Consider the following 144,179-nt stretch of genomic DNA (forward strand, 5'->3'; position numbering starts at 1 on the left):
ACTTAGGAATAAATGTAACAAAGGAAGTATAGGACTTCTATACTGAAACAATAAAACACTGTTCAAAGAAATTTAAAAAGATTTTTTTTTAAAAAATGAAGAGATGTTTCATGTTCATAGATCAAAAGGCTTTATATTATGAAGATGGCGATATTCCACAAATTGATCTAAAGATTTAATGTGATTCCTATCAAAATCCCAGCTGCCCCCACCTCTTTTTTTGCAGAAACTGACAAGCTGATCCTAAAATTATATGTAAATGTAAGAAACCCAGTATAGCCAAATAATCTTGGAAAATAAAGTTTGAGGACCCACACTTAATGATTTCAAAATTTACTACAAAACTATGGTATCAACATAATAACACACTGTGTTACTGGCATAAAGAAAGACATACGAATCAATGGAATAGAATTTAAGTCTTGAAATAAATCCTTAAATTATGATAAATTGTTTTTGAAAAAGGTGCCAAGACAATAAAATGGGAGAAAGAACAGTCTTTTTAACAAGAGGTGCTGGGACAACTGGGTATCTAGAGGCAAAAAAATAAAGTTAGACCCCTACCTCACACCATATACTAAAATTCCCTCAGAACGGATCAAAGACCTAAATGTAAGAGCTAAACTATAAAACATTTAGAGTAAAAACAGGAGCAAATATTTGTGGGCTTTGATTAGGCAATAATTTCTTAGATATACCACCAAAAGCATAAGTGACAAAAGAAAAAATAAGTTGGACTTTATCAAAACCAAAAACTCATGAACTGCAAATATTATTATCAAAACTCTGGAAGGAAAATCTGAAGAATAAGAGAAGAATTTTCAAATCACATATATGATAAGGGACTGGTAATTAGAATATAAAAAAGAGCTCTTACAACTTGATAGTGAAAAGGAAAATAATCCAATTTATAAATGGATGAAAGCATCTGAATAGACATTTCTTCCAAGAAGACATACAAATGGCCAATAAGCACTGAGAAGATGCTTAACATCGTTACTCATCATAGAAATGCAAATTAAAACCACAATGAAATGTCACTTCACACCCTCTAGGATGGCTGTAATATAAAGACAGGCAATAGTGAGCGCTGCCAAGGGTGTGGAGAAATTGGACCTTTCATTCATTACTAGTGAGGATGTACAATGGTGCAGCTGCTCTGGAAAACAGTTTGGCCAATCCTCAAAATGTTACACATAGAATTACCATATGATCCAGCAATTCCACTCCTAGATATATACACAAGTTAGATGAAAACATATGTCCATCCAAAAATTTGTACACAAACATTCACAGCAGGATCATTAATAACAGTCAAAAAGTAGAAACAATCTAAATGTCCACCAACTGATGAACAGATGAATAGTATATGGCACAGCCACAAAAGAATATTATTTGGCACTAAAAAAGAATGAAGTATTAGTACCTGCTCCAACATGGGTGAACCCTGAAAACATTATGCTGAGTGAAAGAAGCCAGTTACAAAGGATCACATGTTGCATAATTCCATTTATATGAAATGCCCAGAATCTGCAAATCTATAGATTTAGAAAGTAGATCAGTGGTTGCCTAGGACTAGAGGGTGAGGTGCTACTGGGGAGTGACTACTATGGGCATGCTAAGTGGGCACAGGGTTTCTTTCAGTAGAGATGAAAAATGTTTTAAATTGATGTTGTGGTGATGGATGCACAACTCCATGACTATACTAAAAACCACTGAACCCTATACTTTAAACAGGTGAACTGTATGGTGTGTGAATTATATCTCAATAAATCTCTAAAAAAAAGAAAAAAGTAGTCAACAAAAAAAGTATGTCGAATACAGTTATTGGGGTGAGTAATAATGGAAACCCAATCAGGCTAAGACATAAAGGATCAGGAGTTCAGTGACTGATGCCCAGGGCAGAGCAGAGAGTAAGGTCAAAGACTTGAGGCTGGGAAAACATGTAAAATAGAAGGGAATAAAGAACGATGGTGTGGTGGAAGCAGACAGCAGGAAAGAGAGGCACAGGGGTGGTTAGACGGGCGGGCTGGGCCAGATGCGGCAGGCTCTTGGGGTCTGCGTTACTGACTCTAGATGTTTCCCATATAGGAATGGGAAGGCATTGAAGGGTTTAAACCCGGCGAATGCAATGATTGCATGTGAATTTTTAAAAGTGCTCTGGCTGCAAGAAATTGATTTGAGATATGTGAGCAGATATAGGAAAATCAGATAGGGAGCCAACGCAAAAGGCAGGAAGAGAGACGGCATCTAAGAAACCCAAATCGAAGTCGCTGAGGGGCAAGTGGAAGGTGAGGACGTGGAGAGAGTGAGATATTCTATCAAGTCTACTGTAAAGGCAGGAGAGAGACGGAACTGTAGCTGGAAGTGGATTTGAGATGGAAGAAACTTAAAAGATAGACCTGTGTAAAAGGGAATTAGAAGACTCCAGAAGAGAGAGAGGGACAAGATTAGTATTCAGAACAGAGGAGAGAATTCACTCCATTGGGTCCTTGTGAAGGTGGAAGGTCATGAAATACAGAACACCCTCAGGGGACATGCCCTAACATAGTGGAGGGAGGGAGGGATGGTTACAGGTGAAGGCGGGATTGGAGATTTGGAGGCAGAACTTCCTCACCCTCCTGCCTCCGATTCTACATAGCAACCCATGAGCCAAGGAGGAGTATGCTTTACTAATGTGATGCCAGAGGACAGTGACTAATGAAGAAGCCAGGGGAGCACTCTTAGGGGTGACATACACATTAGCAGGACAGCCTGAAATACACTTGACCATGCATCTTACATTATACTTCTTTCTTATATAATCTTCAAAATAGGAAGGGTAGAGAGATTAATAAAGAGGGAATTGGGACCCTATATAGGAGAAAAGATAGAGAGAACCCAGTTATTTCCAAAGTTCAAGCGTTTAGGCCCTATGTGTAGAATTACTTAAAGATACACTTAAAGAATCATTCTTGATACTAGAAATGATGTAGATTGGGATAGGTAAAATGAAATTGGAAATGATCTAATGTCATATATATTTTTTAAAGTAAAAGGGGAATTCAAGAAAATATAGTTGAATCAAACTATGATCTCTGCAATGTTTGTTAGTTTGTGATCATTAAAAATCACCAAGTGTTCATCAGGAACAATTTGTGCTAAAATATTTTTTTTTTTGGAGATAGTGCCTGTTTCTTGATTTCTAGGTACATGACTGGGAAATTAAATAAATACTGTTTACAAAAATAATAAAGTTTCAGAGGATATTGATCATAGGGCTGCTGTGTGGAGAACTATACTTCAAAGGAACACTGGCATATAGAGAATGGTCACCAGGAGGTCCCAGATGAAAACCAAAAGGAATCACTAGAGAGGCTTTGGGCAAGGCAGCAAAGGGGTCCTCAAGTGTCTGAAGGCCTGGCATGTCATCTTCTACAGTGATCCAGAAAGCAGAGCTAGAAGCATGGGTAGAAAGTTCCAGGGAAGTAGATGGTTGCCTCTAGATAAAGAATACCTAACACCTGGAGATGTCCAAAAAAGGAGGACACAAAATATTGAGCTCCCCAGTCCTAGAGGATTCTAGAAGGGCTTCTAGAATTTGTTGGGGCTTTTGCTACAGCAGGGTGGGGGTGTGGACTACGTAGCACTAGGGTCTGTTTCATGAAAATAAATGTAGAGGAAATGTGACATGAGTGATAATTCTTCAGCACACTCACACTAGAGGTATAAACACTGATGCTTCTGTCCAAAGCTGTACAGTGAGGCAGTGGTGGAGCTGGGGCTGGACCCAACTCTCCTCCCCCTCAAGACCTGACCATTTCTGTTGCTTTTCCTGTAGTGAGTGATCACCTTTTCTCTCTGGAACTTCAATTAAGAATTCTAAATCCCTCAGTCATGACCTTCAGGCCACACACTTCCATGAACGTCCACTGGTCTAGTCTGCAGTTGGCTTGAAGCTCAGGGTCCCTGAGCAGCAGAGCCTTGGTTCACATAGACAAGGGCTCTGTAATCTCTGGGGAGGCTGCTCCCAGGGAGCCTGTGAGCAGTTTCTGGAGGAGGAGAATCGTGCTCCTAGGAGAAATACTGCCAAAGCCACCATGTCTTACCTGAGTGGTGGGGCCTGCTCTCGTCCTCACCTCACTGGTACATGGCCAGGCTCATCCACTGAGAAATAAGCACCATCATTACAACCAGTTCTTCAAGTCTGTTTGCTTACTACAGAGTAGGGCAAATGCCACCTTCCTCCCTCAGAAGATTTCCGTCCCATCTCATCACCCTGTTCCAGCTAATTCCACTCTAAGCAGGATGTGTCAGCTCCCTGTCACAGCATATCTTCTGCTACTGAATAGCCAGGCAGTGAGAGGTATAGCTGAGGTCGACCAGCTGACTGGTCAGGAGGCACTAGAACTCAATGGGAGTAAGTTTAATGTACAGTCAGCTCAGCAGGCTGTTCTTCAGTTCCCTCTTGGATTTATGACTCCCACATAATCCTCTGCTTTATTAAGCTATTGGAAAAAAATAAAATCTGTCTGCCAAGATCCTAAAGCAGCCTGGCAGCCAGCAATATATAAAGGCAGTAATTGGAGGCAGGGGGGCCAGTGGCTTGGCTGGCCTTTGACGGACTGTTCAATACTCTCAGGGAGAAAAATGCCCCTGGAATCAAGTCAGGAGGCGGCCTGAGACTGCCCTGTCTCTGGGAGGGGGAGGTACCTCACCTCCATTTCTGTCAGGTAGAGTCCTTTTCCATCCTTGGAGAGGTTACGGAAAGCCTCTAGGGTAAGGAAGAAATGGTTTTGGCTGACGTGGGGGTGATCAGGGCAGGTGAGGGGTGAAGGGCCTGGGCCCGTGAGAGAATAAAGGCAAGTGTGGTGATTCTGCCAAGAGCAGTCCACCCTCTCCATGGTGTCTGCTGGCCCTGTCACCCTTCCCTGTCTCCAGCCACGTTCTGCATCACAGGCAGCTCAGGGCCCCCCTCCACAAGATGGCTCCCCATGACTCCTCTGCCCCACACACCTCTCCTTCCAGTTCCCTCGCTCTCAGCCAGGGGTATGTAGGTTATCCATGGGCACAACGTGGGGACCTCCCTTGTCCAGCTGAGAACTCTCCAGGGGCAAGGTTTGTGCCTCAGGCTCCCCTTTGACTCCCCCCAGGGCTCTATCCTCTCAGTCTTGACAAACTGGCCAACTCAGAGCTGCAGGGTAGGCAGAAGTGCCTCCTGGCAGGGATGGCACCAGGATTCTGAGGTGGGGTCCGGCCCCTACTCCACCTCACCACAACAGCTCCATTTTGAGCTGCTTTATGGCCTGTGGTTTCATGTAAGATTTCACTTAAAACAAAGGGTTATGCTGCTAAAACGTGTCAAAACCTCTGGCCCACACAGTTGGATTTCTGAAGCCTGGGAAAAGACCTCCCGGCCCCATCTATTCACTTGTGAGTGAGATTCCTTCAGCAGACATCAAAATCCTTCATTGTGTGACTAAAGAGTAGGTTTCAATTATAACACAACCTGGAGAGGAGACGGAGTGATTTACGCAACCTTGCTCCTGAGAGCGGAGCTGGACGGGGTGGTGAGGACTTGGAGACCACGGGGCACGTGCTGGGGAGCAAAGGGTACAGAGGGAGGCTGGGGACACGGCTGGCCCACAGCACCATTTACGGCCTCCATTGGCTCTGTCCTCTTGGAGCAAGGGCCCCTCATGCGGGACCCCAACCCACCCTACTACCGAGGCCCTGCCCAGGCCTGGGGTAGGAGTATATTCCTGGTCCTGTCATGTGTTCTTTGGTCACTGCCAAGGTCTCGGGATGTCCCCAGTGACACTTACTTGCCATGGCTTCAAGCCGCATCAGGAAGCAGAGCAGGCTGGGGAAGCTGACCCTGCCGGCGCTGTCACTGTAGCGGAGGGTCACCAGGTCCAGCAGCTCACGGCTGACGCTGATGCCTGTGAGGAAGTCTGGGGCCACAGGGCGAGCTCGTGAGAGGGGAGGCAGGCCTGGGCTGGTCCTCTGCCCCGCTGGGCCTGAGAAACTACCACCAGCTCCCACTCAGCCTGGCTTGGTGGCCGGTCCACCTCCCATCAGTGTCGCTCTGATGCTCTCATCTTCTTTTTCTGATTGGCTGTCCGGCCCCAGCACACAGTTCTGGAGTTCGGCCACAGACCAACTCAAGACACTCAGACCAGATGCTAGCTATTCATCTGGGGACACATCAGCCTTCATATTCATTGGGTAATTCCCACGTAATACGGGAGCTGCCAGGACACCTGGGGTTTGCTTCCAGCCCTGCCTCTGTCAGGCCTCTGTCTGCTGGTGACCTTGTAAAACAGCCCTCTTCCCCCACCTGGTGACTGTGTGTGGGTCTCCTGTATGGATGCTGCTTGTGTGGGTAGGTGTGGTCCCTGGAAGAGGGAGATTTAGTCTTAACTCAGGAAAAGGGAAAAGGCTGGACCTCAGAGGGGAGTCCAGACCTCAGAAGGTGGCTTCAGGTGGGCAGGAGATAGGCTCCTTGCCCTCTTTGGCCTTGTTTTTTTGCACATCTAGTTATAAGCTCCAGGGAGAACCAACCACACAGGGGCCAAGTGCAGACTGGCCAGCAGCTGGGCCTGCAAGCTCTGGTGAGCAAGGGAAACTTGCAAGGCAAACCACCCATCAAGGGGAGAACCTGGGCCTGTGGGCCCCCTGTGGCCAGAGACATGTTTGGTTTCTCCAGCAGCGTCAACAGACTGTGAATCTCAAGGCCTTCAGGTAGGACCAGCACACTCCAGCTCCCACATTCCCAAATCCTCTATTTGCCAATGATTTGCCCTTTTAGGTTACCTGCCTGGCCCCTAAAGGCTTTTGAGTTGAATTCAAATTATTCTCTATTTTTCTCCCTCTCATTATTCTGAAGTCATTAGTGAGGTCTTCTTTAAAGATTTTAAATTCAACTGGCTCTTTGGTGGTTCTCAAAGTGTGGTCCCCAGACCAGAGGCATGAGCATCACCTGGGAGTTTGTTAGAAATGCAGACTCTTGAGCCCTACCTAGACTTCCTGAATCAGAACGTGAGGGTGACGATCAGCAATCTGTGTTTTAAACAAGCCCTGCAGGGGGTTCTGATGTGACCACCAAAGCTCCAGGCTTAGAGAATTAAGGGGTGGATCTCTGCTAAAGGGGGGGCAAACCTCTGATATTTCCACCCCTCTCCAGGCCAGGAGCTGTGGGAGAGAGGATTGTGACTTTTCTTCCAGTGTTAACCTGGGGGAACACACTTTTACACTACATTAAGGAAGGCGGCCATTTCCTTACATAACCTTTTTGTGATCCATTTTCCCCTTCGGTACAGTGGAGATAATGATTCCTGCCCTTCCCAGGTCGCAGGGTAGTTGAGACGACATGAATGGAAGTTCTTGGTGAACTATGAAGCACTTACGCACCCTAAGGTGCTATTATCATTATCCGAGGACTGAAAGCTTTTGCCTCCTTGCAGCAGACAGATGCCATTTGATTTAATTTAGCCCCAAACCCTCTGAGAAGAGAGATCATCAGCCTGCCCGTGGATACTTAACCCTGATGGCCAGATACTGAGACAGAAGCGTCTCTGAGGCGAGCTTGGTTCCTGATAGGGTGATCAATTATGCGGGTCTATTTCTCACAATTGGAGCCATGCTCGCCAGCTGGGAAAACTGACCAGCATGTGAGAACTCAGGTGGCGGGTGCTGATGTCTGAGTCGGGAGACCTGGAGGCCCACCAAGGTCAGTGTAAGCCAGGGGCGGACATGGGAGCTGCGGCTGTCCTTTCTCCTGACTGCCCAGCGTTTCTGCACACTAGGGGTGTGGGCAGTACACACACAGCCCACAGCCCCCAATCATCATAGCTCAGAGAGCCCACAGCTTTACCTGTATTCTCTATGGCCTTCCACAAGTCAGAGCTCAGGAGAACCCCAGAGCTGTTCTGGATGCTCTGGAAAACATGCTGATATGGGGAGAGAAGCAAGAAGCCCGTGTGAGGACTCGGAGGTTGTCCTGGACAGAAATTCCTGGAAATCCCTTTTCCATCCCTGGAGCCTACTTCACTCAAACTTAGTGGAGGCAGCTCAGAGCTAGGCATGGCGGCGCAGCTGAGGACTTGGGAAGGCAGGAATGGCTGCCCCCGATAAAGCCAACCGTCGCAGCCACCAGCCATGAGCCGTGCATTTTCAGCCCCCGACCTGCTCTCCTTTCCTCGTCCCACCCCCTAAACTGGGCCCCCAACAGATGCACAGGGCAGCTTGCTGCTTTCCAGGAAGTGTAGAGCCCTAAAGTGTCGGCATACGGTGGTGGGTAAGAGCGCAGACTGCACAGCCAGACTGCTGGAGCTTAGATCCTGGCTCAGAGGTTTCTCAGCTGTAAGCTTGGGTAAGTTACTTCACCTTTCTTGGCCTTGGTTTTCTCATCTGTAGCACAGGGCTAATTATAGTACTATCTCATAGGTTTGCTGCAAGGAGTAAATGAGCAAATACTTATAAAGTGCTTAGGAGAGTGCCTTGCATGTTAGTGAGTGCTATATAGAAAACACTGAAAGTGGGTTAGAACTGTGTTCTGGATCCAAGCGCAGGTGCAGAGGTAGCAAATGTCACATCTCCTGTGCTTTGCAGGCGAGGAGACTGCTGCTCAGGCAGGCAAACAGCTCGCCTCTGATTACGTGTGCCTGTGCCACGGGACTGGACTCGGGACTCCTAACTCTGGTCTCTGCACTGCTGCCCCATAGAAGGAACAGCCCACCCCATAGGAGCAACAGCCCACACAAGCAGGTGTGCGACTAAGGACAACTGTGGGAGACAATTACTTTGAAACAGCAGCTCGAGAACTTTTTCTTGGCCTCATTTGGCTTTTGGTGAATATGAAGACAGACCAAGAGTGTTCTCAAATAGGTATTCTCAGTAATTTATGAGCTGTCATTGTTCAGCATTTTTGAACCCCTGCTGTGTTTTAGGCACTAAGGAAAGCACTGGAGAAAGATGAACACGAGGGAGCCCCTGCCCTGGAGAACCCCACAACCTAATGGGGGTGCCCTGTGAGAAACCAAATGATGCCCAGGTCAGGGATTAGGTGATACATCCTGGTACAGCCATACAGGAGCACTTTATTTACCAACAATGTTGTAGAAATATTTAGTGACATTTGCTATATTGGTGTTTTTTATTATTCAAAAGCAGATTATACTTTTATTTAGTGTGTGTATGTGTACACATTGTAGGAAAAAATTCTGAAGAATATTCTCTAGGTGTTAATAGTTTCTTTTTGGTTGGCAGGATCATGTTGCCTTTTTTCAGTTTATTTTTGCCCATCTGTATCTTCTATTTTTCTACTATGAACAGGTATTGCTTTCATAATAAGGAAAGGTTATTTATAGGTACAAAATAAGACAACGCAGCACAGCTTGCCCTGACACATGTGGGTTCGAGTGTTGGGAGCCAGAGGGGGACACTAATTGGGTCATGGGGTGAGTGAGGCCCCCAGGGAAGGTATATTTGAAGCTGGGCTCTCAGGGTGGATGGGCCCTGGCCAGGCTCGGAGTGTGGGAGGGCAAAGGAGGCCAGAGGGGCAGGGCCTGGCATTTATAGTGAGGAGCCTTGTAGCTGGGGTCCGAAGGAGAGAGTGGACGAGTAAAAAGTGCTTTTCCTGAACCCAGTAGCAGGGACGCTATTCAGAGGGTCTGTGTGCGGCTCTGACAGTGTAGGCTTTGCCTTGAGAACAATGGGGAGGCCACAGACCCCATCTGTGTTTTCAATGCTCTGGCAGGTGGATTGGCAGAGAAAGAGATGGGCTAGCAGGCTGGGGAACATTGCAATGGATCAGGACAGCAGCGAGGGGGAAATGCTGGTGGGCAGCTCTAAATCCACTCTGACCCCTTTCTCCTCCCTGCCCAAAGCATTCTTTATCCTGCCTTGATTGGGCACTGCCAGCGTCGCATGCACGTCTTCCCAAACAAGATGTACATGCTGGTTGAGGGCAGGGGTGAGGTTTCCTCTCCTTTCATATCCCTCAACCCTGGCGCAGGGCTGGGCACCCAGCAAATATGGGCTAAACTGGATGGAACGAGAGTGCTAGTCATGGAGGACATGCCCGTACCTGGCAGTGGACGAGGCGCCTCCACAGTCTTGAGAACTCCTCTTCGTCAAGCCGCCCGTCCACTTTCAGCTGAGTGGGGAGTTAAGAGTCAATCAGTCCAGCATGCAGCAAGCAGAGGGGAGCAGCTCCACCTACCAACTAGTAACCCCGTCAGTTCAGCGTCACTTAGACATGACCCCATGCCAACTGGCTCCTGCTGCATCTGAAGGGGACCTGGCTTAGATTTGTTTTACAAAGAAAAATGGGCAATTGGAAGGAAAAGGAAGCCCTGAGATGGGAGGCTAAGATCACCTGCATCTGGGGGAAGAGAGCCCTCAGCAGTTGGAGTGGGTCCCCTGCAGGGGGTGTGGGGAGGACCTGGAGGGGGGCTTGCAGCTCCTGGCATGGCAGCGACGATAGTGCACATGTGAGCCCTCAGTGCACCTGTGTGGACGAATGTTTTCCATGTAGTAAAGCCAGCCTGGGCCACCTCACGTGGCGGGACCAATGATGACTAGTGAAGGGGAAAGAATCGACTTCTGAGAACTGGAAAGGCAGCCGGGGGTGAGCAGGAGCAAGGGTAGGAAAGACCTGCCTGTTTTGCAGGGCTCCAGCCAACATGACCTTCCCCAGGGTTACCTGCCCCTGGCCCTGGGGCTGCCTGGACCATTTGGATCCCCCTGTGGGGGATGGGCAGTGACTCGGAGTCCACTCTAATCCACAGCCGGCAGAGACAGGGCCTGATTTATGATTTCATCAAGAAGCCCTCTTGTTCTACAATGGCCGGCTTCTCATTCCCAATCGAGCGTCATTAACAGTGTGAGAGCTGGGCGATCTGTCTCTCTCTGGAGACAGCACGGCCTGGCGAGGAGCTGCCAGGCAGCCACTACCAGATGTGCACTCCTGGAGAAAGCCCTCCTGCCTGCTGGGGGCAGAGAGCAAGGGGAGAAGCGGTCACTGGAGAGTGGGTTTGAGTCTTGGTCCTGCCCCTGTAGCAATGAAACTGGGGTCACCAGAAGACCTCAACCCAGTCTCCTCATCTGCAGATGCAGCTTAATAGCAATAATGGGGCAATTGCCGTGTAGACCAAGGAGTTTTCTATGTTTTGGTGGTTGTTGTCTTTATTGAATTGAGAGCTTTTTAAGTAAGAAATTTAAATAGTGGAGACTCCTCCAGTGGTAAGGGGAGGGGGAGAAAGGAAACAGTTTCTTTTGGTGCCACATGGAGATGGTGTAGGATGAGGTTAGAACACAGACTTTGGAGACTGAAAACTCCAACTTTGAATCTGGGCACAAGTCCTAACTAGCTGTGTGGTGTGAGTCAATTACCTAACCTCTCTGAGCCCCTGCTTCTTTCATTGTATAATGGGATAATACTTCTTATATCACAGGGGTTGTTGCAAGAATTAAAAGGGAAATATATATATGTATACACATATATGTACAATTCTTGGCATACAGTAGATGCTTAATACCTGATAATTATTGTCATTGTTGCTGTGGTTGTTCTGGAGAGTTTGTGAGTTAGTAGAGAATCTACGCAAACCCAGGCTCCCTGGTGAGCCCTTAGAACCAAGGAGGAAGAGAAAATACTGAGAGTCAGAAAAGGGCCCCTAATGCCTAACATCCTTATTAGACCTCTGGGGCAGTCCACAGAGCAGATGGGCTCTTAGAGAAGGGGGAAGGATGCCTGCAAAGGATACATCCATCAGGGCCACAATGCCGCGGCACTCATCCAAGGAGAACATGTCCCCTGGAGGTCCTGAGGAGGGAGAACAGGAAGGGCTTAAGTGGTGGTGGTGATGGGTGACAGTGGGGATGAGGCTTGGGCCAGCAGACCCTGGGGATGACCATACCTGTCAGGAACTCCTGGTTGAGAAGGCTCTGAAGCTGGGTGGCATCAATGTCCAGCCCCTGATCCAAACAAAGGAGGCATGCAGGAATCATGTCAGTGCCCAGGACCTGAGGGGCACACCTGCCTGACTCTGCAAAAGCACTTGGACTTCTGAGCACTTAGTCCCCACAACACACCCCTCTCGCCTTTGTCAGGAAGACTTACCTGGCCACTCCCGACCACGGCAATAACCCTCTCCTGTGCACATCTGCAGTGCTGGTCACTCCTGACATTTGGCACCTGGTGTGGGCTGCCTTGCATTTCCTTCTCTGTTCATGTTGGACTAAAAGCAGTGTTTGCTTCCTCCCCACTGCAACTGGCACTTGGGAGCCCCTCAGGATAAGTATTGTTGAACAAATCAATGCAGCTCTTTAGGGGTGTTCCACATCTGCTTCCAGAGACTAAGAAACTGTGACTAGTCTGTGTGTGCATGTGCGCATGTACACATGTGTGACAATAGGAGTTAAAAATACCAGAAATCTAGGCTAAGAGAAGCTGTTATAATTGAGCACATTACTTAGCATTAGTCCTCCCAGCCACTGAAGCAAAAAGGGAGACGTCATGGTTTCCCTTGGATTAAAAGCAGGAAGCAATTGAGGTTGAGGGGAGAGAGAAACTTTCTGGCCTGAACCCTCCGCAGTTAGCTGCATTAGATTTTGTATTGGGGGCACTGAACAGCTTGATGGGCAGTGTCTCCTGTGATGATTTTACAGAGAAGCAGAGCTGTTCTGCATGCAAATATTTCTTACATCCAGCCTGGAAAGAGCTGAGGGGAGGATGTGACACCTTGGGAAAGCTGCTACACAGGGAGCTGGTGCTGGAGTGAGCTTTTCCACAAGTGGCTTTGTAGCATGGCATTGGGTCAGGTGGGAGAAGGTGCCTCCTGAGGTTCTTCTGAGAACCAGCACCTCATAAACAAAAGACACACTGCCCCTTCCATCTCCCAGGGTTGGCCTCACCACCCAGAACTGAAAGCAAAAGCAGCCCCCAGCCTGTCCTTATGGGGTCTTCAGCTAGAAGGATGACACCTCAGGATGCCCCCTGAGAAAAACGTCCTGCCAGTATCTGAAATCAGTCCTCAGGTCATCCTTCCAGCTCTCACTGTTTGGTTATGTCAGGTGCCGTGTGCCCAAGGTCAACTGAGTTTCTCTTCAAAAGAATCGTGACACCTCCCTTTGAACAGAAGCTGACATGTTAATGAGGATCTCCAATGTACATAGGATCACCCATGAAATTATAAACAGCTTCACGGCATGGACCATGTCTTCCTTCTTGTCCATATCCCCCACCTAGGACATACCCTGACATGGACCCTGCACTCAGCCACCATCCGAAAGTGCTCGAGGAGATGAGGGCAGGAAAGGGGATGAGGGTTGCCTAAACACATTTCCAAAGAATCACAGGTCTGCCTCCACCACCACGATGCAAGATACCCAAGGGCTGATGCTGTGGTATTCCCAAAGCTTAGCGTGGTGCTTGGGATGTCCTGGGTGCTTGATAAATGTTTGTCAGCTAAATAAATGATAAACGGGTAGATGGACTTGGCCTGTCCCAGAGACAGACCCTAGTTATAGTGCTATCACCACTACTATGGCTAAGGAAGGTAACTAGTGGTAGTGATGGTAGCAAGTCATGGTATCAGTTTAAAGCTAGTTAAATCAATATAAGAGATCAGGTCAGAAGACAAGGTGAGTGTATGGATAAATATTTTGCCTTAAACTTTCTCTGGAAGACACAGCCTCTGAAGGTTGTTCAGAAAGATGATGCCAGGTGGACCTGCTCTGGGGTGCCCAGCAGAGAGGTGACAAGGGTCTAGAATCCAGTTTCTGTTCCACTTCCCAGCATGCACCTTGGTACAATGCTGCACCTGTGTCTTATTGATTCTCATAAAGGCCCCGTATGGGCCACCAGTCACCCTCTGTGAGGAGGCATTTGGCTGTTGTTTGGAAAAGTCCTGATTAGGGAATCTGTACCCTCTTATCATATAACAAATTATATTTTTATTTTAGAGGTGTAGGCGCATGGACCATGTGTGAGAATCTGTCACCTGCTGCTGAAGGAAGCTTGGGCTCAGGCGTCCTAATTAGATTCTGCTAACCACCTCAGGGCAGCTTAACGTAGTGTGGGCATCTGCTCTGGGGGAGTTAATCTGTCTTAATTCAATTCAAGAGAAATGATTGAACCCCTCCTCTGTGCCTAGGACAGTGATCGGTGTTGGGGACAAGAAATGCATATGATGTCATCCCTGTCTTTAGGAGCCCACAGACTGGGGACAATCATGTTGGCCTGCCTTGTCATGCATCAGGTGAAGTGTCTTGTGAATCTGCCCAGATGGTGGGCTAGCACCCTGGGTCAATAATGATTTCATGGAGGTCTATACTCAGCTGCTCTTTGCACGATGTACCCCTCATTCCACACACATTCTTCATTTCTCCTTTTATTTTCTCCTGGGCCCAGGCTACCTCCAGGTTACCACCACCCATTAGCCCTCTGAATGCAGAGGCAGGGCCTGGCATCCTTCCTGTCCTTGGCCTCTGCCTGGCCCAAGCCAGCGCGGTTCTCATGATCATCTGTATCACTTTTTGCTTCCCACACCAACATGATTATTAAGGTAAAAGTCCCATCATGCGGAGCGCTTCACAGCTGTTTTCATCCTGACAAGTCAAGGAGTTCTTTATAACAGTTTATTAAGCCATTAAGAAAATCCTGTGTGCGTGTAGTGCAAATAGAACGCTGTTGGTGCTTTCTGAAGCCACCCGGCTCCCGGGAGAATGATGCCAGGTTAATGGGAAGGTGGCCGAGTAGGAGAAGGAAGGATTTCAAGGGGTACTGCCCATTGCTTGTTTAAGGATTTAAAAGGTGGTGCACCCCATACACACGCCCCATAATTATCCCTCCCCTTTCTAAGCTCTACATTCCATCCAATGTCACCCAGATGGTGGGAGCGGCGGGGGGCACTTCTCTCCAGAGCCTGGCAGTCAGCAGTTCTAGGGATGATCCAGGGAGAGAGGCTGACAAAATGGCCCTTCAAGTTACTTTTCCTCTCTGCATCCTGGGAAGGGCCTGGGAGAGGTGTCCCTCTCTCTGGTCCTTCCATCACCTGTCCTACGTAAGGCCACTCGATGCTAGGTACTTTACCTGCTGAGCATATCTGTAGAAAATGCTTGGCTGGGAGTCATTTTCTGAAAGACTTCCCTAGATCAAAGAGAAAACAGCCCACATTAAACTTCTGGGGAAGGAGGCCACCTGTCTGTACAGCAAAGGCACAACAACCCCTCCCTAGATCTGAGATAAAGGCTTCATCTGACAGCTGGAAAGACCTTTAGGGGAATGAGAAAGCTGAAGTTTGTGAAAGGAAGATGGTTGGCAGCCTGGCCTTGCAGGCCTGGTCTTCTCCCCTCACCCTTTTGAGCCATCATCAGTCCATTACGGTGTCTCTGTTTCCATGGGTCAGTAGTGAGGCGAGGAGGAGACAAAAGCTCTTGGGGATGGGATGTGGTCAATGAAACTCACCAACCAAACTGCACTGCTCACACCTACCTTTGGTATTCTGAGGCTGACACTGCTGCCCAGTTTCCTAGAAAATCAGGGGGACAGAGTGACAAGGGTGACCAGCTCACTATCCAAAGGAGCACACCCAGATGGCATTGGGCATTTATGCCAAGGACCTGCATGAACAGTCCTCAGCACTGCAGGATGTGAAGTGGGCAGCCGTGGCAGTCAGCAGACAGACGAGCACCCTGGCCACATGTCCAGCCTTTTGGGTGGACATGGTCTGGTCTGACCATTTAGTAAATGGTTCCTTTCACAACCAGATACACATGTAATGTGACCACCATTGCCAGGATGGCAGGTAAGCTCTGTCTTACATTCCATCTCCAATTGGTAGCAGGGTAGCTGCCTGGCATGCTGGACTGAGACGACCTCACCCACTCTTGACTGTAAAGGCTGCCATGATTATAGTGATGTCTGTCTCGGGTCCAAGAGGGGATAAGGGACTCAGAGGCAAGTACTTGTTGACCCCAGTCTTGGCCTATTGACTCAGCATCGGAGACCCTCCATGATCGGGCCATATCTTTCAGGCCCATCTTTCACTGTCTCCCTGATGTACCCTCATTCTGGCTACACTCCAAACAATTTGACACACATGCCATATACCACCTTCCTGAGCATATGCCAGTGTCACTCACTCTTCCACAAACCCTGTGTTCTCCCTCTTCCACTCGTGCTTTTTCCTTCCACTTGCATGGCCTTCCCCTGTAAACCATTCAATTAAATTTTCCGTCAAGGACCAGCTCAAGTGCCATTTCCTCCAAGGAGCCTTTCTCAGTCCCCCTTGGCAGAAATGGGTCCCTCCACTCTGTCCTCCCATGCGACTTTGCATTTCCATCTAGCAATGGCCCATCCTGTCTATGGTCTAGGTATCGGTTCATAGACCTTCTCATCCCCCTTCATGGTGGCCTTTTCAAAAGCAGGGCCCATATTGTGTCCCCCACTGACAGAGTACGTGCTGCATCTAATGTGCAGAGCATGATACCTAAGGACACAGTGAATTTTTATAAAATTAAGTGGAATAAAATCCCAGAATAGAATCTCAGAGACTCTGTACCTGTCACTGTCTGGCATTTTCAGGAAGATTCGGAGCAAGAACTCAGCTTTCTCTCCATGTGCTGAGGGGACCACGACATAGGTCCCAGGGCTCAGATGGAGGAACCTTGTGAAGTTGCACTTGGTTTCGTAATCTACACCCTGAGCGGCACTTCTGAATGGGGAAAAAAACGTGGGTGGCAATCTCTCCTGGAACTGCTGGAACTAGAAGAAACAGGATTACTGTAAGAAAGCCCCCTCCAGCACAGGCCTCAGCCACCAGGAGAGACCCACCACCTAGACCCCTCTCGGGTCACCAAAACAACACTCCAGGCCCTGAAAAGAGAGACAAGGCTCACTTGAACTCTCAAAAAGCTGTAGAGATTAGATTGTTATTTTGTCTAGACCCTAGACCCTAGACACTACAATGGATGCAAAGAAATATGACACACAGTTTTATCTCATTAAGTCTAACAGCATCCTGGGTGTCTGGGATTTATCTCTCTGTTTATATCTAAAGAAGACTTCCATGGAAACTAGTGACACTGTTTCACCACCAAATTTCTTTTGGGGCCCCTAAAGCCCCTTCTCTCCCGAACCTTTAGCGAATACCCTGGACTGCTGCGGCACCGCGCAATCGAATCGTTTTCCCTTCCTCTGTGCTCTCCAGCAGAGCCCTGAGATTCCTTCTCCTTGGACAATAATAGGCCCTGATCATTTTCATTTTATTTTAATATTTTCTTAGCAGCACAACAATAAATATAATGCAGTCCCTATTACCAGATGTCACACATATTACATAATAAAAACCCCTTACTAAACAAATTTTCCCCACTACAGTCGAGTGTGTGGATTCCATTTAGAAAGGTTACACAGCATGAAATGATTACTTATGAGCTCTGCCTTGGGCAAAAAAACATGGGAAAGGGAAGAGTTCTTTTTAAGGGGCAGGGACAGGGCAGGGCTCCAAGGTGAGATAGGCGGTAGGCCACTGCCCCAGGTGCACAGCAGGGTGCTCAGTGGAACCCCCAAAGCTATTCTGCTGACATTCATAGCAGCCCCAGTGGGTTCAGGAACTTGACTTGCTTGGCAAAAGCAATGATGGGATCAGTTTTTCTCCAGAGGGTCAGCAATGTCCTGTGGCTCTGGGTACGAGTGTACATGCGTGTGGGCAGAGGTGTGTGAGCAGCGTGCCTCCTACAATCTAGAAGGCAAGAGTCTCCCTGCTTACCCGCTCTCCTGCCCTCCTCCCTTCATCGGACCCTCACAGCCCTGTCCAGGCTCCTGATCCTTCAGAACAGACTTGCTCAGTGGCAGCGAGAAGTGTGAGTGTGGGGGAGTGAGGGAGGTCTTGGTGCAGCACTCGGAGGACATTAATGCAGGGCTAGCCATGCACGGAGGTGACTCCATAGTTCTATGGATAGCGCTGATGCTTTTCCTGCATCAGGGTTTCCAAGCTTCCCTGTTCTCCAGCTCTGGGGATTGGAACACTGTCCTTGCACCTGAGTGCTTCCCTTGAAGCCCTTCCAAACGTTCCACTTTCATGGCTGGGGGGCTGGGGACCTAGCTCTGTGGCTAGGCTGCCACTGTCACAGACAGGCCTCGTTGCTGTCAGCTTTCTGCCTGGACTTCTGAGTATCCCTGGTCTGAGACTCCCTGCCCTGGCCTCTGTGTCTGTTGGGCTCCCCTGGAAGGCCTGAAGGTGCTACAGACACCATCTGTTGGCTGTGGCCACATCCTGCTCCCCTTCTGGCTGTGGTCCCCAGGCAGTTGTGCCTTCCTCTTGGCAGCACTGCCACCACAGAGCTCACATCCATGGGAGGGGTCTGAGTGCCTGCAGGGGTGGGTTTCCCAAGCTCTCTCAGTCCTTCTCCATCCTTCCTCACAGTGTCAAGTCTTCTTTCACTGGACTGTCTGTTTGGGAGGGACAGCAGCTGCTGGTAAGAGGAGCTAGAAGATGTGCCTTGGAGCTGCACTGGAAGAGCACACACCCTGCTTGTGGCAGGTTTGGGGTGACTCATTCAGGAGGCTAAAGACCTCCCCAAAGTACCCCCCAGTGCTGCTCTCACCTTAAATGAAAAGGACCCAGCTGCATCAGCATCAATCTTATCTCTGCAACGGTACTTCCAAAAGTGCGTGGAAAGATTTGTATTTTTCAATTCTACTTTTCCATGAGTTTTTGGAAGTACCTTGTGTATCAGGGGCCATATTCTGGAGGATGGTTTTACAGCTGCAGCCCCTCTCGAGTGTTCAACAAGAAAAAGCTTGAAAGATCCAACCTTTTAGACCAGCCTCTTTTCCTGCTTTGTTGACCTTTTTGGAGGTTCTAAGCTGGTGCCGGGCATAAGACCCAGCAAAGCTGAGTGCGCAGCTGCTGACCCTACGGAGGCTCCGCATGCGGGAAGAGGGCGACACTTTACCAATGGACAGCAGCCAAGGCATGAGAGCCTGGAGGGGCCAACAGAGTCATACCTGGGAGTTGACCTGTGGGAGAAGGAAGAAAAGCAGGTTCAGGAGACTGGCCCAGGGCCCCCCATTCCTTCTTGTGGGTTGTCCTGTTCCCAGCACACGCGGGGTGAGCCTGGATGATTGTTCTTTCCCTGTGTGGGGTTGCTGAAGAAGAAACCTACTCAGTGTAGACAGCAGCAGGAGGAAGGAAATTGAGGAGGAAAGCAGGTGTCTGAGAGAAGCAGGTGTTCCCTGTGTCAGCTCAGCAAGGTGTGGTTACTATTCATGGCAACAATGTTAACACTGGAAGGAAAAGGGAGCTATTTACAGGGCCTGGAGATCAGACAGAACCTGGATCAAGTGTAAAGTCCCCAACATCGGGAGCTCCAATGAGAAGGCAACTCCTTTTATCCCATCAGATCATTGCAAATATGATGGGAATTTGTTCTAGGACCACTGATGCTTACAGAAATGTATGTGTGTGTATGAATGGGGAAATACCCATGTTCCAGTCTTTCCATGTAGCAGAAAAATGCCTGAGGATGCAGTTCCACTTTTAAGCAACTCTACAGTTTGCAGTGAATGCACTTCCATGTAACGTGCTGAATGTTCATATTAATCCTGCAAGCAGACACTAGTCTCCCTCTTAGATGGACGTGGACACTGAGGCTCAGCAGGGTAAGTGGCAAATTTGGCACTGGAGCACGCTTGGCTACACCTTCATCATTAAGCCCTGCCACCACCAGTCACTATCTGCCCCAGTTGGCATGGGTTTTGGTTCTTTTCCACTGTTGATCCTGGGCCCCACCCATGTGGCCACCACTTGATTTCCCCAGGCAGACTTCTCTGGAGGCCAGAGGTGAGCTGGGAGGGAGGTGGAAAGTTCCAGCCTGGGGAGGAGCTTTGGGGGTGAGAATGAAATGGCTTGTCCACCTTGTCTTTTTCCACTGTCCTGCCTCATCATAACCACTGTTGTTTGGTCCTTTGTAGGCAGAGCAGTGCTCCCACAGCAATTGGGGAGTCACAGCCCATGCCAGGGCTGCAGCACTGTACCAGCCGGGTCAGCACTATAGCCATAACACCATCAGAGCCCTGGAGACTTCCAGGAGCCTGGCTGCTACCACGTACATAGCCTGTTTCTCGGCTGAACTGTGAAAGGAGCCCAAGGGTCTTTTGAGTTGTCAAGGTCTGGACCATTCCTTGGTGTTTAACTCGATCAGGATTTTGCAAGATCTGTTGGGATCTCCAAGGAGCCCAAGGAGATCTTGGGTCTGATTACTCCTTTAGCAAAGCAGGAAACTGAGAAATAATGCCTCTCTGGCTGAAAAGTAGAGAAGTGGGCTTGATTGCATTTAAAAAAATTAGTATGATTACAACCTTGCTAGGGTTCCTGAACTATAAAGACTTTGGGCAAATCAATTTCTACAAGGTGGCTGTGTTGCATGGCTATGGGATGCCAGGCTCATAGACTACAATGTGACAGCAGCTCCAGGTGCTGTGCAGTGGGGCAGTCCTGAGACCCTCTCTGGGCTTCTGTCTCACATCAGGAAAAGGAAGAGTTGGCTGAGGTATTTGTAGTAGGCCTGCCTGGTGCTTGACCTGTCCAATCCTGGCAGGGGAGACCAGGCACCTCAATTCCCTCTCAGCCTTTCCCAAATCCTTCCCTCTGGCTCCAGCCTTTTTTTTCTCAGAGGTGAGAGGTGAGGGACTCTGAGGATGAGGATCCCTTTAGAAGACACCCAAATTAGCAGGGAGTCTTGGCTGAAAACAATGGAAACTAACCCAGGCTGGGTAGGCTGAAAGGCATTTTATTGGGAAGATAGCTCACAGAGTCCATGGAGTATCTGGAAAATGCAGCTTGATGGGCAGGAGCCAGACAAGACAGTGACACAGCCAGACACCGCCATAGGAACCTCCCAGCACTGCTACTGCTGGGCTCGAAGATTTGCTGCAAATAATCCTGCAAATAATTCCATCTCTTAGTTACTTCCTCAGGAGTCAAAGCTCCAAGTGACTGAGAGTGTGTGCGTGTGTGTGTGTGTGCATGTGCGCGTGCTGGTGGTGACGGTGCTGCAGAGATGAGAGGAGCCTCTAACAGGACAGACCTGGGTCACAAGTCTACATCTTTTGCATCCAAGGGCTGCGGAGAGGGAATATTTGGCTTCTTCAGCTGCTGCAGTGTGAGCTGGGCCCTGCCTCCCATCACAATTCCCCTGAAGTGGAGAGGGTGTTCCAGTGCTAGCTGGTAATGAAAATGACAAATGTCCACTACAGCATCCTTAGGAGATGCTCTCTGGTAGCCTTGGTGGGTTTGAGGCACCTCAAATGTGTTGTGCTAAACCCAACAATTTCTTTTCCATTGAATTCATGCAGTTGGGAAGTGGAAATATGCTCAGAGAAAGCAGAACCCAAAGGGCTCCCCTGCTTCTAGAGCCAGAAGCTTTGTTTTTCTAGGAGCCATGAAAATCACAGAAAGACACTCTCTCCCTGCTGAGAGCCCTGGACCCGGGGCCACAGTCCTGGGATCAAACACTCCCCCTCACTTCCTAGCTGTACCTTGGGAAGGTCATTCACTCTCTAGCTTTGGCTTTCACATCTATAAAAAGGGGGATCAATTGGGTTTTTGAGACAGTAAAGGTGCACACGCTTGTAACTCTAAACTGCTATAGCATGTGAGGCCTCTTACTAGTATGACCCCAGCCAGTGCACAGGAGTGTTCAGCCATGAGCAGAGTTCCCAGGAGCCTGCCCGTCTATAAATGGGCTAAGACTTGAAGCTGAGAATGAACAGAAACTGAAATCATTCCCAGAGATGTTGTAATCAAAGCTCCAGCCTAGTGCCCACAAAGGTGGCCAGTGTGTTTGACTGAAGGCTTAGTGGACATCTGGTACCCAGTCCCAGCTTTGCCATTAACTCTGACCATGTCACTTCACCTCCCTGAGCCTTAGTTTCTCATCTCCAATATGAGGAGAAAGGATTCCAGCATTTGATGGGTATATGACCTTGCTCATCTGCAGCAGAGAAGCTGTGGGGTGAACTATGTGAGAATCAGCCACTTTCTCTTTGAGATGCATTGAAATGTTTAGGGGAGAAGGAGGGAGTAGAGGTATCAGTTTTTCTTTTGTAAAAGGAAATGGTATTTCAAAAAATTAATTCCCTGATTACCTGCTCATAGCTGTGTTTGATGGCATGGAGGGGGGTTGAGGAGAAGAGGAGGCTTGGCCCTTCAGAGCTGAGAAGCTGGCTGGGAATGCCATGTAGGGAGAAGGGAGCCTTGGTTGAGGGGAAAATCCAGCCCTGAATGAGTAGCCAAGCAGATGCTTCCATGACAAACACCAAGCTATGACTGGACTTTGGCCTGAACATAAGAGAAAAACACATCTCCTGGACTTATACCCAGGGTTGTTGTGTTTTGTTTTTATTTAAACTCCTCTCAAAGTTTAGCCAATGATTCTCAAACTTTAATGTGCATAAGAAGCCTCTGAGGAGCCTGTTAAAATGCAGGCTCAGTCCTTAGAGTTTCTGATTAAGAAGGTCTGGGGTGGGCCCAGGAATCTTCATGGTAACTACAGCTGGTCTTGGACCAAACCGCTTGTTGAGTAGCAAGCGTTAGATTCCACAGCATACCAGGAAATGCTGGCAAGTGACACAGCAGGAGGTGTGTCCTGTTGTAAACACGGACAAGTCTAATCTCTCCAGTCTCAGGTTTTCTTGCAAATTTAGAGTTGGACCAGATAAACACTACAGCCCCTTTGGGCTTGGTCTCCAAGGCAATCACGCAGTCAGATCTTTCAGGCTGGTTGGCTGCTCTCCGTAGCCCAAGGTATGCAAATGTCCCAAAAGAGCAAGCCCTGATGTAGGCTGCCTTACCTTGAACACCTGGAAGTTTAGTGGAAATTTCTCATCTTCTGCCCTCAAACTTTGTGGCATGACGGTGAAGGACACAACGACGTTGTTGCCTTCCATGTGCTCTTGCACAGAGAAGCGGTACTGAGTGTCCCTCCGAGGTCCACCTGCATGAGAAAGAGCTGTTACTGGAGCTCAGCTCCACTCCTGGGACTCCCAGTTGGCCACGTCCAGTTTGGAGAGCCCTGTGGATTGTGCTTTAAACTCTGGATTTGGAGACCTAAGGCCTGGGTCCCAACCCCCAGAGTTACTAATTGTGATGCAAGTTTCTTCATTTTCGAAGCCTTAGTCTCCTCCTCTTAAAAACAAGGAGGGAGAGTATAGTTTCCCACTTGGTGAAAATGTTTTTTAAACTGTAGAGTCAATGGCTGTTTTCAGAATAAGTGAAATTCCAGAGTCTCTAGGTGTGCGTGAGCTTATGCATTGGTGTTAACCATCAGAGCCTTGAAATGGCATCAGTTGCCCAAGCACCAGTGGAGATGGAGGAAAGTAGGCAGACAGATGGCAACTCAGGTTCTCTTCTACCCAAGCTTGTGCAACGAAGCCATAGCAAGAGAGAGAGAATTAATGTGGAAACCATCAGATTCAAATGCATGCATGAATGAAGATAAGTCAAGATAGAGATGAATGAATACACATCAGAAGGTCTGGGTCACAACGGGGGAGCTCTGCAAAGGGATAGGGGAGACACAGGACCACCACAGTCATAGGCTTTCCATGAGGACTGAATATAACAATGCATTAAAACACTCCATCATGGGCTCCCCTCCCACCCTCCCTTCTGAGGCATTACTAAAAATGGCCCCAATGTACAATTTTGGTGTGTTCATTGGCATGCGTTATATCCAGGAGAGAGAACTTTGGCCCTAGAGTCAGACAGGTGCAGCTCAGGAAAGTGAATCAGTAAGTTTGCTGCTTAAGAGTGACTCAGCCTTTCCTGAGTCTGCCCTTGGCCTCCTGGTGACGAGGTTCTCTGAGCAGCAGAGTAAACAGCCTGGAGGCTGACAGGAAGGACACTGGGGGTATGGAGCCCTTCAAACAAACCATTTCTAACAGGCAGGTGCCCAGGAGAGGGAATGCACACATTTGGGTGCAAACACATACACATAACACTCACCCCCCCCCCCACAAATACGTTGTTTACAGCCTCTTTAATCAAGGATGTATAAGCACACTCAGATTTGATTCCACAGGGAGCTGTTTCACTCATCAATGTCACAGACAGGGGCCAGGAGGTACATTGAGGGAATATGACTCTCCCAAGGTCACAATCAGCAAGATTCATCTCAGGGGAGCCCCAATACAGACTCAGACACACCCACGTCTGGGATCTCAGCATGCCGCTGCACACCAACCAGTACAGGGCAGGAGCTCCCCTGTGTCTGGCTGGTGCTTTGTGGGTTCAAGGAGCAGATGGAATTACTAATTCCATGTTTACAGTTGGGGAGGCTGAGGACAGAGAGACTAGCTATATTCCCAGTATCACAAAGCTAGTATGTGGCAAAGACAGTGGTTTCACCTAGGCCCTGACTCTTGTCCCGTGGCCTTTCCACAGCCCTCCACCGTCCCACATATTTACTAAAGAGCAGTGAGCCCGCTCCTCTCCAGGAGGGGTGGAGGTGAGAAGGACTGTGCTAGACCAGAAAGGACCTGCCTGCCCCCCACCAGCAGTCATTTTCCTTGCAGAAGTCATAGCTGTCCCTTTAGGGGACAAATTCCTGTCCTTTCAGCTTCAGGCCAGAGACAGCTGAAGCTAGCACAGGGCTAGGGCTGACAGCTTCGAGAATGAGTATCAATACCATGACTACCTGCAGCGGTTCCTAGGACCACTTGGTTCTTAAACACCATTTGGGACCATCTTTCATGGGGCCTGTTCCCACGATCCAGGGTGATTGGAGTTTGGTTACATATAAACAGGCAGGAGAAGTTCTCTTCGAAGTCTTGACATGACATCCTATAAAAAACAGATACACATCACTAAATGACCAAAGGTCTTGTCCCTGGGGTGGGGGTGCCCTTCACTCCAGTGTGCCTTTTCAGTGTCAACTAAAGTCTCATTGACTCAGCACTGTCCTGCCCAAAGGCTGATTCTGGCTCATTCACTGTCTGTCAAGCACCCTTCTGCTTTTTCAGTCCCTCTCCCTCCGGTGGTGGCAGTCAAGGACACAGCCAAATTCTGGGTTTGCTTGTCACTTGGCAGGAGCTTTACCATTAGCCACCACCTCCTCTACACATCGACCCACTTGTGAACCCTCTCCTGGCCAGCGGGATGTCTACCCATCTCTTCCTGCTACAGGTCATCCTCGGGGCTAGGAAAATCACCTTTCCCGAAGGCTCTTGCCAAACTTGTAGTTGAGGTCTTTATCAGAATGAAATGATTCCACACCTAAAGCCCCACCTCGTCCTGTGATTAAAGTGAAGATACTGGGAGTACATTTCCTTCTGATTTACATTTGTCCCTCTGATTCTTAATTACTTAGACTCAGGCTCCCTTTCATGCATGCTAAATTTCATTTAAATATGTCACTACATAAACCAGACAACTCCTCTGAGAAATGTCCATGTCATCCTCTAAGATGTGAGCCTGTGGCTGATTATGTGTTTTTAAACGTCAAGTCCGCACAACTTCTGGGTGATGAACCCGAAGTCTCACCCAAGTCCAGAGCCAGGACTGGGGATGAGTGCCCTGCTGCTCTAATGGAGGTCACGCCAGGGGACACTGTGCAGCTCCGGGTCCCAACAAGAGGGCACAGAAGACACAGGCCTGACAGCCATGCATCTTAGTTTCCAGGAAATTCTTGATTTCAAACCTTTTGCCATGAAAATGTCCTGGGAAGGCCAGTACTTCGCAGCTGCAATAACTTTCACACAGAGGCAGCACACAATAATTTCCCATCCGAAGTTTTTTTGAGTCTTGGTAGAGAAAATAGGCTCCCTCTAAACAGGTCTCTGCAAGGCTAATTTCCATCATCACAAAAGTTTAGGGGAAAAGATAGGGATTGAGGGGTTGGGCAATAGTTAAAACATCATTTTTGAAGAAGAGTAAATACCAAAACTCGCCGTTGTCTTTGTTCTCATACAGGAGGCTTTTCCACTGGTCACCAGCTTCCTGCCACTCCTGAGACCTGAGCATGGAGACACAGACCACAGGGTGAAATTTCCCAGAACGTTTCATCTCAATCACATGTGGCCCAACAGGGGCCCTCTGCACCGGCCACTATTAGTTCTTGAGGAGCAGGTGATGAGTGTCATTCTACCTAGGGACAGTTTCCAGTCATTCTCCATGTGCTAATAGCTTCCGAACACCTGTCCCCGGCCTGATCTTCCTTCTGAGCTCTAGATGGATCTATGCTATAGTCTGTTCCATATGTCCACGTAGTCCCATAGTGGCCCCCAATCAACCTGTCCCAAACTATGCCCATCCTCTGCCTCTTCCTGTTGCCCAAGTGAGGACATGAGACATTGCTCTCTCTCACAGCCCCCACGTCCAGACGATTGCCGAATATTACTCATTTATTGATTTCATCTCCTAACCCCCTCCTGAAGCTGTCCACTTGTTCCCACTCCAGCCGCTGCTATCCTAGATCAGATACCCTCAGCCCCTCGTGGACTTCCAACTGGTCTCCCTGAACTCAGTCCTGCCCACTCTCCTGTTCGTTCTCCAACCACACTGCTATCAGAATGATCTTGCTAAACATAAACCTGATGATGTCATTTTCCTGGTTAAAACATATCAATGGCTCTCTAACACTCTTGGGGGTGAAGTTTATAGCCCTTAAAGAGGACCTTGGCCTCTATCTACTCCCATAGCTTTACTGGTTTCTGACTTCCCCACCCCACAGCCACCTTTGAATTCTATATTCCAGCAATAACGAATATCTTCATTACCTTAAAATTACCTGCTCCCCCCACCCCCATACATACCTCTTGGCTTTCACCATGACGCTCACTCCCCCTCTCAGTTCCGTAACCTGCTCTCTCTTACCCACCTTTCCTGCTAAAGGGCACCCGCTCTGGGAAGCCTTGCTGGCCCTCTCCTTTGAGTCCCCAGAGTGCCTACACCACTCACACCCTATAGGGCTACTGCTCATTTACAGGTTGCTATTCCTCACTCGACTCCAAGTGCCATGAGACCAGTGAGCCTTGCTCCACACGATGTCATCTCAGGTGTTTAACATGTGCCTTGGTACATAGTCTGCACACAATGATTTTTTGCTTGCTTTTAAAATTAATTAATGCTGTCCACTTCATTGGGGTGATGTGTTCCAGAAGCTAGTCCTAGGGCCTGTGGTGGGGAGGAGACCCTCACAGGCAGAAGGAGCAGCTGCCCCTCCTCAGCCCACTCCTGAAAGTGGAGGCCTTCTTGTAGCAATGGCCCCAGAGGCACAAATGTTTAATGAGATCTTTCTCTTGGAGGGGCTTGCTTCGGGAGCCTGGGTCATTTCTGTGCCTGGACAACAAGGCAGGACCACCACCCAGGCTTCCTGCTGCAGGCTGAGGCAGTCAGTTGTGTTATTGTAAAATGGCAATTTTATAATTAAGCGATAATTACATTTTCTGCAGTGTGTAAGGGAAAATAAATGTAGTGTAAATCAATATGCTATCGATTCATGCAAGTTTGCTTTTAAGTGTGTGCAACTGAAATTTCAATTATGGCTGAGATTAGACCATCCGGCGCTCTCCATCCATCTCCATTCCTAAAAAGCAGGGAAGAAATCGACCACCTGCATGGAGACAATGATAATGCAGTCCCTGTCACTTCCATCCAGCCTACTTTCTGGTGGGAAGTGAGTGACCCCTAGTGCTCAGCCAAGGCGCATGGCCCTACAGAGCACGTGCTGCTGGACCCATCTCCCCAGTACTGCTCTGCACACACCACTCTCCTGTGCAAAAGCCTTCATCCATGCCCAAGCCTGCGAGTGATAAATCCACACTTCTAAGCAGGCACTGGGCTCTCCAGCCCCATCTCCTAACACTGTCTCTCCTATCTTCCTCTGCCTCCGGCCAGCTTGTTGGCCCTGAACAGACTATTACATGTCCCTGGCTCAGCATTGTGGCCTACGCGTCCCCTTCTACCTAGTGGTCTCTTCCAAAGTGAGTCATGCTCCTGCCTCCAAGAGGCCAACTCAAGTTCAACCCCCTCCCCGAAGCTGTCCCTGGCATTCCAGCCCATGGGAAACTTCTCTTCCCTGATCTCTGATGTCCCCTGTTGACTTCACTGACCATCTGATACTTAGCCAGGGGGGCATGGGCAGAGTACCCACTCATGTGAGTTCATTGCCTGTCCCCGCTTCCTGGGGACTCTGATCTTGCCACTTGCCTTCCCTACACTCCCACCTCGACAGCCAACCCTGAATCGGGGTTCTGATAATCACATCACTCTCTGGGCCATAGTTGGCAACTTAGAGTACTGACTGGGAAGGAGAACAGGGAAAGGCCAGAGCTTGCTAGGATTTGCACTGGAAAGGGCAAAGGAGACCCCAGGAGGGGAGGAAGAACAGGAGCAATAGAAAGGGCGAGAGGGGGCAGCAAGTAAAGACGGTGTCCAGGCTGGGTCAGTTCATGGTTCTGCAAGTTCCTCTCCCTCTGTGGGGGGATTTGGCTGCCCTGTCCTCCAGAGGACATCTGAGGCCACAGGTGGATATAGCCTGGCAGTCCATTTGCTGTGTCCTCTCCCTCACTTTCCTACCCTCTGCCCGAGTGTACCCTCATCTGGCGTTTGCTGAGTGCCCATGTGTGCCAGGCATGTGCCGGCTGCTGGGGCTCACAGTCCTGCTGCAGCCTGGCCTGACCATCAGGCAGGGTCTGGGCAGGCCGGGCTGGGCCTGGAATGCTGCTGATGGCATCGCTTCCCAGAACTTGCCGTCTTCACCTTCACTGCTTGCTGGGTCCTGTTCTCCAGTTTGTCTGAACACATTGCATTTCCTCTAAGATCATGGCCCCTGGCCCCAGCCCCACCCCCACCGGCAATGCTACTGTGGCCACCATGCCATGACACTTTTCATGGATCTCCAGACCCTTGGAGGAATGCAATGGGCATCTTCGCTGGCTGCAGAGATGAGCAGGTAACCGGTCGCTGCCCCTCTGTCCTGCCTAGGATCACCATCTCATTCTCAGTCGACAAGGGGGTGGGGGATCAGGGATCAGGGACCCTGGCAGCTGGGACATGCCACTGAGCACACAGTTGGGCCCCCACAGGGACATGCTCAGCAGGGGCATCTGGGACCCACTTAGCTCCAGTCACATCTACTACACTCAGGTGCTACTGCAGGCACTGGATACTCAGTAGAGCAGGACTGAGGATCTGAGTGGACTGAGTAGAAAGATCATCCAGATCTTTGCCTCAGTTTCCCCTACTCCCCCCAAATACGAAGCCTTTCCCATCCTCATGATGTGGCATCAGCAGGATCAGAATCCCATGGGATCCCTTCAAGGGATGAGTTTCCTTCTCTCCATCTCTCTCTCTTGCCAAGTGGGAGCTTGGCTCTTGCCCTGCCTCCCGCCCTCTTCGTTGATTCTAGGTGGAGACTCTAGACACTGGGCCTTGTCATCTGTGTATACCCCACAGTAACCCCTACCACAGTGCACTTAGTATAGAGTGTACACAGTAGGTGTCTAATAGATGCCTGGCAAATGGCATCATGGGAACATGAGGTGGACCAACAGCCACATATAGGTGTGAACTGGACAGGCCTGTGGTGAGATCCACAGCAGGCAAGACAGACTCTGCTTCTGTGGGAAGGTGCACTCTCAACCCTGGGCTCTCCATGTAGGATGTGCGAGGTTTCCAGAAGCCGTACCCGTCCCTCCAGCGCCCTCTCCATTCCGTGTTGCCCCAGGGGTTCCACAGGCGGATCAGTTCTTCCCAGCCCCTTCTGTACTGAATCTGCAAAGAACAGAAAGGGAGACTGTCAGTGCTCTCCAGCAAAAGTCAGCAGAAAGAGGCACTGTGAACACAGCTACGTTTTACCTCCAAGGACTAATTTAACTTCTGACCTCATTTGGCTGCAGCCAGAAACAAATTGAAAAAAAAGAAAAATCAATGTCTCTCTGCCGCCTGTGTGCAGTTGGAATGAGATAGAGGAGAAAACGGGCCCTCATTCTGTGCGGCCCTCGCCAGGGCAGGTGCAACTTTATCATTCCGTACGAGCGCATTCTAGGACTCGGCGAGCTGAGATTTAATAGCAGATTAACAGCAGGGGACGTTGCTTCGGGCTGCAGAGGAGAGATCTTTATGGGACCCAGCCTCCTCCGTACCCATCACAGATGGCACCTCTATCCCACAGACACAGCCTGTGCCCTCCGGCGGCCCTGCGAGCTGTGCTGCAGTCTCCACAGCACTGTTGTGAGCAAGGAGGTAAAGGAGACTGATGTGAGCAAGAGTGGGCCGGCCTGGGAGCTGGAGAGCTGAGGCTAGCCCTCCTCATATCCAAGGCTAGCCCCCCTCACGCTGCATCCCAGTGCTGACCAGGCACTTCTTCCTGAGAGCAGGAAGGAACATTCCTTCCTCCCTTCCTTCCTCCAGGACATTCCTCATCACGCACTTCACATGTGGAGGTGTCTCCTTCACACCATGTAAGCCCGATGGCAGGACTGTGGGACAGTCACAAGGAAACAACAGCAAATCCTTGAGCCTACATTCTCGGCAGCCAGGAGCCCTCGGCCCAGCCAGAGGAATTAATATATGATTGAGTTGTAGCTGCGATATCGATCTGTGCTAATGTCTGAGGAGACAGAGGCTCGTGGGGGCGAGGGAAGGGGGCAAACTCATTCAGTGACTCCAGATCAGAGGAGACAGAAAATTCTGAATAGAAAATCACTGTAGGGAAGAGAAACTGTGGAGGCAGAGCTAGGTGCAGCCAGCATCCCTCGATTCCTTCAACTCTCTGAGGCAGGTATTTATATAATCCCTGTCTTGCAGAGGAGGAAACTGAGCACCAGAGAGGTTAACCAACTTTCTCAAGGCCACAAAGTAAGTGGCAGAGGTGGTATTCCAATTCCATCCACTGTGATGGGGTACGGAGGAGGCTGGGTCCCATAAAGATCTCTCCTCTGCAGCCCGAAGCAATGTCCCCTGCTATTTATCTGCTATTAAATCTCAGCTCGTCCAGTTCTAGAATGTGCTCGTACGGAATGATAAAGTTGCACCTGCCCTGGCGAGGGCTGCACAGAAAGAGGGCCTGTTTTCTCCTCTATCTCATTCCAACTTGGTCTCCAAAGCCCAGGCTCTTAATTTTGCAATTGGGCATGGATAAAGACCCATTCTCAGATGTGGCTGTGACCTTGACCTCCAATGTAACCCTCAGTCACCTGGCCTAGGCCCATATGATCACCAATAGGGCACTGACATGATGGAGCAGCACAGTCACCAAGGCCCAAGCACTTGGCTTGGATAAGGTTCTCTTCCATTGCTTTCCTGGTTTGCCCCTGTCTCTGGCCTGTAGTGGAAGGGGCTCTGACTTTCAACGTCACCACGGGGAGGAGATGGGCACAATCCAAGGTTTCCCACCCTCTCTGCTCACCCCCAGGCACTCCAGACCTTGCACACAGTGTATTATTAACTGCCAGCACCTGATGGAGCCCATGGAGGAAGGACATGAGAAACGGTCGCCTGGTGGCCCAAAGAGCTTAATGAGTCACCCTCAGTGCCTCACAGGTAGTCAGGGACTGGGCTGGGTATGCGGGAGAAAAGCGGCAAGTGATTCAAAGGGGCTAAAAGCAGGGCTAAATGAGGCATGCAGATAAACACTCACCCCCTTGCCCAGGGGATTCACCACAGAGTTAGGTGCATAATAAAAAATGCCAATTTCATTTATCTTCCTGTCTGTGTCCTACCTAGAGGGAGGATGAGCAGATTAAAAAGCACACTGCATTTATGGGTGGGTTTAATCTTAGCACTTGTGGTTCAGAGTTAAAACCTCCTCTCTCTGGAGGAGGAATCTTTAACCAAGTCAAGTTCTTGGGCCTTGTGTGTCTGTCACTCCTTTCTGACACTGTCCTATTAGTGATCACATGGGCCGGGGGCTCAGGGGTCACATTTGAGGCCAAGATCATGACTATATATGAGAATGGACTGGCTCACACACTTCACTCCCCTGGCTGCTGACCATACTCCTGACCCTGGTCAGCTCACTTAGAAAGGGTGCCACTGGGCAAGAGGTGGCCCCGGGTTATCTACCCAGAATAAGGTTTCCTTGAATGTATTCTCTTGAATGCTAGTTCATTCGCCATTAATAGTTACTCCTGGAGAAATGGTTTCATGGCTACGGGTAGATTAAAATCAGGCAGTACCTGTATTGTTAGTACAGGCTTTCTCAGAGCCTTTAAAATGCTAATGTACTCTGTGAATCTCCAAGAAGGAGATATGGTGAGGTGTATTTTCCAAATGTATTTGGAGACCTGTTTCCATAGAGAATCTCACCAAGCTAGCACTCCTTAGAGCACGTTCTGGGACATGTCAGCTGCACGGAATGGACCATACAGGACATGCAGTCTTGATCACCTGTCATCACAGGTGAGGTGTTCTGTGCCGACTGCTCAGCCTATTGGAAAAACAACTCAAAGTGTATGGTGTGGGAAGGAATCATCAGGAGCCTGAGCCGCGGCAGAACCACTCTCCAACCCCCGAGTTCACCTCCGTTTCCCAGGTGTTTAAGTGGCTGCTCTATAACCCAGTGGTCACTGCCATCTCCATGCCCAGCCTCTGCAGGGGCTCATGCTCCATGGTCATCTGGACCTCTGGGTACACAAATCCCTGTGTTCAGAGGAGAAACAAAGGCTGTCTCCATGTATAAAAAGGGTCTTGTCCCCAAATGGCAAGTGTATAGCGTGGGTACCTCGACTCCCTCATGCTGTGGCCAACACAGACATGACTAACTTATCACAGCTCTTTCTCCAAATCTGGAAGCAGCAACAAGTCTTGTCAACACAGTGATCCAGCAGCATTGCCATTTGATCAAGGTTGGCACATGAGATAAAACTTATTTGCTATCCCCAGACTGGTACAGGGGAGCTGGTGCAGGGGAGCTGCAGGGAGTTGCGTGTCCATATAGGGCGAGGCGTGATGATGGTATTGGCTGTCCCCAATGAGAATTCAAGGAAAGGTTTGGGAGGGGGGGCAGAAGAAGGGAGTCTGGAGCTGCTATGACTGGGATCTCTTCTGGCCTGGTTTACGAGGGCAAGCTCTTCTTGCTTGTGGGAAATGTCTTTTGAGCTCCTCACATATGTTTTACGGTGGGACCAGTAATGTCATCTCACAGGCCAAGGACAAATACATCCATTCACGCATGGAAGTGCACCACCCACTGATACAACGGGCATTCATTAGGGTCCTATAGAGAGGCAGCAGGCACCTAACTCAGGGGAAGTGTTTTGTTTCTGATTTACCTTAGAGAGACAGGCAGAAGAGAGGAGACGTTGTTCCCATTTTGTGAACTGGCGCACTCATCAAAACACAGACAATGAAACAACTGGCCTTGGGTCAATGGACAGGAGAGGCAGAGTGACATGGACAGAGGCAGGCCCATATGACAAGCATGCCACAGAGAGAACCTGACTCTGCATTCCTGGTCCATAAATAGAGATAGAGTTTGGAACTCTATCTCATGGGACTTAGAAGACATTATCAGGGCTCAAGAGTTGTGGGCAGTACAGAGATGGGGGCACGTTTGCAGGAAACCATCACAGGCCTGGCAGTGCTGTCACTGCATGGCTGCGTGACAAGCATGGACAGGAACTGAGGAGACATGGTGTCTAGCTGGCCATTTCACAGGGAGCTGCAACCTTGTGAGAGACGTTTCTCCCATCAGGCCTCAGTGACTGCAATTATGAATGGAGGAGGCTGGACGTTAGTAGCATTTTCCAGATATGCACCACATGGTATATACTACAGAACACACTACACAGATTGCACTGCACATGGTAGCTACATACATTTTTGTCTATCCAAAGTCAGTTCTTGAGTCAAAGGGAAAGACTGCCCTTCAAGGCCATCCTCTTACTCTTCTATAGGAATAAAGTTTTATCTGGGTATATGATGTGATGACCCAGCTGGACAGTATGTTTCCCAGCTCCCTTGGGCATCTGTGTGGCCATATGACTAAGTTCAGACTAATGGCGTGTGAGAGGAAATTATGTAGGCTTTCTCTGATTCATGCCTTGTACGTGGGTGTGAGTGTCCCTGGCCTTCTTCTCTTCCCCTTGCTGGGCGAGGTGGGGACTTGGACTCACAGGCAGAAGTCCCATGTTGGGGGTGGCAGAGCCACCTTCCAGCCTGAGATCACCAGCTTGCTTACTGACAGAGAAATGAACTTCACCTTGTTTAAGCCCCTGTGTTTTGGGGTGTCTTTGTCATAGTAATTTAGCTTGTACATAACAAATAAAACCCCTTTCAGGGTGAAACTTCCCCCAGATTGGGTGGTTCATTCTGCCCACTTTGTGGGCTAATCCTGCCATTTAGGCAGACACTGAGACCTGTCTGAGACCAGCTCAAGGCTAACGAGCTCTCTGGTGGGTTCTGGGTGAGGAGAACACTGGACACCAGAGCTTCTGGATGAATGGAAGGAATTGGGGCTATTGCCTGTGGGTGGCACCACAGGGGCGAGGGGCAAGGGTGATCAGTCCTCACGTCAGCTCACCGGGCTTGCTGGAGTTATGTGGTTCTGGCCCTGCTTAGAGGAACGCAAGCACTGGGGAAGAGCCTGTGGGAGCTCTGGTCAAGCCGCTGGCCACCCTCACCTGCTCAGCCCTGGTCACTGTGTAGGCGTGCTGGTTCACCAGCCCGTTCTCCATCACCTCAGCCTCATCTGTCAGCTTCAAAGGAGAAAAGCAGACCAAGTATGAACATCCACACATTCTTCAAAGAGATAGAAAACAGTCCAAACAGCAGCTGAGCCCCCACAGACGCCCTGGAAATGGCACGTGTGTCTGGAGCTCTTATCTAGAGAGGCAGATTTGGGAGGCTGCTGGGTATTGAGACTCCAGGTATTTCGTGCCTCTAAAGACCACTCCCATGACTGAAGGAGCCCCACAGAGCCCTGAGGACCCAGGCTGCTTGCCCTGCCAACCCCTCCTCATCAGTAAGACACAGCACAGAACATGTCTGCTGGGTCATCTGCAGGAGTCAGGAATCTCCGACCCCATGCTGTGGGTAATTGGGGTTTCAAGTGCATCTTAGGTTTTTGGTGGCTTTCAGATTAGAAATGTGTGACTCAAAGCTCACATGTTTAAAGAGTAAAGGAAGTGTCTCCATGGATAGGGAGCCCAATGGCTCAGAACAGACTCAAATAATTTGGAGGTTCATCCAAGCTTTTCAAAAGGTGACATACTGTCCTTGGGGTACTGCCTTTAGAGCCACTGAAAATCAAGGCAAAATACAAAGGAGCTTCCCACAGTCGCAAGCATGGTAGCTGCCTTCTCCAGGGGACGGTAAAGCCCCGGCCACTCTGGACCTGGTCATGAAGCAGCAGCAGCAGGAAAAGGCTTTGGAGTCAGCAGCACTGGCGCCCCCTTCTGGCTGTGTGATGGTGAGCACATTCCTCAGCCTCTCTGAGCCCTTCCCCTTCTCTGAAGTGAATTCTACAATCCCAGTCTTGGAGGGAGGGCTGCTGTGGGATGAAATGGGGTGACCTTGGTAGAGCATGCTATCTGTGCTCCACAACGGCCCCCGCCGTTACCCTCCCTGGCTGAATGGGCTGCTGGCCAAATACTCCCAGACATACTCCCAGACGAGGAAGGGCTCAAGCCAGTGCACGGGACACCCCATCTACTCACTCCCTTTGGGGTGGCGCAGGTCATCAGGGAGCCCACCCTGGCCGCTGTCTTCACTGCCATCACCAGGTTGGAAGGGGAGGTGTGCAGGTTGACACTGGTGACCACCCCTCCCGTGAGGTCCACAAGGGCGTCAGGGAGGTAGCCGTAGTGCAGGTGGGAATAGGACCCACACAGCCTGGGAGGGAGAGAGTCAGAGGAAGCCCTGGGATGCCTCTGGTGAGACACTCCAGGAAGAGAGGTCGCACAAGGCTCCTCTGCATATGCACCAGGCAGGGGACTCCCTGATCCATCCAGAACACAGCCACCCATCTCCCATTCACCTGCGTGGAGATTGCTATGCCACCAGCCCAGGGGCATGAGCTGACCTCCCCACCTTCCTTCCCCTGCCTCCCAGGCCTGGACAGCCTCACGAGTGGCAGTGTCATGTAGAGATTGAGAGTGCAGGAGCCACAGGCCAGGGGTCGAATCCCACCCTCACCACACGCTTAATTGCTTGACCTTGGACAAGTCACTTAACCCCATGGGGCTGTGCACAGCATAGTGCCTGGCACGTGGCAAGTCCTTCATGAACATTGGCTATTATGATGATGAGTGTCTACTGCTTCCCATTCAGTTTAACAACAGTATTAAGTACTGACCGTGTGCAGATTCCATGCCAGGTATGTGCTCACGGATGAGCACGACCCCATTCCTGCCCTCAAAGAGCTAGCAGTCAACAACCCTGGTGCCGGCTGTGGCCACAAGCAGCCTCTGTTCTCACTCTTGCAAACCCTGATGTGAATTCCCATTCCCCAACTACCTACTCACCCCAAACCATTAGGGAAATAAGTTGACTGTACTGAAGCTAACAGGTGAGAACCAGTCTTACATAACACACCCCCAAAGACAACCACTTAACACCTCGTCCCCGTTCTCCAAAGCACCTCTTCTCACCCTCCACCCACCATGGGGTTTCTGCTTCTGGGCCCACATCCCAAGAAATTGCCCATCTTGTCTTCCTCCTGATTCTGCCCCAAACCTTAGTAGTCCCAGTCACGTACTAGGGAGGCAGACAGACCCTGGACTCAGGAGCCAAACTACCCAGGTCCAACTCCTGGCTTCTCTCTCACGAGTACTCAGTCCTCAGGTGAGAGGCTGAGCTTCTCTCGGGCTCCCTTTGCTCGTCTGGGGAATGGGCATGTCACGGCACCCTCCTCAATGGGCTGTTCTGATGGCTTCGCAGTTAATGCATGCACAGCACGTGTCTGGCTCGAGAGGGGCTGGATGTGCCCCTGCTGCTGTCATTATGAGGCACGGCAAGTTGGCACCCCCTCCCCTCCCACCTCCACACCCTTCTGCCCTCCACAACAGCCTCGCCACTGGGACACACTGTCCTTAGATGGGGGCTATAAATAACAACACGTCACATGTCTTTGCCCCCCTGGCATGTCTATTTGCTACGAGAGCATGTGGATCACTGTGGAATGGAGGAAGGGCCTGAGCCCCACCTGGTGTTTTGGGGGAGGCTTCTGGGAGGGGCACACTCTGGGTTGACTTTTATTTAGGTAAGGAGAGTGGCCTGGGTGTTCCAGGGAGGAAGAATCAAATTGGGGAGGCTCCTGGAGCAGGAAGAGCATGGTGCAGCAGGGCCAGCCATGGGGCTGGGGAGGAGGGCAGGGCGAGCCCAGGAGGCCTGTGCTCCAAGGACAGAGGGTGGCTTGATCCATTATCACTGGAGCAGGGGCCAGACGAGGTCAAATTTGGTTTGAGAACTCGAGTTCCTCTCAGTGGGGTGAGCTGGAAAGGTTCCCGTGGAATCTTCACATATAGGCAGGGCAAACCCACAAAGGACATGCAGCTGAAGCCAGGCTGGGCAGGAGACCCCGGGGCTGCCTTCCGGCATGAGAGCTGCCCGGAGGGAGCCCCACTCACTGCCGCCTCTGCCATTCAGGCTTCTCACCAGGGACCTGCGTATCCCTGTCCCCACTGGGCAAGCAGAGACGGAGCCCTTCTCAGGTCGGTGGGCAGCGGGGGAAGCCCCTACCATGGCTTTTTTTCTGGTAATGCAAAATCACATGGGGGTCGGGGGCCTGGGTCCATGCCACTGCTTCCTCTAATGGCGTCTCTGACCTTGGATAAGAGCGTTCCCCTCCCTGTCCTTGGCTTTTCTTCTGTAAACAGCGGGGTCGAATGGTTCAGCTCTAGGGACCCTCCTTTCTCACCCTATTTCCACCTCTGCTATCTTCTCCTCCCAGAGATCACCCAGAATTTCAGTAAATTCACTTTAGAAAATCCCTATCAAGCAGCCACTATAAGCAGGCCATGTCCCAGACACAAACACCACAGATGGCTTAGGAAGGCCTTTTATTAAAGAAAGCTAAGGATGCACAGAACAAAGGGTCAATTCTACAGGAACTGCGCCGGGACAGACTTATCTTGACATGTTTAGAACTGGCTGTACATCTTCTCACCCCATCTCTCCCTCTCCCTGGGCCCGGGTTATGACTGGCACTAGACGCTCATCTCTGGAGTGTTTGCTTAGGTGACTGCAGAGCCTCCCTGTGATCATGAGGATGCCCAGAGGGCTTTGCTGAGGGCACTGGGAGTTCACAGGGATGGGGGCTCTGGAACCCACTCCCTAATGCAGGCCCATTGCAGCAGCCCTTCCTGGTGATGAGCTCAGGGGCCCTCCCTGGCTTCAAGAGGGGCTGTGCCAGAGCCACTCCAGAACAGCAGCCGGGGGCTCTGTCTCCTCACTTCATTGTCTCATAGACACGGTCCCAATGCCTGTGGGTCTTGTCTGAGGTCTGGCACCCACACCCTTCTGCAGTCACCACAGAGACATCTAACATGGCAGGAATGACTCGCCACCACCCACAGCTTCTGGAACCTTCTCTCACTCTCTATCTGTGAAGTCCACAAAGCCTGTCCCAGCAGCAGCTGGGCATTTTGACAAGGAGCTATCTCTCCGCTTCACAAACACGAGCTCACGGATCCTGCTGATGCTTCAGGAACACGGCAACTATTCTTAGCCCCCTTAGCTGACAGGAAATAGAAAGGAAAGGAAAGAGAGAGAGAACTGTTCAGCACAGCTGTCACTATTCCTTGTCACCTGAACCCAGGAATTCTGAGAGAGCCTGTCCTCGTTCTTCTGCTTCAGCCTCATTTGGGGGAAATGTCTATCTGCCCAGCAATGATATGAGAGAGGGAAGAATTCAGTTGTGTAAGTCGGAGCCAGAAAGGATGCTGAAATGCTGCGATTCTGAACTGCAGAGATTCTACAGAGGAGGATGCGCAGCCTTCCAGATTGTGTCCTCGACCTCTTTATTTTATGAGCTCTGGGGAAAAAGATCCCCAAGCATGGTTGTCTATCCCCCCACATCTGACTGGCTGGACCAGTTCCTTTCCAGACTCCCCAGCCACAAGGATAATTGGATGCTGGGAGCCCTTCGTTCGCTCGGCCGATGCCTACAGCCTCACAGGGACAGAGGCCCTCTCCATACGGACACACGGTGGTCCACACTTGTGCTGTGGTCTCCTGTGCACATACTGAGTTCCAGTATCTTTTTCTGTAGGGCCGACAATATCAAGGAAGAGGGAAAGAGCACGTGACGAGGCCGAACTATTGTCACCCAGCCTGGCTCAACCGTGGTATGACCCTGGGCGAGTCATTTCACCTCTCTGAGCCTCAGTTTCCTCATCTTTCAAAGAAGAAGGTAGGCTTCGCTGCTGACAGAGGTCCCTTCCAGCTCTGAGGGGCTACAGTTCTGTCTGATTCACTCCTGCCTTCTATTGCATCCTTCTTTGGACAGGGGAGGAAGCTTTCAAAGAGTTTTAATGTTTGAAACATTTTATCCTCCGCTAGATTTCTTTAGGCAGTGGAATGTGGGTTTCGGGGCCACTTTCCCATTTCGTTTCAATCTGAGTGAATGCTTTAGGTCAGTTGTTAGCAAAATGGGGTCAAAACCATCATTTTATTCTGCAAGTTTTCTAATTCTCCCAGCGAGCTGTCCCACTACCCCCTTTTACATAAGGAAAAAGCGAGGCCCTGAAGTGATGGGGGCTGAATCCACACTGGAAACATAATGGCAGTGTTTCTGTAAGTAGCTTAGAAGTGAATTGACCTCCGCACACACGTGGATTGGTTCAACAACCTTGGCTGTTATCTGGGCTTCATTCTCAAGTGCTAATGAACAGCTCTTCCTGACACTGGAAATGTGCAAAAACTTTAGTTTTTCATTAAGTTGCCTCAAAAAAAAAAAAACAAACAAAGAGGCCTTGAGATGTCTTGCTGGGTAGATGGTGACTTCCAGAAGGACTGGGCCTGGGATGGACTGTGGTATTACCCCCCGTTGGGGCCCAGGACTGGACCCAGCTGTGGCTGCAGTCTTGCTAAATGATGTCTCTCATCAGGTGACTAAGACTTAGCAGATTCAAATTAATTACTTAGCCCTGCCATCTCATCTTCCCCACTTGTGAAATGAGGGGCGGTTAGGATGATCTCTGGAACCTTCTGAGTCTATGGCCCTCCCTGCCACCCCGCTTCTCCTCGGGGTGTGGTCATCTGTGCTTTTATCTGTTAGCAGTGACTCTGGCTCTGAGGTGTCTTCGCTGTGTCTGCCTCATACAGCATCTTCTCTTCTGAGGGAAACTGTCCTTCTCCAGCTCCTGCCCATGGTGTGGCTGCCCCAGACCCGTCTTCATAGCCACTCAACCCTGGTCACGGCTCATTGGACCAAGGGGGACCCGGCCCAATCTTGACCAAGCAGGCATTAACTCTCTGGGACAGGAATCGGATAACAAGCAGAGAACTGGTGCCTACAGCCTCAGGACGCAGAGGAGCAGGCCACGCTGGAAGGAAGGAGAGGTCAGGAGGAGTGGCAGAGGAGAGGCCAGGGCAAGGACAGGCTGCGGGTGGGAGGAAGAGGAGCAGACGCAGAAAAAAGTCCGCAAGGGCAGCGGCAAAACTATCGCCAGAGCGTCTCCAGTCCCTGAGGTTGGGCCTCATTAGAACGTCCGCCCCAGGACTGCTGCGGGCTTTCATCTCCTGTTTGCCTGCGTGCATCTTTCCCTCCCTCCCCATCATATCACTGCAAGGTCCTGCTCTTGTTTCTTTTTTATTTTACTTAATGAACTCTTCCTTCCTTCCTTCCTTCCTTCCTTCCTTCCTTCCTTCCTTCCTTCCTTCCTTCCTTCCTTCCTTCCTTCCCTCCCTCCCTCCCTCCCTCCCTCCCTCCCTCCTTCCTTCCTTCCTTCCTTCTCTCCCCTCCCTTCCGCTTCTCTTCCCACCTTCTTTCTTTCTTTCCTCCCTTTTACCCCTGTTCTCTTTCCCGTCCACCCACAGATAACCATTTCTGGATGTTTGTCGTGCACCTCTTTGACTGCACGTGTTCTTGCACAAGGCGCGCTGCAGCGTACCTCGCTCTCGTGCCCACAAACACCTGTGTGTTACTGCTCAGCACCTGCCTCTGAGGCCCATCCAGGTCGCCATGTGCAGATCGATCTGTGGCTTCTGACTGCTGAGTGGCTCTGCACAGAGAGCACTCACCCCAGTGACAGGCACCCTACGCCACCCCCACAGCACTGTCAGGAACATCCTCAGATGTATCCCATTGGGGACACTCTAGAAGTGTCCTTACTTGGTGTGAGATGTGTGTGTAACTAATCTCAGCATTGTCCAGGCACCCTTCACATTCCATCCAGTGCCGTTTGAAGACTCCTGGCTCCCTGCACCCTGGCAGACACTTGCCATCATCCAGCTTCCTAATTTTGCAGTCTGATGGGGTAGAGGGATGTTTCATTGCTCTTTATAATTGCATTTTTCTGATTATGGAAAGTTTGAACATCTCTTTCTCACTTGTGTGAGAAACAGCATCCTCTTCCACACACACACATGTACACACACACAACAGTATCCTCTTCCACACACACATACACACACACATACACACATACGCACGTGTGCATGTTCTCTTGCACAGTCCACTTGAGCCAGTCTGAGAGTGTCTGTCCCAGTGCCAAGCACAGTGCCTGGCATATGGTTAAATGCCCAACAAACATCTGTTGAATAAAAGTAACCCCAAAAGTCTAAGTAAAACATGTGAATCAGGGCATTTGTAAGTCCTCGAGCTTGTCAACACCAAAAGGTGGCCCCTGAATCGTGGTGTCCTGACTACATGAGAATGAGCGTGTTCTGCCCTGCCCCACATAACTGCCATCTCACAGCATCCACATCCCTACTGCACAGACCTCAGTTTGACCTGTCCTGCCCCAGTGCCTTTGCTTCCCATTGCTGGGGATGCCTCCTCCCCCCTCTCCTTTCCCCCTGCTGAAATTCCACCCATTCTTCAAGCCTCGATCCAATGCCACCTCCTCCATACAGCCTCAGCCTGACTCTCTGTGAGTCAGAAAGTCAGGATTGTTTACTCTCTCCTCAGCCCTCATCACACTGTGACCATATTATTTTCATGTGGACCTTTATACCAGCCTTGCAATAATATCACTGCACATGCACATCTCTGTCCCACCTCTGCCCATCCCTTGCTATGTGCCACAACACTGACCCTTGCACACAGTATTTGTTTACGGAGGATGCCCAGCTAGGTGGCAAAGGTTGTGATGCTCAAGGGGGCATCGCTTGCGTCCAAGACAGCTGCCAAGAGCTGCAAGGCTAGCTGGTGGGGAGCCATACTTACTTGGCGTAGGCTTTCTCCAGAAGGCATGGCCAGAACTCTTGGTTGCCTTTGCGAGGATGCACAAAGAGGAAGTCCTTGCCCACAACAGGAAGGCGGTCATCCACCACCACTTCCACCCACTGGCCACACTGCCAGAACTGGAAGAGAAACAAGCATATGCTTTAATAGAGCTGGAGCAGGAGGGGACTCCTGGACATCGCCCAACCTAAGCCAAAAGATAACCCCAGTTAAAGCATGACCTTCTCAATGCAACCACAAACTCTTTACAGAGCAAAATCCCAGGCCAGGTTACTGGGTAGAAGATGGGCCTGTCATCTCCACTGGCAGGTAGAGAAAATGAGTCACAGACTGAGTTGGTCAAGGAAAATACAGGCAGGAGGAAGGAGACTTGGGTTCTAGTTTGACTTTGCTACTGACTGTGGGCTCACTTTGGCAAGTCCTTTGTGAGCATCAAGAACACAAATGAGACTCTGCAGGTACTTCTTGTGCACAGAATGGCAGTAGGTGGAGCACTGGTGACTCACAAAGGAAGGTGGCAGATGCAGAGCTGTAAGGAGAGGTAAGGAGAGCCTACCAGGAGCTGAAGGCTTGAAGGAGGAGGCAGGACTTAAGCAGGTGGTGAGAAGATGAGGAAGGCATCCCAGATGGTGGGCACAGTGTGGGTAAAGGCCTGGAAGCAGAATGACATGATGGCTTGGGAGGACTGAGCATTCCAGCCTTCCCTCTTGTCAAGCTGGCCCTGCCGATAGAGCAGCAGAAATTAAACTGGCTTGTGCTGCAACTGCAAAGAGTGCAAATGAACCAGATGTTCCTCTCTGAAACAGACTGTTTTAATCTTTAGCATTCAACTCTAAATGGTTCACCTGGGGATGTCGCCAAATGAGGAAAACTCATAACAAAGTTGGCCTTTTGGATTTTCTTTGCTGGCCTCCCCTGTGCTGGAGAAGCAGCAGAGCTTCCAGCATCAGGCCTGAGCCCAGAGGAAGAAAGTCTCTGCCAGGTGGGCTCTGAATCAGGCTGGGTGGTTGTGCTTTCTCATCCACACGGCCTTTTCCACAGCTGGGTGTCCCAGATGTCGGGCTGTTCCATCCAGCTAAGGACGAGCTTTCAGAGCAGAAATGAAGAGTGAGACAGAGATTTCAGCAGAGACAAAACAACAAAGATGTTTTCATAGTCATTAATGAGCTAGTGCACTGCGTCAGGTTCCACACAGCTGTGGACCTACATTCCTATTGCAAAGAGCAGTAAGACGTGTAGGCAGTGAGGGTGAGAGGCAATAGGGATGTTATCAGGAGGAAGATCATAAAACACATCTGAAGCACCACGGGAAAGCTAATCCCATCTCCTAGAAGGGGGGTACTGGAAGGATGATCTGGATTTTGTGCTTACTTGGGTAGCAACGTGTCCAGTCTGTGGAACTGTGCTTGAATTCTGGTTTTGTCTCTTATTACCTGAGCAACAGATGGAGGGCAAGATACATAATTCTGTGACTCAGTTTCCTCATCTGTCAAATGGTGGTAAGACTAAGAACTGCCTCATAGGCTGCAATTGGGATCAGATGAGACTGTAAAAGTGAGATGGTAGGAACTGTTTTTTCATAGCTGTTTTGTTCAGCACCTAGGACAGCACCTGGTGTACAGCAGGCCATCAAGGGTGAGTCCTGGCTTGAATGAGCTCCTCTAGTTAGTTTCCTCTTAGAAGTCACCCTCACCCCTGCCCTCCCACACCAGAAATGCTGACCAAACTTGCTCTCCCTACACAAAGGGAAAATCAGATAAGGCTGCAGTTCCCGGAGAGGCTGCAAATGGCTTGACTGTTGGTCACAATGATGCCACTGACCTGCATTTACTGGTTCATGTCTCTGGGTGAGGAGGGTTGGCATTTGGATAATGTCTGTAACCTTCCAAAACCAAGCTGGTGCCATTTTGCCAACACCCAAGGGTCTGACAGGGAAATTGGAAGGGTTTGGAGCAAAGCATCAGAAGTGCCCAGGCATCGGGTGCCTTCCAGAGACCAGTGCTTGAGCTTCCAGTGACAGGGAGATATCTACAGAGGTGAGCACTGCAGGTGCTTCGGGGGAAATGTGTGACTTTCTTCGCCACCTAGAAGGGCAGAGTATGCCCAGTCTGGGCCTTGGGTTATCCTAACCACCTAGGAAAATCCCACTGACACTGGCAGCTCTGGGGCAAGCCCAGACACAGCTTAATCGTGGGTCATCTAGCTCACTCCTTGGGCAGCCCCTGGACCAGCAGCAGCAGCATCACCTGGATGCCTGTCAGAAGATGTAGTATGCAGATATTTGGACATCAAGAGGTGAGAACAGGATAAAGAAGGAGCCCAGAAATAATGGAGGGAAACTTAGCTGAGCAGAAGGATGCAGGTCTTCAGATTGAAAAGGTTCACTGAATTCCAAGCAAGATTAATTTTTAAAAAGCCCACATCTGGATATATTCTAGAAAAATTTCTGAACTATGAGGAGAGAGAATACCTCTGACAAACTTGCAGTTCAAATGAGCAGGTTGCATACAAAGTCAAAAGAATAGATGAATACTGGATTTATTTCCTACAACACTGGAAGCTACAAGACAATGGGACAATGTTTCCAGGAAAAGAAATGTGATCCAAGAATCCTAAATGTAACCAAAGTATCATTCTAAAGTGACAGCAAATGAAAAATTCTCATGTATTCTGAGGAAATTAGTCAATGAACTACTTCTGTCTAATGAAGTTTAAATTAAAATGAAAATCTTAAGGAGAAATGGGTGGAAGAAACAGTGGTAGGCAATGAGTTTTAAATGTGCTTTTTAGATGAAACATACCTACAATATAGTGAAACCAAAACTGGCAATAAAGGGGTAAACAAAGATATAACAGGAAAATGTAAATAACAGGAAGCTGGAGTGGCGAGGAGGAGCTCAAGGCTAGAAGCATTAAATACAACAAATAGGGATATTATGTAAGTTCGATTCCAACAAGAAGACAGCAAATAATAAACCTTTGGGCACCAAAAAATATGGGCAGGCAAAGTGTAAAGCCAGAACATATGAGTATAGTAAGAACTGTCTCCAAACGATAACTATGGGGAAGAACTTCAATTTGCCTCGTGTAGAATTTGACAAATTGAGCAGACAAAAAATAAATTAAGATGAAAGAAATAATTGCAAATAATACGATCTGCAAATCAGAAAGCTTGATTCAGTGTGTAAAATTCATCACCACTGGGTAATATACATTCTTCTGTGTGCCCATGAACTATTTACAAAACCTGTCATGGGCTTGGCCATAAATAAAACTACCTCAATAATTTCCCCAAATGTAGACATTTTATGAACTATAACCTCTGACCATAATTTAGTATAACTAAAACTCAGCAACACAAAGTTAATCCCTGCAGAATTTAATCACTTGAAAATTAAGTCAACTTTAATGAAACAACCCCTATAGGAAAGAAATAAATCAAAACTAAAAATATATTATCTTAAAATTAAGGGCTGGCTGGTTGGTCAATTGGTTAGAACAAGGTTAAGGGTTTGGGTTCCCATACTGGCCAGCTGCCCCCCCCAAAAAAAAAAAATTAATAAAAGTAAGATAATTTATATCAAAACCTGGAGATACAGATAAAATCTCAGAGGAAAATTTATAGTCTTAAAAGCTTTTATTATTAAAAAAGACTATAAGTATTAAGTGTACACTTTTTTTTTCTGATCACCATCTGTTTATTCAAAACCGGTTATAAACCAGTATATCCAAGGAAAAACTTTGAAAAGTATACAGTTTTGAAAATAAAAAAAGAACAATAAAATCAACCAAGATAAAGTAAAAGGGAATGAATAAAGATAAAATTTAAACCAATTACATGGAAAACACAAACCTCAAAAGAAAAAGAACAGAAAGAATAATGAAAATCAAAAGTTGATTTGTTAAAAAACCAATACAATAGATTGGTTGGTTTAAGAAAAGCTGAAATAAGAAAAAAATAAGTAAAAATATATTACTGGAATTGAGAAAGTAGATTTAGTCACATATTACAAGAGATTAAATGAATTATCAGAGAACCATATGAGCAACTCTATGGCAATACATTTGAAAATACAGAAGAAACAGTTGATTTTTCTTGTAAAAAGTATAAATTTCAGAACTCCATTAGAAATTAGAGACTCAAGCAGAGCAACAGCTATTGAATACATTGAAAGAGTTAAAGAAATCACACTTAAAGGGAGGCAGATCCAGGTAAATTAACTGCTGTCTATTTTACTTTCAAAGAATAGACCATCCATGATCAGCAACCATTATTCAAATTATTTCAAATCAAAGAACGTAAAGCTCGATCAGTTCATTTTTAAAAGTTAGCATAACTCATGATAAAAATAACATAAACTAGAAACCAATTTTACACCTGATATAGGTACAAAAATTCCAATAAAACTTTTAGCAAATTGAATTTGACAGTGTATTAAAAGAGTAGCACATCAGAAGAGCACGTCACTAAAATCAAGAGAAGGCAGACTTTGCTCTTGTCGTTCATGCAGAATCGTGAGGTTCTAACTAATGTGACACGGCAAAAAAGCAAAGTGAGTTCTATAAATTTTAAAAGGAGAGACAAAATTATTTTCATTTTCAGATAATATTATTATGTAACTAAAACAATCCAGATGCGGCTAAAGAAAAAAAAAATGAGAACTCATAAAATAATTTGGTACGGTGGCTAGATACAGTTGAAAATATAAGTAGTAGCTTTCCTCTTTTCTAATAACATCTAGTTAGAAATGGGAGAGAGAAAAAAAACCAAATCCATTCACATTAGCTACAAAGTTGTAAAATATTTGAGAACAAATTTACCAGGAAGGGTACAGCACTAATATGAAAACATAACTATAACATTTTATTGAAGGGCATAAAACTAGTTCTGAATAAATAGAAAGGTAGACCATGTTTCTGGAAAGGAATAATTAAACTCATAAAAATGTAATTTTTCCAAATTAATACATAAATTTAATGCTGCTCCGTTCTGCATCACAGTGACTTTTCTTTTTAATTAGACAAAATGATTTTAAAATTCTCACAGAAGAATAAATGTGCAAGAGTTACCAAGCTATTTTGGAGAAAAGAATCCTGAATAATGAAGAAGTTACCTTGCCCCATGTTGCAGCTTCCTACAAAGCTACTGTGATCACAATAACATGATAAAGCACAGGCACAGACAGAGACACAAAAACTCAGTGACAGGTCCAGGTTCTTCCCCTGATGGTTTCTTCCATTCTCTTCTTAGTTACATGAAAATATTTTAACCTTTATCTTTTCTATGTGTAGTCAGGTCATAAGCTCAAATCCTCTTTTGAAGGGAAGTAAGTTCCTAACGTGAGTGTCAACTTCTGCCTCAGGCTGCCTGGCCACCAGAACATTCTAGACTCTTGCTTCTCTTGTGCTCACAGAGAACCCATCAGATAAGGAACGACGCAGCGAGACACGTACCCGAAAATGGAAAATCCCCGCATACTGGTGTGCAAAGCTTTGGGCTATCAGGATCTTCTGCAGACACGGTGGGTTCTGCGTCAGGGAGCCCAGGGCTGCCAGGAACCAGCAGTCTCCTGTGAGGGGACATAAGCGTCTAGGGGCCAGAGGGACACACCGGGAAGCCCCACCTCATGATTTCACAGGTCTTTGCCCCCAGAGTCCACACACCCTTTGGGGAATGATGCACTTTATTTCCTCTCAGAGGACAATTGGTGAAGGATTCACTGCAGCTAGTTCCCAGCAAGATAGAGGTGGTGCTGAGGGCATGGTGAGGGAGGACAGGGGAGCCCCAGCCAGGCTTTACGGAGATGGGGACCAACTAGCCCCTGATTCTCTTTTTGCCAGCGGTGCCAGAGTTCAAGTGACAGCCAATTTGGTTGCCAGTGTCAGTGGCCATGGTGCTTGGTACAATTGCCAAAACAGATTTGTCTTTTTCTTTGCTAATATTTGCTCAGCTCCTACCCATGTCACAGCCCCTGTGGCATACAGGGGTTCTCTCCTCTTCCCTTTTGTGGGGTGCGTGGCCTCGAGTTCCTCCTCAGATGCCATGTGAGCCTTTGAGTGTGCTCATGCCCTCCCCTGCGTCCCTCTCCTTCACCTTCATCTAGATCAATTCTTCCAATGCCATTTCATGCCAGGCACTGTGCTGGGTGCAGAAGCCACCAAGTCGCCCTCAGAAAGGTTCCTTCTCCAGTTAGGTGAAACCCTAATAAGAGGATTATTGACTGGTGGCCAGGTAGGCTTCTATCACTTGGTCCAAGATGCAGGGATTCCATCAGGTGAGGGGCAAGTACAGGTATGACTTGTAAGCTGACATTTTGAAGGTTTGGAGTCATTCTCAGAAGAGTCACTGTCTTTGCTGCATCTCCCAGTTCCTGTCTACCTTCCCCTCCCCAGCCAGCCAGGTCCACTCTTTCATGCCTACGCTTCTCCCTCAGGGGTTTCTCCCTCTCTTGGCCATAGCTGGGACCACCCAGGGGCCTCCCGTTAGGGCAGACCCTCCTGTTCCCGTCTACAACCTTCAGCTGTCAGCAGCTCATTTTCTCTGTGGCTGTCTGGAGGGGTGGGAGGAAGTCAAACAGCCCTGGATTCTTAACTCTGTCACTTATGATTATGTGACATTCAATAAACTATCTTACTTCTTGGGTCCCCCTCCATTTCCATATATATAAAACGGGGATGTTAGAAGGAGTAAATGAACCAGAGCATGCAAGGTGTCTAGGACAGCCATTGTGGAAACTCAGTGAACATTTCCTTCCCTTTTCCCATCTCCCTTTCCTTCCCCTCTCCCAGCAGCTGTTGCTTCCCCCCCCACTCAGTGCTTAGACTAACCACTGTGTTTGTTTTCTCCCTTCCTAGGATAATTCCTCACCCCGAACAGCCCCGCATACCCATTGCTGAGCAGGTGGGCATCTGGGCATGGGGACGTGGCTGCAGAACCGGACGCAAGAGGTTCATCTACAGCGGTACCCAGGGGACTGGCCTCACCTCCCTCTTCCAACCTCCACTGCTCCCTATCCACAGGCATGGTTTGGGGTCTGCCCTGACCCAGGGCTGGGAGAAAAGGTGTGGAGTTCTTACCTGCTATTCCTTGTTGGATGTCAAACCTGCTTGCACTTTCCAGGATGAAGTGAGGGGGACCCTTTGATAAATCCTTAGGAAAGAGGGAGGAAAGCTATGAGCATCTTTCATTCCTTTATGTCCCAGTGTGGTACCCAAGACATTCACTTTGTCTTTGAAGGGTAGAGGTTAATTCTTAAGTAGGTGCTTAAAATCTGAGTTAGGAAAGTTCCCCTCATTCTTCAGGTTTTATTGCTCTTGGGAAGGCAGGTGTCAAAGGGGTGTATATGTAACCAACAAGACGGGCAATAAATGCATAAGCAAACTGCATGAAGAAATGGCATAAATAAGGGCTCGAGATCCTTATATCAAATAGTCAGCCATCCTGGTCCCAACAAGCCAGTGTTTAATTAAGAGGTATAAACAGACAAAAATGAATAGGGTAAATTTCTTAGAGGAGACTTTCTATAAACATGAAAAAGAACTATAGCTTTCCATGATAAAGCTTTTCTTGTGAAATAGAATTTCTCAGAAATCAGCATAAGCCTTCTGGACTCCAGGTTCAAGTGCAGCCATGTTTCATACAGGATACAGCCTGTGCATGACAAAGATCTTTGCACACTCCCGAGCTAACTCACAGACTGAGTCTGGAAGGCTCCAAGCCCCTTGTCTCAGTGCTGTTACTCAGTGCCCACTGCTTCCCCAAACTCCAACACACAGAGCGCCAGCCAGCCACAGAAAAGGGGGTGCCAGAAGATTCCGCAGTGCTGCAAAATGTCTGCGGAGAATTTCTGGAACTCTCTGCAGACATGAGGATTGTGAGAGCTCCTGAGGAGAATCCCCAGGCACTTGGGGGACACTGGGCAGTGGTCTGACTCCTGCCCAGTGCTAGCCAGCCCTCTAGCTTTGCTTCCCACTAGGAGCCCACAGGATTATCCTCAGCATCTTCTCCGTGTGGCTCTTCCTGGACTTCCGTTGCATAAGTTTGCATAATTTGGTAATTGTTCCTGTATCATTTCTCTCCTCATTGACAAATGAGTCCCCGGAGATCAGCACTGCAAAGTGAAATGGATTCATTTGCTCCACAGCCATTAAGGTAGAGTCATGTGCCTCGCAGGACCTGCCAGCCCTTCAGAAACTGCCAGTTTCCTGGTGGAAATGCAGACTGGGGCAAACCGAGGTGCACCTGTCTGCAAACACAGGGGCCCACTGAGGGCATCATCTCACCTACCTCCTTCCATTGCTTTCTCAACAAACAACAGACCCCATCAGATGTCTGGAGGGGCTTGTGGGCCCAGGTCTTCCTGGGGTAGGGAGGCCCTGGGTGGCACCAAGCCTGACCCTCTGCAGAGCCACGTCAGGGCAGCACTGTGAAGCTCCCGCAGCACAAGAGGGCAGGGGGCAGCCTGAGGGGCTTTGCTGTCTGTGCGGGGCCACAGAGCCAGTTTTAAAACAACTTGGGACATTTTGATATGCTTTCATTGCCCCTCTATTCTATCAGAAAAAGGAATTAAAGGTCTCAAAGGACGCCTGCTGTTGTGAGTGGGGACTCTTAAGACCGCCCCCACTCACAGGAATTCAAGAAGAGGATGGAAGCCATAGCGTTTCCGGACCAGGAACAAAGACAACTTTGCTCAGTTTTCCTGACCCATAGCTGCATCTTTCTTCGCTATTGTCCTGCTGGTTTCCTCCTGTAATCCGCAGAGGAGGAGTGGGTGCACTTGGGGAGTCCATTCAGACAGACACAATATGGAATCCTGCCCCAACATTTCTCCCTGCCTGACCTTGAGACTTTGAGCACTTTCCTTTACATTGCTGAGCCTCAGTTTCCCCATGCATAAAATGGGAACAGTAATACAAAATATAAGGACAGTTGGGAGAATCCAATGATAAAACAATCAAGGCAATGGCTGGCATCTATTGAACCCTTGCTGAGGGCCAGGTGCTCCATTCCTGGATTCTCTCCTGCGGGCTCCCCACAGCCTCGCCAAGCAGGATGAATCCTCTTATTTTACAAATGGGAAAGGATGCAAAATACCTAGTGCAGCATCTGACAGTGTGTGTTCAATAAATATTGATTCCCTTCTGTAATATTTGCAAAATTAAAAAGGCTATATTCATAGATAAACCCATAGCATCAAATGCATTCATTATTAAACAAGATAGAATAAAAACATGAATTAAGCAGTCAACCCATAGGTATTAGAATGGAAAAGACAAAAAGAGTCTCACAAAAATAGGAGGAAGGAAGTGATAAAGAGAACAATTAGTGAATTATAAAATTAACCAGAAGAACATCAAGATTAATAAGATAAATAAATTGTTCTATTTGGGGGAGGTGGTTTATGTAGACCTGATCTTTGGCAAATATGATAGAGAAACCCAAATAAAATTAGAAATAAAAATGGGGCTTTAGAAATATAAAAACGTAATGTAAATTTCTATGCTAATTAAACATACTGATGATCTGATGAAAATTAACATGGCTAAAAAATGACTTAAGTTAGGAAATAAGCTGAAAAGACAAATAACCTTGGGATGGTATTTTAAAGTCATCAAAGAATATCTCCCTAATACCGCTGGTAAAGGCTGGCTACTAGGTATGTGCAATTTTCCTGCTGAGTTCTCTCAGACTTCCAGGGACAGACAATTCCTATGTCATTTACAGTTTAAGTGTTTAAAAAAATCTTGCCACCATTTAAGAAGCCAGCATAGCCTTGATGCCCAGCCTGAGAGAAGACACACACACACACACACACACACACACACACACACACAGAGGCACACACACATACACACCACACTGATTTTGACAAATCTATTATTATCAAGTAGGAGTTGCCGTAGAAATGCAGAATGCCAGATGATTTCATATCAGGACATCCAATAATATGAAATAGCACTTACATGAGCCAAAGGGGAAATAAGTGTATATCCTTTCAATAAATGCTATAAAGGAATTTGATGAACACACATGGATTTTTTTATGACTTTCCAAAATAACAAGTTAAAATTAAAAAACCAAAATTTTAGTTAATTAGGAACAGAAAGATACTTTGATTTTATGAAAGTTAAATGGTGATTATTTCAAGCCTCAAATCAATAGTCAGTATCAAGTTTATGGTGAAACACTGGAGTTGTTTGCATTAAAGGTATGCACAAAACCGGCACCGACATCTACTGTCCTCTAAGCTGTCTGTTTCTCTCCAACCTGGGCTTTAGAGTAGTGATAGACAATCCAAAAAAAGGGAAAGTAAGAAGGAATGGAAGTCGTACCCAGAAGCATTTTAGTCTGCCAGGCTGACTTCCCGAGACAAGGCCCATCAAGGAAATAGGTAAAGATGGCTGAGAAGATGGAGATTCCCTGGCTCTGGGCAGGTCACCTGTTACTAGGTGGGCTGGGCGCATCAGGGCAGGGGGGAAGTCAGTGTGATAAGATCATAGATCAGACTCAGGCTGAACAATCAGCAATGGGCAGGGTCTCCACCCCAGCTATGGCTCAGAATCACCCAGCAGCTTCACAGACGTGGTGACAGCTGTGCCAGCCTTCCACAGCTCTGACTCAGTAGGTCAGTCGGAGGCAGAGTTCGGGACTAATGCAGCCCCCGGGTAGTTCTGAGGCCAGCCGGGGTGAGGGAGCAGGTTCAGAGAAGTCGAGTGGCTTGCTCCAGGTCACGCAGGAAGCGGGCTCTGTATGAAGATCTGCCTCCATGACGCCTTGTTCTTCATGTCTGACCAGCAGTCAGAGCCTTCTCAACTGCAACATTTTCTGCTTCTGTGAGACGGTGTGGGCCTTTGAGGGCTCTGAAACATCCATCCATATAGAGGGAACCTGTGATGGTTAATTTTTTGTGTCAACCTAACTAATAATCACAGGCACCCAGATATCAGGCTAAATGTTATTTCTGAGTGTGTTTGTGAGGGTGTTTCAGGACGAGATCAGCATTTGAACTGGCAGATCACCCTACCCAGTGTGGATAGGCATCGTCCCATCCATCGAGGGCCTGAATAGACAAAAAGATGGAGGAGAAGAGAATTTGCCCCTTCTCTGCCTGTTTACGCTGAGACATCGGTCTTTTCCTGCCCTCACACTGGGAATTGTATAAACCATCAGCTCCCCTGGCTCTCAGGCCGCCAACTTGGACTTAACTACACCGCTGGCTTTCCTGGGTCTCCAGACTGCAGACAGCATATCGTGGGACTTAGGCTCCATAAGTGCACAAAGCAATCCCTCATAATACAGTTGACCCTTGAACAACACAGGAGTTGGGGGCACCAACCCCTGTGCAATCAAACATCCACGTATAGGTTTTGACTCCCCAAAGTGACCAGTTCCATGCTTTATACTTTAGGGGTCACTGATGAGGAGTCGCCAGTCAGCGATCAGACTGAAATTAAAACATACACGTTCTTCTTGTTACATACATGTTTGTTGGGGAAAAGTGAGGCTGAGGGGTGAGGAGGGGTGAGTCTTGGCAGTGTGATCGTGTGAAGGTTTTAGTCCTGGGAATGGGTCCACAGTTGAGCTAATTCTGTTTTGTACTGTTGAGAATATATACAGGAATAAACAAAGTATTTTTCCTATGCTCTTTACTCAGCAACAATCAACCCAGAAGACAGACTTCCGTGACCAAATGTGTGGGGATTTCTCCTCACCAGCAAGCAAGCAATCAATTCTGCAGCGGACCCAGCTGGGTGTCCTCTAACTTAAGTTAGTTCTGACACTATTCACCTGGAGACAGCGTCAGACCCCACAGGGTGAGGGCTCAGTCCCCAAGTCTGCCCCCTTCCACTTGAGATGCCAGTCACCAGTCCAGGCCCCTGGAACTTCTGACCAACCAGCTTTAAATTGGGGTCTCCACAACTCCTTCCTCAGGTTCGATTGATTTGCTGAGTAGCTCACAGAACTGAGGAAACACGTTTATACACTTATTATAAAGGATATTACAAGGGTACAGATGAAGAGATACCCAGGGCAAGGTATGGGGGAAGAGGTATGGACCTTCCATGCCCTCCCTGGGCATGTCACCCTTCAGGAATCTTCATGTGTTCAGCTATCCAGAAGCTTTCCGAACCCAGGCCTCTTGGTTTTTATGGAGGCTTCATTATTACACAGGCCTGATTGATTAAATCACTGGCTATTGGCAATCAACTTAGCCTTAAGCCCCTCTCCCCTCCCCAGAGGTTGGGGTGGGGGTGGGACTGAAAGTTCCAACCTTTTAATGACAAAGTTGGTTTCCCTGGCAAACATTCCCCCATCCAGAAGCTACCAGAGGCTGTGAGACATTAGTCAACTCATTAACATACAAAAAGAAAGCATTTTGGAGATTCTAAGGATTTCAGGAGTTGTATGCCAGGAAAGGAACAGAAACAGGACCAAAATTAAATATACACTGTATTTCAAAATATCAAAATTATATAAAGTAAAAGACATGGTGAAGGCATGTTAGTAGGATTAGAAACAGGGACAGTTACTCTAAATGAATTAACACAGTAGAAAGAAAACCAGAGACAGTATCAGAAGTTTAAAACTCTATTCAAAGCTGTGCCACTTGTTTTTGTCTGGGAACAAATTACAAAATTATTATGACTTTTATCTGTTAATCTGTAAAGTAAAGCGGTTGGACCAGTCAATGGTCCAACAACTCTGATATCCATTCACTCATAAAGATCTGTGGTTTTGAGATTCTGAGCACCAGTGGTGTGGAAAAATCTATCCAACATGTCCTTCTTGGTTTCAGGGTCCAATTTCATGCCCATAGTAAACAGATTGATAAAGTTTACTCTTGACTTTTTTCTGACATTTCATTATGAAAATTGCATTCGTTGATGTAATACTGTTCTTTTGAAAAAGATTTCATAATCACAAATCTCTTAATAAATAGTAAATCACATCTAGTGGAAAGTATTTGAAGGTTTAGAGAACTATTTTGAGATGATTTTTAAAAATCCACTTATAAGTGGACCTGCACAGTTCAAATCTGTGTTGTTCACGGGTCAACTGTAAATCTCATGATAAATATATCAATAGGATACATATTAGGATATATACTTTCTATATATATATATCAATATATTTATTGATAATAACTATACCAATAGGATATATGTATCAATAAGAACATATATTTGTATTAGTCCATTTTTTGTCATTTATAACAGAATACCTAAAACTGGATAATTTATAAAGAAACAAAATTTATTTCTTGCAGTTCTGTAGGTTGGGAAGTCTACAGTCCAGGGAGCACATCTGGTGAGAGTCTTCTTCTGGGTGGGGAACTCTTTACAGGGTCCCATGGTGATCAGGGTATCACATGTCAAGAATGGCAAGAGAGCTTTCGTGTGCTCTCCTTATAAAGCCACAAGTTTATACCTATGGTAACCCATTAAACCATTAACCCATTATTCTATGAATGGATTAATCCATTCATGAGGGCATAGTCCTTACAATCCAATCACCTTGTAAAGGCCCCATCTTTCAAATACCATAATCAAATTTCTCACCCTCTTAACCCCACTACAATGGGGATCAAGTTTCTAACACACAAACTTTCAGGAGACATATTGCATCCATAGCAATATCATTGGTTCTGTTTCTCTAGAGAACCCTGAGTAACACAGAAGCCATCAGCAACAGTCAAACTAAGTAATCTTAGTAACTTAGTTATGGACTATGGAGCTCTTCTTCAGGAAAATTCTGGGATAATCTCTATTACATTAGGTATGTCAGAAGGTCATGTAATGCAAGAGCCCCTGGAATCTTAGAAAATTCCCTCTTTGAAGTGATACCAAACCAGCCATTCTCCCTTAATGGTCTCTGGAGGTGTCTTCCAATGTGACAGCACTGTGCATATGCTTGCATTCTCTTCCAAGGCTGCGCAGCACTTTCTGTGTGCTGCCCTTGGATAAGGGAACACTACGTTTAGCACCTTGGCATTTGGCCTTTTCAGATGGTGGCCAGAGTTCAGGCTGAGACAGGTGGCAGTATCATTCCCTTTTCTGTTTTTGCTAGAGGGCTGTGATTTACTGGCATCAGAGTTCTTTGGCTCAATGGCAATTGGCCGTTGGCCTAGTCACTTTCTGTCACCTTCTGTTACCTATTGCCTTATGGAATGTCTTCACAACCTCACCTACACGCGTATCTCTACTCTGTTATCCTGTTCCTTTCCTGAGGAACACATTTTGGTCCCAGAGTGAATTCTGTCAAGTGAATGAGCTTTTCAGAAACTGCTCTGGCTACTGGAAGATGCAAGTTTCCTGGATAGGTATACTTCAGGTGGGAATCCACAAAGGGGCTATAGGCAGAGCTCCGAGCACCTGTTAGGCAACATGCTTTGGGCACACAGCCCATTCCTCAGTTGAGAAGTGAAATGATTTTGACTATAGGGTAGGTACAAAGATAAAATTTCAATCCCTCAGTCTGACATAAATTGGTGACTGTTGTGAAGATCTACAATCTACAGTTCTGCACTCGCTAATATAGTAGTAGCCACAAGCCATATGCGGATACTTAAATTTAAGTTAACTTAAATTAAGTAAAATCAAAACTTGAATCCCTCAGTTGCACTACTGATGTATCAAGTGTTCAGTAGCCACAGTGACTGGTGGCTCATTGAAGAGTGCTGACCTATTTAATGGGGATAATATCATCCACCTCACAGGACTGTTAGGGTAAGTAAACAAAATATTGCACCTAAAGTGCTTAGCATGATACCCAACACAGGTACACACTTGATAAATGGGACTTATTATTAACCATAAACTAAAAATTCTCCTAAAAAGGAGTCAGTCTAAGTACCAAATTTAGTTCAGGGAAATATCACACAGATATCCCATGGATGAGTGTAGTTCTTAGTGATGTCTCTTCCTGAGGCTGGGGTTGCAGGAAGCATTGAAATGGACGAGGAGTCGGATCTTCTCAGTTTCGTTTACACAGAGCAGTCACAGGCTGTGGCAGAGCCTGATGGTGGGGGTGGGGTCGGAACTTCCTTAAACAAAGAGAGAATGAAGCAGGATGTAAAGGTCTCTACTTCTAACTTTCAGTAGCAAGATGGATGAGATTAATTAATTGTTAGAGGGAGGAAGGACAAGGGGAGGAGGAAGGAAAGGGCAGGTAAAGGGAGGCAGAGGAGGGATGAAAACTCAAGGGAGAATCATGGCCACAATGGTTTACCAGTTGTGTAGGGCATGGAGATTACCCATTGTCTAGAAAAGCCTAGAATGTGGAGATGGCCTAAGGAGCCCTGGTGCCACCTCAGCCATTCTATAGTTGCAGCTTAAGAAGCACCAAACAGACCTCTGGACAGGTGCTGAGCAAGCTGTAGACTAGGAGGCAACCTTCTGAAAGTAGTGATAGGAAGCAGAGTGTGAGAAGAAAGGCATTTTCCATACTCTCTGCCAACATCCCAGTAGCCCCCCAAATGCTTTCTTCTGACCCACATTTCTCCCTGAAAGTGTTTGCTGAAATTGGCTGAAGGCTGAAGCTGAGATGACTGAACCATGAAAGCCCAAGATTCCTAGAGCACAGACCCTGAGGCTGCTCCCCATGACATCCCTCCCAGATTAATCACACTAATACTAGCTAGTGTTTAGTAAGTGCTTACAAAGTGCTAGACACTGTTCTCAGTATTGCACTCATTTGTTCCTGAAAATAATCATATGCAGTACAGTTATCAGTTTTAGTCCCATTCTTTTTCACCTAAAAAATGGAAAGAAGGGCAGAACATAGACAGGGAAATCTACTTTAGAGAGAGATTTTTTTCCTGGTTACCCACGTGAGGTGGGAGATTTTACTGGTGCATAATATATTATTAGTGGCAAGCAGGAGCCTAGAATATTACATAAGCTTCTGATGAGGCCTTACAGGGGGTAGTATACTGTGGTGTTAGGAGTTCTGGTGTTGGAGCCAGACTCTAGGGTTCAAATCCCAGCTACACCCTTGTCTGGCTATATGGCTTTGGGCAGGTCAATCTACTCTGTTTCTGCTTCTCATCTGTGAAATGGGGCTATAACAATAGTTCATCATAGAGTTATTGTGGGGATTAAATAGGTCAAATCACCTAAAGCACCTAAAGCCATGCCTGCCATATGGTCAGCACTATGTGAATGTTAGCCATTACTAGCAGGGTAGGGCAGGCTCACTGTGGCTCCTCTTCCAAGGCTCTGTGCAGTCACAGGTACAGCTGTGGCAGCCAAGGACATCACAGCATTGAAGGGATGAGTTCATTGGCTTTTTCTTCTGCCATCCTACTTGGAAAACAGGTAAACCCAAGGTTTCTCTCTTGCACAAATGAGCTTGAAATCTGCATCAGGCACCTGTAGATAGAGTCATTTATTCATCCATTCACTCATTTATTCACCCATCCAAATCCTACCACTCAAATCAATGTGAGGAGAAATGTAGCAAGTGGATTCAGGAATCTTAGTTTAAATCCTGGATCCTTCCCTCACTAACTGTGTCACTTTGGCCATGTCACATTACTTGTCTGAACCTCAATTTTCCTTCTATAAAATTGGGAAAGAACAAAGAAGACAAAGTAAGAGAAAATACATGGAAAGCTCTGGAAAGTACTGTACAAATGTAAGTGTTGCCAACTGTGGTAAGAGACACAAAGAAATATGGCATTTAAAAAGAAATGCAGGAATAAGAAATGACTTCCTGGTAGGGTTCAAGTAAGTTTTTGCATAGGGAAAGTAATGGGAAAAACATACTTGGCCTCTGGATGTCTCTATTTGGGGTTCCTGGCATCAGACTCTGCATGAGTCTGATCATTTCTGTTTGCCGCAGTTTCTCCTTGCCCAAAAGACATCACCAGTTGAGATGTTACTGGAATCAGATAATAAGAAACTCTCAACCCTTTCTAAATAGAAATGTTACAAATTCTTCAGCACTATAAATATGGTCTCACATTTATTACTCAGCACCTTGTGAGAAAAAAAACCACTTTCTAAAAAAAAGAAAAAACTCAGCTTCTGAAAATAGCAAAGGGGAAAAAATGACCCTTCAAAATTTCTTTAAATAGAATTCTCTGCCTCAGCTTTCCTTAGGAAATAAAAGCCAGAAGAAGAGAGTCATTGTTGGGGATTTATTGCTGATGGGTGGTAAGATGAACTCTAAAAGGCTGAAACACGTCCATATTTCTTACACAGCATTCTAAGCCCCACCTTATCCCCATTAACCCTTCCCTTCCCCAAAGCTACAAATCTGTCCCAATTTAGGGCAAGAGGTTTCACCTCTGGAGATTGTTGTCTTGAGTTCTCCTTCCCATGGGCAGAACTGAATTAGATATCCACACACCAAACAGATACTTTAGGGGATCTCATAGGCTCTTAATAGGCATCACCAGAAAACACCGTTTCTGTATAACCTAACCTGTCTTAATTAAATGTGCTCAGTAGAGCACTTGGCATTTAATTCGTGCTCAATAGCGCTTGCTGCTATTATAATCATTAGCTTACTAGACATTATATTATTTTCTCTACTTCTAGGTTCTGCTGGCACCTTTTGAAACCTTGAACAGGAGGTTTGGGAATCAGGATCTTCAAAGTGGTCCTCATCTGGGTTCCATGTGTCGACAGCAGCTCTGATGAGATTACGAGAATGTTGAGTCTGCTGAGACAATTCCCCTGGCACTTCACGCCCTAACATTGAGACAGTTCTGGAAAAACCAACAGAGCTCACCTTGCTGCAAGGTGGAGTTAGTGGCCCTCTGCTGGGGGTGGTGGTGGCGGGGTGAGTCAGGGTGGCCTGAATAGGGCCTTGTAACATCTCCCTAATTTTACAGCTAATGTCTGAAATTCTTTTATAGGTGATCAAGCCCTTACAAGATTGAGAATATGAGTATTGAAGAGAGAAGCAAGGTGATTATTTAAATTCATCCTGTAGTATAGATGATTGTCTTGATATTTTCCTTTCGAGTACATTCTAACAAGGAAGGAGAAAAGAATATAAAGATGCTGACACTTGAAGAGAATAAAGGGTGACAGACTGACAGATGGGCTGACTTACAAAGGGGGAAGAGACCCTAAAGACCAACTACTACAGTCTTCATATCCATAATTACCCATTTTTCAGATGAGAAAACTGGGGCATTTTAATGTAGCGATGTGCTAAGTGTTAAAACGGGGTTAGGACCTAGGAGTCTGGGGTCTTGGCTCCTGCCACAGGGTCTTCCCATTCCACTGGTGGATACAACACTATAGCAGATGGGCCAGAAGAATTTCATTCTCCTTCCAGTTTGGTTTGGGCCATATCTGCAAATCAGGTCTTCAGCCCACCTTCCTTTCAGTGGGTGGCCGTTCAGAGGGTCCCAGGGCTGGGTATGTTCCTGGTGGGTTCACTCACCTGTGGCCGCTTCCACTCCAGGCCAAAGAGTTTTTTCCCCTGGAGCAGCTTCTGGCCTATGGAAGAAGCCATGGCAGGGAATGTCTCATCCTCAAACAGCTGGCCTCTCCTTAGGCAATGATCCCGCAAGGAGTTAAAGTCCTGATCCTTGAACTTGAGGATGGAGGTCTCCGCTGGAGGCTCCTGGTTATATGCCATGACTCTCCTTAGAAGACTTCTGAGGCCCTTTCCTGCTGGAAAGAAATAGGGTTATTTTTAGGGGTGAGCCATCGAGTCATTTGCATCATCAATTGTGAGCCCAGAAGGGCATTCTGATGTCTCCCCCCTCCTTTATAAATGGGGAGACTGAGACCCAGACCTGCGCTGGCCCGGGTGACACAGCCAGTTGGTGGGTGAGCCTGAGTGAGAATTCAGGTATCCTCATCCCAGTTCAGTTTTGAACCTAGGGTACCAAATAGCTTCTCAGCATGCTCGTTTGTGCATGAGAGGCCATGGGGGTATTTGTACATTTAATGAACATTTATTGAGCAGTGACCCTGGGCCAGGCACTCTTCTGACCACTGGCAGTCCAAAGACAAATATGATATGGTATTCACCCCCTAGGGGTTCATTATCAAGCAGGAAAGATAGATTAGACGTTTCAACCACTAGCTATCATTCAACAAAAACTGTTCAGTTAAAGGTGCATACCAAGTCCTGTGGGTGTAAAGAGGAGGAGCTATGAACTGCCACAGAGTCTGGGGTGACTCCCACAGGTGGTGACCTTTGAGTTGGGCCTTGAAGGAAGAAGAATTTGCCAGATGGAGAACTAGTGGGTAGATTTTTAATGTGTCTGCAGGTGCCCTGAGTAGCAAGTGCATGGAGGCCCAGGAGCTGGATTGAGAAGGCCACAGGATATTGGAGAGAACGGGGAAGGGCTGGAGTTAGGGAGTGTTGGAAGATGGCCAGAAAGGTGGGCTGGAGAGCTGGACTATGAAATATTTTATACCCTGCAAGCACTGCAGGGACATTGAAGAGGTGGGCATGATCTGACCCACATGTAGGATGGTGCTGCTGGGAGTGAGTTGGGGGCCAGCTGGGGTGGATGGGCAGGGATTGGAGGCGGGGAGGAGGCTGGGAGGCTGCTGCATTTGTCCCTGGGGGAAATGGTGGTAGAGCATCAGTAGTGAACATGGCGGAGAGGAGACAGGTGCCAGTGTCATCTTATAGGTGACAAATTGAATGTGGGGGGCGGGAGCAGAAAAGAGAAAAGGCAGTGTGGTGAATGGTCAACTGAGTTTTGAAGTCTGCTTTCTGCTTTCATCACCCACTTACCAGTTCTGCAATACTGAGTAAGTATTCAAGCCTGTGAACCTCTCCCTCCATCAGTGTGATTGATACCAAACACATAGGGTTTGTTGTGGTATTCAATGAGTGTTGACCTAACAAACCGAGCAGAGTGGCTGGCACACAATAGTCATTCGATAAGTATTAGTATCCTAATTTCCCTAAAGAGAAGTCAAGGAAGGCTGGAGTTCCTTGTTCAGGAAGCCATAGGAATATAACTGATGCCATTTACCAAAAATATATCACATCCTCCATCTGTGAGTCTGGTCTAGCCCTGAATTCTGAATCCACAATTGCTAGTTTTGAGACTTGAAACACCTCCTAAGCCCTTAAAGTAGTGCTGTTCCAGGTTCTTTGACCAGGGTCTGTTTAGGTGGCACAAAAGACTCCGAGATCTGCGTGTCCTACCCATTCCCACTTCACAGTAGAAAAAGAATCAGGTGATAAAGAAACAGAGAAGAATACAAATGAATGACTTATAAGGAAAGAATATGAGCTTGCAATCAAGACTTTGAATCCTAGAAAAATGCAAACTTAAGATAACTTAGCAATTTTCTTACCGTTACCTTATAATAGTATGTGGCAAATTACTTTGATAGCACAAATTCATAGGCAGAATATCACCGATGAAGTGTCATTGGGTAAGCATATTTGGAGGGAATTGTACACACAATTATCTTGCAAACAAGATACGAATAATTTACATTTGAACTATTAGATTAGACTACACAAAACTGCCACTTTTGTAGATCAGAAGTGGCTAGAGTCAGTTTCATATGGTTAAACCTAAGGTAGAAAATGGTTAAATACAGACAGTTTCATTTGATTTAACCTAATATTTCTTCAATCTAGTTTTTTGGAAAATAACAGGCCAAAATATTCAATATGCCTCACTACTTACAATAGGGTTAACAGAGAATCCACAACAAATTAAGTAAATAGTGATAAAGCTAAAATAACTACAAGGTATCATTTCCAGAGAAAAATAGTGACAGAAATTAATTGTTAATTCAAAGCAAAGACACCAACACCTGAAAATAAAGAGCTGTGACAATGGGGGGCTACCAACTCTCGGCGTGTGCTTGGGGACAGTGGGAGCAATTTAGCATTGCCAAGCCTCCTACCTCTCAGTAAAATATTGAATTAGAGTGTGTGATAAACTCCAGCGATGAGCTAATTTTAGCATATGAAAACCAAATTGTAGTTACCCTTAATAACACGATTATGGGATTGTTAGTCAGCAGCCTATGTAAAAATGAAAGTCTAAAGAATTTCGCTTCATTTATCCATCAGAATCATACAAAGACCTTACATTTTGGGATCAGTTCTCAGCCCATCAGTTGGGCCCCCACTGCCCACTATTGGGTGGTGGACTGGTCAGATTTTAGGAATTCCCATTCTAAGATTCACTTCCCTTATTTATGAAATGGAGATGATAATAATAGTATGTGCGTCGTGGGGTTGTGAGACACTGATGAAACCATGCTTGCAGAACTCTTAGCACAGTGACTGGTAAATAGAAGATGGTCAATAAATAATGGTTATTAGGACAATGATCATTATCATTTTGAACACAATAGGACTGTGCAGAGGCCTGACACCATGTGAGACAAGGATTTGCTCCTACTCATAAACAAGCTAGGCTCAGAGGGGCCTGAGGGGTGAGCCAAGTAGGCAGTCAGACCTCAGGACAGGGGCTGCTCAGGCCCAGGAGGGAAGGGAAAGGCACAGGCTGGGTGACTGCTGCTGGAGGAGGTGGGCTGCTCTGGGAGGAGAACCTTGAGGAGGAAGAGAAGGCAGGCAGGGGAAGCTTGCTTGGCTTACACACACACACACACACACACACACACACACACACGCACGCACGCACGCACGCACGCACGCACACACACACACACACACACGTGTCACCCCTACCAGGTTTTCCTTCTTCCTCTCCAAATTGCTTGCGGTCCAGGGAACAGGCTGCAGGCACTTTTTTTTGGAAAGGGTCTACAGACCCTGAAAACATTTCACTTTTGTGTGCAGCAGAAAGACCAACAATTTTCCCCCTTGTCATTTTTGAGGGGGCTCTTTGGTTTCATTCCTCTCTACCCTATTTGCCTAACTTTGCAGGATATACAAAGGCAGAAGAAGACTCAGCTTTGTTAATTAAAGGGAAAAAAAGAGAGAGCAGAAAGACCTACCTGATATTCAGGTTAAATAAAGTCTGTCTTGCTGCTGGGGTATTTCTTGGGTGTAGCAAGAAAAATGGCACAGGAGGAGCTAGAAAAATGGCAAAAAGTTTGATATAAAGTTCTTCATGTGAGAACTGTGCAAGGTAAAGAATCAAGCTTCAGAGCTAGGCTGGAAAGGCGGCAGGAGGTGCCGTGGGGGCTACGAAGCCTTGTTTTCTGCTCCCCTCAGAGTCTATGAAACGAGCCTAATTCAGACCTTCCCTGTGTCCTCTGCTGGGCCGGGTGACTGTCTTAGTTGGCTCAGGCTGCCATAAGAAAATGCTGCAGACTGGGGAGCTAAACAACAGGATTTATTTTCTCAAAGTTCTGGAAGCTGGAAGTCTGAGATCAGGGTGCCAGCAGGATTGGGTTCTAGGGAGGGCTCTTCCTGTCTCACATCCTCACATGGCAGGGAGGGAGAGAGGGAGGGAGGTAGAGAGAGAGAGAGAGAGAGAGATCTCCTTCTTCCTCTTCCTCTAATGCCACAGTCCTATCAGATGAGGGCCCCACTCTTCTGACCTCTTTTAACCTTAATTACCTCCTGAAGATCCTATCTCCAGATACAATCACATTGTGTGTGTGGGGGGGTATTAGAGATTTTTATGAATTTGGGGGAACACAATTCAGGCCATAGCAGTGACCCAATAACTCTCCTGGCCCTGTTGTGTATTTCAGGGAGTCTGCAGATCAAAGGGGAATCAAAGCATATCAACGAGGACCTTGGAGAGTAGGTGCAGGATGCCAGCGACGTGAGAAAAAGTGACCCGGCAGCACCTAACAGTGCTGAGTACATAAACATTATTTGAGTTAATGCAAAGATAATGAGGGCTCCTTAATGGCAGAAATGCCTTCGATACCACTAAGACATACTAAAATGTCTTAGCAGTACCTTTGATCTGCCAGAACCTAGTGCCAGGCTTGGCACATAGTAGGTCTACAATAAATTTCTCGTGAGTGTTGGCAGAATGAATATCACATATCAGCTATTTTCAGGAATGTTCTGTGGAGTAGGAACTTCATGAATGCACCACAAATAACAGATTGCAAAGTCAAATTGTTTTTTAAACTATTTCACATTGAATAGTCTCTATGGAGATTCACAAAAGGCTTCAAGAAGTCCTTCAATAATGAAACTTAAGTTTGCTTCTAGTGTCTCTCATATATAACCAGCAAGTCTTTTTACTGAAGAATTCTTATTAACATATCATGGAAAAAACGTACGCAAGTTGAATGACTTCAGAACATTCTGACTCAAGTTTTCTTTCTGTCCCTTATTAGCCATATAATAGTGAGGGAGTTTTCTAGGCTCTCACTACTTCAGTCTCCTATTCTGTCAAATGGGAACAATTATACTTTGTTGAACAACAAATGAGAAAATATGTGGGAAGAGATTTAAACTATAAAGCATTACACAAAGGTACTAATTATCATTTATTTCTCTGACTCTAATCTTGTCCTAATCTTTCTTGCCTTTCTCCCACTCGGAAATGAATAGTTGTGAGAATACACAGGTGGATTATCTAAATTACTTCTGCCTGGACAAAGGACAAGGGCAGTTTTTGTCCTAGTTTCCCCTTTGTCCCCAACCATGTGTTGTTCTTCTACATGAAAATTCACAGGCTGGAGTCAATAATAGTAGGATATTTAGGAAAAACCCAAATATTTGGAATTAAACACACTTCTAAATAATTCCAGTCAAAGATGGTATCATGAGAAAAATAAGAAAACCCAAAATAAGTAGAAGGAAGTAAGTAATAAAGATAAAAGCAGAAGTTAATAAGACAGAAAACAGATAGTAAAGAAAATTAGCAAAGCAAAAATCTAGTCAACCTGATCAAAGAGAAAAGAGAACATAAATCACCAATATCATCATTGATAAAGGGGTTATCACCATACATCCTATAGACATTAAAGAGCTAATAAGAGAATATTATGAACAACCTAATGCCAATGAATCTAAGTTATATGAAATGGATAAATTTCTTGAAAATACAATTTTCCAAAGTTTACACAAGAAAAAACAGAAAATCTGAATAGCCCAATATCTATTAAAGAAATTGAATTTTCTATATCAAAAGCTTTCAACAAAAGAAACCCACAGGCCCAGATGGTTTCACTGGTGAATTCTATTGCACCTTCAAGGACAAAGTAACACTACTCTTACCCAAACTTCTACAGAAAATAGAGGAGAAGAGAAATATTGATAAACTTATTTTATCAGTTCAGCATAACACAAACAACAAAACCTCAGGAAGAAATCTACTCCTTGGAAAAGAAATATTACAGACCAATATCCTTCATTAATAGAGATGGAAATATCCTTAACGAAAATTTAGCAAATCAAATCTGACAATGTAAAGATAAATAAAGATACTACATCATAACCAAGCTGAGTTTGTTACAGGAATATAAGATTGGTTTACATATTAAAAAATCAATCTGCAGTTCACCATAGGAAAAGGCTACAGAGACATGTATTTATGATAAAAATTCTAAGGAAACTAGAAATACGAGGATACTTTTAAAAGTTCACAGAAAAAAAAGGTAATCCAAATCTTTCCATGAACTTTCTGAAGTATCCTTAGAGTAGGTAACATCCTCAAACTGATGAAGACTATCTGTGAAAATCTACAGCTAAATCACACTTGATGGGAGAGTGCATTTTAGAATTAAGGTAAATATGTGCACTGTCACTTCAGCTGACCCTTGAACAACAGGGGTTTGAACTGGGCAGGTTCACTCACACATGATTTTTTTTCAGTAAATACAGGCAGCCATCCATATCTGTGGGTTCCACATCCGTGGATTCAATCAACCATGCATTGAAATATGTAAGACATTGAGCAGGAAAGGTCTAACACCACCAAAGAACACTTATAAAACCTGGAAGAGGTAGTCAACTCCTCAAATGCCCATGCAGCAATGTAAAGACTCAAAAATTGAGAAAGAACTGAGAAATATGACACCACAAAAGGAAATCAACAAAGTACCAGAAATAGACCCAGAAGAACAGTGGATTTATGCAATGTCTGACAGAATTCAGAATAATACTCTTAAAGATGTTCAGGAAGTCACAAGAAAATACAGATAGAAAATTAAGTAGTATTTGGAAAACAATCAAGTGGTAGAACAAGAAAATTGACAAAGAAATAAAATCAATTGAAAAAATTAGAAATTTAAAAAATAAAGAATATGTTATCTGAACTGAAAAACTTGATGAAAAGCTCCAGTGGTAGACATCATAAACAGAGGGAAGATTTAGTGAACTTGAAACCAGAACATGAGAAATTATCCAATCAGAGGAGAAAAAAAGAAAAAAGAAAAATAATTTTAAAAATGAAACAGAATTGCCTTAGAATTATGGGACTCCTTCAAGTGAAATAACCTCTATTTAATTGGTGTAACCAAAGGAGATGAAAAAGGAAGAGACCTAGAGAGCATATTTAAGGAAATAATGTCTGAAAAATTCCCAAGTATGGAGAAAGATCACAGCATCCAGGTACAGGAAGCTCAGAAGTCACCAATTAAATTCAATCCAAAGAGGAACACCCCAAGGCACATCAAAATCAAATTATCAAAAACCAAAAACAGAGAAAGAATACTAGAAGTGGCAAGATAAAAGAAACATATAACATTCAACAGAGCCCCAGTATAAGTCTCAGCAGATTTCTCAGTAGAAGCCTTACAGGCCAGGAGAGAGTGAGATGATATATTCAAAGTGGTGAAGAAAAAATACTGTCAACCAAGAATTCTGTATCCATAAAAACCTAACCTTCAAATATGAAGGAGAAGTAAAGTCTTTCCCAGACAGACAAAAGCTAAGGGAATTAATCAGTATTAGATCTACCTAACAAGAAATGCTAAAGAGAGTTCTTCAAGCTGAATGAAGATGACACTAAAGTGTAACAAGAAAACACCTGAAGGTACAAAACTCACTAGTAAAGTAAGTACACGGATAATTTCAGAATACTCATTGCTGCAAAGGTGGTGAATAAACCACTTGTACCCTTACTATGAAGACTAAAGGACATACCCAACAAGATAATAACAAACTCAACAACTGTATAAGAGAATGCCAATATTAAAAGATATAACTTGAAACAACAAAATGTCAAAAAGTGGGGGGAAAGGACACCAAAGCATAGAGTTGGCTTTTTTATCTTCTTTTTCCTTAGTGATCAAAGTTAAGTTGTTATTAGATTAGTTTGAAATAATCTGTTATAATTGTAACCTGCTTTTTGTAAGTCTCATGGTAACCACAGCACAAAAATCTATAATAGACATGCTAAATATAAATAGTGAGAAATCAAAATACTCTGCTAGAGAAAACCACTTAATAACAAAGAAAAAGAGCAACTGTGGAAAAAAGGATCTACAAATCAACCAGAAAAAAAGTAACAAAATTGTATTAACAAGTCCCTATATATCAGTAATAACTCTAAATGTTAGTGGATTAAATTCCCTAATTAAAAGACACATAGTGGCTGATAGTAGGATAAAACAAGAACCAAAAATATGCTGTCTACAAGAAACTCACTTCACCAATAAGGACACACATTGACTGAAAGTGAGGGGAAGGAAAAAGATATTTCATGCAAATGGAAACCAAAAAAGAGCAAAAGTAGCTATACTTACAGTGGATAAAACAGATTTCAAACCAAGAAAACTAAAAAAAGATAAGAAAGGTCATTATATAATGATAAAGGGATTGATACAACAAGAAGATATAGCAATTCTAAATATATAAACACCCAACACTAGAGAACCCTGATATAAAAAGTAAACACTACTAGACCTAATGGGAGAATTAAACTCCAACACAATAATACTCATGGACTTATTACCCCACTTTCAGCAAAAGACATATCCAGACAAAAAATTAACCAAGAAATTGTCAGAGTTACTCTCCACTCTAGACCAATTAGACCTAACAGACATTTATAGAACATTTCATCCAACAGCTGCAGAATAAACATTTTTCTCAGCAGCACACAGAACATTCTCTAGAACAGACCATATGTTAGGTCTTAACAAACTTAAAAAAAATTGAAATCATACCAACTATCTTGTTTGACTACAATGGAATAAAACTAGAAGTCCAAGACGTTGGAAACTGTACAAAAGCACGTAAATTAAACATCATGCTCCTAAATGATGAATGAGTCAAAGAATAAATTAAAAGGGAAATTTAAAAATTCCTGGGGATAACTGAAAGTGAAAACACAACATACTAGAACCTACGGGACACAGCAAAAGCAGTTATAAAGGGAAAGTATATAGCAATAAATACCTACATCAAAAAAGTAGAAAGGCTTTAAGTAAACAACCTAATGGTATACCCCGAGGAACTAGAAAAACAAGAACAAACCAAACCCAGAATCAGTAGGAGAGAAATAAGAAAGGTCAGAGCAGAAATAAATGAATTAGTGATTTACAAAATAATACAAAAAATCAATGGAACAGAGCTTTTTTAAAAAGATAAAATTGATAAACCTTTAGCTAGACTTATGAAGAAAAATGATGACTCAAATAAATAAAATCAGAAATTAAAAAGGAGGTATTACAATTAATATCACAAAAATACCAAGGATCATAAGAGACAATTATGAACAACTGTATGCTAACAAACCCAGAAGATATAGATTAATTCCTGGACACATACAACTTACCAAGGTTGAATCATGAAGAATTAGAAAAGCTAAACAGGTCAATAACGAGTAATGAGATCGAAGCAGCAATAAACAATCTTCCAACAAAGAAAACCCCAGGACCAGATGGTTTCACTGTCAAATTCCACCAAACATTTAAAGAACTAATACCAATTCTTCTCAAACTCTTCCAAAAAACTGAAGAGGAGGGAATACTTCCAAACTCATTTTACAAAACCAGCTTTACCCTTAAACCAAAACTGGAAAAAGACACAACCAAAACAAAAAACAAAAAACAAAACAAACAAACAAACAAAAAAAAACTACAGACCAATATTTAGACATAGATGTCTAAATCCTCAACAAAATACTAGGCAACAGAATCAAACAAGACATTAAAAGATCATTCACCGTGATCAAGTTGGATTCATCCCAGCAAATCCATAAATGTGATGCATTGCATCAAGAAGATGAAGGAAAAACATCACATGATCATATCAAAAGATGCAGAAAAAGCATTTGATAAAATCCAATATGCCTCATAATAAGAACACTCAACAAATTAGGTATAAAAGGAATATACCACAACACAATAAAAGCCATATATGCCAAACCCACATCTAATAGCATATTGAATGTACAGATATTGAAGGGCTTTCCTCTAAGATCTGGAACAAGACAAGGATGCCCACTTTCCCCACTCTTATTCAACATAGTGCTGGAAGTTCTAGTCAGCACAAAGGGAAGAAAAGCAATAAAGGGCATTCGAATTGAAAAGGAGGAAGTCAAACTATCCCTATTTGCAGATGACATGATCCTATACATAGAAAACCCTAAAGACTCCACCAAAATTACTAGAACTAAGAAATGAATTCAGAAAAAGTGTCAGGATACAAAAACAACACACAAAAATCAATAGCACTCCTATATGTCAATAACAAAATATCTGAAGAAGAAATCAAGAAAGTGATCCCATTCACAATAGCTACCAAAAAAATGAAATACATACGAGTAAATTTAACCAAGGAGATCAAAGACCTCCACAACAAAAATTATAAAACATTGGTGAAAGAAGTTGAAGAAAACACAAATAAATGGAAAGATATCCCTTGTTCATTAGTTGAAAGAACTAATATCATCAAAATGTCCATGTTATCCAAATCGATCTACAGATTCGATGCAATTCTTATGAAAATACTGATGATATTCCTCACCGAAAGGGAAAAAAATCATAAAATTTATATGGAATCACAAAAGATATCCAAAGCAATCTTGGGGGGGAAAAAAGTGGGAGGCATCACACCACCTGACTTCAAAATATACTATGATGCCATAGTAACCGAAACATCATGGCACTGGCATAAAAAAACATTGACCAATGGAACAAAATAGAGAGCCCAGAAATAAACTCCAGCATCACAGCCAACTGATTTTCTACAAAGGTGCCAAAAATATACACTGGGGAAAGGACAGCCTCTTTGATAAATGGTGCTGGGGGAACTGGATATTCACATGCAGAAGATTGAAACGAGACCCTCTCTCTCACCATACACGAAAATCAACTCAAATCGGATCAAAGACATAAATTTAAGACTCCAAACTATGAAGCTACTAGAAGAAAACATAGGGAAATACTACCTGAAGTGGGAGTGAACAGCACTTTTTTGATCAAGACTACAAAGGCACAGATAACTAAAGCAAAAATATACAAATGGGACCACATCAAACTGAAAAGCTTGTGCGCAGCAAAGGATCAATCAACAAAGGGAAGAGAGAAACTGCAGAATGGGAGAAAATGTTTGCAAACTACACATGAGACAAGGGACTAATATCCAGAACATATAAGGAACTCCAACAACTCAACAGCAAAAAAAAACCCAATTAAAAAATGGCCAAAGGATAGGAACAGATATTTCTCAAAAGAGGACAGACAAATGGCCAACAGGCATATGTAAAAATACTCAACATCACTAGTCATCAGAGAAATGCAAATAAATTAAAACCACCAGGAGATATCATCTTACTCCACTTACAATGGCTATTATCAAAAAGACAGAAATAACAAATGCTGATGATGATACGGAGAAAAGGGAACTCTTCTGTATTGTTGGTGAGAATATAGATTGGTACAGCCATTGTGGAAAACAGTATGGAGTTTCCTCAGAGAACTAAAAACTGAACTACCTTATCACCCAGCAATCCCTCCACTGGGTACATACCCAAAGGAAACTAAAACAATGTATCAAAGAGACACCTGCACTCCCATGTTCATTGCAACACTATTTACAATAGCCAAGAGAAGGAATCAACCTAAATGCCCATTAACAGATAAATGGATAAAATATTGTGGTATATATACACAATGGAATACTATTCAGCTATTAAAAAAATGAAATACTGTCAATTGCAGCAACATGGATGGAACTGGGGACCATCACATTAAGGGAAGTAAGCCAGGCACAGAAAGACAAATACTGCATGATCTCACTCATATGTGGAATCACAAAAAAACCCACAAAGTGGTTCTCATAGAAGTAGAGTAGGATAATGGTTACCAGAAGCCAGGAGGAGAGGGGGCACAGAAGGGAGGAGAAGTGGTGGACTAATGGATACACAACTATATTATCTATCCTAAAACAATCCAATGTCCATCAAAAGGTGAATGGATAAACAAATTGTGATGTACCCATATAAATAAAGTATTACTCAGCAATAAAAAGGAATGAATTGTTGATAATGCAACAACATGAAAAAGTCTGAAAAATCATTATGATGAACGAAAGATGCTAGCCAAAATAGAGAACATGTTGTATGATTTCATTTATATAAAATCAAAGAAATGAAAACTAATGTACCATGACAGAAAAAAGTTCAGTGGTTGCTCAGAAATGGGGATGAAGGGAGGAATAATGAATTTTAAAGGGTTATGAGAAAACTTTGGGGGTGGTGGAAATATTTATTATTTTCAGTGTGGTGATGATTTCATATGTGTACAGTAGTCTCCCCTTTTTGCAATTTCATTTTCCACAGTTTTAAATGGAAAATTCCAGAAATAAACAACTCATAAGTTTTCAATTGAACGGCATTCTGAGTAGCATGATGAAATCTTGCAGGCTGCTGCTGTAGACGCTACCTGCCTGTAGTCACTTAGTAGCTGATTATCAGATCAACTGTGGTGGCATTGTGGCGCTTGTGTTCAAGTGACCCTTCTTTTACTTAATTGTTCTATTTTATTGTTAGTTATTGTTGTTAATCTCTTACTGTGCCAAATTTATAAGATAAACTTTATCATAGGTAAAGTTTAGGAAAAACATAGTATATACAGGGTTCGGTGCTACCTGTGGTTTCAGGCACCCGCTGGGGGTCTTGGCACATATTCCCTTGGATAAGGGGGGAATACTGTATACATATGTCAAAACGCATCAAAGTTTGTACCTTAAATACGCACAATTTTTATATGTCAATTACGCCTAAATAATGTTATTTTAAAATTAAATACTGTATATAGCTTATATTCTAATATACAACATATGTTTAATACATGTATAACATTGGTACATCTACTCTCAATGGACATTTAATATTCTTCTCTTTGTTTTAATGAAAAAAATATGCTATAAATGTTCTTGTTTATACCTCCTGATAAACATGTGCAAGAGTCTCTCTAAGAGTGGAATTTCTGGGTTTAGAGTGTGCACATACTCAGCCTCACTAAGTATGCCAAATTATTTTCCAAGGTTGTACCAACTTATAATCTTATAACCAACAATATAACAGAGCTCCCATTGCTATCTATTCTCACTAATTCTTGATATTGGCGGGCTTATTTCTACCTTTCTAGTGGAAGTAAATGGCAATTCCTCGTGTTCTTAATTTGATTCCCTGATTACTGGTGAGATTGAGCGTCTTTCAGTACATTTATTCTCCATTCGTATTCCCTCTCGAGAGAGATGAATACTCATATCTTATGCCCTTTTGTCTATTGGGTTGTCTTTTTCTTATTGATTTGTAGGAATTCTTTACTTACTCTGGACATTTGTCTTTTGTTGGCCATATGTATTTTGAATATCTTCTCCCAGTTTGTGATTTATCTTCTTAATTCTTTTACAGTATCTTTTGCTGAACACAGATATTCTTTTCTTTACACAAATAGAAAAGTATTACAAGTATTTACTTATAACTTTGCCTATAAGTTTAATTTTTATAAATTAAACCAAATGTTAATGCTCTTGGAGATTTAATATAGAAACTGTAAGAGATTCTCTTTTTTTTTAAAAAAAAAAAAAAAGGAAATGTATTTGTAATTAATACAGTCATTCATCCAAAACACTGATTTAAAAAATTTTATAGGTCTATAATATTTTTAAGTCTGATATTCACAGCAAAATTCTGAAATAGATTTGCACAAAAACACTTTGAGTACTTAGGAAATAATGCTTGTATCTCTAGGAGCAAATATGGCCTTTCTAAAGCCAATTACTTAACTTTCCCTCCCGTTTTCTTTCTCTCCCCCCACCACCACCATAGAGTTCCTACTTTGGAGGAAGAGGAGGATTATATATATATAAATATATACACACACACATAACATTTTACATATATATGTAAAACATACCTTGATTTTTAAAAAGAATTTGATAAAACCTCTGCTTATTCCCTACATGTAAGATGGTGAAACCAGACCAGACTAGGTAGGTTGTATGATATAGTATTGTGTAGTATGATAGTACAGTGCAATGTAGCATAGTAGAGTATATCATAGAAAATAGAATTCACAGTTTGACCTAGACTTATAGGTGAATGATTCTAGAATATCATGGAACCCTGCACTGTAATATTCACAGAGCTCTATCCCTCATTCTGTCCTGTTCAACATTTTTATCTTGGTCCTGGAAGAAGATGTTGACATAAAAATGAAGATCTTTTAAACTGTGATTATTTTTAATGGTAAAAATAAAGGAAGAACAATTAAGCAAGCAGATGGCAGAATCAAAACTCTAAATGACCCCAAAACTGAGAAGATGGAATTTAACCAAGGAAACTGCAATCCTATCTTCATACTTAAAAGTTAACTGTGTGAGTAAATAGTGAGCAGGGTCTGCCTTAGCTAAATTTCATTTTGAAAATATCTCGTATGCCTTATTTGAGTCCCTATTTTAAATGAGTTTTGTCAGAATCCAAACAGCTTTGTTAGTAGTAAGGCATTGCTCTAGACAGGATAGCTCCAGTCCTCTGTACTAAGCTGCACTTGACCCTACATGGACATCTTTGTTCAGTTCCAGGGGCCACATTCCAAGAAGCACATTGACACTCTCCATGGGATCCAAAGAAGAGTGTTGGAGCAGCAGAAGGACACCTAGCCAGCAAGGCAGGCACTCTGCTCTCAAGCAGGGTGCTTGGCATGCAGTTATGTCCACCTGGAAGAGGTGGTGACCCTCTCTAATTGACACAAACGTGCCATATGGGCCATCGGCAGGCCAACTAAGTATACGAGGAGCCTGGAAATCACTTCCTGGGAAGAGGAGTTAAAGATCTAGAGATGTTTACTGGGAGAAAGGCAGACTGAGGGGCCTACAGTGACTGCCAGACTCAGAACTTGCAGCCCTGTCCCCAGCCCTGCAGAATAATCCTTGTCTGAGAGAGCAGGGATTTAACTACCTCTGGTCCCACAACCGGGGTACCCACCCCTAGGTCTCCCTCCCTGGATGCTTCTCTGGCTCCCAAGTGTATGCTCCAGATCAGAATATTGGACTCAGCCTTGTCCCTTTAAAAAAAGAGAAAAGAAGAAAAAGAAAAACAAAAGAAAAAAGAGACAGCATGGAATGGTGGATGGTCAGGAACATGTGGAATTGCGTAAAAACTTTGGTTTGAATTCAGTTGTTACTGACTGACTGAATGATCCTGAGCCTCCTTTCCTTACATATAAAATGAGCTGGAGGTGGAGGTAATAAAACGAGCCCCATAGCACTAGATGAGCATTAAATGAGAAGATTCTTGTAAAGGGCTTGGTGTGACACACTGTAAATCTCGTGACCATGACCTGTCAGGAATTCCTCAGCTGTCCTCCCTGGCCTGCTGCCCTGAATCTGAACTGGAGCCCAGTGACTGGGGCCCTGTGCCAGGGGTGGGCACCCCAGGCCCTGGCCTGTCGCCTTCTGGACCCCCAACATCAGGTCTCTCCAGCTTCCCAGAGCTGTGTTCTTCCCATGCGTTGAGACCCTCGCTCCCACATCTGCCTGGTGGACACACTGATGCCCACCTTTCTAGGGCACTAGACCCTGCTGTAGACTGCTCTATCTTTCAGCATCTGCAGCTGGGCCAGTGTCCCACCCTGTCCCAGGCACTTTTTCCTCTCCCTGCCCATCCTGTCCTACCACAGTGGGCAGGTGACCCTGAAGCCAACCACAGGCCTGGTGGGAAAGATTAGAAGGCAAAGGAAGAACACATGATATGTGGGGTCCAGAAGGAGGAACTAGTCCCCAGATTCTTGGGGGGAGAAGGGTGATTTTGATTAGAGAGCTTTGCAATAGAACTGACTGTGATGATAGAAATGTTCTATATCTGTGCTGTCCAGAACAGTAGCCATGCCCACATGTGGCTATTGAGCACTTGAAATATGGTTAGTACAACTAAGGGATGGAATTTTGAATTCTATTTAATTTTAATTAATTTACATTGAAGTGTAAATATCCACATGCAGCCAGTGGTTCCCTTATTGGACAGGTCTGATGAAGAGCTACTGATGACATGAATTAGCAGAGACCAGGAAGGACACGAGCACTCTTCAGTGTAAATAGTCCAGCAGGGGCTGGATGATTGCGAGAGGGTGGTGCAGGAGCGTCCTTGTGTCGGGCAGATCCCTTTCAACTTGGACCTGCTGGGCTCTTTCCACTCAATTGCTTCTCTTCAGCATCGTATTTTTGCAACCAAACTGCTCGGTCACTTTCTTCCAATGACAGTACCAAGGATGGCTGCTCCCCTGTGTTTCACAGTGACAGGCTCTGGGAGGCTTCCCAGGCTCTGCCTGCAGGATGAACTTAGTATATCCCAGCAACAAAGGGTGATTTTGTTTGCATTTTGTTTTTAATTAGCTAACAAACAGGAAGCAGCCTTCAACTGTTCCCTGCCCAGGAGGGATGCACCCAGCCCTCTCCTGGCTGGTGTTTTTCAGAACAATGGAAATAAATCTGATGTAATGTAGCAGAACACGATCAGGGACGGTTTTCCTCTTTACAAATACTCATTTGAAATGGTGCCCAAACCCTGCACGAAGAGTGATCTATTTCCCACAACAGTGTTCCAGCAAAACCCATTACTAATTTCACAACTCAAATTAAAACTAACAGAGCTTGAAGGCTGGGGCTGACATTCTCTCTGCTGACAAGGAACGAGGAAGGGTGGGGGAAGGGCCCGTGCGCTCGTGTGTGTATGTGTTTAATTACACTGTTTAACACATCGAGAATAATTTAGCCACCCGAGTGGAGAAAATAAGGCACTTAACCGCTCTCTAGCGGGGGAAAAAACCTCCAGTGCAAACCACTTTCAGCTATATGCCACCTCAGCACACCTCAGGGCTTTGGGGAGAGACAAAGAGAGGGAGAAGAGAGCAAGGAGGAGGAGGGAAGGGGAGAGACTGAGAGAGGGGAGAAAAGGAAAGGGAGAGAAGCAGGAGAGAGGGGAATACAATTGTGTATATACAAACCTCCCGCAAGTTGGATGACGTGACTATTTCTCAAGGAGGGCTTATATGAAATGCTGTGAGAATGAACATAAATGTCAGACTTCAAAGATGGAGCTTAACCCCCAAATCAGTGCTTTCCCTGGGTCACTCACTCCCCACTTCAGCATCATCACAGCAAGTGTCCAGGCCTTAGTGGCCCGAAAGCCATGGGTAAGTTTTGTGGCCCCCAGAAGGGCAGGTCTCAGAGGAAGACTATGCAGGGTTCATTTTGCAGAAGTGGAAACTGAGGCTCAAGATCAAACAGAAGTTTGGGCAGTGCTTGAAGGAGACTCCTGCCTCATCCCCGGTTTCAAGGCTGGTGCTCTGGCCTGAGAGCAAAGCATGTCGCTGTCCCCGCCAAAGGACATCCTACTTCCTGCTTAACTGGCACCGAGCAGTGGAAGGCACACAGTGTTTCCTTCTCTGAGGCCATCTCTAGCCCACCAAGTCTGAGGAAGAGGCAGAAGTGAAAGAAACCTCTCTCATGGCTCCAGATTTAGAAAGCTCTGAAGCTTCCCAGATCCAGAACAGGTGCCAGAGAAGTAAGAGCTCAGAACGGGACTATCCCTCGCCTGACAGTGACTGGGTTCAGCACTGGGGCTGACTGTCAAGGAGATCAGCAGTTCGGCCTGGGAGAGGCAGAAAGCAGAGCTGCTTTCCACAGTCCCGCAGTCAGGGCAACCCCATCCTCCTCTCTGCCTACTGCCCTCTCCATGTGGACGCAGCCTCTTCCAGGACTTATGGCCTACGGGAGCTCAAAGATCTCAGCAGATGGGCCCTCCCAGGAGACCTGTGTGGTGACGTTTGCCTGGCAGAAAGGAGCTGTGCACCTCCACTAGTGTCTGTGACCCTCAGGCAGGTTGCTACCTCCTCTAGCCTCAGTTTCCCTGTTTGAAACACTGAGAAGGTTGGGCTTACTCTTCTAAGTGCTTTTCCACTGCAATGTTCTGTGTTTCTGGAACTGAGAATACGGGTTTTTATGTACTGTAAATGATATCATTGGGTAGACAAAAAAATGAAACCCACCATATGTTTGAGGGGTCTTTAAAACGTTCATGGAAAAATTTGTATTGTCTTTTAATTCCATTTTTCCATGAACTTTTTGAATCACCCTTGTATTATTCCTTTCAATTAAGTTTAGGATCATTGTGTGCTAAAGCAAAAAATGAAACTTGTTTTTGCATGCAAGGATCTTCCTCCCCACTCCCCAAGGGCCTTTGATATGTGTCATTCAGTTATGAAGGAGGCCTAGAAAGTTCTTGAGTAGACTGTCAATGGTATTCTACAGACAAGGTATGGCATTCTTTCTAGGTTCTACAACTATATGTGTCTCAGAAACACTGTAATAATTGACATGTTCTTCAATTTCTGGTCATGGATTTTTTTTTCCCCCCATTCACAAGGAAGGAATGTACTTCCCACTTAGCTAATTCAAATTTTCTCTGAAGCAAATTAGGGGCCTTAGGAAGGCGGGGCCTGCCATGTACCAGGTTTAAAATACTGGGTCTTAAGAGCTACTGTTTCAGACCAATACTCCTCAGGCAGGTCCCAGGCTCCCTACCTGCTAACTTCCCAAAGGCAAGAACCACCGAGGGCTAGGTTTAGGCACCCCCCGCCCCTTTTGCAAAGGTTCTTTGGAAGTTGAAGCCACATTTAGATAGACCACTTATTAATAAAGGATTTCCCCTTGGCCTCTCTTCTTAGGCTTGCACTTAAGTGAAACAAAGAGAAAAAGAAAATGGATGAGACAGAGACAAAGACAGAGGGACACACAGAGAAAAATTCAGAGTGGCAGAGAGGGGCCTGGAGACAGGAGAGCTGGAGATAGCCCGTCAGTGGAGACGGAGACTGTGAGGACAGCAGGGAGGGACGAGAGGCCTGGCGTGGGGACCGACAACACCCTCCAGTGAAAGGCGTTCTCATGCAATCCCGGCACCTGAAGGTCCTGAAACTGTGTCCACATATCACATGCTTTCTTATCCCTCAGATGTGAATACTTAAGGCACAACTGGAAGGCGGAGATGCAACTTCTGTGACTCCCGGATGGAGCTCGTTAAAGACCCCTCAGAGCACTACCTCTAGTCACACACAGGGGAGAGAGGACTGCAGAGCCAGCATTGGCATCTCTGGCCCTTTATCTCCAGCATCTGACTGTGCCTGGCCATTGTGGGCATCTCAGGCCAGTGGAGGCCACAGAGCCCTGGCCTGGGAGCCTGGTCTGGCTCTGCCGATGGCCCCCCCTCTCCATGGTGTGGGGGAGGCAGGGGTGGGAGAGAGATCCAGTGGCTCCAGCAGCCGAGCACGATGGCTAAGGAAGCCATTCCCTTTTCCATCCAGGAGCTCAGGGGCACAGGATGGAGGTTCCAAGGAAGGCCCAGACCAACTGTCTTGTCCTGAGATTTTCCTTAGAGCAAGTTTCCATCCAAACAGATAGGGTCATGCATCTGAAGTCAGGGACAGGGTGTGGGCCAGTGGGAGGGGAAATGACTTTTGAAAACCAGAGGTTTCTATCTTCAATATGTCAAAAAGCAGCATGAAGGGGAAGAAACTGAGGACATGAGTCTGTGTGTAAATGTGTGTAGGTGAGTGACAGAGCAGAGAAGAGCAGGCTGGGCAGGGTGGAGGGCAGGCCTCTGGGGCTTCCCATGTCCTTCCTTCGGAGGAGAAAGGACGGACAGCAGAGTGAGAGAGGAGCAGATGTGGTCTAAGCCAGCTGCGAGGGGCTGCAGGGGGTGGTACTGGGAAGGGGGCCAATGGGGAGCACAGGCCTGGGAGCCTCCACCTGAGAAGAGCTGATGCCCCCGTCCCCTCCTGCTACCTGGGCTATGGCCAGAACCAGCCCATTCAGAAAGCCACAGCCCTGAATTTCTCCCCCAGGCCATGCCAGCTGGAAATTTCTCAACATCAGTTCCTGAAAGGGAGCTGGAGCTTTCGGAGATGGAGCTGAATGATGTAGTTCAGCTGGTTGGCAGCCACTCAGGATTAGGGATTAGACTGAGGAGAAGACAACATGACCGAGTAACAGAACTGGGCAAATGCTTCTGTGACTTTGGATCCTGTCACCTCTCCCACCTCAGATACCTGAGAACCAACTGGATCCAGAGGGAGTCGTTGGTTGCATCTGCAGGTGGGTGTGTGGTTGGTTCTGGTGGAGACGGCACCCTTCAGTGTCTTTGGTCTGCAGGCGGCAGTGGGGTCCGGTTCCCTTCCCTGTGCTGGGTGGGGGTCCTGGCCAGGCCCCATCCACAGGCATGGGAGGTGTACATGGCAGGGCTGACCCAGCCAGGGATCAGAGAGCAGAGTGCTGCCCAAGGGACCATTTTTTTCCAGAGGAAAAGCAAACAAAGGTCTTGGCCACCTCAGTTTTAAAGGTCCCTTGGTGAATCTATTAATCCCAGAGCCCTGGCTCTCTTCCAGCCCACTGCCTGGGCCACTCCTCGAGATAAGGTACTTCTCTCATCTCACCTACAAGTCCACCAGAGGGGCAGCCATGTGCTAAACCTTTGCTTCATACCCCTCCACCATCTGTTAAAGATTTGGATCTGTTTATTTATTTATTTATTTTGGCAGCTGGCCGGTAAGGGGACCCGAACCTATGACCTTCATGTTATAAAGCTGTGCTCTAACCAACTGGATCTGTTTATTAGCTAAATAAATGGTCTGCAAAGCAATGCAGGAGCTGGATAAGACAACCTTCAGCTATTTTCAACATGAGCATCCCAGATTACAAGAGCATTACAGATTACAAGGTCCCCTTGGGGACCATCTTCTTCAATGATCTTCATTATTAAGATGAGGAGACAAGGCTTGGCTGAGCTTTCCTCGTGGTTTACTGGGAGAGTCAACTTTGCAGGCTGGTGAGCTTTCCACGTACCACACAGCCTCCCATTGTATTGCAGAATCTGTTACTCTAATAGGCTTGTGCAAAGCAAAAAGTAATGCACAGTAGAGAAGAGTACCCTGAGCATTCAGAGATCAAGAGAGAAGAGAGACTAAGCCCAGGGCTGCCGTGGCCCAAAGCGGTGTTTCCAACCAGTGTTCAGTATGGGAAGTGCTGGTGCACTCAGTCGGGCCAGTGTCTTTGTTTTGGCCTTCTCAGAGCTTTTATATGCATATCTGAATCATGACTCTCCAAGGAGGGAAGAGTAGGAAGCAACCAGTGTCCAAATATTTCAACACAGAATTTTTATATCAAGAAGCCCCCAGCAACAGCTCCCAGAATTAGTGTTCTATGGCCCATACCTTAGGAAACACTTGATCAAGAGATAGAGTCCCAGTGGTGGTGGAAAATCAAGATCCTCCTCTTGATTCTTCTCTGGTCTCTTGCACGGCCTTGGGCTTTCTTACTGGCTATGCTCCACCATGTAAAATTTTGAGAGCGTTAGGATGCGCTCAATCTGACTTCTTCCAAACTTTGAATAGAGATGGGATGGACTGTAGGAGAGAAAGAGGTGACTCTCGGGGTTTTCCTGTGGGAGAAAGAGGTGACTCCCAGGGAATGCTAGGGCCTTGTCCAGTGTTCAGCAAATATTAATAATGATAATCTGATCTTCATTGAACATATCTTATGTGTTGTCTCAGGTTCTCTTAGCCTCACCTATCTCTGGGTCTCTTGGTCCCCTTTTCTATCCTAGCTAAGGAAGTGGCTCTTCTGACAGCTTCTGGACTCACATGAGGTACCAAGCTTCAAGGAATAGGATTTGTATTTCCCCATGGCTGCCCAGAGTGTCAGAAGTGTAGGAGAATTAACTCCCACGGGGCAAACTTTGAACAATCAGAGATCAGGCACAGAGGGAGCCAGCATACAAATTTCTTCTCCACCCTCTCTCTGATGGACTATTCCAAGGCATAGTGTTTCTGTAAAACTAACCTGCAGGTGTCCTTCTTTGGCTGAGCAGCAGGCTATGTCTCTCTGTGAAGAGAGGCCAGTTGGGTGATCCATCACCTTGTTTTGTTTCCCATCCTTCTCTGTTAATTTCCCATTTCCCTCACTCTCACAGCCCTGGAAATGCACCTCCCAAGAAGTAAGTGCATCGGCACTCACACTTTGCCTCAGACTTTGTTTTATAGAGTCCACACCATCATCCCCCCAAAAAGCTTAGGTCAAGCTGGGTACAAGGTAGGACAATTCAGGAGGATATGCTGACTGAAGATCCAGTTAATGCCACTTGGGGGTAAGCAAATTTCTGTTCATGACCCAGGACAAACAGGGCAGCCAGTAGTTCATGACCCAACTGCAACCACAGGGGGAAAATATCTGCACTTACTCAAAGCTGGTTAGCTTGGGTTTGAGCTAAACAGCTGGGCCATCTCCCTAAGAACAGCATCACAACTCAAAGATTACGCAGCTTCAGCCACCCCGGAGACACATGTGATGTGGCTGTCAGGGCATAGGAACCATCTGAATCTCTGAAGTGGTAGTGATCGGCCTTTTGTGAAGAACCCAGATTTTTCAACTTCATTCATATAACTATTAAGAAGATCTTTAGAAAACAAATTGCCTGGACCCCATTTCTCCTTTCAGCAAATATTTATTAACACCCACTATGTGTCAGACACTATACATCGGTGAACAAGAAGACCTGGTTCCCTCCATTGGCATATCCTTAAGGTGAAGGTAGCACTCGAGATTGCGAGCGACTTTGAATTAGCAGAAAGCAAAGGTGACTCAGCTATTAAGAGATCCCCTCTGCATGAACCGTGCAAAGTTTACATTCACTTCTCTGAGGAAGTCATCTCATCCTTTGCCCTAGTTTTTCTTAGAGCATATCCTTGGACCACCAGCATCAGCAACATCCGACTGCCAGAGCTAGTGAATAGATACCTCTGGGGGTGGGGACTCAGAATATACATTAATAGGAAGCTGTCCAGGGAAATTCATATGCTCACTTACGTTTGGGGGACTGTCTTGGTCCGAAGCTGTGGGAGATCACCACTCACACCTTACCTGTTTCCTGGACAGTTGCATCTGATGAAGCGTTGTCCACAGTGTTTCCACAGGAAGCCAAGGAGTTGGGACCAGGCAGCTCTGCGGATGGAGAGTGGCTGAGGTGACTGGCAGGAGAGTGCGGTCTCAGGCTGCTGGCAGTGCTGGCTTCTGCGAGCCCTTCCCCTCAGGGTCTTCCTTGTATGGGCAGGCCAGGCATTGCTCCACCTTAGGTAAACAGTGACTCCAGTGGCCCTGGCACCTCACGAGCGAGAGAGAGATAAAGAGAGAGAGAGAGAGAGAGAATGAATACTGGCTTTTAACAGCAAGGTCTTCCAGATCCTCCACCCTGAGCCTACCTACCTGACCCCACCTCCCTTCCTGGGGCCCTGAGCTGCCAGTTTCTTAGCTGCCTTGATTGTGGTTTTCATTGTTTCTGGATATTTCTGTTTCTTCATCTTTATCCTGCTTCAGGGAATTGGTATTTTTACAAAACCCCTCCAGGAGCGCAGATGAAGTGCTGAGAAAAGATGCAGGGAAGCAACCTTCCTTCAGGCCTCCTTCCCACATAGGCATGTGCAGGTGCTGCGTCTTCTGCATCAGAGCGGGCACTCAAGGCAAATCATGTCCCGTGCTCTTTCTACTGCTGACGGCATCTTCTTCCTGCAAACCAGTTGCAGAACACATTAACCCCTGGCACGGTACAGCCTGGGGAAGGTCTCTGCACCACCCCTGCTTAATGAATCAGGGAGAAAGGAATGAGGCATGTAAAGCTCATGCTTCCTGATTCCAGAGCCCTGGTGGGGCGGTGGTGCTACAGGAGACCATAACAACATGGGTAAAGCAGGAACAATGTGAAACCACCAGAAACCAATATGACAGGTCCATCCCCAAACTGTGATGGGTGGAAAAGACAGGATTTGGAACAGGGAAGGAACAATCAGAGCCCCTGTGAAGGGTGGGGACAGCATGAAGTGGGTTTTAACCCCAGTTCTACAATTTTTGGCTGTATGACATGAGTCCCTTACCCTCTGAGTCTTAGCTTACTAATCTTTGAAATGAAGACTATGACGCTTGCCCTGTTGGCCTCATATTTGTCCGATGGGATGTCTGCACCCCAGGGGACACCTGTGAGAACTTTCATTATAAATATCGTAAGCAATGCACACTATTATACAAATGTAATTAATGAATAAATACGCATACCTCTGTGGTGTGTGCTCAGTATGATTTTTAGGCATGCAATCAAAAATGTTTGAAAGCTATAGTTTCAGAAAAAAATGGTGAGAAAATGCTTTAGAAAGCCCTACCTGCATGAGTATATCTTGAGACAGTACCTCAAGAAAAATAACTGAGAGTTTTCTGCTTACTGATGATGGTTTTGTTTTCTCCCATCTCATAAATTTTTCCCCCTAAGAGCAGGAACTGTTGTCCCTAGGGCAGTCTTCAGGAGTGTTGAGTTAAAAAGAGAAATATCTCCCAAAGGAGTGCTCCTGGCGCCAGGAGACAAGCCACTTTGGGGGTAACTGTGCTGTGAGAACGGCTCAAGTGGAGGTCCCCGTCAGGAAGTCCTGTTCACAGATCCAGGGGGCTGCGTTCCTTTTCTGGCTCTTTGGTGTGTTCTCCTTTCCCATTCATAGGTGCTCTTTAGAATTCAACTGTCAGTGATTAATCTTTTACAGAAAATTCCAGCCTGGGGCTATAAACCAGGTAACACCTAATAGTAAATTCTCACTGGGGCTTCTGTGGCATGCCCCTCAAATCCTTCCCACACCTTCCTGGCATTCCCCACTGGGCACTTCACATCTTCTCTAAGATACAGCCCTTCGATCCCCACATGGTGAGATACACCATGCCCCGCCCCCCCACACACACACTGAGGCTCAGTCTCCTTTCTACACATGACAGCTGTGTCACTGAGGTCCACGAGGCCTGCACTGTAGCTACCTATTGATGGATTTTGGACGTGGCCGGCGCCATTGTGCACACCACATAAGCACCAACACAAAATAGCCGCCAGCCTCATCTTCCTCTTCAGCACCAAGCCCCTGCCTGCTTCCCTCTAGGAGAGGCCTCCTGACTTAGAACAGTTTTCTGACTTCCCATTGGCACAGTTCTCCACCCAGTTACATCAACCTGATGGTCCCTCCCCCCATACATTTCACGCCCCAAAGCTAACATAAACCCTCGCAAACCCATTGTTGGGGCTGTCCCCCATTTTCAGGGCAGCCCCGGGCTGTCCTCCACTTTGAGCACAGCCCGGCAGATTTCTTTCTTTAATAAAGCTTGAGAGGTACCCGGCATCTCGGCTCACTTTCTTTCACCTATGTCTACTGAATGCACTGATCTTGCCGTGGCCACCCAAGCCAGGGCTGCCAGGCCTGTTCCTCGAGTGCCCACTGTGAACATAGAAAACATTGTCATCGCCACAGTGCTGCATACCCCACCCTTCCTCTGCTATGTCGTGGCCACCTCTGCCATGTCTGTTCCCTGCACCCACACTGCTGATGTCTCTTGCTCTGTGTCCTACAGAAATGACAGAGAAATAGTTCTTTTTCATACCCTCCTCTGAGCCAGAAGAGAATCAGAAATAGACCAGGCTCAGGATTTCCACCCTGCCCTTGTGAACCTAGGCTGCAGTCCTTCAACCAATCTTGCCCATGGGGAGTCCCACTTCTCTCAGAAAGACTTCTTTCTTGGGAGACTCTTTGCTCATTCATGTAAACACATGCCTGAGTGCCCCAATTTGCCAACCTCTAGCCATGCCCCCAGATATGCAGGTCTTGAGAGACACAACACTTCCTCCCTCCTCCTTCTCATCTTCTTTCCTCCACCTGTCTACTCTGCCTGTCTCCCTCTCTGCCCATTTCATCATGCCTTTATGGACTGTTCCCTATGCCGCATCTGTGCCAGGTACTGTGCTGGGCACAGGACACAGGGCAGTAGACCCGGTGGACACAGCAAGCCTGGTTGCACAGAGCCTATCAAGAGACACATGAATCAAAGAGCTGTAAAACCAGCCAGATAATTTCACTTGTGACCAGTGCCATGAAGGGGTTTTGCAAGTTCTATGAAACCTCAAAACAGGGAAACCTCACCTTGACTGAGCAGTCATGGGAGGCCTTCCTGAGGTGTGAAGGATGAAGGAAGCAGTCAAGACAGGAGGGTGGTGGAGCTGGTCCAGGCAGGGGCAAGAGTGGGGAGAAAGTGTGAATCCATGTGCAGCAAGACGAGCTTTCACAAAGCAAAACCCACACCACCTGCACCCAGATTAAGCAGCAGGGCATCACGGCTACCCTGCAGTCCCTTCGCACCTTTTCCATACTATCCTCCAGGGTACATCAGGGTGAACTGTCCTCAGTCCAGTTAATTTTGATAAGCCTCATCTTCTTTTCCTTCATAAGAAAACAAACCCAGTGTTGATTCGGAAGATTAAATCAAATGACCCTGTAAACCAGGACAAAGGGGATTATTGCGGCAGGGTAAACAGGTGTACTGAGTATCTGCCACGTAGTTAAATGGATCATCTTACAGATTTCATGTATTTTTCACATTCCTCTGTGGGTGGAAATAGCAAAGTCAACAATGTGAGGTGATTTTTGTTAGAGCCAAAAAATATGAAGCAACTGGAGGCTCATGAAGCAACCCAGCGGCTTGGGTTTGCTGGGCTGTGGACTGCACCGCCCAAGTCAGATCCAGGTCCATCCCACCTGTTTCCTTTTGTGCCCAGGGGACAGGTCCCCAACAAAAGCTGGGTTTCTATTCTCAGGCATAGTGGAAAACAGATGAGAGCAGGCAGCACACATGCAGGGAGGGGCGGACCGCAGGGGTGGGGCAAGAGAAACACGGAACCCAGGGCGGTTTGTAAATGACTGATGATCCTGACATAAATTTCTCATGACAGAAATAGGAGAAAAATTGTTTAAAAGTTTTCAAAAACAGCAACCATCACCCTCTACCCAGGGATAAGCACTACTATTTTCTTTTGTCTTTTTTTTCTGACACATCCACACATAACTCAGACATTCCTGTCATCAGAGCCTGCAGCTGCATGCACCAGAGGTTGACCCAGAGCTGACATGACAAATGCACTCACTTGGCACCTTTCTCCTGCCTGTGCAAAGTCTCCCGCAGTATTTCTGGGGAGACCTGGGGGTGACTTCTGTGCATCCACAGAGTGTCCTCTGTCCGCATTGGGCATTATGGTCTCTGGGAACCCTGCACCTTCTCTAAGAAGCTCCACCTTGCCCAGGCTGCTGGCTCGTGACTAACCCTCCAGCCCTAGCTCTTCCACTCCCAAGTTGTGCGTTGGGGCCCTCTTCCCACGCAAATCACCCGTGCAATTGTGTGCCTCTGAAGGAAGGTGCTAAGAGTCTCAAGTCTCTAATCGAAGCTTATTCTCAATCTTTGGGTCACCCTATTTCTCTCTCTGTTTCTCTCTCTCTCTGTCTCACACAACACACACACTTTTCATATTTTTTTCAACAAAATTGAGATTACACTACATACTGTTTTGTATCCTACCTTTTCCACTTAAAATTAGATCATGAATATTTTTCCATATCATTATATCATCTTCAAAATTATTCTTAATGACTGCATAGTATTCCAGTGCTTGAATATAATATTGTTTTTTAATCCTATATTTTTGGACATTTACATTATTTCCAACTTTTGGCCATAACAAATCCTTGTACATGAATCTTTCTAAATGGTTCCAATGAATTTATTATGATAAATTCTTAAAAGTGACATTACAAGGTCAAGAGCTATGAATGCTATAGAGGATTTTGATTCTCATTGCTAAAATATTCTTCCAGAAGACTGTACCAGCATACTGCACCGGCACCGGCAGTGGGTAAGGGACTTTCTCCCATCTTCAGAGGGTTTTTACATTATGAAATGGTGTCACTTCCCTGGGGTGGGAAGATCGGGCCCTGGAGAGTAGAGAAGTGAACTCCAAACCCCTAAGGAAGCCTGTGAGATCTCACGCCATCTAGCCATGTAACCTGCCCCAGCCACTGGAGGACTTGATAATTCCCAGACACATACATTTCAATGTTTCCATGGCTTCAATTATGCTACTCCTTTATCTCAAATTTCTCACCACCTTTCCTCTGCTCAATAAAACCCTAACTCACCTTTCAAGGCCCAGTTCAAATATTACTGCTAGTCTTACTACTTATCAAGAGCAAAATTCAGTAAATATTAGCAGTGGTCACTACCATTATTAGTTCTTAATGGAATAATATGTCTAGGCCCTGGGTAGACATTTTATATGACATACATTATTCAATTTAACCCTCATAACCCTTCAAGAGGGGTGCTATTGTCCTCATTTTACATACAAGGGACTGTGGCTTCAAAAGGTTAAATAACTTGCCCGAAATCACACAGCAAGTAATGGCCAACCGAGATTTGAACCCAGTCCAATCTGACTTCAAAGCCCGGGTTCCTATCTTCTACGGAGCTTTCCATAATCTTACAGCCTCCCTCACCACTCTGCACTGTACAATCTCCCACTCTCCCACTCAAGATATTGTATACTTGATCATTTCTCAACAGATCTAGGAGCCACTTACAGGGCATGGATAATGTGTCTGCCAGATTACCAGCTCCTAGCAGATACATGACCCATAGTAGGTGCTCAATAAATCTGGTTGGAATTTACTGCAGTTGGTAAATCAGGTGGGTTACCTGAGTGTTGAAGAGGTAGACCATTAATTTCTCTTGGGCCGTAATAGTTATTTTACCTAGGCAAATCAACAAGTTAGAGAGAACCCTCAGATTAGAATCTGGAACTGACGTGGACTGCCCAACAGGACACCGCTGGAGGGAGGAGAGATAAGGCACTTGAAAGATGAGCCAGGTGGACCTCATGGCCTCTGGGAAGTATAGATTTTGTCACACTCTTAGACTCAGAGCAATAGGTGACAAATCTAACATCTTTGAGAGAAGCATTATAAAAACACTCAAGTTTTCAAGTCAAACTGTCCTGGCCCTATCACTTACTTATCGTGGAATTTTGGACAAGTCTTTTCACTATATGCCTGTTTCCAAAACACTAAAATGGTGATGATAGTAAAATCTAACCCAACGGGTGTCATGAGAATGAAAAAGCAAAGGTGGGTAATTGTGCAATGCCGAGGCTGGTAGGTAGCAAGTATACAGTGAATGATGACTATAGATGTAGCATCTGGCCAGTGGAAGGTTAGGAGAACCAGTTAGGAGAGAGGCTGGGACTTCTAGGGTGGAAACCAAGGACACTTAAGGAAAGGATGAAGGAGAAAACCTAGGACAGGGAAGTAAGGCCGACACTGACCAAGAGAAAGTCCAGAGAGGGCAAAGGAACTCAGTTTCATTTGTTCCTTAAAGGTTCTGTTTCAAGAACAAGTACGTCTGTGTGCTATAAGTACTGCCTGAAAACACCAAGAGAGACTGGCAAAGTATGCTTGTCCCTGGTGTTGCCACATATTGCTGTGCCCATAAAGACAGAAGCATTTGTCCAAAGAGACATGAGCACTGCTACTGATGTGGAAACCTTGGTGATGGGTGGACTGAAAGGAAGAAAGCCCCTTCCTTCCTTCCATGGAGGCCTCAGTGAGGGGCTCTGGAGGAACACAGTCCTGCCTGCAAGGAAGGAGCAGGAGCCCACGCTGGCAGAGGGGCACGTCTGCATCAGGCAGGTTGGCTGTGGGCTTGTGCCACCAATTCCTGTGTTTCAGCACCTGTCAGGGTGAGCTCCTTCGGTGGACACCCAGATCCATGAAAGCACAGTCCAAGGGTGGGCTCTGTCATTGCAGCCGGAGGACGCATGGACAAGAACCACATCCAGTCCAGGGACTAGAAACCAGAGGTGGTAGGGGCAGGAAGGGCAGGATATGGGATTGTTCTTGCTGAGTCCTTCTTTGATTGCATCTTCAATAAACAAGTTCTCAGACTGGGCGGCAAGAGTCCTAGGTCAGCCAGCACATGTGAGCAGGTTAAGGCACGTTGGTTCTATCAAGCTATCATTCTCTGGCTAAACTCGGGGACCTTGTAAAAAATCCTTCCTTCTTCCTGAAAGGAGATGAATGGGGTGGGGTAGGCACAGATACAGATCACAAGTGTTCAGAGCTGGTGAGAATGGCTTGAGGAAAGAGGAAGGGCATTTGGTACACAGATGAGGAAATGGTTCACTTGCCTAGAAAAGTCAAAGTGACCAATGTCACAGGGGTGAGCAAACTTTGGGGAAGAAGAGGCAAGGTGCCCAGAACAAAGGATTGGTGAGTAGTTTTAGCAGAGACTGGTGACAGTGCCAACCCAAATCTACGGGGACTATGGTGAGACAGCTTTGTTTTTGAGACAGTCACTCGAAAAGAGGCTCTCAGTCCCAATAGGAGAGACCTCCAGGTACCCTCTAACAAAACGATCTTGGAGAGCCATGGTGGGCCAGTGTGGCTTCTTCCTTGGACCCCTGGGCTCCTCTAAGTGTTTCCCAAAGCAAAGAGCATGAAAACTAATTGAAAAGGATGTCTGTGCTCAATTTGGGGGATAGAAAAAAAGGGATGTGCTGATGAGACTGTCTCCATCTATAGCCAGTCTTGGGGGTGACATAAGCCCAACAGAAGAAATGAATCCCCAGAAGACAACCAGGAAGTAGGCTGGGGACCTTAGAGGAGGAAAAAGGGGGATCCCTGGGGCTGAGCCAGCACAAGATCCACAGGGGCTCTTTATGGGGCTGCTAGCTGCCTGCTGACACAGTGTCTATGAAAGATCATCAAAATAATTTTATTAATAGGGATGCTGGCACCATCCCCAAGTAATTAAATGAGGAACTTAGAACTGCTCCATACTACTGCACATGAGGAACACAGAGTGCCCCAGAAAGAAAGATCAGACTTAATCAAGATCAGCTATGCCAGTTAGGATTACAAAAAGCCAAGATGAGTGGTCAAGGAAATATTTGTTCTTCCTTGTTAAGACGATGCTACTGGGGAGGGGTGTACGAGGCTATTGATATCCATTTTTATCCACTTTAGAGCCACACTTACATCTTGAGAGGACAGTCATTAGACAATAGCCCAGGCACGGAGATGAGTGCAGCACGCTCAGGTGCAAACAGTGTGTCTGAACTGAACAATCAAGCTTTATTCATTTCTTGTTCGGCTCATTACGTTAACCTTTTATTATGCAAAACTGTCAAATCAATTGCACAATGCGGAAAAAAAAAAAAATTGAAACAATACACAAGCGATGGTTATCACATCTGCTAAAAGAAAAACAATGAACTAGAAAGAAATTGCTGAAGAGGGTTTCCACGCTCTTCTCAGATCCTCATTGACAAGCTGATCTGGCCATCCAGGAACCTGCAACTGCTCCTGCTCCAGTGTGCTTTAGAAATCATAGTAACAGCCCAGGGCTTCTTGCTGCACAGGAAGCAAAGCTTTAATATTAGTGAACTAGTGCACATGAGAAAGGCCCCTGACAGTGAGCTCTCCACAGCAGCAGTTCTCAAAAAAGTGAATAAGATTCATATGGGAAGTTTGTTAAGCAATGTGGATTCTCAGGCTTCACCCCAGAGATTCCAACTGAGTAAGTTTAGGTTGGGGCCAGGGAGAATCCAGGTTTAACAGGCATCCCAGGGGAGCCTACTTTGAGAATCCCTGGACTCACCCTGGTTGCGGCTATTTCACTGTTTAGAAAAGGTAACTCCCTCATCAGATGCACACATGGGCCTGGGACATTGGAGCTGTCGGAGGATCACCTGTCCCTGACAGGGTCAGGAGATGGGGCACCCTTTGTGAGCACTGGCCAGGGGCCCAAGAAGGGATCTTCAGTGGTGCATCAGGGCCTGTCCCTCAGGGGTCAGAGTATACATGTGGAATAGAGTTTAGGAGCTGATATTAGCCTTCCCTGCCTGCCCATCTCTGTTAGCCAGTGGTTCTCAACCCTGGCTGCGCACTAGCATGACCTGGGAAGATTTTAAAACGCTTATGCCTGGCCCTACCCCAGAGAAGTCAAGGGAGAATCTTGCAGGTGGAGTGAGGGTGCTCCTGACAATGATACATGTTGAAGATCCCCAAGGATTCTAATGTGCGGCAGGAGGGAACAATGGGTATGTTCTCTCTTTTTCCTCCTGGGTCTCCCCTCTCCTGTCCCTCATGGGTAGGGGCACTTCCAGGAGCTCTGTGCTGGAACCACACCCTCTGCCTAAAGTCCCCTGATGCTGCCACCCCATCAAAGCCTGCTCTTTCTCCAAGTGCCACATGTTTCCCCTCCCTTGTCCTCAGATATAACTCTCTTCCCACAGTGCTGTCAGTGCCAGGGGGCGTCCACTGGCTTGCAGTAGTCCTTGAGGGACAACATGCATGACTACATTCCCTCATCCACAGTGTGCACACCACTAATGGTCTAGTGGTCTCAGGTCAAGTTCGCTGAGAAACAAACAGGAGGTTTACTGGGGAGTGCTGGGGAAAGGAGGCGAAAGTGCTGGGTGGAGGGAGGACCAGAAGGAGGCTGTTCCAAAAAAGGCCTCCACTGACCCCTCAGCCAGCTCTAGAGTTGGGCGACCCCTCAGAGTCATCCTGCTTTGAGGCAAGGGGGTAAGCCTTTTATACCCCTCACATGGGCGAGCAACCCGGTGGCTGCCTCTGGGGAGGGGGCTTGACCTTGGATGAGGCAATTCTCCTCTGTGAAGGGAAATCGAGGGCAATGGCTAGAGAAGGACTCAGCGGAGAGCCCTGAGTTGTCAGCACACTCAGTAGGTGGGGACAAGTGCCTCAGTCCTCAGTGGGGACCTTCCTGTCATACCCCATCATCCACTACACCAACCACACCCCGGGCTCCTTACTTTCTGAGACAAGCTTGCCAATATAAATAAATATCTAGTTAGTTACCTGGAGGAAGGAAGGTGACTTTGAGAGGCAACTTGGGCGTGATGCAGAAACTTCTGGATTTGGGTTAGAATCCCAGCTTGGTTCTTTACTGGATTTATTGTCATAGGTAAGTCACCTAAAAAAATCTCTAAGCCTCAGTTGACTGATCTTTGAAGTGGGCTGATGACTTGGTACCATGCAGAGACACTGTGGGTTAAATGCAGGGGTATGGGCAGTGTCCGGGGCATGCAGCGTGTGATTGCAGGCTCCACCCTGAGCCAGGCCTGGCCCACCTGGGCTCTCTGTCCCCATCTGACTCCTCAGGACACTTAGGGCAGGACTGAGCCACTTCTCTCCAATTCGTGTTACGTGTCCTGGTAGCTGAGATGCTGAGGGAATGTTGGTAGTGTCCCTGGTGGGGGTGTGGCCCTATGTATGGTCCTGGACTAGATTCTCAGATTTCCGCTTCTCTCACTGGAGTACCAAAAGGTGTCTTGGCCAATTGTCCCTTAAGTGACAGCCTGGCAGGAAGGCTTGCAATTTGAGGGAAGTGTTGTAATGGCAAACAAGACCTCCTCCCAACTCCCGAGTCAGAGTGGAAGACAGCCACCAGTGGGGCTTCTGCCTCATCAGCGGGGTTGCCCGTCTCCCAAACAATATTCATTAGGAGGTTGATGAACAACCAGCCCTAGCAAAATGCTGAAAGAATATCAAATGCAAAAAAAAAAAAAAAAAAAGTGGAACTCAAAATAATATATTCAGTATGATTTCAACTGTTATACAATGGCTCAGAAAAATTCTGGAAGCGAAAGTGCCAAGATGTCACAAGAATTGCCTCTATACGATAAGACTGTGGCTGACTTTTTTTCACACCTTCTTTACACATTTCAATAGTTTAAATTTTTTCTACGATGAGCAGGGGGTAGGGTAAGCAAAGGCAAAAGAAGGTGGAATGCACCCCCAGCAGGAGGGATGCACACGCGAGACACAACCTGCAGGGAGGATATGAAACTGGGCGTCCGTCTCACTCACCCGCTTCAAACGTTTCTGTGAGGAATGTACCCGAAACAGATGCTTGTGCCAATCACGTTGGAGTTGGCAAGGGGTTCCGAATCCATAGGCTGCACCTTAACCAACTGAGCTAACTGGCCAGGCCACAGGATCATCTTATTACCAAGAACAACATTCTGCACGGGCAGCTCTCCTGGTGAGATAAGAGGGCGACTGTGGCTCAGGCACCAGGGCTGAGGTTGAGGGCTGGGAGGGCTGGCACCAGCGAGGTCTCAGGGCATGGGGCGCTGTAAATAGCACAGAGGGGTACAGAGGCTGTGGTGGAAGAGAAGGGCGATGGACGGGTCCTGGTAAGTCCTGTCTCTCCTCAAAACATCCTCCCCCTCTGCTGGCCCCATGCCCCTTCAGTGCCTGAGAGCCTTGCCTTGGGACCTGTGGGGACATGTGCCATGCCACTGGTTTCAAGTGTCTTTCAAATGTTTATCCCATTATTAAGAGAATTTCTAGGAGAAAGCCAGGCCCATAGGGAATGGACATTAAATGGATACATTTTCATGAAGGGGAAGAGAGATTTTAAACCTGGGAGAGGTTAGACCTGGAAGACAGTCTTAAAATCACTTTGTCCTACCCCTTCACTTTATAAGTGAAGAGTTGAAAACCAGACGGGTTAATAATGAGTCCAGACTTGAACCATCTAAATTCAGACTGAGATTCCGCTACTATAAACGGTTAGAATGTGTCATGGGTTGAATTGTGTTCCCTAACCCCCCACTCCAAAAAAGATATGTTGGAGTCCTAACCCCTAGAATTTCAGAATGTGACCATATTTGTAGAGAGTGTCTTTACAAAGGTGACCAAGCTAAAATGAGGTTATTAGAATAGGCCCTAATCCAACATGATTGGTGTCATGATTGGGGACATCCAGTTAGGACACAGAGACAGGCATGCACACAGGGAGAAGGTCATGGGAAGACTGAAGTTAACGCTGCCATGAGCTTCCCACCAGAAGCTGTGAGAGAGCCCAGAACAGAACCTTCTCCTGTGCCTCCAGAGGGCGAGCAGCCCTGCCAGCACCTGATCTCAGGCTTCCAGACTCCAGAAGTGTGATGCAATAAGTTTCCGTCATTTAAGCCACTGAATTTGTGGCACTCTGCTACAGCAGCCCTGTTTAATTAATACAGGTTTGTCAGAGGAAGGAGTTACAACGTTGGCCCTAGTGGAGAAAGCAAATCTATGAATTCCAATCATCTATTCAACTTCATGATCATTAACAATTGAGACAAGAAAACTCATAGCCAAAGTAGATCATTTGGAGCAAATCTGGAAACTCCGCTGATACCCAAGGATGTGAGAAATTGAGCATCATGGCTTGGTACAACCTGGGCAGAGCAGGTCTCTCAGGAGGCTGTCTTGATTCCACAGGAAGTGGCTGCCTCTGGAACAGGAGAGAAGAACTCAGGGCAGAGTAGCAAAATGAAAACAGGATTGGACTTTTTTTGTTCCTTCTTGAGTTTCAAAGACAGGTGTCATTCAGAGATCCTAATAAGCTCCCAAGTGCCATTAACTAAGGAATCGAGCTGAACTGGCTTGACTCATGGCAGGGTATATTAGCATGAGAGACAGGAGAGGCACTTAAGGAAGGTGGGAGATGGATGGACTACAAGGAATATAGTTCCCTTTCCTTGTTCAATCGGGTTTTTCTTAGGTCCCTTCAGTTCAGCACTTGAGTTCTTTTTATTACTAAGAAGTGAGGTTTGGGGACACCTTGCTGTCAGGGATGCTATCTGGCCAGGATGTTTGCTTTCCTCCTTTCCTTGTTTAGCTTGCACATGTTATCGGTAGCCCACAAAGCAGCAAGAGTCCCTGGATTAGAAATTGCCTTTTTTCCAGATACCTTTGTCTCCAGGAAAGTGGTCTGAAATTCTAATCTGTTGACACATTGCCAAGCATAGTGATTTAGCTGGCAAAATGCCACATCACCACTGCAGGAAAAAATTAGCTCTGGTGATTGAAAAGCAAGTGGAACTTGAGGATGTATCCCCATGAAGAGGCACACACGGGTAAGTCAGTTCAGAGCTCTCAAAGCTCACTTCTGAGCTCAGCTGTAGGGCCCTGGAATGTAAAAAGGGACAAAATAGATTAATCACTTAAAAATATGTTTTTTCTTCTTTTTTAAATCAGTGGAACTGTTTCTTCAAATCTTAATTGGAAGCCCAAATAAATAAAAAATAGTAATTTTTTAAAATGAGTTGCTCTTTGGGCAAATGGCCAAAAAGCAAGTGAAAAGATGTGTAATATCAAAAGTCAAATATGACTTCACACCCACTAAGATGAGTATTACCAAAACAAAAAAACAAAACCAGAAAACAGAAAATAACAGGTATTGTCAAAACTTTGGAGAAATTGATACATCTGTGCACTGCTGGCAGGTATGTAAGATATGCAGCACTGTGAAAAACACTACGCAGTTCCTCAGGAAAATAAAAACAGGAATACCATACAATCTAGCATTTCCTCTTCTGGGTGTATTCCCAAAAGAATTGAAAGCAGGGACTCAAGCAACCCATGTTCACAGCCCCAGTACTCACGATATCCAAAAGATGGAAGCAACATGAGTGTCTATCGATGGATGAATGGATAAACAAAATGTGGTACATATGTGCCATGGAGTATGATTCAGTCTTAAAAAGGAAGGAAATTCTGACACATGCTCCAACATGGAAGAACTTCGAAGACATCATGCTAAATGAAATAAGCAAGTCATAAAAAGACAAATAGTGTATGATTTCACTGTATGAGGTACCTAGAGTAGCCAGTTTTATCTTCCGTATACGAGGTTACTTCAAAAAGTTTGTGGAGGGCCGAGCCCGTGGCGCACTCGGTAGAGTGCTGCGCTGGGAGCGCGGCGACGCTCCCACCGCGGGTTCGGATCCTATATAAGGATGACCAGTGCACTCACTGGCTGAGTGCCGGTCACGATAAAACGACAAAAAAAAAAAAAAAAAAAAAAAAAAGTTTGTGGAAAAATAGAACTAAACTAAATAGAACTAAAGATAATATAAATCTTTCTACAAACTTTTTGAAGTACTCTTGTATGTTACCACCATTAAAAAAAAGAAAAGAGCTGCATTGTTTGAACTTTTAAATCTGTTTTTATGTATTTGGGATTCCAAATAAGATTTTTTTACCCAATTCTCCCCTACCCTAAACACATGTGGCCCCTAAAGCACCTCAGAGGAATCTGAAGGAAATCAGGAGTAGAGCTTAGAAACCCCCTGGACTCCAAGATCCAGAAGTTCATTCAAACTCTGACCTCACAGGGATTCAAGACCCTTGGCAGCAGAGCTTTCCCTGCCCAGGGCATGTTACACTTTGGGATATGTCAACAAAAAACATAACCAGGACCTTCCCTTCTCTACCCTGTCCAATCCCTCTTCCTTCTCCAGTTACTAAACGCAATGTTTTATTTTTCCAAGTTACAAAACAATATAAAAAATTATAAGAAAATTTAACCCCATTCTTAAGAAATCCACCATCTAAAATGAATCCAATGTTTATCACAAGACTCACCTTAGAATGCAAATAGCATTAATCTTCAAAGCAATTACATCCCGATCCTGAGAAACACTTATTTGCTTAGTAGAGGTGTGTTTGTTTTTGAGATTACTCACCATTTAGGCAAATGCTCCCGTCTCAGAGACCGGATTGCTTGCAGCAGGACCTGCCCTTTGATCCTGACCCTTCAGGGACGGGCATAATTTAAAGCTGTGTTTCTTCCTGGTTGTTTCTGAGATAAAACTGGGTATGAACTATGAGACAGAGGGGATTCCTCCCGGTTTCAAATTTTTATGTGACATACTGATAGTTAACTCCGTACTCCACAAATATGTATCATCAATTATGTTTCAATTTTAAAAAGAGAAAAATATGTATGTGAGGATGAAGCTTCTAGAAGGTTTTTTTATCAAGGTCTTTTTTTTTTAAAGAGTCTAAGCTTGATGACTCAAAGACCTGTGATCTATTTGTGTAAACCCTTTTAAGGAAACTATTATATTTTATTTGAAAAAAATTGGTAAGATTTTGCTAGACTGAATTTGGATGAAGCTTGATGAAGATATAATGTTCAGATTTCCCAATGGACAATGCTCCATATCTGAAACTTCTTTTAAAATGTGATTTTTAATCTAGTTGGGTCCTATGGAGAAAAATAGGGAGATAGTAAGATACAACCTTGGTTAACATGCAGATCTATCCCAGGCTGTATGTTCTATTATCTTCTCTTGCATGATGCCAGGGGTTTGGAGGTTGTCCACATGTGTAATCCCTGAAATGGAGAGCCTACCAATGCAAGTGCGAAAAGTTGAAAAATAGAAAACATGAAAGTTCTCTTTGTTTCGAGAACTCTAATTTGAAGGGAGTTTGCATTTCAGGACTGCAGACTCAGCATTATTTGTAAAATTCATCCTGAAATCTGTTTCTCTCTGTTTATCATTGTCTCTCTCCATATGAATATTTAAATGCTGGCTGCATTAGAAAGTGTTTAGGTGAGTTGTGTCAAATGGGAACAGTCAGGAGAAGCTTCCAGGAGGAGGAAAAACATGTAGGCGGTGATTTTAGGAAAAGAGAAACTTGATTCAGTAGGGCAGAAAAGGGGAGAACTTTTAAGGAAAGAGTGAAAGCTCGTGAATGGTGGGTATTTTAAGTTAGTCTGTCTGCATCAAACAGACCCTGAATTAAGCAGGGTCCTAAAGGAAAGGGAATGAAGATCTGTCTAATACCACAAGCATGAATAATTAGCCCTTTTCCATGTTAGCCTGACTATTCAAAATAGAGGAGAAGAATTATTTTACAAAAGAATTCCTTTGTCTTCTTTTATTTGATATTTACAACATTCTGGTGAAGTAGGCAGTATTGTTTTTCTTCATTTTATTTTCTTTTTAAAATTTAAAAATGGAAAGAGTTTTATTGTTTTTCTCCAATTATAAAAGTAAAACATGTACTTTTTGCAGAAAATAGGGAAGGTATAAAGACAGGTTCAAAAATCACCTGTAATTCCACCACCTTCTCAAAATCCAGTTAACATTTTCTACATAGGATTCCAGATTTTTTTAATACTGTAGAACAAAATACAGGGTCACATTGTGCATACCGTCCGTAAACGGTTTTTTCTTTCTTTCTTTTTTTTTTTTTGGAGCTTTTTAAAAAATTTTTTAATTTTTTTTATTTCATTTTATTTTTTTAATTTTATTATGTCGGTATACATTGTGGCTGATTATTGTTGCCCATCACCAAAACCTCCCTCCCTCCTCCCTCCCCCCCTCCCCCCCAACAATGTCCTTTCTGTTTGCTTGTCGTATCAACTTCAAGTAATTGTGGTTGTTATGTAAACGGTTTTTTCTCCTCACATTATATGACGAACATTTTTCCATGTCCGTAAATATAAATGCATAGGATCATTTTAATGGCTCCCTGGTGTTCTATTACATGAATAATATATTTGGCTAATCTATTGATGGTTATTTGGGTTATCTCCAGTTTTCCACTATTTTTAAGAAAACTGTTATGAACATCTCTATGCATAAATATTTGTTGACTTGTCTGATAATTTCCTTAAGATAAATTCATAGTTATGGAATTGCTGGGTCAAATATTACACTGATTTTAAAACTTTTGCCACTTGCCCTTCCGAAAATTTCGATGAATTTGTATTCCCATCAACATTTTTTGAAACTGCCCCTCATCCCAGCCTCTGCCCAAGACCATGAAGAATACTCTCTTTAATCTTTTTGTAAATATGAGGGGCATAAACACTCTTTTAATGTTATTTATGATAATGTTCTTTAATCATAGGCTATATTTAATTTTTATGAAATTAAATCAGATTTTTGCTTCACGTATCAGATATAACACAAGATTAGAAAAATTTTACTCATTTTCTCTGAAAAACTTTAAATGAGAAATGGAAAATTAAAACTTTCATTGACACCACTTCAGTCCCAATGTCTTTCCCCAAAATAATTACCAATATCAACTTAGGACCCTTTAATGACATTCTCCATGTTTTATATTTAAATCTTTCAGCCATCTGTAATTTATTTTATTATTAGTTTTAAGTTAGCAGATTTACACTCTACCTTCCCACACTCTGAGCTGTACAATACATCCCATCCTTCACACATTGCTAGGAAATCCCAGTTTTTATCATATACTAAATTTTTATATTAGCTATGTCTTCTTCTGGACATTAAATTCAACTCCTCTGGATATTAAATTTTGCTCCACTAATCAGGCTTTCATTCATTTATTTACAGTTTATATTGAGTGCTGACTATGTGCCAGACACTGCCCTACTGTGATGACAAAATCAGACATCACTTTCCTCTCATGAAACTCACAATCAAATGTGTATATGGACATTTAAAATATAATTATGCAAACAGTTAAAATAAAAATCATCACTACTAAGAAATAAAAGTAGAGGGCACTATGAGAATTCATTTCTTAGTAACATTAACATGATATTCTAAGTCTTATGCTTTATGATAGCTTATAATTGATATCACATATATTACTATGGTGATATTTTAAATGTTATTTTATATTTTAATACACCAGAGAATAAGTCCTCCCTTATTACGCTTCTTTTTCAGAAATGTTCTGGCTTCTTTCTCATATTCATTTTTTTTCTTTTTTCCTAAACTTCCTGATCTTTATTTTAAAATGAGAAGACTAAATTCCAGGAAGGTTCTGTATCAGCTCAGAGCAGTGCTATGCTGGAATCTGCTTCTACAGCTCCTAAGAGCCAATTACGTGAATCTCTTTCCAAGTCCAAATTTGATGACATCACATAGGTAGCTAAGCTAGAAGTCAGCAATGATGGGAGTATTTAAAACTCCAGAAACTGGCAAACAGTACAGCTTGTTCTAGTCTGCTCCTTAAGGTCTCGGTTGCATTTTTTGTTTCACTGCACGTGTCTTTCACTTCCAGGAGTTCTGTTTTTCAAGATATTAATCTCTTTGCAAATTTCATCCTTCATATCCTGGAATTTTTTTCTCATTTCATTGTGTTGTCTTACAGAGTCCTCTTTTGTCTCATTGAGTTTTCTTAAGATAGTTACTTGGAATTTCTTTTCAGTCATTCAAGAGGTACTGAATTCCTTTGGTGGTGCCTTATTTTCTGATTTTTTCCATATTTCTAGTATTTCTATGTTGATTTTTGGTCATCTGGTGGATCACTTGCATCTTCTATTACTCTGAAGTGGACTTTGAGGAGAAAGACTTCTTCCTCTTTTTCCAGGCTCCTCCAGTGCCTCCCCTTGTATCTGGGAAGTCAAATATGTATTGGGCCACCTGCACAGTGGTCATGGATGTTATTAAGGCAGGGAGCCGTCCTTGCAACAGTATTAGCTGTGGTGTTGGCTATTGTGGATTGCCTCTGCAGAAGCTGTGTGAAGACTCGTGGTGGTGGCACAGCGTGCGGGGTCCTGCCTTCTGCATGGGGAGGGCGGGCCTGGGAGGGGGGCTGGTCTGTTCTCCTGCCTGCCTGGGTGTCTCCCCCACTGGCTGGCGAACAGTACAAACAAGAATTTCCTCCTTCCCTTTCCAGAATGCTGTTTTATCAACACATCACCGGCCCAGGGGCACATATCTACTAAAATGGGTAACTAGGATTTGAGCTCAGGTCTTCTTGCTAAAAATCTGTAAATTATTTAACATCAGCAATCTCCAGAAGTTCTTAATGACTTCTGTCCAAGCCTCTGAAAAATAAGCACATGAAATTCATATTTGTATGTGCATGAAGTCCTGAGACACTGACTCCATGTGCTGTCTATATAAACTGGGTCTTATGATCATGTGATTTTTCTTCTTTAGCCCATTGATGTGATTTATATTAACTGACTTTTGAATCTTGAGCCAATCTAACATACTTGGGATAAATCTCATTTGGTCATGGTATATAATATTTTTGTACATTATTGGATTTGATTTGCTCATATTTTGTTGATAATTTTTGCATTTATGATTGTGACAGGTATTGGTCTATAGTTTTCTTCCTGTGTAATGTCTTTGTCTGGTCTTGGTATTGGGCTAATGCTGGGTATGGAATAAATTAGGAAGGGTGCTCTCTGCTTCTATCTTCTGGGGAAGATTGCAGAGAATTGTTATTATTTCTTCCTTAAAGTTTGGTAAAATTCACCACTGAACCCATCTGGGCCTGGTGCTTTCTGTTTTGGAAGGTTATTAATTGTTGATTTAATTCCTTTAATAGATATAAGCTTACTCAAATTGTGTATTTCTTCTTGTGTGAGTGTTAGCAGATTATGCCTTTCAAGGAAGTGGGCCATTTTTTATAGGTTATCAAATTTGGGGGCATAGAGTTTTTCATAGGGTTATTTGATTGTTTTTCTAATGTCCATGGTTCTGTAGTGGTTTCTTTAATTTCTGATATTAGTAATTGTGTCCTCTTTCTTTTATTCTTAGGTAGCCTGGCAGGAGGTATAATGATCTTATTGACCTTTTCAAACAACCAGGTTTAACTGATCTTCTAAATTGATTTTCTCATTCAATTTTATTGATTTCAACTATAATGTTTATTATTTTTTTCTTCTACTTACTTTGGATTTAATTTGCTCTTCTCTTTCTAATTTCCCAAGGTGGAAGCTTCAATGATTGATTTTAGATCTTTCTAATTTTCTAGTATATGCATTCAATGCTATAAATTTCCCTCTTAAGCACTGCTTGTGCTGCATCTTACAAATTTTGATAAGCTTTCATTTACATTTAGCTAAAACATTTAAAATTTTCTCTTTTTTTTTTTTTTGAGGACTTTTATTTTTTTTTTATTTTTTTTTTTCCTTTTACATCTTTCTTTTTTTTTTTTTAAATTTTATTTTGTCGATATACATTGTAGCTGATTATTGCTCCCCATCACCAAAACCTCCCTCCCTTCTCCCTCCCCCCTCCCCCCCAACAATGTCCTTTCTGTTTGCTTGTTGTATCAACTTCAAATAATTGTGGTTGTTATATCTTCTTCCCCCCCCTCCCCGGTTTGTGTGTGTGTGTGTGAATTTATATATTAATTTTTAGCTCCCTCCAATAAGTGAGAACATGTGGTATTTCTCTTTCTGTGCCTGACTTGTTTCACTTAATATAATTCTCTCAATCTTTGATCTATGTGTTACTTAGTAGTAGATTGTTTAATCTCTAGGTATTTTAGGATTTTCCAGCCACCTTTCTGTTATTAATTTTTCATTTAATTCCATTGTGGTCTGGTCTGAGAACAGATATTGCATGACCTCTATTCTTTTAAATTTGTTAAGGTACATTTTATGACCCCAAATGTGGTCTGTCTTGGTAAACATTCCACACAAGCTTGAGAAGAATGTGCACTCTGCTGTTGTTGGATGGAACAATCTATAGCTGTCCATTATATCCAGTTGACTGATGGTGGTGTTAAGTTCAACTATGTTCATACTGACTTTCTGCCTGCTGTGTCTATCCATTTCTGATAAAGAGGTGTTGAATTCTCCAACTATAATAGTGGATTCATCTATTTCTCCTTGAAGTTCTATCCCTTTTTGCCTCACATATTTTATACTCTGTTGTTAGATGATTATGCATTAAAGATTCTGTCTTCTTGGAGAATTGACCTTGTCATTATGTAATGACATTTTTTAATCCCTGATAAATTTCCTTGCTCTGAAATCTGCTCTGTGTAATATTAACATAGGTTCCCCTGCTTTCTTTTCATTAGAGCTAGCTTTCTACATTAATTTACTTTTAATGTATGTGCATCTTTATATTTAAAGTGAGTTTTTGTAGATAGCATAGAGTTGGGTCTTGATTTTTTTTATCTGCTCTTCAAACTCTGTATTTTAATTGGTAGACTATTTATGTTCAAAGTGATTATTGAATATAATTGGGCTAACGTCTATCATATTTGTTAATATGGTTTTTTTGTTGTTGCCCTTGTCCTTTGTTTTTATTTTTACTTACACTCTTTTTCTGTTTTTTTGTGGTTTTCACTGAGTATTTCATATGATTCCATTTTTTTTTTCTTTCTTAGCATATCAGTTAATACTTCTCTTTTTACTTTTTTTGTGGTTGCCCTAAAGTTTGCAATATACATTTCAACTAACATAAATCCACTTTCAAATAACACTATGCTCTTTTACAGGTAATTTGAGTACCTTATAATAACAAAATACTATTCGTACCTCTCATACCTTGTATCATTGCTGTCATTCATTCTACTTATACTTAAGTGTATACAGATGGTTCCTGACTTATAATGCTTCAATTTAATCGTTTTTTTCACTATATGATGGTGCAAAAGTCATACACACTCAGGAGAAACTGTACTTCTCTTATGATGCTGGGCAGCAGCAGTGAGCTGCAGCTCCCAGTCAGCCACACATTTTCAACTTAATGATGAAATATAATCATGATATTTTCAACTTACAATGAGTTTATCAGGATGTAATCTCATCATAAGTTGAAGAGTATCTGTGTTGTGCGTGTCTGTATTCACTTAACTTGTACATAAGCATATATATATACACACACACACACACACACACACACACACACACACACACACACACTTAGGTAAATACATGGTTGCTATTATTATTTTGAATAAAATGTCATCTGTTAGATCTATTAAAATAAGAAAAAGAAGAGTTTTTATTTTTCCTTCACTTATTCCTTCTCTGATGCTTTTTCTTTCTTCATGTAGATCTGAGTTTCAGATGTTATTTTCCTTCTCTCTTAAGACTTCCTTTAACATTTCTCGTAAGACAGGTCTACTGGCAACAAATTCCCTCAATTTTGTTTGTCTAAGAAAGTCTTTATTTCTCCTTCACTTTTGAAGAATAATTTTGTAGATTATAGAACTACACTCCAATGTCTTCTTGCTTGCATGAATTCTTGGAGAAATCAGATGTAATTCTTTTCTTTGCTTCTCTATAGGTAAAGGATTGGTTCTGTTTGTTTGTCTCATAACTTCTCTCAGGGTTTTTTCTTTATCTTTGATTTTCTGTAGTTTGAAAATGATATGCCTAGTAGTTTTACTGGCATTTATCCTGTTTGATGTTTTCTGAGCTTCAAGAATCTGTGGTCTGCAGTCTGACATTAATTTGGGGGAAATTCTCAGGTATTATTGCCTCACATATTTTTTCTCTTCCTCTCTGTCTTTGTTCTCTTTCTGGAATTCCCCATTTTGTGTTTGTGACACCTTTTGTAGTTGTCCCACAGTGGTTGATTACTCTGTTCTATTTTGTTTGCCTTTTTTTCTCATTTCTTTTCAGTTTTGTAAGTTTCTGTTGAGATATCCTCAAGGTTAGAGATTATTACATCAGCTGTGTCTAGTAAACTAATATACCCATCAAAGTCATTTTCCATTTTTGTTACAGTGTTTTGATTTCTAGCACTTTTTTTTTTTGGTCACTTTTAGAATTTTCATCTCTCTGCTTACATTGCCCATCAGTTCTTGCATGCTTTCTACTTTAGCCATTAGGGCCCTTAATATATTAATCATAGTTGTTTTAAATTCCTGGTCTGATAATTTCAACATTCCTGCCATATCTGGGTCTGGTTCTCATGTTTGCTTTGTGTCTTTAATGTCTTGTAATTTTTTCTTGATGGTGGAACATGACGTATTGGAACTTCTACATATAGGCCTTTAGTGAGGTGGTGGTAAGGTGGGGGCAGGGAAGGAGTGTTCTACAGTCCTATGATTAGGTCTTAGTCTTTTAGTGAGCCTATGCCTTGGACTGTAAACTCCAGAGGTGCTTCTCAGTTTCCCTTCCCTCAGTCTTAAGAGGGACAGAATGGCTAGCAGGGGCTGGAGTTAAGTATTTCTCTCTTCCTGGGTCAGTTAGGATGTAATCAAATCCCAGCATGTTAGGCTTTGGTTAAATAATGTGTGCTGAGGGCAGCCTTGTTATGAAGAATAGAATGCTCTGGTGTATTACAAAATGGTTCCTTTTCCTCGTTCCCTGCCAGAAGCACAAGTTGATTTTCCTCTAATATTCATTGTGAGAACCTTGTAGAGCTCCAGGTATAAAACTCACAGAAGTGTGGGTACCCTCCCTGCCATGACGACTAGGTCCCCCTGGAATTTTTATCTATCATACAGTCCACACCAAGCCTTCGGCAATTCATCAATTACAGTTAAGGATTCTTAACTCACCCACACACACCCCAACCCCCACACCCTCAGGCCATGGTTCCCATGGAGATTTTAGCTCCTGGGTTTCTGCTGCAGTAAGTTATGATTCTCTGTATTCAGTTGTTTGTCTCTCCAGTTTGAGGGGCAGCAGTTTGCCCTGTGACCTCATCTCTCTTCCAGATCTACAAAGAGCTGTTGATTTTTCAGTTTGTTCAGCTTTTTACCTGTTGTTAAGACAGTGTTGACTTACAAGTTTCTTCCATGCCAGCCTGGAAACCAGACTCCTAAGCTGGGTTTTAAAAGGCAATTGAGCAAACATCTTGAAAGTCTTTAAAAATACTCATATGGATTGTCCAATATCTTAACTTGTAGCACTCTATGCTGTGAAAATAATTCAAACAATAATAATAAAAATAATTGTTCACATTGCTCATACTCAACTTTTATATGTATTTATAATGTTTCATTGTGACAAATTAGAAAAAGTAAAAATGTTCAGCCATACAGAATTGCCAGGTAAATTACGATACATGCCTGCCCTCTGCGTAATAACACAGAACCATTCCAATTAATTTTAGTAAGACTGAGGTATGGCAAATGCACATACAGTTTGATAACAAGTATGAAAACAACAACAACAATCTAGGACTTGCAAAACAAAACCTATCATTTTTTCCTTAGGCATCAGCATGGTAGGTTTTTGTCCTCCATTTGCTTTTATATTTTTATTACCTTTTTCTCAAGACAAAAATAATTATTTTGTTTGTTTTCAGCATAGGTAAGAGATATAGGTGCTTGTCAAATGCTTTGAGTTCTAAAAACTGCAAAATTAAAAAAAAAAATCATATAGCTAGTGAATTTGTATACTTACAATTGAAATAAACTCTTCCATAAATGAAACATAATTTTATACAAGAATAAATTTTAATAAACACTCTTAGTATTTAATTTATCTGTGTCCTGTAAATAATGGTACATTTATCCATTGCAATATTATACAGCCATTCACACATACAACATTTAATAACACTAGGAAATGCTCACAATATAATGTGGAGTAAAAGAAAAAAATCAAAATTGTATAGGTGGTATTTTTTTAAATCTATGTGAAAAATACAATCAAAAACACAAATAAAATCAGATTAAGGCATAAATTTAAACTATGCTGTTGAGCTAGGGCTGAGTCTGGAGCTCACAGACCCCTCAAGCCTGTTGTCCAGACGGGGTCACAAACCCTTCACATGCCAGGCTGGGTCACCAGACCCCTCACACGCAGGCCTATGAGCTAGGTAACTGGCAAACAGGTCCTTGGAAGCCGTAGGTGGGAGAGCACGGCTGTGTGCGGCGGACGTCCAGGGCAGATGCCAGCCAAGGTGGTGGCACCACACATGCACACTGATTCCACCCACCCACACACAATTTGCTTACAAAGACTGCACCATACCACCCCCAACCAGACGGGCAGGCAAGGGGGCCTGATTAAATTGTTCTATTTTCCCAACATATGCAAAGAAGGAATATTATAAAGAAATATTTCTAAACATAAACACAGTTCGTCTCTGAATAGTGGTATTATGAGTAACATTTTCTTCTACATACTTTTCTCATTTTCTAAATGGTCCTTCAAGCTTCTACATTACCCTTAAAATTAATGAATGTATTTAAATAATTTTTTCTGCTCTGTAACATAGTATGATAGCTCCTCAAAAAATTAAATATAGAATTACCATATGGTCCTATACCTGAAAGAATTGAAATCAGGGACTTAAACAGGTATCTGCACAACCCATGATTATATTCACAAAACCCAAAGGAAGCAACCCAAGAGCTCACTGATGGACAAATGGATAAACGAAATGTGCTATATTCATACAATGGAATGTTATGAAGCCTTTAAGAAGGAAATTCTGATTCATGCCCCACCGTGAATAAACCTTGAAGACATTGTGCTAAGTCAAATGAACCAGTCAGAAAAAGGCAAATACTGTGTGACTTCATTTATGGGAGATGCTTAGAGTAGTCAAAATTACAGAGACAGAAAGTAGAATGGTGGTTGCCAGAAGCTGGCAGGGAGGGCGGGGTGGGGAGTGAACGAGGAGTTAAGATTTAATGGACGGGCCGAGCCCGTGGCGCACTTGGTAGAGTGCTGCGCTGGGGGCGCGGCAACGCTCCCGCCGCGGGTTCGGATCCTATATAAGAATGACCAGTGCACTCACTGGCTGAGTGCCGGTCACGAATAAATGACAAAAAAAAAAAAAAAAAAAAAAAAGATTTAATGGACGCAGAGTTTCAGTTTCTCCAGATGAAAAGATTTCTGGAGATAAATGGTGGTGACGGTCACACAACAACGTGAATGTCATGTACGTAAGGCTGCCGAACTGCACACTTAACAATGGTTTAAATCATAAATTTTGTGTTATATATATTTTACCACAATTAAAAAAAAAATGTTTTCATCTGTTTTGGATTAAAATCCAGATAAGACTAGAGTCCCAGAAATAAACGTTGGAAGGTGGGGCCGAGTCATGGAGAGCCTTGACGGGGCTGAGCTGTTTGGTGTGAAGATCTGTGGAGAGAGGCATGGACAGGGTTGAGCTGCAAAAGCACCGGTCATGTGCACGATGAGGGGAGCAGGAGTAGCCAGAGAGGGGCAGGGGAAGGAAGCCAGTGCTGCCAAAGCCTCCGTGTCCTGGATGCTCTCCACACGCCCCCATCTTTATGGCTAAGGAGATAGAGACTAAGAGAAGTGACTTGCCCGGTGGCCTAGAGCGAGCAGGTGGCAGAGTCCTGTCTTGAGCTCAGATATGTGTGACCCCACATCCCTGCCCTTTCCTCCATACTCTTCTGCTACCTCCATGTATGATTAATGAAAGACAGGGGAAAGAATGGAAGGAGAGGAGAAGAAGGCAGAGAGAACGGGAAGAAACTAGAAAAAGAGAAGAAAGAAAGAGAGGGTCAGCAGACAGGAAGATGAGATCCAGAGCTGCAAACAAGAGCAAACTTTTAAATAAGGCCCTGTGCCTGCATTGAATTTTGACAATGACGGTTTGTCAGCATGGTAACTGATTCATAATTATTTTATGGGAGTTTAGAAACTCTAGACGTAACTGGTGCAGAGCAGTTGCAGAGCTGTTAATCCTGAATGTTTATTACCCACCATGCAATAAATAGCTTAATAAATCCAAAGAAGTCCAATTTATGGGGATGGTTATGGCATGCTGTTCAAATTCCAAGCAATTACAATAAAACCACATCTATTGAGGGTAAAGCAGATTTGTTTGTTTGTTTTTTTAATTTGATATTGGAGGATGGCTGGAATTTGACATCCTTTTGAATATTTCTTTGTTCCCCGTTTGGGCTGTAAGGGGCTAGGGCAGGCCAGGGGTCAGAGGTTGTCTTAGGCTTCTTGTCTTCCAAGGAGATGGAGTGAGACTGGGACATAGGCTTATCATTTTCCATCATGTTTAGGCATTTAGGTTTCTGATGACAGTGACGTTTCAAGGCTCATCTCGGAACCAGCTGTGGCAGAGTTTGCCATAACCCAGGTTGGGTAGGCACTGGGCATTTTATAGAAGGTAAATGATTTGGGAAGAGCCAGGATTGATGACTTCTCTCCTTATAGCTTTGTTCAAGGTCACAGGCTTTTCTGCTCATTGCCAGGAGCTCAGAGCAGCCACACAGAGGGTTGTAGGTAGAATCAGAAAGAAGGAGATAAACACACACACACACAACGGTATTGTTTACCCCGTGACTCACTCCCTGACACTTTGCCTCCCATTGTCTCCCATTAGGGAGGCAGCTGGTTGAAGATGATGCACAGAGGGATGGAGAGAGAGAGAGAGAGAGCAGAGTGGAAAAGGCCCTGCGTAGAAGAGTCAGCAAACCTGGTCCTGGCCTTAGCTCTTGTCCTTCCTGCGTGGCCTTGGACAATTCACTTTAACTGCTGCACCCCAGTTTCCCTTTCAGTTCTGACATTCTGTGTTTCTGTGATACAATGAAAAAGAACCACAGACAAATTAGAGACAGTGGAAGAGGTGCTCTGCAGAGAGGATCCTTGTCTGAATTAGAGACAAGACTTTACATCATCAAAAGGTAGAAATCTCACTCCACCTTCTCCCAGCTCCAATAGTTATTGAGAACCTACCTATTCCCTGCGAAGCTCAGTATTTGAAACTAGACATGAGTCAGACTCATTCTCCTCCTCCCTAAGAGTTCAAATCTGGTGAAGTAGAGGACACATATTCAAATAATCATAGCACAAGGAGGTCAATGCTAAACTGGCGTTTTGAAGAAAATGTTTTAGGAGTACAGAGAAGGAAAGTCATTTGTTTCAAGTTGAGGAAGGGTATGTTTAGGCCATTTTTCATGGAGAAATTGATATTTAAACTAGGCATTCAAGAATGGATGAAGAGATATTCACTAGTGAGAAAATAGAGGAAGGGCACCCTAGGTAAAGGGAACAGCAAAAGCAAAAAAGAATGCAAGAGCATTTAGTCACCTGCTATATGCCAGGCATGTCTGTGGTCGCTATGGATACAAGACTAAATAACACCCAGTCTGATCTCATGGAGCTGACAGTAAAGCAGGTAGAGACAGGGATTAAAGGGTTAAACATACATGAATAAGGTGGTCTGAGGAAACAGAGATGCCTCTGTGCCTACCGTGGGGGGAGGGTGTGCGTGGAGGGGAAAACTGGAAATGTGCTTGAAAAGATGTAAACCTAAAAGATGTGGAGGGTCTTGAGTACAGTGTAAGAAGTTTGTATTTCATCCTTGAGGTAGTAGGGAGCTAACAGATTTTTTTCTGATGAGAAAACATTACCAGATTTATGTTTTAAAACTGAAAACAAGAACTAAAACCAAGTAAAAAAATACATTAGATGAAAAGAGACTGGGTGCTGAGAAAGTAATTAGAATGTTATTACCACAATCTAAGGAAAAGATGATGCGTATGGATGCAGGGCCCTATCCATGGGAATGAATACAGAAAGATCTGAAAGGCATTTCAGAGGCATGAAGAAGACTAGGTGACACGGGCAGTGAGCAAGAGAGAAGCGAAGAAGATACTGTTTACAGATCGAGTGATTTGGGAAGTATTCATACCATTCTTGAAGAAAAGGAACACAGAAGGAGGAGGGGGTTAAAGGAAAAGCCTGCAGTTGAATCTGTGGTGCCTTTGGGACATCTAGTAAGTTGATAGTTAGAAATGTCAGTTTGGAATTCCTAAGATCAATCTGGGCTGGAGCTAGTGAATGGAGACGCTTCCATCTAGAAGCATTCATCGAAGTCACAGGAATGCATCGGACCAGCTGGAAAAACAATGGGGAAGACAACTAAGCCACAAGAACACGAGTCATACAGAAGGGGATAGGTGAAGAAATGTAGAATGAGCACTCAGGGAAAATGATGTTTTGGAATCAAGGGAAGAAATAAAAAGATTGAGGTGTTAACAAGGGAAATGCTGCCTGAAGGCCTACCCAAACCAGGAAGAACAGAGGGGCCATTTAGTAATTCATCAATAAGAAGCCTGTTGGAGACTTTGGGTTAAGCCATTTTATTGACACAGTAGGAACAGAAGCATTATGTAAAAGGTTACGAAGGACCAAAAGTCCAGAAAGTAGAGAAAGCAAGCACAGAAAACACTCTGAGGGAGTATTCCAGCAAGGAAGGCCTTGGAATGATTGCTTATTACAGTCATGACATTCATCCACTACTTCAATAACTATCTTTTTGACCTTCTAATACATTCCAGGCACTCAGCTAGGGATCATTCTAGAGATGAGTAAGATATAATTTCTGCCCTCAAGCTGCTCATAGTTCTGTAAGCGAGGCAGATGCAAAAACCTTGAGGAAGACAACAGTGGAAGGATATAAAGGAGCAGAAGTGGCTCAGAAGAAGAAAACTTTGCTCTATCTGGTAGAGAAGTCAGAGAAACTTCCTACAGAAGTGTCATAAAGATGGGTTTTGAAAGATTAAAAGGCATTTGCCAGGTGGAAGTAGATGGGACTCATTTCAAAGAGTGCAGGTACTACATGCAATAAAACGTAAGCATAAAAGAGAATGTATTTTGGAAACTACAAGCAATTTGGCATTGCTGGATCAGGAAGTGAATTGGGGAGTGTCAATTGAGGGGGATAAACGGCAGACAGAGATAGAACATGGATGGCTTCAGGTGCTGTGCTTTAGGCTGAGAACTTGGTCTTTGCCTTGTAGGAAGAGAGAAGAGTCATAGACAAGGAAGACTGGGGGTCTTCAAATATGTTTGATTTCAACTTTTATCTTTATCAATGCATATTTCCTGATTGTTTGGTTTATTGCACTGTTCTTTTTCTAGTTTAAGATAAGCACTTGGTTTCTTTATTTTTTATTGTCTTTCTTTAATAATTAAGTACTACTTTTACAGTGTCTTGTATTATTTTTGTATGAAGTGTTACATTTTTCATTGGTGTCTAGGTAGTAAGTAACCTCTTTTTAAATTTCCTCTTTGAAGTCAGTAAATGAAAATTTAAAAATAGAACAAATAAATTTGAAATCTGATTCTTTGAGAAAACCAATTAAACAGATATACTTCTTGCAAGCCTAATTAAGTAAAAACAAAGACAGCATAAAAATAGACAAGGTTAAAAAAGAAAAAGGAGACACGTGCCATAGTTACATGCTTGAACTGTATAGTAGCAAAATTTAAAACCTAGAGGAAATGGTTTTAAATGTAACACAACCTACTAAAATAGATTTAAGAAGAAATGGAAATCTTAACTTGATCAATTGTTAGGGAAGAAATAGACAAGGTGATTAGTGAGCTACCATTGAAAAAATCACCAGGCTTCAAAGCTGAATTTTATAAACCTTAAGAACAGGTAATTTCAATGCTATTTAACTATTCCAGATGACATAAAAAAAAACCCAGAAACCTCCCCTATAACTCTAACAACAAAACCTGAAGATGGAAAACTGTATACCGACATCACCTATCAATGCAGGTGCAAAATTCGAAACAGAATATAGCAAATAGACTCTAGCCATGATCTAAAGAATAATATATTATGACCAAGCAGATTTTATACTAGGGGTGGTTCAATATGACAGAATCCATCAAAACAATCCATTATGTCATTATATTTATATATATCAATTATGTCAACATATAACAGGATATCAATAAATTAAATACAGATGTGTGTGCATGTGTGTATATAAACACACATATAAAATGTATATTTAGTATATATTATATACACATTTCATATATATGTTTTTATAATATATATGGTATTAATATACAAGGGTACTTCAAAAAGTTCATGGAATAATGAAATTAAAAGATAATATGAATCTTTCCACGAACTTTTTGAAGGACCCTTCATGTATGATAATTATCTATATCTCTATATATTAACCTAGGAGACTACAATCTAAGGTTAGGGAGAATTTACTAGTACAAAGCAGACACCCAGACTAAATAAAATAAAACATAGACATATTTGACTATATACAAATTAAAGTAAGCCTTTACATGAAAATACAAGTTTAAATTCATTTTTGCACCAAAAAAGATAGAGATGTCAGTGAAAATGGCATAGTAAAGACCTCCAGAAATTCTCTGCCCCCACAAAGGCAATGAAACAGTAGCAATAATTGTCAGAACCAACTTTTTCAAAAGTCTGGAAATTAACCAAAGCTTGCAGAAATTCAGGACATCTATACAAGAAAAGTGACTGAGTTTTGTTAAGAATAGCAAACATTATGGCGTTTTAACTTGCTCCACTCTCATCTCCCTCTTTCCCAGCTCTGCAGCAGCCACGAAGACCAGCATCCAACACTCACATCAAAATCCAGCAGCCCGGCAGCCAGCAGGGCAACTACTTTGAAAATAACTAAAAATATACAGTAAAAGAAGCAACAAGGGAATTTAAAAGATATATTAGAAAATATCTACTTAACACAAAAGAAAACAGTCATAGAGGAATAGAGTAACAAAGAACACATAAGACATACACAAAACAAACAGCTTAATGGTAGATATAAGTCACACCTCATTAGTAATTACATTAAATGAAATGTATTAAACATTAAATGTAAATTATTAAACTCCAATAAAAAGGCAGAGATTGGCAGAATGAACAACAACAGAAAATAGTCCCATTACATGCTGCCTACAAGAGACACATTTTACATTCAAAGACACAAATAGGTTGAGAGTATAAAGATGGAAAAGATAAACCATGCAAACAGTAAGTAGATGAGAGGAGCGGCTACGCTAGTCTCAGAAAATAGACTTTATGATAAAAATTGTTATTAGAGACAAAGGGCACAAAGAAGATATAACAGGTGTATAAACACATATGTACCTAATGACAGAACTGCCAAATACATGAAGCGAAATACTTGATGAACTGAAGGGAAAAATAGACAATTTAACAATAATATTTGGAATCTTCAGTGCCTCACTTTCAGTAGTGGATAGAACAACTTGACTGAAGACCAGCAAGGAAAGAAAAGACTTGAACAACACTGTTAACCAACCTAACAGACATTTATAGAACATTCCACCCAATAAGAGCAGAAAACATATTCTTCTCAAGTGCACATGGAACATTCTTCAGGATAGATAATATGTAAGACCATAAGACAAGGCTCAGTACTTTCAAAAGGACAGAAATCATACCAAGTATGTTCTCTATCCACAATAAGATAAAATTAAAAATCAACGACAGAAGAAAATTTGGGAAATTCACAAATATGTGGAAATTAAGCAACGTATTCCTAAATATCCAATGAGTCAAAGAAAAAATCATAAGGGAAAGAAAATACTTTAAGAAAAATAAAAACAAAAACATGATTTTCTAAAACTTATGGGATATAGCAAAAGCAGTGCTTGGAGAAAAATTTATAACTGTAAAGTACTATATTAAAAAAAATAAGAAAGATTTCAAAAACAATAACCTAAATTTCTACCTTGAGAAACTAGAAAGTGAAGAATAAACTAAATCAAAAGTGATCATAAGGAAAGAAATAATAAAAATTAGAGTGGAAATAATGGAAATAGAGAATAAAAAAATAATAGAGCAAAATGAATGAAATTGAAAGTTGGTTCTTTGGAAAAAATCAACAAAATGAATTAACTTTCACCCAGACTGACCAAAAAATAAATAAATAAATAAAAAGAAAGAAGACTCAAATAACTACAATTTGGAATAAAAAAGAGACATTACTATTTACTTTAAAGAAACAGGATTATAAGGGAATACCAAGAACAATTGCAGGCCAACAAACTAACCTAGATGAAGTAGACGTGTTTTTAAAGAGATACACACTATGAAAACTGATTCAAGAAGAAATAGAAAAATTTAAATTGATCTATAACAAGTTAAAAGATTGAATCACTAATCAAAAAACTTCCCACAAAGAAAAGCCCAAGATCAAACAGTTTCACTAGTGAATTCTATCAAACTTTTAAAGCAGAATCAGCACCAATCCTTCATAAATTCTTCCAAAAAGTAGAAGAGGAGGAAACACTTACTTCCATGGTTTGAATGTGTTCCCCAAAAGTTCGTGTATTGGAAACTTAATCCCACTGCCCTCATGAATGGATTAATCAACTCTGTCCTCATGAATGCATTAATGTCACTATCGTGGGATTTGGTTTGTTATCAGGGGAGTGGCTTTGTTATAAAAGTGAGCTTTTTCTGGCTCTTTTGCTCTTGTCCTCTCACCATGTGATGCCCTCTGCCATATTATGAGGCAGCAAGAAGACCCTCACCAGATGCTGGCACCATGCTTTTGGACTTTTCAGCCTCCAGAACTGTGAGATAAATAAATTTCCTCTTTTATCTTCTTTTTTTTTTTTTATAAATTACTCAGTGTGTGGTATTTTGTTATAGCAACAGAATATAAAATATTACCGTGATGTAGTATACTATAAGACACATACAGTGGCTATAAGATTAATGAGAGCCATAAGGCCCACTTGAACACCTCACAGGACTGACACTATGTGTTACTTAGCAGTATGATGCAACCTGGCCTGGAGATTTCCAACTCTGGCCTGGGCATTTCCAGGAGACAAAAAAACTTCAGCATGGATACAACTCTCATAAACCTTAAAACAAAGCTTACCCTTACAAAAATAGCTTAAACTCCCTTATGAAAGAAATACCTGTTAACTGACCTGGACTGAGAAAAAAAGGAAAAATCCCCTAAATTCTGGGAATAGTCTCCAGATATAGAACCGTCTAGTCAGTCGGTCATCTGACTCCTTGATTGGATCTGGCCCATGCCACCAGCCTGCTTCTACTTTCATCCTGTAAGAGCACTGCCAGAATAAACTCTGACTCATTTTTTGACACAAATTGGACCAAAGGGGAGAAGTTGCCCCTGGAGAAGCTGGTTAACTAGGACCATCTGAGAGCCCCAAACATGACAACTGGCAATGAGATTGGGATTCAAACCCACTAGTGCAAAACACAAAATCAGACAAAGACATCACAAAAAACTGCAATCCAGTATCCCTTATGAATATAGACACAAAAATTTCCAGCAAAAGTACTAGCAAACTGAATCCAGCATAACAGAAAAAGGATGCTACAACATGACCAAATGATATTTACCCTAAGAATGCAAGGTTAGTTCATGGAAAATCCAAGCAATGCACTATATCATATTAATAGAATAAAAAACACAAAACACATGATTATCTCCAGAGATGCAGAAAAAGTACTTGAAAAAATCCAGCACCCTCTCATGATAATTGGTAATAGATGGAAATTGGTAATAGATGGAAACTTCCTAATCTGATAAATCACATCTACAAAAAAATCCACATCTAATATCATACTTAAAGGTGAAAGCCTGTTATCTTTCCTATGAGATCAGCAACAAGATAAGGATGTCTGGTTTCACCACTTCTATTCAATGGGATAGAATTTGGAGTCCAAATTTAAGCCCTTATGTTTCTGGTCAGTTGATTTTCAACAAGGATGCCAAAGCAATAAAGTGTGGAAAGAATAGTCTTTTCAACAAATGATCCTGGAACAACTGGATATCCATATACAAAAAAATGGAGTTGCAACCCTGCCTAACACCACAAACACAAAAATTAATTCACAATCAATCAAAGACCTAAATGTAAAAGTTGAAACTATAAATGTCTTAGAAGAAAATACAGGTATAAACCTTCATGACCCTGAATTAAGTAACAGATTTTTAGGTCTGACACCAAAAGCACAACCAATCAAATAAAAATTAGATACATTAGATTTCACCAAAATTATAAACTTTGGTGCTTCAAAGAACACTGCCAAGAGTGAAAAAGAAAAGACAACACACAGAGTGAAATAAAATATTTGCAATCATATATATGATGAGTCTAGTAAGCACAACATAAAGAGAACTATTATAACTCACCAATAAAAGGACACATAACCCAATTTTAAAAGGGTCAAAATATTTGAGCAGACCTTTCTTCAAAGAAGATATGCAAATGGACAATAAGCATACTCAGTATCATCAGTTATCAGGGAAATGCAAATCAAAACCACAATGAGATACTATTCACACCCACTAAAACAACTGTAATAAGGAAGGTGGAAGCTATGATAAAAAAGATGGACAATGACCAGATGACAAGCATGAGAAATTAAGCCCTCATATATTGCTGGTGGGAATGTAAAATGGTGCAGCTGCTTCGGAAAACAGTTAGTTTGGCAGTTTCTCAAAAGTTAAACATAAAGTTAGGGTATGATCCAGCACTTTCACCACTAGGTGTATACTCAAGAGAATTGAAAATATATGTTTGCACAAAACCTTGTATACAAATGTTCATAGTAGCATTAATCACAACAGGCCAAAGGTGGAAGCACCCGAATGTCATCAACTGATGAGCAGATAAACAAAATATGGCATATCCATACAACGGAATATTATTCAACCATAAATAAGAATGAGGTTTTGATACATGCTACAACATAGATAAAACTTGAAAACATTATGCTAAGTGAATGAAGTCGGCACAGGCCACATATTGTATATAATTCCATTTCTATGAAATGTTGAGAATAGGCAAATCCACAGAGACAGAAAGCATATTTGTGGTTGCCAGTTGAAGGAAGGGAAAAATAAGGAGTGACTGCTCACAGGTATGGGGTTCCTTCAGGGTGATAAACATATTCTGAAATTAGATAGTGGTGACATTTGCACAACCTTGTGAATATACTAATAATCAATGAATTGTACACTTAAAAGGTGAATTTTATGGTACACAAATTATATTACAGTAAGAAAATAAGTTTACCCATTTTGGCAAAAAAAGGATATAACAAAGATAAAAGACAAACAATAAATGTATAAAGATGTTTTCATTCAGATAGTAGTTAAAGGGTTAATTTCTCTACTATGCAGAGAAATTATAAATTGACAAAAAGACTAAATCACAATAAATAGAGCAAATTATATCAAAATACAATTTGCAGAAGGGCATATGCAAATGGCACAAAATGTGCTCAAGTTACTGATAGTCATGGAAATCCAAATTAAAATGACAATGAGGGATCTTTTTGCACCAAGCAGACTGGCAAAAATGAAAAAGAAGCTATTATATCTATTGCTGGCAGGGATGTGGGGAATAAAGAGTGTTCTCATATATTGCTGTATGGGATAGTCATGTAGTTAACAGCTATTTTGGAAACTAACCAGCAACATCTATTAATATTCAAAGTACATATGTCCTTTGATCTACAAATTGTACTGCTGTGAATTTATTCTATATAAATAAAAATAGCAGTTTCTAAAGATACAGACAGAAACATATGCATACATTGTTGCTGAATGGGTTATTGATGTTTATAGTGGCCCCCAAATGAATAGATTGTGGTACATTTACACTGCAGAACATTATGTGCCCATAAAAAAGTGTAAATTGCAGAACTACCAGAAGACTTAAAGGGAATTGCATGGATCTTACTGAATGGGAAAAGAAAGCTATGGAAAGCTATGTGTAATATAAAAATCCTCTTTTAGTAAAATAATTAGAAAGAGAGATATATACACACATAAATCTATATATTATTATACATTTAATATACCTATAAAAGCAGAGGGGGGAAAGGTCACATTGGTGGTAGATACTTAAAGAGAAGCAAAAATGTTTGCTACAGAGACCAGGTGGGAGGCTTCTGCAACAGTCCAGGAAAGACATGACGAAGACCTTCGCTAAATCGGTGTCAGAGCCCAGGAGATGGAGCACCTCCCAAAAGTCCTACTGGGACACTCCCTCTGGGGCTTCCTTTTGTATGTTAGAGCCCCTGCTTGTCTTTTCTGATGCGAGCCAGTGACAGGCCTGCTGGTTCCTGCATTCTGTCACTCATTCTTCCCCTTTGAATTCTCTTTTCCCGTGAGGCCAGTGCAGAATGAAAGCACCTGCAAAACTTCTCCCACCCCAGTCATCATGCTGAGCATACCCTCTTATCCTTCTCATATTTTCCATGGATTTGGGCCATTGAACCCCAAAGAAACAGGCAGGGTCAATAATACACCCATGATGATATCTTCATGGCCTTTTGCTAGTATTTATCCTTGGTCTTTATGGACAATAAAGAGATCCAGCTGTGACTTTCCTTTACTTCTGTCCTGCCCTCTGCATGTTTTCTGTCTTTGTGCTTCTTCTGAGAGTCGACTCCACTACTATTTTCACTGTCTAGAGCTTCTGAGATCTCCCAGAACTCCATATACTTCTCCTTTCCAACCCAACTCTCTTTTCTTTAGACCTAGACCAGAGATTCTCATGTTGGGTGTGGGCAGTACATCAGAATCCTATGTGGAAAGCTTTTCAAAGTATGCATGCCTGCCACTCACTCCATGTGTCATAGATTCTGAAAAAAGGAGCTCTTTTTTTTTTTAAGTGATAATATTAGGATGATGTCATATACTACCTCCATTTTACAGATTAGAAAATGAAAGACCAATGTGTGTTAAGTTACATTCCTAGAATCTTCCGACTCTAGAGCACATACTATTTCTACTGCACTCAGCTTTTCAGTAGAATTCACCAAAGACTCTGCAGAGGTGCCTTTACTTCTTAGAGTAATTTCTGGGAGTCTAATGCCCAATAGCTTGTTTTAGTGTTCACTTATTCTGCAAACAATCATTGAGCTTCTAATATGTGCCAGGCTCTATAGTAAGCACTCGGAATAGGAGGTGAGGAGGTTGGTGGGGAGATGTGGAAATACAAAGATGGAAAAAGCAGGGCATCTGCCTTTGATGAGCTCACATCAAGTGGGGGAGGTAGATCAGTAAAAGAGGCACTTACAATCACTGTGATGGGTACCTTCACAGACTGGAGGAATTCAGAATACATCCTACTTGGGAGTACCCATGAAGGCTCCCAGGGAGCAGGTATTTAAGCAGGTGTTCACTTAAAGTGAATGGGTCTATTCGGACCTATCTGATTCTGAAAGGGAGAAATCCTGTCCCTCCCTCTGAACTTGTAAAGCACACTTTCTTGGGACCCATCATGTTTCACACTGAACTTAGGTGCCACTCAAAGGAGAGCAAAGTCTACTATTTCCCCAAGATTTACATGAACATTCCATGAATCAGGCTTCCACGGGTTCTGGCAGCAGGGACTTTGACACTTTCCAGCCTCAGGCTGACAAAATGAAAGCATGAACAAGTCTGCAAAGTGAGCGAGTCTTTAAGGTATTTTAAAGAAGTGAGTGGGACCTCACAGGACAGAATAGGAGTCCACTGAGTAAGAAAAAAAAGGAAGAAAAGAGAATTCTGAACAGATGGATGAGTATGAAGTAGGGGCATTCAAAATGCTCCAGGAAAAGACAGACATTTCTGATTTTGAAACAGAGAGAAAATGGGAGCTGGGGCAGTGGTGATGTTGACATTGTAGGTTTATCCAGATCGTAAAAGATATACGAGTTTCGGCTTTAGTGGGGGGGGGGGGGGATTGGGAGCTAGGGGAGATTTTTAAAGTGAATTGTTGCAAGATCAAAAGAATTATGTTTGATCATTTTGTCATATCTTCCCCGTGGTTTTCCTACCTGGCAGGGATTTCCATGAAGCATTTGAAAGAGGCCTGCCAGTGGAATCAGCCACGAGACATGGCAGGAGAAACCCACATACAGCTTGGCCCGGCTCACCTATCTCTTCAAAGCAGAGTGGAACCCCGGGCAGGAGGGAGACATCCCCAGGTGAGAGAAGGGGAGGGAATCCAGAAAGCCAAGTGCTGTGCTGCTCCTGCCTTTCCAGTCCAGGAACTTCTGAGCCTTCTGCTCTCCCTCTGTGCTTTCAACCTATAAAAGCTGCCTCTTTGATCTACAAGAAAAAATTGGATTCAGCCTCTAGGTTAATGCTGCTGGCTAAGTATTTCAGAGAACTGCATGACTTGAGCATGAGCCGAGAACAGGCATTGGAAGAGTCAGCTGTGAGGATCAAGGCAGGGCACTTGACCTGCATGAACCACAGTGTTCTGGCTAGAAAGTGAGGAAGTAGCCCTTGCCCCACATTCCTTCCCAAGGAGGGACAAAGGAGGCCATACAAGGCAGGTCTCTTCATGAAATATCTGTTGCCACATTAATTATATTTAGCAAAACCCTCAAAACCACAGTGACATACAAGAGTACACACTGAATTACATGAGTCTGGGGTTCAGCTGACCTAGGGTTGGCTGCTCCTCTGCTTGCACATGTGACTGTGCTCAGCCTCAGGTCATCTGCATAGCTCTGCTGTTATGGGCTGGGCTGGCTCCCATGCTGGGTAGTGGGCTATCTGTTGCCGATCTAGGATGGCCTTAGCTCTGTTCCATGGGCACATACTTCTAATGGCCATGGCACAGGGCAAGGATGAATCAAAACACAAGCCCTTTTCTAGCCTCTGCTTATGTCATGTCTCCTAACATCCTGGATTAGTCCATTTCTGTTGCTTATAATAGAAAATCTGAAACTGGGTAATTTGTAGAGGAATGAAATTTATTTCTTATGGTTCCAGAGGCTGGGAAGTCCAAAGTCCCAGAAGCACATTTGGTTAGGGCTTTGTTCTGGGTGACTCTCTACAGCAGCTCAGGGTATCCCATTGCAAGAGAAATGGCATGAGCAAGAGGGAACTACCCCCTTCTCACTCACTCTCCTTATGAAGCCATCAGAACCATGCCCATTACTCCATGAATGGATCCATCCATTCACCAGGGCACAGTCCTCATAATCTAATCATCTCTTCGAAGCCTCACTTTTCAAATAATCGGATTTCTCATCTTAACACTGTTACAGTGGGGGTCAAGTTTTCAATACATGAACTTTTGGGGGACACATTTAACCCATAGCATGTCCCATTGGCCAGAACAAATCACACGGTTAAGCCCAGGGTCAGACTGTGAGGGTGTTACAAAGTTACAATGGCAGAAGGTGAGGACGCACAGAGTGGTGAAGAATTGGGCCTTTTTTGCCATCTGCCATAGCCTCTATAAACTGTAAGCTATGCAAATAAATGTAAGGTGATATTACTATCCGAAGGCAATTTAATCAATGTATGCTTGTTGAATTGATTTACATGGGCATTGGCCTGTCTCCGACCTGATTACTTTCACAAGTGTTTTCCAATTACCCCATAGTTTTTCATAGCCAGAATAAAACTCCATTTAAAAACTATCTGTAAATTTTTTCTTGGACAGCTGAAGCTCTCTGCTTTCTCTCCATCTGATAGTATAGTGGGTGGATGTGTATGTGCGTGGGGGGTGTTAGTGGTGATTTTCTGTTTCCATTTAGCTTAAGTCATCAGTGATAACTTTAACTTGGCAGTTTCATCAGGGCTCTTTCTAAATGTGCTGACATTTCAATTAAATGTCAGCGGCATCATTCTGTTTACCAGCTGGAGGATTTGTAATGGGGAATATTGGTAGAGCCAGAGACTAGAGATTTCCATTTGGTAAAATGCCAGCTAATGTTTTTTGTCTCTATTACCCCCTGAGGGGCCTCTGCACATGGATTTTGACAGACTGATTGGCCCTTCAGGATGTCCCTGGTGCTCTAGGTCAGGAATTTTCAAACTGTTCCCTGAACTCTAATAGGGGTGGGTACTTTCAGAGTTAGGTTTTTTAAATGTATTTTTTGTTTAGGACTTGGAATAAAACTTTTGCCTTCCCCGTTTAATTGAAGAATAGCCTGATCTTGCAAGGCAGGCAATTAAATATACATGTATTTATATATATTTACATATAAAATAGTTATTCAGATCATAGACTATGGAGCCAGACTGCTCAGGTTTAAACCCCGGCTCTACCACTCGTTAGCTTGGTGTGTGACTTTGGGCCACTTATCTGGGTCTCTGGGCCTCCATTTCCTCACCCGGAAATAATATTATCTCATAGAATTCTGAGGTTTAAGTGAATTAACATGTTTGAAGCACTCAGAGCAGTGCTGAAATATTATTGCCAATTAGTAATACAATATAACCAAAGTAAAATACAGGTATGTCAGATGCTCATACAAAAAAAGTCAACTGTCATTCATGATCTCCAACTTAATCTTTTTTTGTTAAAACAACTTCATTATTGTCATGGATTGGCTTTGTTAAAATTTCTATTAGTTAGAAATTATTTTTAAAAATACATTAAAAAGTAAATATCATTTATCTGTTTTAACATATATTGAGTTCCAGATGAGATTTCATTTGAGGGGAAAACATTCCACTGCCTAAAAATTTTGAAAGCCACTGTTCTTAGCCATTTCACATGATTCTGAGTTAGGTACTTAAAAAGCAAACTCAGATACTTAGATATTGATCCCGCTCCCAACTTATGTGGCCCTGCAGACAAATTCTAGGTAGAGTGTTTAAACACAGGGCTGAAATCACTCCACGGTGGTTTTCTCTAGCACATCCAGTTGAACAAACAATTGTAAGAGCATTTGGTGACCATAACCTCTTATGGAAATAGTAATTGCTTTGTTCATTGACCAGAGCTGAAAATGGTCCTCTGAACAGTTGCTAAAGTATGAGCAACCCCTGAGGTACGTGGGGCTATTACTGTCATTGCTATTAGGCCAGTTCTAATATTCTTGTTCAGAGGAAGCCACAAATACAGCAGGACTCCAGGGGGAGCCTATGGCGGGTCCCTGCCTTTCCACGCCTGCCACCATGTGGACAGATTCCTGCAAATCAGTTTGATTCAAGTTAAGGACTGGCCTGGTAGGCCAGTGAGTCCAAACAGAGCAGTGACCCCCCGCCCCCCACTTCTGCCGGGTGCCACAGTGAAGCTGCCTTCGCTCTCCCTGTGCTTACAAGAAAGCCCTGCATCGTGCTGCTCCCTCACCGAAGGACACCAGGGAGACACAATAGTGGGGATGCTCTCAGTTACCAGCCATGCTCAACACAGCTCCCTACAGTGGCCAGAATCCTCCCCATTTCACAAATGGGCACGCTCAAGTCCCAATGACCCAGCAGTGCTTTGAATTCATGGGTTCTGACTCTAAGTCCATTATGGTTTTTACTCTACCAGCTGCCATCAAGGACTGCTTCAAGGAAGAGCTGACAAATACTAGAAACTTTATAAATTAATGCAAAGCTTGGTTAATCCACATTGTCATTATTTTGCCCAGGAAGCCTAAGAGCGATAGAATCTGTTTTCCTTCAGCTGTTTCCATTGTGGAGCCAAATGTTCCCATGTCATGAGCTTCTGCTTCCATTTTTGTGATTTCATATTCATCTACAGAATAGAAGTGCTTTATTCTTAATATTTTTATAATGATTGACCTTGTTTGCTTTTACTTTTCACTTTAAGGAATATTACTGTAACTAATATCTTTGTGTTTAATGCCAAAATATCTTTTATATATGTGTTTATCATGGAAAGGAAAAAAAAAAGTACAATTCTGAAAATGTAGAGGCATACAAACACTGGGCTTCCTCAGACGTCTTCCTTGACAGAGTGGGAGTTGGGGGGCAGTTCAGGGAAGGCCACTAGTGAGTTGCGGAGCATCTTGAATGACACGTGAACGCATTTTGACTTTTTTTCTGGGAAATAGTGTGTTGCTAAAGAGGAAGGATGGTAACATGTGCAAGCCAGGAATGGAACTATAAATCTGAGGTCAAAGGAACGAACTGAATGGAGCAGAGACATGGGACAGGGACAGAAGTCAGGCTCTGTCTGCTGTAGTTATTACAGCTTTCTGGGTCTCTGCTTCTTTGTCCTTGAAATGACTGGAAAGCATAGAGCCCAGAGGGAGAGTCCTAGCTTTGGAACCAGATACACCTCGGTGTAAATTCTAGCTCAGCTACTTATCTATTTGTAAAGTGGGGAGAATTTTACCTATCCTATCAGATTGTGGCAATGACCACAATTATGGGTGTAAAGAATATGCTGCAATGGTTGGCACAAACTTGAATAAACAGTAACTGTTCCACCCTCATTAATCTGATGAACTGGAGATTGCCTAAGCTCTCTTTTGGCTCAGATATGCCATGATTCTATCATATGATGAGAAAACAGTTTGGGAGAATGAGGGCCTAAAAATTAAACCGCTAGTTAATGGATTAATAGTTTAATCTATTTTTTAAAATTCTCCCCTTGCCAGAACCTAAAGAAAAATAGTAGTTATTAAAGATCCAAACATTTCACTGAGAAAAAATGATGTTGACTAGAGAGGTTTTCTTTAAAGTGTACTTAATTCATTTCACTCAGTGCTATCGAGGCCTTACAGGTCAGTTTCTCTCCATTCCCAGAGGAGGAATGGAATGACATGAGGAATATACCTTGAAATTCGTGGATGATAAAAAAGGATTAAAAATCAATACTCTTTCTGCTTCATCTCTTTCAATTTTGTTTTCATCCTCCTCTGCAGAAAGAAGCACAGCTACTAAAGAGTGAATGGTGCATTTGAGGGGACCTGGTGTGTTTTGTTGAGGGGTGTAGGAAAGTGTCTCCAAGTGCCATCGCTGCCTGCAAACTGCTCTGCATCTATGTGTGTCTGGGGTTGTAGTGCTGGGCCTTGGGGAAAGGAAACCGCTAGAGCTGTGCTGTCCAACATGGTAACGCTCTAGCTCCTCAGTCACATAGTCACAGAGCCACATTCCAGGTGCTCAACAGCCACATGCAGCTAATGGCTGTGTAATGGTTAGCACAGGCATGGGACATTTCCATCATCACAGAAAGTTCAACTGGACAGCACTGGCCTAGAGACAGATTGGCTGATGCAGAATCTCAGGCTCCAAATCTGAGAGCACAGAGGGATATCAGAGATTGTCTAGTCTTTCCCCCAAACCAGACTGGGATGAGGAAGATCTAATTTCCCATCCCAGCTCTACCATAACTCATATGTACTTTAGTCTGTCAACTAAGGATCACAAGCCTTGATTCTTCATCTATAAAGCTGGGTTTGATCATTCACTCAGTCTGTCCGCTAATGAGTTTTTGAATATCTATTAAATTTAGACTGTGCTACACATGGCGAACAACAAAGACAGCTTCTGCCAAATTTGCAGCAGCATCCCTCAGAGCTGATTGAAACACACCAGTATGGCCCAGTGCTGCCAGCAAGAACCACTCGGATAATGTACTTTGAGAGGCTTCCACTGGGCCTGGCACAGAGAAGGTGCTTAATATGCTTACTGTGCTGTCAGAAACCACTGGGGATGAAGAGCTCCTTTCAGAGAACTTTCAGGTTCTCCCTTCATACTTTGCTGGTCTTTATGCATTACATTACAAAGGAGAGAAAGCAGTGAGACAGAAGCTGTGTGTCCAGGCGTGGAGCTAGAAGCACAGCCAGCAGATGTGGCCATCCCAGGCCACCCTAGCCCAGCGAGGTTACCAGCTCCAGAGCCAATGGAGAGAAGCAGCTTCCAGGGCTCCCACCCTGCCCAAGTGAACCAGGAGTGTCTGCTCTGGAGTGAGAAGCTGGAGGAACTGCCTCCACATTTCATCTTGGCCCTAGAGCATCTTAGCCCCACTGGCATCTCCTGCTTACCGAACATGGGTGAGCAGGTGGATGCAGGAAGCTCAGGTGGGATAGAAGACCCCCGACCAGTACTCTGGCCTCCTGCAGGAGTCAGCAGGGCCCATGAGGACCACGCTTCACCGCTGGGGCCTGTCTGGTCCTTCCCACCCACATCAGTGCTGTCTCCTCTTCTCCAGATTCAACTTCTCTGGTTCCTCCAACTATTCCTCATATGGAATGGCTGAGAATAGTTCCATATTTGGGAGGCTCTCATCTGGGTATACTCAAACTTGTTTTAAGTTAGTTAGTACTGATAATAGTCTCTGTTTTCCACATCTAGGCATTGGGTGAGGCCAGGAGAGAAGTAGAAAAGTCAGCTCCAAGTGTGTACTCGGCCGCTCTGCTTCATGACACTGCCCCGGGAACCCACCTGCTGCCAGTGGCCGCGTGGGGTTTCTCTCTCCTGGGCCGGCCCCAGCAGCCCGGCCCGCCTGCCTTTCTTTCCTGCCTTCTGGGTAAATAACTCATGTTCTCGTCACTGCGCGTCACAGATAGAGAGTTTTCAGTGGGGCTCAATGTAATTGCTACCATCTATCACTTTAATAGCCTAATGAAGGTGAGATGTAATTAGAAAGGGTGTCAGTGGAATATGGAGTTTGTTTTACAATTATCTATATGGCCGGGGGGACCATCAGCATAGAACATTGACTTTTAAAAGCCCAAGAAACATGTGGCATAAATGTTCATCACTGAATGACTTAAAGGACCCTTGGTCAAATTCCACCGTGTTTTCTTTTAGCTCCTCTGAATACTGATGCCATTTCTCTGCTTGGGGCAATAGGTGGGCTTTGAATAAAGTTGCATAAAAACTGAGTTTTTATAAATCAAATCCTCATTTCCTATTGACTTACATTGACATTGCAGAGCTGTTTCTCTTCCCTTGACATCTCCAGTGTCTCTGGCTGCCTCCTTCTTTGATGAGCAGTTAATGATTTCTAAACAAGCATTATAATTGTTCTGGAGTCACTACTGAAAAGAGCCTTTTGGTAGCACACCAGTCCTTTTCTTCAAGTGAAGAATTTCTTCTTGAGTTATTTTGTTTGTTTTTGTGATTTACTTTTTTTTTTATTAGAGTGAAGTATACACAACATAAAATTTACCATTTTAACCATTTTAAGTGTACAAGGATGTTTCTAAAAGTTCGTGGAAAAATAGAATTAAAAGATAATATGAATCTTTCCGTAAACTTTTTGAAGACCGCTCATGTAATTCAACGGTATTAAGTATATTCACAATATTATGCAACGATTACCAGTATTTCCAGAACTTTTCACCATTTGGGACAGCAATCTGTATCCATTAAACCTCTCCCACTTCCCCTTTTCCTCATCCTCTGGTTACCTCCATTCTACTCTCTCTATGAATTTGGCCACTCTGGGGAGTAGTCTTCACATGACTTTATATAAGTGAAATTATATAGTATTTGTCCTTTTATGTCTGGTTTATTTCACTTAGCATAATGTCTTCAAGGTTCATCCATGTTGTAAAATGTTTCAGAATTTCCTTCCTTTTCAAGGCTGAGTAATATTGCATCGTATGTTGATGGAGTTTGGATGTGTTGTCCCCTCCAAAACTCATGTGGAAATTTGATCTCCAATGTGGCAGTGTTGGAAACTGATTGAATCATGTGGGCAGATCCCTCATGAATGGATTAATGAGTGAGTTCTTGCTCTATTAGTTCTCGCGAGAGCTCTTTGCTTAAAAAGACCGTGGCACCTTCTCTCTCTCTTGCTTCCTCTCGCCATGGGATCTGCTTGTACCCGCTGGCTGCCTGCCACTTTCCACCATGAGTAGAAGCAGCCTGAGGCCCATGCCAGATGCAGCTGTCCCAGAATCGTAAGCCAGATAAACCTCTTTTCCTTATAAATTACCCAGTTTCACGTATTTCTGTTATAGCAACACAAAACGGATTAATACATACCTAAATACCACATTTTATTTATCCATTCATCCATCAATAGACAGTTGGGTTGCTTCTACCTTATGGCTATTGTGAATAATGCTGCTATGAACATGGGTATACAAATATCTGTTTGAGTCCCTGCTTTTAATTCTTTAGGGAATATACCCTCAAGTGGAATTGCTAAATCATAAGATAATTTTATGTTAAACTTTTTGAAGAAGCCTAAGCTATCTTTTACAGGGGCTGCATCATTTCACATTCCTATCAGTAGTGCACGAGGGTTCTAATTTTTCCACATCCCTTGCCAACACTTGTTACTTTTTTCTTTCTTTCTTTCTTTTTTTTTTTTTTTTTTGACAATAGACATCCTAATGCCTGTGAAGTGATATCTCATTGTGTTAGGCGAACGTGATAACCACTACACTACGGAAACCCGCTAGTGATATCTCATTGTGGCTTTAATATGCATTTCCCCTGAATTCTAAATAGCTAAGTCCCTCATCTGGTCAAGATGGCAGAATAGACAGTCCCCAGCATCACTCTCTCCCACAAATCAACGAATTTACAACTATAAAAATGTAACATCAGCCAAGCTGGGGCCGCTGCAGCTCAGGGGAACAGGAGCAGAGAACTGTGGAGTTCCTGAAGGCAGGAGAAGCCATGATGAGACAAAGAAAAAACTGCTCTGAGCATTTTGGGCCAATGCCTCTTTAAAGCTCAAGCTGCTGAGCACAGGGAGCAGGAGCCAGCAGAAGCCCCAGCTGTGCCCTTCAGATGGAGTTACTTGGAGGTAGCAGGGGAGAAGAGGGCCTTGGTGGCCCCCAGGACAGCAAGACCACTAATAGGGTTCCTGTAGACCCATGCAGGAGCAAGGACCCTAAACTGAAAAAGGGGAGCCATTCAGAGGCTGGTGAGTCATCTCAAGGGACTGGCACAGGGCCCACCCCATGGGAAGTGTTTAGAGCATGGGCAGTAGGGGAGACGGGCCCACCAGGAGAACAGTGGGACACAGCAAGGACAGCCAATCTGCCCCCCAATCAGTGCAGGACCACTCAGAGGAGACTGGTCAGGAATGCAGAATTGCATGGGGAACAGTTTGATGAAAAACTCAGGCCCAGATCAGAGTTTCTACACAACCCAGGTGCACCAGGTCCCTGGAGAGGTGGAAGTAACTATAAGGTCAACCATTAAACCCCGAGCTTCACAAAAAGACTTCCCTAGGAAAACAGCAGCAAAGCAGCAATTTAGCTCAACCACACAGCTCAAGTACTCATTCCCACAGGAAGTTCCCCTGTTTTAGAAGTAAGCAAAGGACAAAAAATTAGTACTGGCCCAGGTACACCACCAGCACCTATGGGCCCTTCCTGGGGACCTGAGTCATGGAGAAGGGGACCAGACCCCCCTCCCACACCCAGGCACACCATGCCAGCGCCTTGGGGCCTGCTCAGGGACCCAAGGTATGGAGCCAGGGACTGGACCCCCCGACCCACAACCAGGCACACCGCACCAGTGCATTGGGGCCCAGCTGGGGACCTGAGGCATGAAGCCGGGAACCAGACACTCTCCACAACCAGGCACACCACCAGCACAAAGGAGCATGCCAAAAACATCACCTCCATGGGGGTGGCCCACCACAGCCACCACAATAACCATGGCTGCTGCAAAAGTGGCTACACACCTCAGCCAACACACAGATAGTCTGCCAACCACTGGAGTGCATTGACACAAGGAGAGTCACCAGCAGAGATAAAGAAAAGGAGAGGACATCTCTCTCCACAAGGCCCATTTCAGAGTGACAGAAGAAGCATCTTCTCTATGATAATATTGGGGGACCTGATCACATCTCTCAGCATTGGAAAGATCATCTAGGCAACAAATCAATGGAGTAACCATTATTCTTTCAGAAGGAGAGAAGAAATCTAGGGTAATTAGAGGGAAGAGTGGGGAGGGAGAGGGGGATGCGGAGAGATTGGACAAGGGGCATAAAGAATAATTATGATTTGTAACAATATATATGCTAGTAATATTGATTTGATCAACATATCTCAATGTTGAACCCCAAAATATGTATGATCAATTTTGATTCAATAAAAATTTAAAAAAAAATTTTTAAGTCCCTCAAGTGGAGCTTACCTGTCCTGGTACCCAGTGGAGGCAAGCCCTCTAGGGGCAGGACAGAATCTGCTGAGCAGGAGCTTCCCAGGACCTCAGCTGCTGAGAATGTGAGCCAGGTAAGCCACTTACTTCTTTATAAGTGACAGGTTAAAGCACCAGATTATACTTCAGTTGGGACAGGGGAGAGGACCCTTGAACTTGGAAACAAACAGATGTGGCCTTCATCACTGTTTTGTGATCTTGGATCAGGTCGGTCACTCAACCTCTCCAGATTTCAGTTTTTGTATCTGTAGAATGGGGACATGGTCTACTCAGAATTGTTATGGGGTGTTAAATAATGATGACATGGAACCACCTGGCATGGCTGAGCACATGTCAGGCCCTCAGTAAATATGATCCAACTGTGGAGTCGCTAATGATTGCACCTTGGCTTCTATTGGGTTCATTGGTCTGAGTGTGAGCCCTATAAACCCTATGAGGGCACACAAACTAAATCACACTTCCCCTTGATTCTCCAGTAGCCTTGTACAGCCTCAGCCATATAGAACTCAATTAATTAATGGACTCATTACTTAGACTGTAGATTTCTATATAAGACAAAAATAGGTAAACTAACTGAAAGAATGCCAGACTCTAAGTCAGCAAGACTAGGGAGGAGATAGTACAGGGCAAACAACCTTAATAACATCAACAAAAGGCCCTAGACTAGAACAAGAACAACAGTAACGTATTACAAGTGTAGAGCCCTCTATGGTCGATACAGCATTTTCTTATATACTGCTATCTCCATTAAACCTCCAACAACACTGTGAGACAAGGAGCATAATCATTCTCATTTACAAATGAGTAATCAAGGCTTAGGGAAGTTTAGGAACTTGCCTAAGGTCCAGGATCCAGGAATTGCTGGGGTCTGGACTTGAACCTGGGTCTTCTGATGTCAGATTCTAGGCTACTTTGATGATGATTCATTTTGAGCTCCTTGACTCAGACCTGTTCCAGATTCTGATGTGGTGGTAACAGAGACCAAGAGCCACAAGAGCCTTTTCTTTTTCCTCCCTAACACCTAGAACTTCACCAGGCAGGTAGTCAAGTAGATGGCCTGTTACATTCCTGTATGAAGGTGTGCTGAAGTGGAAATGAGGATTCTGCCTGGCATTGTGTCTTCCATCCTCTCCCAAACGTTCATTCAAATAAACATTTGTCAGAATCCAATCTCAGGCTGGTTTCTCTGGCTCAGCTATGAACAACCACCTTCCCTAACCACCATGTCTCTCCCTGTGACCCCCCTTCCCCCAGCACCCTCACCATCTTAGCTTGAATGTAGTTTATCCCACTGGAAGAAATCAGCAGCAGACAGACCGCTGGATAGCTGACCCTAATTTAGGAGATACTGTCACCGGGAAGAACATTGCCACCAGATAACAATCACTTGCTGCTAGATAAATGCCAGGGCTTTTCTCCTGATGGATGTTGTGCTAGAAAACAACAATTCCTCACAGTAGCTGTGTTGGATTGCTGTAGCGCTCACCCTTGCCAAGGGGCGCAGGCACCCTTTGGGGAAATGAGTCACTGGGGACTGAGAGTAGCTTCAGTTTAATACCCTAGTGCCCAGACCAGGAGGCAGGAGATGCTCAATGGGCAAGGTGGAGGGAAAAAGGAGGCTCTGTCTCCAACTTGCTGTGTGACTCTGGAGTGCTTTCTGGATTTGATAGTGTCTCAGTTTCTCCAGCCTGTACTATGATGGTTGTCACTTGCAACCCCAGGCTGTTTCAGGGCTTGGAAGATAACTGGAATCAACATTATGATGGCATTTCTGACACTGGTAAGGTGCCTGCCTCAGTTCCGTTTTCACGGCTAGGCTGGCAGTGAGGATAGAAGAGTTGGAAGGAGCGAGTATGGGGTCTGACTGGGGCATGAATGGGGCTGGGAGGTGAGAGCTCCCCAAGTTTGAGGACACTGGCAACAAAGTAACCCTCACTATAACTCCAAGCCCAGCTTTCTTTTCTGGGCAAAAATTTCTGAATTTGGAATCAGGTGGTTTAGACTCAAATCTTAGCTCAGCCACTTAATAGCTATGTGACTGTAAGCCAGATAGTCCTACTGAGTATCAATTTCCTGATTTTAAAATGGGAATGTGGCTCTGTCCAGGCCTGAATTATTGTGATATCCTCCTAGCTGGCCTCCTACTTTCTCTTTACCACTCTTCAATCAGAGCCGTAGTGAGCCTTTTACAAGGATCTGACACTCCAGTACTTTAACCCGCTGTGGCTTCCTGTTTTATAAGGAGTGAAAGCCAAAGTCTATAATGGCCTAAAAGGTCTTCCAGGACCAGGTGCCCTGTTCCCTCTGACTCATCTCCTCTGCTGTTCCACACAGCATCCTGGTTCCCTCCTTCAGGCTCAGTGTCTTTGCACGGGCTGTTCCCTCTGTCTGCAACTCTTTGCCCACGTGTTTTCATGACTCCCTTCCTCATCTCCTACAAGCATTTGCTCGAATGTTTCCTTCTTAAGGAAGCCTACCCTCACCATCCTTTTACAAACTGCAAGCTCAACCCCCTTTGGCCCTCCCAATTCACCTTACCTCGCTGTTTTTTTCTTTAGGATATACCATCTCCAGCCATACTAGATACTTACTGTTCACCACTTGTAAGTCTTCATTATGTTTGTCACCAGTCTCTCCCCACAAGAACATTTGACCCCACAAGGACAGAGATTTTTGTCAGTTTTATTCAATCCTTTATCCCTAGCACCTAGAAAATTGCTTAGCACACAATTTGGCACACAAATTGGGGGCCTACATTCGAAAAATAGTAACACTTCCTGTAGAAAAATTAGAAAATAAGAGATCAAAGAAAATAAAAATCAGCCATAATACCACTATACAACATTAGGTACGGTCGGAATTTTGGTATGTATCCTTTCAGGCTTTTATTTTATACGTAAATTATATATACTTAGCTTTATTTAATAAAAGAGAGTTTGTACTATAAATGTTATGAATCAATTTAAAAACTATATAAGGGATATTTTTTCATGTCATTGCATTTAAATTAACTTTATTCTTTTCATCAGCTACACAGTATTTAATAGTATGATGGACTGTAATCTATTTAACCAATCTTCTATTGATGGAATTAAGTTTATCTCTAGTTTTTTAAAATTACAGATAATGCTGCAATGATCATCTTTGTGCCTATTACTATTTCTGTGGGATAGAAACCTAGAAGTGAATGTTCTGGACTGCCGGGCATGCACATTTTAAATCCTGGTTAAGGAATCTCACTGTCTATAGTGGTTGCCAGAAATTACCTGGGCCAATAAACAATGTTCTTCTCCAATCTCATCATCTATGTAGAATTTTTCCAAACTGTATCTTTCTTCAGTTTGAGAAGGAGGCAAACACTTTGGCATGAGAATATGAGTTGAGAGCATTTTTTTCGTAGTCTTATTTAATTAACCTAACAATTGCCCTATGGCCCACTATGATTCACTGGGAAAGCGCCCTTGATAAGCAGTACATTCTTTTGCTTAATAAGCAGCCAATATTCATCATGAAGTACAATGTAAACCATAAGTTGTTCACTGATGCTTTTTATCCAATTGAGGAAGTTAATCATAAATAGGTGTTGCATTCCATCAAATAATTTTTCTGCATCTCTTGGGATGATGATATTATTTTTCTTGTTTATTCTGTTAATGTGGTGAATTACATTGATTTTCAAATGTTAGAACAACCTTGAATACCTGGGACAAACCCCCACTCAGTCATGATGAATTATCTTTTTTGCTAAATTTGATTTGTTAATATTTGTTTATGAGTTTTGTATTTATGTTCATGAGGGATTTTGATGTATAATTTTATTTTCCTGTAAAGACTGTTACATTTCTGTATCAGGTTTATGGTGACCTCATAAACTATAGCAGGACATTTTCTCTTCTCTTCTATTTTCTGGAAGTGTTTGTTTAGGAGTGGAATGATGTGTCCCTTAACTTTGATAAAATTCAACAGCGAAACCATCCAGATCTAGATTTTTCTTTGTGAGAAAAGTTTAGATAAATTTAATAGAGATTGTTGTCTCAGTGTGTAACAATTACCCAGAAGGATGATATTGAATTTGTCTATTTCTTCCTTTAATTTAATTGTGATATATTGTATTTTTGTTTCATAGACTTTGAAGGTCTGTAATTAGGTACATACACATTTATAATTGTTATAGCTTCCTGATGAATCCACCCTTCTATCATTATAAAATATAATATTATTTATGCTGAGCTCTACTTTGTCTATTATTAATAGAGCCACTTCAATTTTCTCTGATTAGTGTTTTCATGGTATATTTTTTTCTAGACATCTACTTTTAATCTTTCTGTTTCTTTATATTTAAAATGTGTCTTTTGGTGGACAGCATATAATTAGGTATTGGTTTTTACCCATTCTTATAATCTCTTCCTTTTAATTGAAGTATTAAACCACACAACTTTAGTATAATTATTAATATTGTTGAATATAGGCTACCATACAGTTTTTGTTCTGTTTCTTCTTTCTGTCTTCTTCTGGGTAATTGTATGTTTCTTAGTGCTTCATTTTAATTTCCCTATTGAATTTTTAGCTAAACCTCTTTGCATTAATGTTCTAGGGATTACAATATGAATCCTTACCTTATCACAGAAATTAGAGAAAATGGTCTGCCATTTCCCATAAAACGTGAGAACCTCCCAACAGCAGTTACATGCAGCCCTCCCCCGTTCTTCAGTGTGATTGTCATATAGCATCTTTTGTGATATTATTGTCATGTATCTCATACTTATATATGTTATAAATCAATAAGATTACAGAATTTTTCTCTAATTAGTTATATGTCTTTTTTTAAAAGTAAGAAAGAAAAAAAAAAGCCTCTATCTACCAATTTATCATTTCTGATACTCTATTTTTTTCTGTAGAAAAAATACTTTTGTCGTTCAGTACTTCGTTTATTATTTCTTGTAGGGAATGTTTGTTAATGATAAATTCTCTCACTTAACATTGATCTGAAACTATTTTTACTTCCCCTTAATTTGTAAGGGATATTTTGCTGATAGAACATTTTGGTTTGATAATTTTACCTTTCAGCACTTTAATGGTGATGTTTCTTTGTCTTTTGTCCTCTGCAGTTGCTGCAGAGAAGTCAGCCTTCATTTATAGTGTTGTTCCCCCATATGTAATGTTTCACTTTCCTCTGGCAGCTTTCATAATGTTCTTTTTATCTTTGATTTTCAGCAGTTTTACCATGATATGACTAGATGTAGTTTTTTGGTTTTGTTTTTGTTTTCTTTGTATTTAAATCTGCTTGAGATTCACTGAACTTTGTGGATCTGTAAATTTATGTTTTTATCAAATTTGGGAAATATTCAGCAATTAGTTCTTCAAATTTTTTTCTGCCTCATTCTTTCTCTCTTTTACTGCATTCTATTTTACACAAGCTATGTTATGTTTCACTGCTTTATATTGTCCTATAGATTTCTGAGGCTCTGTTCATAGTTTTCAATCTTTTTCTTTCTGTTCTTTAGCATGGATAATTGCTACTGATTTAAATTCAATTTTAGTAACACTTTCTCATGTCATCTCCAATCTTCTGTTAAGCCCAACCAGTAAGTTTTTTATTTTAATCATTTTATATTTTTTTCATTCTGAATATTCCATATAGTTATTTTTAAATGGTTTTATTTTCTCTGCATGGACCGTATCTTTTCATTCATTATCTGTATATTTTCTCTTAATTCCTTGTACAGATTTTTAATAACTGCTTTAAGTTATTTTTTGCAATTCCACAATCGGGGCCAGTTTCTATTGCCTGTTTTTTCTATTAAATGTATGTCACAATTTCTGTTTCTTCATGTCTAATACCTTTTAACTATATATCAGATATTGTGGATGATATGTTGTAGAATCTCTGATTTGTTATCTTGCTGCCTAGCATATTGCCTTTTGTTGCAGCAGGTAGTTAACTTGACTAAACTCAAATTCCAAACTGTCTTTCCTGAAATGGATATCAACTGATTTCACTGCTCAGGTTGTTTAACTTTCTAGCTGGGCTGCTTGGAATTTACCACACACAGGTACAATTCTGAGTCAATTAAGAATTGGGACAGAATTTCTAAGAATATTTTTGGTCTCTGCCCTTTGTAGCTTCCTCTTTTCCAAGATTTCTCTCCTCAATTTTCATCTGTTTTGGCAAGCCTGAAATCTATCCTTTGACTCCACAAATTTATAAGACTGTGGCTTCCCAGTTGACTTATAGCCTCTCTGTGTTGTGTGTCCTAGGCTGGGGATGGAAGGAAGGTGCTATCAGGTGCAAAACTATATAAATGTGAATCTCACCAGCACAGTCCTCTTCTTCCAAGGGTTAATTATTCTCCAGTTTCTGCCTGCTTTTAATCACTTTTCAGTGCATTCAAATGTTTTTTTGTTTGTTTGCCCAGAGTTAATTCTTATCTGCAGAATGGTTAGTCTAAAACAAGCTACCCTACCATTACTGAAAGCAAATACCAGTGGTATTTTTTTTTCTTTTGTGCATTGCCTGTCTTATATCTTCTATCCTTTTGCTATTCATTTTTCTTATTAATTTATAAAGTGTGCCTGGTGAGCTCCTTTATACATTCGTTCTGATCGTGACCTATTTGAACTGGCTAGTAAAATAGCTTCTCTTTCACACTTGAAACAGAACACAGAGGATAGCCTAAGAGAACACTTGCAATGGACCAAGGACAAATATAAATATAGAGCTAAAAATAACTTTGAGGTAAGATCTACCTACCCAATAGTGTGTAAGCCTCTGTATTTAGAAGTTATAGCATCCTCACTGCTGGATGCTCATGACACAATCATACCTGTTCCCAGACCAATTTGCCTAGGTTTTTTTCCTACTGTAATGTTATACCCACTATTTTAGCCCAAACAGACTTTCCTCACCATGGTGTATATAGAACAAAGATCACTGACTAGAGGAGTCAGGAGGCCTGGATTTTAATCCTGGCTCTCCCACATTACAGTCAATTTATAAGAATCAGTTTCTGCAACTTTAAAATAGTTTTAATAACAGAGTATGTGCTGTGGATAGAATGAAGAAAGTGAAAACGCCTTGCACAACATGCGGCACACAGTAAAGCTGGACATCAGTTGAATGGGAATTCTTCCTTGACTTCTGACCCATTCAAACAGAGGTGAAGCACCCTTTGCTGTGGGTGCTGCAAATTATACCATGGGGAGAGATGTAAACATGGGTGGAGGCGGCAGACCTGCACAGAAATACGAGAGAAAAGAGGGAATGGGGAACTTAGGGCTGGATTTCTTCAACCACTAGAGGTTATATTTGTTCTCTGGAGCAATAATAAATAGTTACTGTTTAAACCAAAATTTATTAAGTTTCAGATGGTCTATCATGCAGAAATATTGTGGAAATAGAAAACAAATACAGGTGACTTGTTTAATATAACACACCTAGTAAGGTGGACCTGGGATTCGATTTCTGACCTAGGTTACCCATCATGCCAAGCATTTTTACATATACAGATGCACCGAGCAGAGAAACTGTTTTATAAGAAGAACTTAGTAAAAACTAATATCTGTTCTGGCCAATTAGCTCAGCAAGGTCAAGGGTTTGGGTCCCTGTACCGGCCAGCAGCAAAAATAAAAATAATTTTTAAAAAAACACCCTAATATCTGAATCTGAATCTGACCTTCTTTGCAAAGTCTGTTCCAATGAGCCATGCAGACCTGAGACTGGGACTCTGGAGGGCAATCTCAGCCACAGGCCGCCATGATTCTTTGCATCCAGACCATTCTGCCTGGGTGAGGCTTGTACTGCAGTGCTGGGCACTAAATCCACGAAGGTGGGAAACCTAGAGCACCAGCTCCTCTCCATCTGCCCCAGTTCAGCAGCTGTATAAGTCCTGCATGGGAAAGGACAATTCAGCCACAAAATGAGGAGAAGTTCAGTGAGGGCCAAAAAGCAACGGAAAGGCTCCTCAAGAAAGAGTGCAGTAAACCATGGGCCCTGATGAACGCGGTGACCTGACATGTGCACAGGTACCCCTGCACTGGGCCAGTCCATTCAGGTTGCATAGGTATTTGGTTGGTTCCAGGATGCCACCTATTCCTGTTGAGTAGAGATCAAACAAGTTTCCTCCGTGAACCAGAGGGTCCCATAAACATGCGTTTTCTCAAAGTAAAAAAAATTAAAGGCAGCTAGAAATCATCCTGAGAATTCCCTCGATATATACAAATGCGGTAATGACCAAGTTCCTCAGAACCAGTGCAGGGCTGAGGACACGTTGCATCTGAAAGCTCTGAAGAGTGTGCACAGGCTTAGGACAAACCCAATCTAACTTATGGAAATTGAAAATTAAAAACTAAAGGATAAGGGGGGGGTGACTTTCTCTCTCCAATAAGATTCTCCATAGGGTTCCTTTAAGCAGTGAGCTCCCCTGCTGCCATTAAATATTATTTGATTTGCAAAATTTTAATTAGATCTAACTTTCCCAGAACCCATCTAATGTGAACCTGGCTACCCTAGTTTGATGTTGAGTTCACGGGCATTTCTTGTTGTCAGACACAATGCTGGGCCTGTGCTGGGCACAAGGATGTAGAGATGAATAAGTATCATGCCCTGAGCTGTAGGAGATCAGTTTCACAGAGGAACCAGCAATGTACATAGCTAACTAGAATGCAATAATACAAATGTCACACAAGGTGTTCTGAGGACACAGAGAAACATTTGTTGGTGATGGTGAGGATGCGTATTCTGGGAACCTTAACAGAAGAGGCAATGCCTGAACTGGAGTTTCATGCAATCATTCAGCCCACAAATATCTATCGAGCACCTGCCTTGTGTCAGGCATTGTGTTAGGGTCTGCAGTACCACAGAGATGACAAACAAGGTTCCTGTCCCCATGAAGCTTACATTCTAGCAGGGGAGAGAATCACCAGGTAAACAAGATGACTACACGTTGTGAGATGTGCAGTGGAAGAGGTAAAGAGAGCAGTGTGGCTGCTGGTACATGGGGGAGGCCGATTTAAACTCCAGTGGGTGGGTGGGAAAAGTTCTAGGAAGAGGCATTTGAGCTGAGACTCAAAGGATGAGAATAAGTCCCTTATGAGAATCACTGGTGGCACACTGTGGACCTTGAAACTGGGACCTTCACGTGGGCCCTCTGAATAATGTCTAATACACTGGAGGGAAGATGTATTTAGAGAAGATACATTACAGACCCAGGCTTGGAAATCTCTTTTAACAAAAAAATTAACAAAGGACAAATTCTTTAAGCTCTAGCATGGTCCATGGTGACTCTTTCCCGTGAGCTCGTATGCGTGTCTCATCTGATGTCTCCCTGCAGCATGTAGCAGCATTAAACACTCTTCCTGGAATTCTCTCCCCTTACGGCTTCTACGATTATTTCTCTGATTTCTCTTTCTTCCACCTGAATTGCCCCTTTTATTTCTCATCTCAGTCTTCTTTGCTTTGTCTGTTTCCTCCTCCTGCTCCTTGAATGCTGGGATTCCCTGGGATTCCTTCCTTGTCCCCGTTCTGTCCCAGGAGGATGTCACCCTCTGCATGCACTGGGCTGACACTTACATGCCCACAACATCCACATCTTTCTCTCCAGCTCTCACCCCTTCCTGGGTCTCCAGGTTCAATTTCCCAACCTCCTTGGATAGCTCCAGTTGGATTCGTTGGTGCCTGAAATTAAATTTGTCCAAGAAAAAAATCTGTTTTTTCTCTTAACCGACTTAAACCCCCCTCTCTATTAATGGTTAGTCACCACTTCAGACATTCTGGAACGATCTCTGAGGCTTCCTGCCCACTCATCTCTCACATCCAGATAAACTTAAATCCCGTGGCTTGTCCTTGGGAATGTTTCTAATCTCTGCCATCCTCCCCGTATCCATGACCCCTGCCCTAAATCAAACCCTCATATTTTTTTTTTTTTTTCTCTTCCAAAGACATTGCAAAAACCCAACTGGGTCTTCCTTCCCCTCCGCTCCTTCCTCTCCAATTTGTCCTCCATATCCTGATCCATGTTATTATTGACTTCCTGGCTGGAACCTGCCCCTAGGAGTTTTGGCTTTCCCATGCCAAATGAATGAACTCATTTTAGTGAGGGAGCCATAGGACCGGCAGGTGGCTCCCCTCACGTCCCTCTGCACCGCAGATTGCTCGTCCCTCACCCTGCCTGGGGAGGTGGGATGAGATTACAGCCTTCGTCCACAGTTTGTGCACCAGAAGGTAACAGGAAAGCCTCCTTCGATGTTTCTCATTCCCTCTAAGTTCCCCCTCAGTCAGGAGAAAAAAACCAGTGTTCAGATCCAGCTTAAGAATTAGGACTTCAAGAAAAACTTTTTATTGAGGGAAATTTCAAACACATTTGGAAATAGAAAAGTACAATAAACCCCAATGAACCATTACCCAGGAGCTTCGACAATTTCTGACATTTACTTGTACATATTGGTGGGGTACAGTGATTCACTTAGGGTAGACAGCATAGTTTTTTTACCCGTTAGTCCACCATTTCTCCTTGACGTATTTTGAAGCAAATTTAAAACTAAAACATCTGGTTTTAACTGAGCTGAAAGCCCGGGGCAAAGCCCTTTGTTGAATCACAGCCTTGGTGCCCCAGTCTGTCTCCTATCGGTACCTCCTCATCTGGAAGCTCCCAGGGGCAGGGCTCTCTACAAGGGACTCTAGGACTCATCCTGTGGCTAATCATGGCTGATGTCACCCATGGGGTATCTACCGGCTCTCCACATGCCACATGCCTGCTCTCCCTGCACTTTGACAGGTTTCCCACCCAAGCCCCACAGCTGCCCTCTGTTGGCAGGAGCTGGAACAGCCAGCAGAGCACCACCCTCCACCTCCCCAGGGGCAATGTGTCGCCATCAGGGTGTTCATCAGATTTCCTTCCCAGCAAGCATTAGGATCCAGTCTTGGTCATAATGAGGGACCCAGAGAGAAGGAGCAGAGCATAACAAAGGGGAGGAACCCAGATTCTTGAGTTAAAGTAGAAAATACTCTACCCAGGTACCTAGGGACCCGGTGGAGGGACCCAACAGTGTAGTTTGGGGCAGGAACAAGGGTGACCAAGCCACAGATAGTATAGAAAGGGGATATTGTGTCTGCGCTGCTGGAAGACAGGGATGTCAGGCCAGAAACTGCAGTGAGTGGTTCATTTATCTAGGGCCTCGGTGTAGCCTTTTTTGTAATCAAAAACATTTGCAGGGCTCTGGGCTCAAGATACAAATTTGCATATTGCTTTACATAAGTCAGCATATGGAGTTTGCTCACCCCTAACACCAAGAAAGGGAAATTAAATTCAATTAGATTAATTAGTGCAACTGATTGCAAATTGTTTTCAGACCTAATATTAAGGGTGCTGCACACAGGAAATACAGAATAGATTATTTAATTGGGAGAGGGGAGAGGATGGGACGCAGGCAGCCTGGGCAGCCCAGCCAGGTTTGCTGGAGAGAGTCAGGAGGGAAATAGGAGGGTGGGAGGAGGGCGCTCATGCACCTCTGTGGGATATTTTAGTCTCCCTCCCCCCTGCTGCTGGGCAGAGCCTGTTTTACCTGCAAGGTAATAAAGCTTAGGTTTAGGGCCACTCTCTGCCATGGATCTCTTCCAAGGCTCAATACTCAATTTTGAATTTATAATTTTTAAGCAAGGCCCCCAAATCGCCTAAGTTTTAGATCCCCAGAACCCACGTCTGCCCCAACTACTCTCCCATCACTCCTTCTTTCCCTCACCTTCTTCTTTTGCCAGTTCACTTCTCCCCTTTCCTGCTTTGTTTCTTGAAATTTAGGGTTGGATGAAAGGGCTCAAAAGAACAGAGTCTGGGGGTGGGTGCTGGGGGCAGCTCCCCCGCCACCACCTCCGCAGAGCTGCAGGTCCCCTGAGCACAGGTCTGGCCCTGTCTGAGCTGAGCCATACCTGACAATAGCCAGGCATACATTGGTAACCTCTAGCTTGGATCCCAGGGCCCAGACATAAGTGGCCCACCCTGTCAGGTATCTGCCCTGGACTCAGGGCAGATCCTGTGCCTGGGTCCCTTCAGTTGGGGCCTTCCCCTCCCTGGATCGCCATGATGCTCAGCTCATGAGGAGGACGAGCATCACCTCCTGTCTTGAATGGAGTCCCCAGGCTGTGCTGAGAGAGGACCCATGTCAAGAGGCCTGGCTCACTTTGCTGGGGCCTGGACATCCCGCAAGCCTTGGCCCTGCCCCCTGGACTCCCAGTCCTGCCTGGCTTTCTCCTGCCAACTGGGCAGATGACGGGAACTGTGAGGCTGCCCTGCCCTGAACCCTCCTGCTGCCTGACCTTTTCCCCACTGGTCATGGCTTTCTGCCCTTCCCAGGGCTGAAGTCCCAGAAGTCCCAGCATGCCTAGGACTGGCTCATCTCAGGTTTGATCAAAAGCGACAAGTCAGGCACAGAAAGAGAAATACCACATGTTCTCACTTATTGGTGGGAGCTAAAAATTAATATATAAATTCACACACACACACACACACAAACGGGGGGGG

The 144,179-nt window shown here is 44.2% G+C and overlaps 1 protein-coding gene across 1 annotated transcript; it reads right to left on the reverse strand.

Moving 5' to 3' along the window:
* Positions 1–4,119: 4,119 nt before the first annotated feature.
* Positions 4,120–60,943, reverse strand: CAPN13 (calpain 13). The gene is made up of 21 exons (XM_063077755.1): positions 60,746–60,943; positions 49,423–49,495; positions 47,800–47,915; positions 42,328–42,464; positions 35,654–35,828; positions 34,619–34,693; positions 29,683–29,768; positions 25,933–26,007; positions 24,691–24,836; positions 22,847–22,989; positions 19,001–19,012; positions 16,551–16,753; positions 15,482–15,518; positions 15,080–15,136; positions 11,904–11,961; positions 11,751–11,809; positions 10,070–10,138; positions 7,856–7,931; positions 5,805–5,933; positions 4,698–4,753; positions 4,120–4,146 (listed from the first exon to the last, which is right to left on the reverse strand). The coding sequence occupies exons 1-21, from the start codon at positions 60,941–60,943 to the stop codon at positions 4,120–4,122; spliced, it is 2,007 nt and encodes a 668-aa protein (XP_062933825.1).
* Positions 60,944–144,179: the final 83,236 nt, after the last annotated feature.

This window comes from Cynocephalus volans, chromosome 14 (assembly GCF_027409185.1).
Source record: "Cynocephalus volans isolate mCynVol1 chromosome 14, mCynVol1.pri, whole genome shotgun sequence".
Lineage (NCBI taxonomy): Eukaryota > Metazoa > Chordata > Mammalia > Dermoptera > Cynocephalidae > Cynocephalus > Cynocephalus volans.

Excerpts from the sequence above, each read along its gene's own strand:
- CAPN13 (XM_063077755.1), bottom strand. The coding sequence starts at position 60,943 with ATGGCATATAACCAGGAGCCTCCAGCGGAGACCTCCATCCTCAAGTTC. Across the intron at positions 7,932-10,069 it reads GGCGCCTCGTCCACTGCCAG|CATGTTTTCCAGAGCATCCA; the intron begins GTACGGGCATGT and ends TCCCCATATCAG. Across the intron at positions 4,147-4,697 it reads TCTACCTGACAGAAATGGAG|TGGATGAGCCTGGCCATGTA; the intron begins GTGAGGTACCTC and ends CTTATTTCTCAG.